The 132,415-nt window shown below is 49.7% G+C and overlaps 18 protein-coding genes across 18 annotated transcripts in view; 7 read left to right on the top strand and 11 right to left on the bottom strand.

Annotated features, from left to right (window-relative positions):
• LOC34619747 (proteasome subunit alpha type-5) overlaps positions 1–3,048 on the bottom strand; it is a 3,299-nt gene extending 251 nt beyond the window's left edge. The window contains exons 1-7 of the mRNA XM_026337734.1: positions 3,035–3,048; positions 2,406–2,460; positions 1,860–2,047; positions 1,562–1,677; positions 1,230–1,340; positions 687–785; positions 174–273 (exon numbers count right to left, since the gene is read on the bottom strand). Of these exons, the coding sequence (XP_026193519.1) occupies positions 174–273; positions 687–785; positions 1,230–1,340; positions 1,562–1,677; positions 1,860–2,047; positions 2,406–2,460; positions 3,035–3,048 (683 nt within the window). The remainder of the gene's footprint in view (positions 1–173; positions 274–686; positions 786–1,229; positions 1,341–1,561; positions 1,678–1,859; positions 2,048–2,405; positions 2,461–3,034) is intronic.
• Positions 3,049–8,271: 5,223 nt separating this feature from the next.
• On the bottom strand, positions 8,272–13,102 carry LOC113147369. The gene is made up of 6 exons (XM_026337677.1): positions 12,896–13,102; positions 11,797–12,611; positions 10,062–11,620; positions 9,604–9,768; positions 8,818–8,885; positions 8,272–8,430 (listed from the first exon to the last, which is right to left on the bottom strand). The coding sequence occupies exons 1-6, from the start codon at positions 13,100–13,102 to the stop codon at positions 8,272–8,274; spliced, it is 2,973 nt and encodes a 990-aa protein (XP_026193462.1).
• Positions 13,103–15,023: 1,921 nt separating this feature from the next.
• Positions 15,024–18,954, bottom strand: LOC34619748. The gene is made up of 7 exons (XM_026337676.1): positions 18,816–18,954; positions 17,878–18,386; positions 17,039–17,601; positions 16,558–16,830; positions 16,119–16,309; positions 15,526–15,587; positions 15,024–15,245 (listed from the first exon to the last, which is right to left on the bottom strand). The coding sequence occupies exons 1-7, from the start codon at positions 18,928–18,930 to the stop codon at positions 15,024–15,026; spliced, it is 1,935 nt and encodes a 644-aa protein (XP_026193461.1). The 5' UTR covers positions 18,931–18,954.
• Positions 18,955–26,941: 7,987 nt separating this feature from the next.
• On the bottom strand, positions 26,942–31,108 carry LOC34619749. Its single transcript, XM_026337675.1, has 8 exons — positions 30,887–31,108; positions 30,436–30,723; positions 30,172–30,292; positions 29,568–29,856; positions 29,287–29,345; positions 28,344–28,965; positions 27,760–28,048; positions 26,942–27,508 (listed from the first exon to the last, which is right to left on the bottom strand). Exons 1-8 carry the CDS (start codon positions 31,106–31,108, stop codon positions 26,942–26,944), a joined length of 2,457 nt encoding a protein of 818 aa, XP_026193460.1.
• A 1,144-nt stretch (positions 31,109–32,252) lies between these two features.
• LOC34619750 (40S ribosomal protein S9) lies at positions 32,253–33,384 on the bottom strand. The gene is made up of 3 exons (XM_022733028.1): positions 33,325–33,384; positions 32,725–32,878; positions 32,253–32,602 (listed from the first exon to the last, which is right to left on the bottom strand). The coding sequence occupies exons 1-3, from the start codon at positions 33,382–33,384 to the stop codon at positions 32,253–32,255; spliced, it is 564 nt and encodes a 187-aa protein (XP_022588666.1).
• Positions 33,385–39,995: 6,611 nt separating this feature from the next.
• Positions 39,996–44,733, top strand: LOC34619751 (prestalk protein). The gene is made up of 9 exons (XM_026337674.1): positions 39,996–40,202; positions 40,839–40,885; positions 40,938–41,092; positions 41,309–42,190; positions 42,358–42,929; positions 43,005–43,962; positions 44,139–44,200; positions 44,341–44,494; positions 44,693–44,733. Exons 1-9 carry the CDS (start codon positions 39,996–39,998, stop codon positions 44,731–44,733), a joined length of 3,078 nt encoding a protein of 1,025 aa, XP_026193459.1.
• A 1,358-nt stretch (positions 44,734–46,091) lies between these two features.
• On the bottom strand, positions 46,092–52,298 carry LOC34619752. Its single transcript, XM_026337673.1, has 15 exons — positions 52,166–52,298; positions 51,974–52,057; positions 51,766–51,840; positions 51,252–51,636; positions 51,000–51,058; positions 49,921–50,316; positions 49,711–49,805; positions 49,398–49,575; positions 49,026–49,271; positions 48,759–48,905; positions 48,413–48,624; positions 47,748–48,296; positions 46,885–47,201; positions 46,489–46,753; positions 46,092–46,340 (listed from the first exon to the last, which is right to left on the bottom strand). The coding sequence occupies exons 1-15, from the start codon at positions 52,296–52,298 to the stop codon at positions 46,092–46,094; spliced, it is 3,390 nt and encodes a 1,129-aa protein (XP_026193458.1).
• Positions 52,299–56,175: 3,877 nt separating this feature from the next.
• Positions 56,176–67,789, top strand: LOC34619754 (ankyrin repeat domain-containing protein 17). Its single transcript, XM_026337692.1, has 11 exons — positions 56,176–56,211; positions 62,455–64,083; positions 64,233–64,421; positions 64,711–64,908; positions 65,140–65,310; positions 65,606–65,693; positions 65,905–66,020; positions 66,182–66,359; positions 66,504–66,829; positions 66,970–67,109; positions 67,339–67,789. Exons 1-11 carry the CDS (start codon positions 56,176–56,178, stop codon positions 67,787–67,789), a joined length of 3,522 nt encoding a protein of 1,173 aa, XP_026193477.1.
• Positions 67,790–69,441: 1,652 nt separating this feature from the next.
• Positions 69,442–70,740, bottom strand: LOC34619755 (myosin regulatory light chain, smooth muscle). The gene is made up of 4 exons (XM_026337672.1): positions 70,678–70,740; positions 70,247–70,300; positions 69,908–70,000; positions 69,442–69,744 (listed from the first exon to the last, which is right to left on the bottom strand). Exons 1-4 carry the CDS (start codon positions 70,738–70,740, stop codon positions 69,442–69,444), a joined length of 513 nt encoding a protein of 170 aa, XP_026193457.1.
• Positions 70,741–81,454: 10,714 nt separating this feature from the next.
• Positions 81,455–86,818, top strand: LOC34619756. The gene is made up of 9 exons (XM_026337671.1): positions 81,455–81,540; positions 81,768–81,942; positions 82,669–82,830; positions 83,089–83,212; positions 83,553–83,776; positions 84,047–84,296; positions 84,416–84,665; positions 85,642–86,013; positions 86,527–86,818. Exons 1-9 carry the CDS (start codon positions 81,455–81,457, stop codon positions 86,816–86,818), a joined length of 1,935 nt encoding a protein of 644 aa, XP_026193456.1.
• A 1,895-nt stretch (positions 86,819–88,713) lies between these two features.
• Positions 88,714–94,703, top strand: LOC34619758. The gene is made up of 7 exons (XM_026337670.1): positions 88,714–88,734; positions 88,901–89,094; positions 89,508–90,195; positions 90,430–92,057; positions 92,187–92,637; positions 92,781–94,246; positions 94,511–94,703. The coding sequence occupies exons 1-7, from the start codon at positions 88,714–88,716 to the stop codon at positions 94,701–94,703; spliced, it is 4,641 nt and encodes a 1,546-aa protein (XP_026193455.1).
• Positions 94,704–95,791: 1,088 nt separating this feature from the next.
• LOC34619759 lies at positions 95,792–100,476 on the bottom strand. The gene is made up of 8 exons (XM_026337669.1): positions 100,256–100,476; positions 99,727–99,890; positions 98,856–99,293; positions 98,365–98,592; positions 97,580–97,993; positions 97,001–97,309; positions 96,339–96,722; positions 95,792–96,075 (listed from the first exon to the last, which is right to left on the bottom strand). The coding sequence occupies exons 1-8, from the start codon at positions 100,474–100,476 to the stop codon at positions 95,792–95,794; spliced, it is 2,442 nt and encodes an 813-aa protein (XP_026193454.1).
• Positions 100,477–105,794: 5,318 nt separating this feature from the next.
• Positions 105,795–106,743, top strand: LOC34619760. The gene is made up of 3 exons (XM_022733037.1): positions 105,795–105,931; positions 106,249–106,324; positions 106,447–106,743. Exons 1-3 carry the CDS (start codon positions 105,795–105,797, stop codon positions 106,741–106,743), a joined length of 510 nt encoding a protein of 169 aa, XP_022588675.1.
• A 1,974-nt stretch (positions 106,744–108,717) lies between these two features.
• Positions 108,718–110,370, top strand: LOC34619761 (rRNA-processing protein FCF1). The gene is made up of 6 exons (XM_026337668.1): positions 108,718–108,786; positions 108,879–108,946; positions 109,158–109,220; positions 109,412–109,560; positions 109,748–109,908; positions 110,203–110,370. Exons 1-6 carry the CDS (start codon positions 108,718–108,720, stop codon positions 110,368–110,370), a joined length of 678 nt encoding a protein of 225 aa, XP_026193453.1.
• Positions 110,371–111,324: 954 nt separating this feature from the next.
• LOC34619762 lies at positions 111,325–113,270 on the bottom strand. The gene is made up of 5 exons (XM_022733039.2): positions 112,886–113,270; positions 112,237–112,721; positions 112,181–112,183; positions 111,601–111,916; positions 111,325–111,368 (listed from the first exon to the last, which is right to left on the bottom strand). Exons 1-5 carry the CDS (start codon positions 113,217–113,219, stop codon positions 111,325–111,327), a joined length of 1,182 nt encoding a protein of 393 aa, XP_022588677.2. The 5' UTR covers positions 113,220–113,270.
• A 3,746-nt stretch (positions 113,271–117,016) lies between these two features.
• On the top strand, positions 117,017–118,270 carry LOC34619763 (thioredoxin domain-containing protein). The gene is made up of 4 exons (XM_022733040.1): positions 117,017–117,227; positions 117,511–117,698; positions 117,851–117,937; positions 118,046–118,270. Exons 1-4 carry the CDS (start codon positions 117,017–117,019, stop codon positions 118,268–118,270), a joined length of 711 nt encoding a protein of 236 aa, XP_022588678.1.
• A 2,720-nt stretch (positions 118,271–120,990) lies between these two features.
• Positions 120,991–126,408, bottom strand: LOC34619764 (COP1-interactive protein 1). Its single transcript, XM_026337667.1, has 12 exons — positions 126,204–126,408; positions 125,915–126,045; positions 125,322–125,384; positions 125,071–125,178; positions 124,786–124,920; positions 124,316–124,417; positions 123,576–123,680; positions 123,319–123,444; positions 122,882–122,977; positions 122,614–122,751; positions 121,467–121,948; positions 120,991–121,288 (listed from the first exon to the last, which is right to left on the bottom strand). The coding sequence occupies exons 1-12, from the start codon at positions 126,406–126,408 to the stop codon at positions 120,991–120,993; spliced, it is 1,989 nt and encodes a 662-aa protein (XP_026193452.1).
• A 976-nt stretch (positions 126,409–127,384) lies between these two features.
• On the bottom strand, positions 127,385–132,187 carry LOC34619765 (flocculation protein FLO11). The gene is made up of 8 exons (XM_026337666.1): positions 131,966–132,187; positions 131,696–131,840; positions 131,505–131,551; positions 131,337–131,393; positions 131,081–131,170; positions 130,890–130,948; positions 128,675–130,770; positions 127,385–127,530 (listed from the first exon to the last, which is right to left on the bottom strand). The coding sequence occupies exons 1-8, from the start codon at positions 132,185–132,187 to the stop codon at positions 127,385–127,387; spliced, it is 2,862 nt and encodes a 953-aa protein (XP_026193451.1).
• Between the last annotated feature and the right edge of the window lie 228 nt (positions 132,188–132,415).

Here is a 132,415-nt window from a genome sequence, read left to right as displayed (position 1 = left end):
GCACCAATATGCAGCGCCATTCGCCTCTGTCTCTGGCTGCGCATGAAGTGAGCGTCTCTTAAATCGGGCTACGGGGCATCATATGTGCGCTCGCGTCTACTGTGACGCGCGGCGTTTCATGGGCTCGAGTTCGGTTATCATCCATCGACGTGTCTCTTGGTGAATTTTCTTACTTGGCCTCCCCTACTCTCAGTGCGGCCATCTCAACGTTGTTGCAATTAAGCTTCTCTTCCATTACTTGGCGCAGCACTACCAAGGCCAAGTCCTCTGCAGCTGTAGCACAACGCAAGTGAGCCCGAAAAAATGACCAGTCATCAGGAGAAGGCTACTGCTGAATTTTCAGCCGAGAACAGATATGGCTTATGAAATGATCAGCAAGAGAGGGGGGAAAAGGAAGAAAAGGAAAAATTCATGTGAATTTATTGCATGTGTCAACGGAGGTGGGCTATCCATAGATCTGGGCCTATTTCTTTTGTGGAAATACGGGTGCGCGTACAAGCTAGACCTCACACACAGGCATGCTGGACATTCTATCCTACAGGACAGATAATAATCCAACTTGTTAATGGACCGTCTGTCGGTATAATTCCTCGGCTGTTCTGAGATTAGATGCACTGGGGTTCTATCGTATGTGTGTTGTTGCAGCTAGTGTTGTGGGAGATCAGCGTATTCTGCACACATCGTACCCTCAAGAGACATGGATTGATTGTACTGCTCCTGAAGCATCGATTCCGCGCCTTCTTGAGCTGAGCCCATGGCCACTGCCAGATACTTTGTGACGGTTCCTGCGTCAATGGCAGCCAACAACGGAAAGGGATATCAGGAAAAACGAAAGACTGCACAGCAGCAAAAACATTAATAGAAAGAGCAGTTGCAGAAGAGAAAAACATGCAAAGCAGGCTATCTGTAGGCGCAGCTGGGCAACGGTGCGCGACAAAATCAGCATAGGCTTTACAAATTTGTCCATAGGCAGAGGCACGACAAGCACATCGACAAGTGCGCATACATCGGCATCCATGCGCACGTAGAAACACTTGTGCGATGAAAGACCAGGGGCAGAGATATGGGGAAATCCACAGACATTTATACACGCATAGAGAGAGCAGTGCAGTATCTACCAACCCACAACGCGACTTTTCTCGGCGCTGCACATGCAATTTCCCCCATCCATGAATGCATCTATGACATTTTACTCGCGTAGACGCAGTCATGCGGCAACTTTGTGATACCTGATGGATCGGCGCAATACAGTGCCGGCCCGTCCTTGTCAACTCCGGCGACGAGCAGTGCCACGCCGAAAGGTCTGCTCATCGTCTTTTTTCGCCGTCCAGAGCCAACGTCTGCAGCAAAGGAAGCCCCGACTTTCTTGTGGTTTGCGGCGAAGGAACAGTCAAAAAGAGGGTAACTGAGAGGCTGGGTGGAAGTCAGAGCGATTGCTAAGTGTTCTGCATTGGGAATTCATGGAGATGGCGGCTACATAAGATAATCGAATCTTTTCAGTCTCTAGGACCGTAGATCATGAGGAGTTAGAACGCATGCAACAACAGACAGATGGTCTTACCGGAGAAATCGAGGGCGAGATCGGCCACCGCATCCACACAACTCCTGATGGACATTTTTTCATTATACGTAAAAAAGTGATTTGCGCATTCCACCCTGGCATGGTCTATCAGCGTCCTGAGATAGAGACAGACATGCACAAATTTGGAACCTTGTGCACACAAGCGCACATACAACATTAAGAAACCCATGAACAAGAGATCAAAGGAAGTAATTCGCATGTAAGATAAACCCTCACACATAAATGCGCACACACATGAAACTGCGCAAATGTGTGCAGGCAAACGGGAGATACATACCTTGCATCAGCAATGAGTCCACTCATTGCACATGCAATGTGCGAATCGACTTCAACGATTTTGTGGATTGACTGGGGCTCCAGGAGACAAGAAGTGATGCGCCGCTCCGACGCCAAGACAACACCATCCTTTGTCTGAATGCCAATAGCCGTGCTTCCTAGCTTTATGGCTCCCAATGCGTATTCAACCTGACGAGAGGAGATAAACGAAAATAGAAGAAGGCAGAATGTGAACACACATGGTGGGACAAGCGTGGAGCAATGCTTCCCCCACCCATGTTGGGAAGTGGACGAGTAAGAATGCAGAGGAGAACGGTTGCTCCTCACAAAAACGGAGGTACGCATTATTACGTGCAGATTTTCAGGTATAGAAGCAGACCGGTTTATGCATTCTAGGCCTAAAGAGCCAAGCTGGCACTCATGCATGTATGTCTGTTTAATCTAATACATATGTGCACGCATTCAAACATACATTTGTGTACTATTACAGGTGAATACATTAATGTATGGGCATGCAAAGCCCTGTTGGGCTATGCAGTCACTTTACCTGGAACAAACGGCCTTCAGGCGAAAACGTGTTGACGCCTCTGTCATACTCGCTCCTAAGGGCAAGCCAGAGACATAACACAGCGATCGAATCATGGAATGATAAGATCACCACTAGCTAGCCGAAATGGCCATTACTACACTTAATAGTTTTCGGACGCCTTCTGGGAATCAAAGCACTTCACGAACTAGCGAACAAACGACAGAAGGACACGAATACACACACGGCAGCAAAACAATTAATTATTCGGAAATGAAATACGTTTGTGTATTTCGTTTGAAAAGACAAACAGAAGCAGAGCACCGATGAGCACGTAAAACACAATAAAGTAGAAGGCGGGTGATCACAAATAGGGGCTCTTATTGGAGCTAGGCTCCAAAACTCCTATTATATCTCTTTTATTGCTCTGAGTTGTCAGGTTTCTGCTTTGTTTCACATGCAGGTGGTGAGGCATTCACGAGTCTGGTCAGACGGGCAGCATGCACAGATAAAGCCAAGAGTATAGAAAGCCTCTCAGCCAGTAATTCCGTCTATGAGCCAATAGTGGAATGACAGGAATGAATAATGCTTGCTCCCTGTCTAGTATAGTTTCCTGATTCGTGGGAGGGGGGAGGATGAAAATATCTTGCCTGGTTGTAAACATTGTGTTTATTGGCTCTGCTGAGCCGCTGTCTCCGCCGCACGCCGCAAACTAACAGAAAGAAGCAACAACATGAACATCAAAATAGCGAATAGATGAGAATATCTCATGTCTGGTTGCCACCACACAAAGCCACTGTTTCCCTTCTCCGCATTCGCTGCATGCAGCAGTCGGCTCTGACTGCAATCAAAGTACCCTAAAATAGAAGCATTTCTCTCCTATTATTCCTGATAAAGTACAAAAAGTATTTTGCAGATTTAATGCCTCTCTTCGTTTAATTTACGAGGAAAAACCAAATTTGTTCGTTTTAAAACCGGTTCCCGCGTGCGTGTTTCTGTTGTGGCAGAACGGCTCCCGTTTCCCCATTAGTCAAGCAGAATTCCTTTTGAGTAGATGTAATTTTTTTGTTCCTGTTTCTTTGTTTAGGAGGTGTTTAAGATAGTTGCGGCTTTGAGGCTTCAAACAAGGAGCTGTACTTGAGTTTAACCTGCACAACACGCGAGCCTGAAGGTTTGGCATGTAAAGGACGCAATGGGAGGAAAAAACTATGGGCTAGAAAAAGGAAATAATTTAAGATGCCAGCTGGGAAACAGTGAGCTCAAGACAAGCACTGGGATACCGCTGGCGGGGCTAGACCAGCGCCCTTGTGACACAGTGAATTATCGCTAGCACTGTATGTAGCGGGCTAAGCTACACTGAGGCACTTCTCACCATGTCGGGTGCATTTAAAAATGAATAGGTGAGCAGTGGTTTAGTGTTGACTGCTCGTGTAGGTTACTCTTTCTAGGATTGCCTTGGCAAGGTTCTCGATTATTGATAATATTGTAACGCTCCATCTGTAGTTGGCTAAGCCGCACCTTAACGCTTTCGACTACACCATGTATATTAAGCGAGAACTTTGGTAGTGCTTGGCGCATTGTTTTGTCTGTTCGCATGCTTTACTTTGTGCGGGGTGCTGGTAGGTCGATACAGCAAGACGCAGTGTGTGAAATATGCTATTTGCATCTAGATGTGAATATTTGGAGTGCTTAAAGCTACAGCTACACACAACCTGGCTGCCTCTCTCTCTTAGAGTCAGAAACTCTGGGGGGAGCATGCAGGGAAATTCGGGGATTGTGTTGAAAAAAAGCAGCTTATATTGTGTTTGGATTGACTGTAGCTAGCAGAAGCCTTAGATGCAGCTTTACATGATAGCAAAAGGCATGGTTCGACGAAACTGTGCCCCCTATATTCACTGGCTAAAATTGCATTGGGATGTCCATCTCCCCTACAACAGTTGTTTGCTTTTAATAACATCGAATGGTACTACAAACATCAAAATTTTTTGACGCCAGGCTACAGAAATTTTTCCCGGTGGTGGGACTAGACGGCGTCACACTGCTTGCTGGGGCAGCGGACGTAGTAGCTCCATAGCTGGTAAAAGGGGTGATTCCATAGCCGCTTAAACGATTGATTGCGTTAATGCGGCTACGCTGAGCAGAAAAGTATGACAGCCGTACGGATGTGCAGTTACTCGAGGCTTCATCACCCGGTTCGAGATGTAGCTCGCTTGTTTCCCCCAGAAAAGGAACGAGTGCTCCTTGTGGCAGGATAAGTAGAGGGAAGCAATCCAATAGTGGCGGTACTTATGCAGGGAATATCGGTAAGCTGCAGAAAGTGCAACAGTTCACGCCATTCTACAATCCCGGATTAACTGGATTATGCCAAGGCCAAATCCGCCGCAAAACTTTGAAATAATTGAGACTGCTGAAGTAAGAAAAACCAATTGAAGCTTGTTGTGGCTCAAACGATCAAAGTTTGGCTCGCAAAGCCTAAAACGTAGACAATCACCTGCTGCGTCAGTGATTGATCTTGATAAGTCCCCAAGTGTCATGTCGGATGGCCTCACCATGAGCAGCGACTCAGCACTTAAGCAGGCGTTTGATGCAGTCTCGAAAAAGATGGCTTTACTTGAAGTATTAGAAATTATAAGGGTAGAGCTCTTGTGTTTATGGATAGAAGACGGGAAACCATTGAGGATTTAAAACCTGTAGATATCGAAGTCATGGCAAGCGGCCCTGTCCTAGAGTTTGAAGCTACCCAGAAAAGAGAGCTCGAGGATTCCTGCTCTTAAGCAACCCAGTACAGCCCTTAACAATGCACCTACGTATATTGTGGGACACTGGGTAATCTAGTCCACGACGGCAAGTGCATACAAATCGCCAAACAATTTGAACACCAGGGCTGGGCTCAGCGAAAGCAGGCTGCTTAGAGAGAAAAACAATCCAAAGCAGAAGACCCCCAACGCGGGCTACGGTCAGTGAAGAAGGCTACAGAGGATAGAGCCGCAGCTGCGATTCACCACGAGTCAATTCTGCGCTGACTAAAGTTCTCATTGATGGCAGGGAATTGTTATCGTCACTTGACGCTTGATGTGAAGTGGATGTGATATTCGAGGAGACAACGCAGCAATGCAGGCAGTCATTTCACTAGTTTGAGCAGACCCCAAGGCTTGAATTTGCTAACGAGCCGCAGAACGGGTGGATTGGCAAGGTAGCTTCGATTAAGCGCTACTTAGAATTGGAACAGGGTCCAACTGCACGGTCTAGGACGACCGTGGACCCATTCACTATCTTGGAAACATCTGCCAGGGGTGGGCCTAGGAATGCCGTGAACGACTCATTAATAGGCGCCCATACGGCCATAATTGTACGCTCTGCAGGTGAGTAAGCGCCACAAAGCGCCAGAAAGATTCTGCTGGCTCCAGCAGAAATGCTTATGTAATCTGTGGTGAGAGTAGATCCGATGACTCAACAACGTTAGCCAGAGTCTCCGTGCAAGCAGCTGAGCAGTACAGAAAGAGAAGACCATTGTGAGCATGCAGGCCGTTTGAAAGCTGCATAACCGGTCTCTTACTAGAAAATTTCAGTAGAAGTTCGCCCAAAGACAGTAGGAATGAGGCAAACGCCAAGGTGTAGCTCACAGAAGGGTTAAGTAATTATGAGCTGCCAGCAGGCTGGACACCCGCTGGTCGTCTTGGTCACGATACTGAGCTGATTTTCGGATGTTTCAAGCTATACACCGCGAGATAGGAAGTTGACACAGAATGAAATGAGATTGAGCTACAGGAAAATTATTTTTTGGAAAAAGACAAAGCGCAGAAATTGAACAGCGCTTCGGGGCAAAACTTGGTGGTGGTTTTGCCTGAGGACGGAGGGCGGCACACTTGCGTTAGCTATCTGCCCCTGAACAACGCCACTGTAAGCAGAAAATTTCGGTGCCTTATATTGGTGAATCACTGAACAACATACACGGATCATGTGCTCGGCATTTGACTGAACAGACTGTTTCTCCAAATCCTTAGACTTGCATCTCATTACCCAATTCTCATCGCTGAATTTGCTCAAATCGCTCTCCCTTTCACTTATCTTATTCGAGACAAAGCAATCCGCGACCGTAAAATCGAAGGTAGATGCTACAGAATGGGCTGTAAAAGGCCGCCTTAGAACTCTTCCCGTACTCACGCTGCCACACTCTGAGCACCTACCTTTCTGAGAACTTTTACTAGTGACGCAGCGGTGGCTGTATTCTTTCCTAACAGGCTACGGTTCCTTCCAACACCAAACTTTTGCTTTTTATTTTCATCGCTTTCCCCAAAGAGAGCAGCGGGATCCATTGAGGGCATGAGAACTCTGTGCGATGTAGTGGGGCGTGAACAGAGCCACATTCTGTCTGTGGGCGTCAATGTACTGGCCACACTCACCATCAGTCTTAAAAGCATGAAACAAGACTTTTAAGCTTTAACGAGCCTAGCGTGGCTTGCTGGTTTGACATCCTTCTGCATTGCGACCTTGCGGTGAATTACATTGATGACATCACCGTGGTCGCCGAGGCGCCATCGTGACCATCCCCTAGCAATAATGTGCTGTGCACCGTCACCGTTTTGGCCTGTGATGACTCTTGGTTCATACCAACCTTCCACGAGTTTATGCTGCTGACGTGCATGCAGCCGTTATTGCCAAAGTCCAGAAAGGTAAAAGGGAGGAACAAAATCGCATTAAAAATGCTGGGGCTTGGACCAAAGCAAGAGCTTCGTTTTCTGTTGTTCCAGCTTCCCGTCGTGGTGTTGTTTTGCCCAAAGCGCATGATCATGCTTTTGGGCGCCCTGTAAGGCTCACATTACAGTTAAAAAGCCCTAGCAGCGCTTCTGGTGGCCTAGAATGCGTCCTGTGACAGGGGTGTATGCACTGTCATGCCCATCTTGGCAAAGGTAGAAACCATAAAATGCTCATTAAATTCCCCCTTTGCAGAGCCGCTTAGCTTAGACAATTGCGACTAATGTGAGTATGGACTTCATTGTTGGACCTACGGAAGTCAGGGTCACGACAGCATATACGTTGTGGACAGACTTTACAGATATGCCCATCTCACGCTCACGGCTCGCGAACTGGCCCAATAACTTTTATTAAATTTTGGAGAGCTTCATGATTTCCCCTAAAGGGCTATTACGGAGATAGTTCTGAGGGTTGTTATCGCTCTTGGTATGCCTTTATGATCCATCTACACGTCAAACATAGCATGACCATTGTGTACCACCGAGGCTAATACAGACCACGCACACCGCTGGCACTCTTCTGCTGTTTGTACGGCATTATGTGAACGGAGAGCCAATTGTTTTGTTAATCATCTTGCTTGTGCTGAGTGGATTTTATAATATAACAGTACACTCGTATACCTGCTGCTCTCCCGCATCCGCGGTGTATACAGAGGAGCCCTTCTATTTGGGCCTGAACCTGATGATGGGATAGCGACATATTTCTGACAGCAGAATGACTTAGAGCTCATTTAAATAGTGCATGCTGATGCACGCACAAAGCTCAAAAGACGCAAGCATGGCAATATGGCAAGCGGCGCTCGGCTGTGTTTTCAGAGCCTGGGAATTTGGTTTTGCTCGATCGGCGGGGTCTACGGGGTGCTTCAAAAGCTCATTAGACAAACATTCTGGCGGACAGGTGTCCACGACCATTTGCCATAGTCGCATAACTCAATTTTCATTCTTACTCGACCGATTGCACTAAAACTTGGTGGTGCCGCAAGGTTGTCAGTGCTGGCTCCCGAAGGAAGTTTCAGAACACGCGCCGCCCAGCCAACAAGCCTGTATGGATGCGGCGATCCGCAGGGTGTCGTAGAAGTGCTAGATTATAGGACTGCTGAGGGCCGAGAACACACTAGTGTGGGTGGGGGATGCTAAATCCAGTGGTTACCGCAGGAGCAGTTGCTCGTTCCGGGGCCTGCGGGAGAAAATGCGGCCTTCTTGGATGCGCAGTAATAGTTACCATGGACGCAAGTTTTTGCGCTCAATGGTAATTGTCTTTTTCCAGCACGTGCTGTGCCTAGTATAGCTATCTTGATCTATGGGTAGTATTTTGAAAATTTTCGGTCATTGTTGCCCAGGGGCCCTGAGAACTCGCGTTTTTTTGCAGGTACACCTGTATCCTCTTTCAGGCTTTAATATCGACAACTATTATATTCAAGTAGCAATTTGTGAAGAGTTGACATATTGATTTGTATGTTCGCACAACCATATTTATTGCAAAGTATGCTGAGCTCGAGACAGCGAGTTACAATGTTGTGTGCCTGTTTGCTGGATGCTTTGCGTAATTAGCTGTGAATGATTGGAGGGTTTGAAAGGGAAAGCTATGCGCACCTACGCTGTCCCTATTCTTTAGAATCGGGGACCCTAAGGGGTGCGGAGAGGAGAATCGAGCTTTTTTCGGAAAAACGCTCAATAACCTGATACGCTGCACCGAGTCCGCAGTTGTATCCCGGTGGACCATCTTTAAACTGGGTATCGCAGCGACCTCCGCATATTTCAGAACGCAGACGGCACAATTGTGATGCTAATGGGCTGATACTTTCAAGGGGTTTTCCTAACACCGGCTACAATAGCTTGCCCTTCTTCAATTCGCTATAAAAAAACCCTTGGACTTCGGCTCCACGTGACAGCCTGCACAGGCGCCTGGCTTGCTTGCACCTGCATCCGCAAAGTGTTCCTAAATGCTACTCTTGTAGCCTGTGGCCTGTGGTCTCCTACTGGAGAGACCTTCGGTCCTACTCAACCGCCTGCCTGTTACTTATCAAAAAGCAGGCCTTCAGATTCCAACATCAAGGATACATCATGAGCAATGGGGAACAATATTAGCTACAGTTTTTGGCTCCGCGTGCCGCAAATCAAGGAGACACAAAAGGAGCGAAATAAATAAGTGCATGTCAGAAGGCACTCCATGCCGTTACTCTCCAGATAACAAAAGAATGCACCTCGCTCGACTCTGACGGCATTCACTGAGGCCGGATAGCGTCTAAACGGGCAACTTACAACCCTCAGGGGATGAATGTTTCTAGTGTATCCCCCGCCTTTCTTTCATCTCCGTACAATTGCACCGATGAGGACCAGCAACTATGCGCATACGTATCGTGCGGGGTACAGCTGCCACAAAGTCGAGCCTTTTCTGCGAAACTCTAGAGGTCAGTGTGGCGGCCGGCCCCAGTGTATCTTTTTGTGACCCATTCGACCAGAACGGCTCCCTGGCTTATTTGCTGACTTCTTTTTCTTCTGGGAAGGGGGTGGCATGGTCCCCCGCCGACATTTTTTCCCCTTCTGCTGCAGGGCATCAAAGGCGGCACGCTGCTGCACAACGAAAGCTCCAGTGTCGCTGCCTGCTTGGGTTGAAATGACGGTTGCCGCTGCATCAAAACACACAGAGGGAAGGTCACGAACGTAATGGCGATGGAAGCACACCCAGTGAAAGGCGCTAGGGCAGATGAAAACAAGAGGCTCCGCAACAGAATTTTCCGGCGACGAACGTGAAAGTGGACTGCAGTTATCCATAGAGGATACACAAGCTAAATTAGAAAAAGGGCATGGCAGTGAGGCGCGGGGCAGAGCAAACGCAGCGACACGATATGTGGAATGCCGACAACGGTTACAAGCAAAGAGCTGGTCAAAGTGTGGAACACAGACAGTACGCTACGCTTACCGCCTACGATCTTGTTGCTAAGGGGATTCTTGACCTTCTTTGCACGGCCCAGATCGTACTCTCTGTCGTGTCTGCTACGCTTGCTCGGCAAAGGCTGCTGCAGCAGTTGTAGCTTCTCGAACAACTCTTGGTCACTCGGTGCTGCTACTTCGTCTGCACTACTTTGAAGTCTGTCCTCCTCCCAAGACCTCGCTGCGCTGCAGCCGAACTGCTGCTTTCGGCCTGCGGCGGCCTTCTTCCTCTCCAACATCATCTCCTCCGTCATCACGGATAATATCCTCGTTTGCTGCTGCTGTTTGTGCTGCCGCACAGGCGTTGGGGGTTCCAGTCTCAGGTGATGGTGGTCTTGAGTTGGATGCTGCCTCGCATGCCGCTGTTGTTGCCGCGCGGGAGTGCCCCTGCGGACCCTTTGAAGGCTCCTCAGCAGGGCGTGGCAGCGGATGGTTAGCAACAGCCTCCGCCTGCGGGAAAAGGTCAGCTCCTGTTTTCTCTGAACCCGTGTCAACTCGCGCAGAAAAGGGAGTGCCGCATCACAAGAGGAGGGCTCTGCTGAGCAGCTACTGCTGCAATCACTACTGCACCCATCGCTGTTGCTGCTCCAGTTGCTACTACAGTCGTCGCTCCATTCCTCTTCGCTAGTGATGAACTCGGCCTCATCCATACTGTCAAGGCCACTCTCGGATTCAAATTCTTCCAGCTCATCCGAGTGCGTTTCAGGTTGCATGGGCCGTTGTTGGTTCCTGAGCTGCTGCTTGTTGGACTGCTGCTTCTCCTGCAGCTTGATGCGCTGCATCAGCTCCTGCTGTTGAAACTCCCCCTTTGAGGGGATCTTCGAGTAGAAGAGAAGGTAGGCTTCCTGCTGCAGACGGCAGAGCACCGCCGCCTCGCTAACCACTGACACCAACTCGTCGTCTATGGCTAGCCAGCTAGCGGTGTCCCCTCCCCCGCCGTCCTGGCTATCTGTGCAGCTGGTTGCCTTTGGGGCCCTTACAAAGGCGCGGTAATGACCAGAAGACGGTGAGCTTCCGGAGTGAGACACAACAGCAAATAGACGGTACAAATAGGACGGAGCAGCCGACATTACGCCGGCCCTGTTGGCAGAAGTCAAATTGCTCTTTTGAGTGACGGCTGACTCCTTTGCGGCTGCTGCTGCGCCTGTTGCTTTTGGATCCACACAGACACCCAAGGAGGTAGGACAAGGGGAGTGTGGGGGAGAAGAGCTAGGGGAGGAGGCGGTCGTCGATGCGGCGGAGTTCGGCGACCTTTCTGACTCCGGAAGCAGTTTTGGACTCTGCTCCGGTTGTTGCTGTAGTTGCTCCCACTGCTGCTGGATCTGCTGTTGCAGCAGCTGCTGCTGTGCCTGAACCCCGTCTTGCGCAACGTAAGGAAGTAGGTTCAGCTTCGCAGGGAAGGCGATGGCTCTGTGGTTCTTCATTGGGAGGGCGCAGCCCTTGGCGAAGGCCACCGAGAATCTCTTGAGGGCAAAAACCAGCACGCGGGGAGTCGTGAACAGCTGCAGCTGCTTAGAAGCCGTGACCTTCTTGTTGCATTGGGAACACCTTCGGGCGCAACACAGCATCATCCAGAAGGTACCATAAAGTGCATTACCGGGTGCCTCCTACAAAGACCGACGCTTGGCAAGTCGAAGAGTAACGGCAAACCACCTTGCCTACTACGCGTTACTAGGGTAGGTTGCGCAGTATGGGTGTGAGCTTAAAATTTGGGGTATGCGCACATGTAGGCGTTACATCCACTGAGAGTTTCCTTCGCGATGAACCTGGATAGGGCCTTTTCAAGCGTGCATGGCTTGGGTGTGGCTCCCCAACGGGGGCCTCCAGGGCCACGATGGGCCCCTGGCAGGGGCCCCTGGCCCCCTCCTCCAATGTCTAAGGGAATGTCTATGGCGCTCTCGAACCGCACGGAAGCCCTCCCACAGTCGGAGCAGACGACCGAAGAGCGGAGCCAGCAGCCAAACAACCGTCCAAAGTAGCTGGTGAGAGCTACCTCAGGCTTCATTTCCTTTTTTCCGTGCTGCTGGTGCTGATGCTGCAGTTGCTGCAACGCTACAGCGGCTGGTGAAGTAGGAGCCTTCATCAAAGCGTCCAGCAAAAACCTGAAGAACTCGTGGGCATCCTCTTGGCGCCCAGGCCTGAAGGCTCGCCATATAAAAGGCCTGATATATGGCGCCAGTTGATTTGGAACCCAACCGCGGGGCCCCCTGCAAGGGCCGCCGTTAGGGGCCCCTTCCTCCTTCCGGTGTATCGCCAGCACCTGCTGTTCAAGTTTGCAAAAGGCGCAGAAGGAGCCGCAAGCATGCGTCTCCGCCTTTTTGTCGCTCGCGACCAGACCAGGGGCTGGCCCCTTGTGCGAGCCCTGGTGTACGGAGGTCCCCTTCGAGGTGACCCCTCTTAGCCTAGCAAAGCAAGAGCGCCGATGGATGCCCTCGATGCAGTCGTCTGCGAAGCCTGGGGTGTATGCGAGCGCTTGAAGAACCGCGTTGGCGAAGCAAAGGGCGTGGGGATTCGACAGGCCTACTCCGACCCCGCGGGCCTGAAGAAGCAGTGCGACCAGGATAAGACAAGGAAAAGATGAGGGCAGAGAAAGGAGAAATATTCAGACAAAATCAATCATACAGCTATAAAGGGTGATGTGCTTTTCCATAAGGAGTTAGAAGGCTTTCTTGGCCATCCCCCAAGGCAGAGGACCAGCAGCAACACAATTTTCATAACCTCTAGGTTTAAGAGAGAAGGCAGACAGTATCAGCACCCTGAGAAGTGGCCACTGCTAAGGCTGCCTAAATTGCTGTTGACGCTATTGTTGCTAATGCCGCTTACTGCCCGCCAGCAGGGAAGAGGAACATCTGCTGGGAAGCAGAGGGTCTGGGTTTCAGGTGCAGCAGGGGGCAGCTCCACCACGTGGGATGCGCTTAGCTCCAAGGAAGTCTTGCAACAAGCTTCCCGAACCTCTGTTTTTGTTGCAGCAACAAAGGAAATACTCCGGTCGCTCAGGGTCACACAGGGGCCACTTAAAAATGCGGCCATCTTCACTTTTCCTGCTGTCACAGCAGCTTGCGCAGTTGCTGCTGCAGGTCGGTAATCCAGCGGGTCCTGCGCTGCTGCTCTTGAACTGAAATGGCGACGGCTGCTGCTGAGGCAGCAGTACGGCTGCAGCCGTACTGCCGCTGCTACGGCCGGCTAGTGGGCTGGACGGGAGGTTTTACGGCCCTGAGACCTTTGGACTTGAGGCTTGTAGGCGACGCACGTGTAAGGCGGGGAGCCTTCGCTGAGTGGCTCGGATATGGGGGAGATGGGAAAGCAGCATGCCGGGGGTCCTGGATCCCTGCGAGGCCTAAGTGGCAGAAAGAGAGAGGAGGCTGTCACACTGGCAAGATGCAACGAAGAGCAGAAATACAGCCTGGACCCTAGCCCCTAAATTATCCACACAGAGAGTGCAGACCAGCACAGATTGAGGTGTTTTCCAATTAGGAACGCGGAAGGATACGGAGGGGCCCCTTTGCGATTGCTGCTTCAGTGGTAGCTGTTGCCGCAGCTGCTGGTCGGCCTTCGGACTGCAGCGTGCATAATATCCACGTCACCAACAAAACATCACAAATCCTACAGAAAGAGCGAGAACAGAGCGATGATTGCAGCGGGTGGTTCTTGCAGTGACATGGTCGGGGGTCCAGCTGAGCCTCACGGCAGCGGCCTGTGGGGCGACACTACGGGAACGGCAGTGTACCATTTGCCATGAATGCCATTGAGCCCCTAAGATAATGAAACACAAGGATATGCAACGACACAAATTTTGGGGTGATGGGCTTGAATGGCAGAGGCAAAGGTGACTAAACACGCATGCAGCGTAAATGATCGTTGCAAGCTTCCCAAGACAGCAAGAGGACCTAAAACGGACTTGATCTACACATGATTCAGGAGGACACAATCCCAAGCACGCATAAGCCTTATATTTTAGTGAGAATCGCTAATCCCAAAGGCCTTGAGGGCTCTGTAACATCCCCTAAGTATGTGTACAGTTACACACTGGATGAATGGTAGAGGCCGCCGGCACCTCAAATAACTAGTCAAAGCACAAAAACTTCAGAGTCATTATGTTTCCCTAATATGACTGTTTCTTCTGCTCTGCCTTAAAGCTACGTGGCTGTGGGGCAAGAGGGCAACAAGCCAGGTGATTTGACATGCCGCACCCTCAAAGCACTATGCTCCCATGCCCACATATAAATATATCATACGCGCTCTTGCTATCGCTGGTGTTGCTAATTCAGTGTGTCAACTAGTGAAAGACTAATTTAGGAGCCGCTCAACACTGCTTTTGGCCCTTACTCGCATGTACCATAGTCTGGTACCCTTGTGAGCAAGAACGAGGGAAAAAATGAGTCACGCCTTAGAAGCACAGCATAGCTTCTTTTTCTGTATATACCCAAGGACAGTAAGCGACAGCTCATCAGAGTGAACAGTGCCATCACAGTTGTCAAGAATTGGTTGCAAGCAGCTGAAGGAGATTCCTAACGAGTTTGAAACAGCAGCGCCAAAACTGGTGGAACCAGCTGCGATAGCAGTATTAAAGGCTGCGGGAGCATTTGGATAGGCTGCAGCAGCATGTGTAGTAGCTACAAAACACCTGGAAATATATATACTTATGTGGACACTTTGGTTTAAAAAGGGGAGCCGATATATGGTCAACGTGTCAGTGTTGTAGCTGTTACACCGGCAACAAGGCAGTAACATACCCTAACAACCCTGGAAACAGAGCCTGGGTGCAATGTTTGCGAGGGCCATAGAGAGCTGCAGGCCTACCTAGCCAGTGCACACTTTTCAAAAGCCTGAACGGATCAGTGCCTCCCACCCAAAGTATGAAACCTGCCTTCCCATTGCTGTGCCGGTTCGCTTGGGCGAAACTTCGCAGCTGCAGCCGCTAATCCTCCTTATGATGATGCACATATGCTTATTATGTTATTATGGGAAGGAATCCCTGTGCATTGTAAACCCTTCGGCCCGTGTCGGACAGGGGTGTAGCCCCGGGGGAAAGAATAACTGCATCAGGGCATATAACGAGCTCTCGTGACGACACCCGGGGCCTCGCTCCACCCCTTTGCTTCTCCATATGACGCGCGTAAACAGCCGTGATGGCGACGAAAAAAAGCCCGAAGGAAGACCATAAGAGCACCAGCTGCAGGAAAAGGGGAAGCAAGAGGAAAAGAAAATAAAAAAGTAACAATTTGCCTGCTGCAAACAAAATTCATGGCTACAAAAGCCTTTGAAAGCACTCCAAAATTATTCCAAGGGAGGACTAAGACATGGTTCGTCCAATCTACCTCACTGTTACACATCGATACACCAGCATTGGGCACTCGGACATGAATAAGAACATGCTACAGTTTAGGGTTTAGTACATCGGCGTCTTCCACCATTAGGTAATGGGCTTTGGTTCACACGGGTATAGAATTTACCCTAAGGCCGAGGATATCGCCCCCGTGGAAAAGATCTATAAAAACTCCGGGGAGAAAGGCGCCTGAATTGAGCACACGCATGCAGACGTAAACAGATAGAGGAGAATAGAATAAGTATAGTGAGGAGTTTAGGCGATTATAATGACGCCAGGAAATTGCGGGAAGTGAGTTGTTGAAGGAGACCATGGAGTTTGCCTAGCTGCATGTCCGCGAAGTTCACAACAAGCAAAAGGTACATCTACCCCTCAAATTTCCCCTCTGCCACGTGTGAGAACACATATATTCTACGACGAGATTCTACCAGATCCGCTGCCCTCTAGCGTGGGCTACTGCAAATGCATTGTCTACTTGAACACACAGCCTCCGCTGCTGGCCTTTGCACTACGGAGCTGCGAATCCCCATGTGCGTTCTTTCCTAGCTGCAATTCTCAGCCTCTTCTATCTCTAAGGTCTACCTCATCCTCCCTGCCGCTCATTTACAAATCATGACGCGCAGCTGTAAGATTTGCTTTATTCAACGACATTCGAATTTATTCTGGGGGAGAGCTAGGGGGGGACGTCCAGTTCAGGGACTGTCTGCCTGAGTGGCTTACCCAGGGCATAACCCAGGATATTATAGAAGAACATGGAGACACCGCTTGCAAGAGTGCGCAGCCGGGGGCTCACAGCATCGATCTGAATGCCAGTGAGCGGCGGCAACATCGCCGCTCCAAAGTAGAGCAGAAACCAGAGCGATCCGACGCACATATACGTGTTCGAGCTAAAGCTCCCTATTACAGCTGTGCTCACCCACACAAAACGACACAAACACCACGACTAAAGTAAACTCAGTGCAAGCAAAATACACGGTAACAGGGGCAAGAACGCGCACTTAACAAGGATGAAGGTACGACACACACCGCAGAACACCACACCCCAAACCAGAAATTCTAAATCTTCCATGCCCAACTTTCAAAAGAGAACAAAGCCAGAGCTTGTCATGGCCAGAAGTGGCAGAAAGAGTTCTCGCCCTTTTAGGTTTGCTTACCAAACATTACGGCCGCGGTAGCATAAGCCGTGCATGCGTAGAGGGTGCGTCGTCTGCCGCTGAGGGTCTTGTAGCCGCCTACTGCATCGACTGTAACTCCACCCATTACCACCCCGGCCACGGGGGAGGTGGCCGCAACAGCAGCAAATGTAAGCATCGCCACTGTAGGGCTAAGACCCAAAGAAGAAGTAAAAAAGATTGTGCCCCAAAACTGAACCCCAGTGACCACAAACAACAACGCACATAACGTCAGCATCGGCGTAACGTACATAGGCGTCCTGAGAAGCAAGAGACAGCGAAGAAGCAGCAAACTGCGTCAAAATCTGGAATCAGCACCAGCTGATGCTGTAACTTGATGTTCCGCGTGCAGTGCCTCCCAGAGCCCCAGCAGCACCGCGATAAGACGGATATCTCTAGCTGAATAGCTAATGAGTCAAAGGTCCCCCTCAATGTAACAGTGTCAGTTAGCCGAGATCAGACACGCACATGAGCAAGGTCAGTGTGGAGTGCTTGTGGGTGGAGTGGACACGTGGGGTAGCATTATATAAGGGCCCTCTTGCTGCCGCGCAGCCTGCAAGAGCATGTACTCTCCCATCCGTGGACCGCCTTCTGTGGGCTTCGCTGGCTCGAGCTGGGGTCAATGGCAACCCTGTTTCCACGCGTGTGTGCCTTTGCTGTTGCACTTCATATCCTTGCTGCTGGGAGGTTGGGAGGTCACTGCTTCGACAGTCAGCGCAACCGCTAGCCAACTCCACAACTGCCGAAGCTGGTAAAGGGTCCCCGTCGCCAGGATCCTCCTGCTGTCCCTCCGGTTCGTGCTGCCCCTCCCGTTGGGCCTCCTGCTCAAAAACGCCCGCCTCCTCTGAAGGGCTGAAGCAGGGTTCGTGATGATCTAGGCTCCTGGAGCTCCCCGGGGTGTCTATATATTCTTTAGGGAAGATGGAGACTATTGCAATGAGCAAGCACAGAAATACGATCTGCACGCCGATAGCTGCCCGCCAGTTAAAGTCCAAATAGACTGACAGGACGCCTGCGCTTAGATATCCCACCTGCACACCACAACAAACCCACCGACCGCCCGTAAGTGCAATAAGGGGGTTTGAAACTACGAAAAGAACCAGCTGCGCCCCTCGATAGCTCAGGTTCTAAAGGCAAGAAGGCGCTCCCTCAATTGCCGAAGCCGAAAGCGATGGGCAAGCTCAGAGCAGTGTGCACGAAAGTACAGCAGCTGCTTCCCCCATTTCCCCTAAAATTGATACACGCAAAGCAGTAGGAAGAGCAACACCAACAACAGCATGCAGTTCTACACAACAGTGTCTCCTTACGGTGACGCCGACGACTGCGGATCCTTGCATTATGCCCATCCATAGTGCTGCCTGCTTGCGGGGAGCGAATTCGTCTACCCAAACAGGGGCGTAAATAACGAATGGCGCCTGCGTGAGCCCTACTAGAAGCCTGCTGACTAGCAACATCACCGCGGAGGATGTCAACTCCACGAAAGAGAAATCTGGAAGGTGAAAGGAGGGCTCACGCATGTTGTCCTTCTTCGGCCCCGTTTGTGCAGAGAGTAGCGCCGGCGATGCCCCTGTTATATCCACTACCTCTAAGTGAGGTCCCTCATTGCCTCCAGTTCCAGCAGTGGTTGCAGCGAGCGTGCTAGTGGTAGAGGGCACATCACGTGGCAGACAGAGCGTCAGGACCATCATGAGAGTGGCAATTGCATTTAGAGTCATCGACACCACAAGGACTCGCTTCGCACGCCATTGTGCAAAGATGCGTCCGGCAAAGGGCGCGGTGACGGTGAGACCCACATATGGCAGAGCCCCCAGCATGCCTATAAAAGCCCGCAGATGCGCACGCGTTGAGGCACACACAGGAGTAGAGAGAGACATATGAAGAATGGGAGGGACAGATCGAGGCAGATCACGTTAAGGGGTTCGAAGAGGCATCAAGAGGAAAGGAGCCAGAAGCTACGGCAAAAGTAGAGTAATCTATAGCGCAACAAATTAGGACACCGAAAGAGGCATACGGAAGCTCCCTCTATGCACAGTTTCATGGAGTAGGCCTAGCTACGGATAGCATTTGGCGATACTGTCCCCTGAGGTGCACTCTTGGGATGCCCTGCTACACTTGCACTACTCCGCGTTCCAGAGGCATGTTCACGAGAACCCTCCGCCTCTCAAATTGAGTTTAGGCAGTAGGCATAAACCGCTGGCAACTGAGTAACGCTGACAGTGAGACCAGTGCCGCAACGTATACGCACCTTGCCAGGTCGGGGAGAGGCGGAATTCATCGGCCATGCGAGAGAGCGTACAGGGAATAGCCCCACAGTCAAAATTTACGAAGATCTCCAAAGAGAAAAACACAACCAAAGCCATGCACGTAAAACGTACGTCATCCCGCGGATGATCCACAGTCTGAAGACACAGGATCCACCGTTAAAGTTTTACAAAGCAAAGAATGCATGCCCAAGTTACTTCCGCACGAACATTGAAGGGTGCACAGCAGCAGTAGCTTCATCAGCAGTAGGTTCGCCCTCGCAATCGCCACATTCCCTCTTACCGACACTAACGGTGGACCGCCTTTACCCAGTTACAAGCATATAGGCTTCCTTTCTACATCTTCCCTATTTATAGCAGTTACACGCTCTAACAAAAGCTCAACTAATCACAGGTCAGCAGTGTCACAAGGTGAATGAGCCTACCAAAGAAGGCTCCAGGCCACACATTCGCCAAAAGCGATGAACCGGCTCTCCAGTCGGCGCCCCCTTCTCCACTTCCAGGGACCCCGCAGGCTGAGCCACAGGCTCCGACCCTTCCGTGTTTGCGAGGAAATGTCTCTCCTGCTGGCTATCTGCATTGTTGGTTCTGCCCCAGTTCTTCCAGTCCCTGGTTCCAGAACGCCCAGTGTTCCTGGGAATACCCTCAGACGGAATGTTGCATCGCCCTGCACTTTCCAAGTCCTCAGACTCTCGCGCAACCAGGGGATGGCATTCGTCTGTTGGGGCACTTCTGGCAGGTGGTGACATCTTCCCCAGAGAATCAAGGGCAGATTCGAGGGGAAGGGAGGAGGCAGGGCCCTTCGCCGTTGCTTCGGCCTCACTGGCAGAGTCCCCGCAGGTGACCGTGACGGCTGCCTGTTCACAGTTGTGCTGAGCGTTCTTCAGTTGAGGGCCGCAGGAGTTCATTTGCAGCAAATGAGTTCTATAAAGACTCCATGAACTTGCCCTTCAGAAGGCAGGGAAGGGGCAAGAGCGGAAAGACAATTGAGTTCAGTTCTGTACCTTAGAGGCACCTCCACGATTCACAGGCCCCCGGAAGGGCTAAGACAGACGGGTAAGCAAACAACCGCCAAAAAATATCACGCAATAGGAACCGTAGAATGCCCTAACAACAAAAGGTTCCTCTGCACCTCCTAGGGCCTCGAGTGATACAGCCTATGAGTGACGGGAGGAGGGGCCCCTTGAGCAGCCACATCCCTGTGAGAGGCAATTCAAATTCTTGATGTCCATAAATCTCTCAGAAGGGAGAATCAAGAGAGAAGCAACTACGGAAGACACTTCTCTGTCGCTCGAAAGCGATGCAGGCCCACCACTACGAAGACTAAGGTAGCGCAATCTGGGGACCCCTGGGCGCTCGAAGCTAATATTTGTCCCCCAGAAAAAAACAAAGATTAGCATTAATGCGATAAGTATAGAATAAGTAGCATATCACCTGGTACGCGGAGTCCGCAGCCCCAAGCATGGGAACCAAACGCCGGGTACCTCGAGCTTGGGGGAAATGGAGGGCTGCCTTTCCTGTTTAAGTTTTGAACCGTTAAATTCCATATTCTGTACACATTTATGCCATAATAATTGCCATGCGATTGCCTTTTTCTGGAACCTGCTAGCGAAGTCCTTGGACCCGATCACTCGCGAACTGGCGTACAGCATTGACGACACTAGAAGTGAAGGGTACACTAAGAAAAGCAAAAAAGCTGGCAGAGACTCCATATTTAGAGAGTCCTGGTATTTGGAATGTCCTAGGGCCATCCAGATGAGACAGTGAATATAGTTTAGTACACCAATGCACCAAAAGAAAAGCAAAGTACAACGACTGGAAATGTCTCATACGCAATCCAGGTATGATAATACATTATGTATTTAGTACATAAAGCATCCAATACACACCGGATCTCGGAAGAACCGTGTAGCGCCGGGTAATGTGGACATAGGGAGACAATAGACTCTACACTCAAGGAAAGCTTAATTTAGTACTATCGAGTGGCAATCTAAATGAGCTTGCTTCTTTCACTCCCCGTGCCATTCAGACTTCCGATGTATGGGGAAAGGGACAGCGAGGGTTCGCATTGCTGTGAGTGCTCAAAGTACTTCGAGCAATCCAAGCTAGTTGCACATGGCATGTGGCCCACCCGCATGCAGCATTGGGTCTTCCTTTGTCAAGCTGACAGTACTATCCAATATGTTAGATATACGAATAGACAACTCAGCAACTCAATTCTCTACCAAATCTCCTTGACTATATCTCGTGAAGTGGAAGGTGCTGGAGTGTAGCTTAGCCAGCTAGGACTCGCACTTCCCCTAAAATTTCACGAGTAAAATCCTTCGTGCTCCGTTCCTCTCCGTCAAGACCAGTTATGCGCAGGACAGCGGATATGTTCCCGCCCTATCGCCCCTCCCCTTTTAGGCAGACACGCATTAACCGTGCGAGTGAGAAAAGCAAAAAGTGCATGAGACTTGATGAAATATAAAAGCGAAGAAAGACACACAGTAGCCAATGGAAAACGAGGAACCAAATCAACATTACCGCGGCGACGCACTGGCTCACCTTTGCCGGAGCACTAAAATGTATGAACCTCTTGCAATGAGACGATTTATAGCAAGTAGACGTTCCTGCCTACCTTTTAGAATAATCTCTGCATCCGCATACAACTCATGCATGCAGCATATTCAAATTAATGCTCAGGTAGGGCATAGGAAAGAATAGAAGTACGACATACCAGACTGGTCTTGTGCAGAAATATGAGTGATAAGAACACCTTTGTAGTGATACTAGTGAACCTTTAAAGCAATGTCTGCATATCAAGATATTTATTGCAAGGGTATCATGCACTGAAAAAAGGCAAATATCACTGAACGCGAGGAGTAGCATCCATGTCGAGGCGTCTTGCTCTTCAAAAAAGCCTCAAATTGCCCCACATGCACAACGCACCTTGAGCTGCTCGTCCTTCAGGCATTGAATTTATCGGTCCCCACCTCATTTCACTAGAAGCTCGCTTTTACTGTGTAGACTCAAGAGCCTTACATTCTAGCACTTCTAAGGCACCCTCTAAATTCTCAGCCTCTATAGAGGGCACTTGTCTACGCAACAATGTCCGTGAAGAACTCTACGCGTTTAAAGCTTCATTAGGAAGTCAGTAAATCTATGGGATCCCCAACCACTACGGTAATCGGAGGAGTAATAAGCAACCATCAGTTCTCATGTGGCACCAAATTCTTCCTCTGATTAGCTTATGGAACCTCCTGAAGCTGCCAATGCAACAACTGAATCTCCAGGCTAGTATCCTAAAAGCCCAATGCCCCTATTAATTGCATGCTATTCTCTGTTAAGCTTTGCATATATATTTACACATTTAAGGAAATGGATTTTTAAGTTCCTCGGCTAAAAGGGGGCTGCTTTCCCCGGACCACCGGGTCGAGGCCCAAGTAGGGAAGGGATTTCTCAGTGTAGACCAGGCATGCGAGAGGGCACCGATAGAAAGAATGTACTGATGTATTATGCTCTCATTAAGCAAACCAAAGAATGTGAAGTCAAAAAATTGGATATTTCTGAGCAGACAGTGGCAACTATTGCAAAAAGTGCGGTTGGTGAGCTTGGTCCTTACTTGAACCTCAAGGTGACTTTCAGTCGCCACATTACAGCATATCTCGAAGCCAGTCAGAAAGGCATCGCAGAATGCATCAACACACTTTGGACCTTTCTTCAACACTATCCTTTTAAGGAATCCGCGAGGCTTCCGAACATGCGGTAAAAGCCAACGAGTGGCTTTCTGAGCCCTGTACGAGTAGGAGCAAAGGAAGAAAACAGAATATTTGCAGAGTCTGTCAACAACAGAGTAGATATGATTCTAGCCATGGCCTCTGACAGTCCACCAATGCAGTCCATTGTCAGATAAGTGAAGCTACTATCTGAAATTGGAAGCCTATGCAGAAGAGTGGTTTAAGGAGTATTTCGCGGCTTCGGTTGCTGACAATGTGGGCCAACATGGTCACCCCTCTGTAATACTGGATTTCTGGTTTGTCCGCACCCTTTTTTTAAATTGCAGAGTAGCCACAGCTTAATCCAGACGACGCACCGTTTATTGGGAGTGCGATATCTGCTATGTGCAATTAGCTGGAAGTGGTCGGAGTGCCTAGAGGATGCAGACCCGCGCACAATAGCTGTCGTCCCACCCGTATCAAGAACGTCGAAGGGCGCGGAGAGGAATTGGAGTGACTTTGTTTGAAACATCAATAACATGCTACTAGCATTGCATTGGTTGTGCAGTCAGTTGTCTCTCTACCCAGACTAGTGGAGCGGTATAGTTGTTAACACTGCACGGTTCGAGGCACCTGTTTCCCGCTCATCCTGTGGCTGTGGATGCAGTTGGCTATCAGGATACCATACAACAATTGTCTAGCTCTGATACATTTATTGGGTAATCCAATAATCTGGTTTCTCTGGAACCTGTTTTGGAAAAACACCCTGCAATGGGAGTAGACAGTGATACAACGACTTGTGGGGAGGCACAGCCCAGCCTGCAAGCTGATATGCGCGCAGTAGCTACACAGCTGGTAGATCGACATCACTTATCGTCCAATGATAAGTCTATGGATTCGTCAATGAGGTCACAACCCCTCGAGGAGCATGACGGCCGCCAGGATGGGAAAGTGCTCGAAGATAAAATGACCCTATTGCAAATGTAACACGGCGCGCATCCGTTTGAACATGAACGAGGCATTCTTGCAGCATGATTATCGGAAAGAGAATCAACTTAATCACGGCTTTATCTCTGGAGAGGAGGTCTTTTGTCTGCAGGGATAACCACGCTTCAAGCCCTTTTAAGGTCCCTGACTCATCGGTTATTGCCAAGAAAAGCTCACCACGAGACTTTGGGAGTGTTGAGTAAGCTGAAGCAGGGGAATCTCTCGATAGGTCAATATGTTCAGAAATGTGAAATTCTGGCCGCAAAAGCACAAATAGATGAACAGCTACTCTATTAGTGGCTTGCATCAGATCTCCTCGAGGTGTACGTTAGGTTGTTCCAGTGTGGGCAGCAATCCAACAATCCAGCCAATACACAGCCAGCCGATTCTCCTCAAAGGATGGATTACCTTAGTCGCTTTCCAAAAGCAAATAAAATCAAAATTTGCCTCGGCAAAACACAGAGACTTTTGGCAATTAATACAAAGGGGTATCGGGTGGTGTCAAGCGGCGCTAGCCTAGTACCTAGAGCAAACCTGAAAAGAAAGGCAAAAGGAATTCGCGCTTTTTGAGCAGCTCCACACATTTACCCAACATCGGACCTGCTTCTAGAGCGAGGAATGCCCTTGTATAATCCATAGCTGCAAGCCCATACAAAAAGAACCTAAAGAACAGAGTTGGGTCCAGGAGAAGCGGGCTACTTGGCGGGTAAAGAGGACACAATAGGCAAAAGGGGAAACCCCCACGCGGGCTGCAGTGCAGTACAGGGGTCTATAGAATACAGAGCCACACTTGAGGATCCATCAAGGTTCTATCGTCCGCTGAAGCAATTCACATTGTTGAACGATAATTGATGGCGTTACTTCCCACTGAATGTAAAGCGGATGCGCCATCCGAGGGGTATGCACAGGATTCAAAAACTTGCGGTAGCTCTAAGTCCCTGGACAACATCACTATGAAGCAAATCCTGAAGCCTTATATTCGCAAATTGTACTGGACACGCTACACGAATTAAAGGCGTGCTCGGCATTTGACTTCAGAGGCTCTCTTGAATATCCCTATTCACCCTCCGCACAGGCACAAACCGGCGCTCCACACTAACATTAGCAAGCTCGAGCGTACCTATATGTTATTTAGACTCCCTAATGCTCCAGCTTAACTGCAGTGGCAAGTTAGTGCAAATTTTCCTGAGTCTATCAAGCAGGGCTGGATGGCTCTCTGCATGGATGATGCCCTAGCTTCTAGTTGAAATGTTCAAGAGCACATACGGTTCCTCCGGCATGCTCTCCAGGTGTTGCGGGACAAGCAGGTGGAAACAAGCACGCTTTCGCATTTATTGAAACAAGAATGGTAGTGCTGCAGCAAGGACGTTAATCGCCCGCTAAACAACTCTTAGAACTCGTGCTGCCCGATAATGAGCTTCATTTCATCCTGATAACCAGTAATAGTGCGGCAGCGGTGGTTTAGAGTCCTCCTAACGGGCCTTTAATTTTAAAACCATCATCACAATAATGCTTGATATCTTCATGACTTCACCGAAACCGAGCAGCTGTATCTAGTGAGGGCAAAGGAACACTGTGCGGTGTTGTACGGTGAGTAAAACGCCGTCGCTAGGTGTATAAGCAGTATTGTACTGTCCAGACCGAACTCCATTCTTCAGTATACCTTAAGAAGACTTCCCAGAGCAGGGCAATGCAATTGCCTAAAGTTGCTCGGTAGCTTGGGCGCATCCTACCTACGACATATAGGGTGAAGTGTAATAAGAGCATGCCAACATGGTCGCCGACGCGCTGTCCCCATGCCTTAATTCACTACTGCGAAGCGCTACCGCTCTTGTCATAGATGATCCACATTGTTTTCGAGATTGAATGAGCCTTATGCCTCTGATACACATGCATCTCATAGCCTTGCCAAACCCAGAATGGCAAAGGGTGAAGCAATACCAAGTTGAGGGTTACATTCTGGGGTTCAAATACAAAGCGGGGACTCTGTCGCTTGTACATGCCACTTTCGACCCGAGCTTTCGTTTTGTGCAAAGCGCACGATTATGTTTTTCTGGGCATGATGGAGTTCACATGACAATGGAAAAGCCCCCACATTTCTTTTTTTTTGAGGTGGGATGCGTCCTGATGCTGAGTAGCCGGGTCGGCCCACATTGTCAGCAATCCACAGTGCTAAAAACTGGGGCTCTTGATCGTCAAGGACATACTAGAAGGAAGCTCCTAGTGGCTTACTGTGGGTAGCGGTATTTTCTACTGATTAATGGAGGAGCAGCTGAAGGCGTTGTGAATGCGGGACAATTTGCTGCCCGCTTTGAAAGGCAGCGTTTGATTAACAACGCTACCCTCCATGGATGCTACTCCTCCCGGTTCTAGGTTATTGTCCGTTCCTACTGCACGTGTTCTGCCTGAAATAGCTACCTTGATCTACGTGCATTGCTTCGAAAATTGCCGGATATGATTGTCAAGGCACTCGCTGCACTCCTGCTTACGCCCCTTTTGGACTTGAAGGCAAGCTATTATAAATACAATAAGCTCTAATTACAGGCGAACATTGCTTAATGGGGTTTGATTTTCTTTGCATGTTTTATTTGTTTTCCAGTCGTCTCGGAGCAGGGGGTTTATACATTTCAGTTCTCCGGCAACAGAGCCACTGCGTCTCCGCGGTCCCGTTGGTTTGGTCCCTCGTTTGTCACTGGCTCGTGTGTGTCTTTCTTTGGTTTCATATCTTGTTATGGCTGATACACACTTTGGGGAGAGAACACTTCCGCTGTCCTGTATGCAAGTGGTTTCGACGGAGAGGTACGGAACACGAAGGATGCGCATCGCGAAAGTTTGCTGGTATTGGAAGCCCTAGCTGGCTAACCTAAACTCCAGCGCCTTTCACTTTACAAAATAATTTTAAAAGTATAGCGTTGAATAGTTGAGTTGTCAGTTCGTACATCTTAGAAATTGCAGAGTACTGCCCGCTTGACAAAAGTTGACGCAACGCTGTATGCGTGTTGGCCACATGCTATGTGCAACCAGCGGTGAGTGCTCGAAGTACTTTGAGAATACAGCAATGCGCACCTTAGCCGTCCGCTTCCCTCATGCGGGGAGTGCCGAGGGGGTGAGGAGAAGGGCAGGAGGAAGATCTTGTGCAAATCGCCCCAGCTTTCCAGTAGGCTAACATCGACTCGGCAATTATAAAAATTATCTCAATAAGCAGACCTTCGATAAAACTTTACCCATAGCATTTGATCCCTGGTAAGTACCTTCCGTTATGATGAGCTAAACGGCACCCGATATGGCCTCTGCCAGATTCTAAAAAGTCAAAATCTGGCTGTGGGGGAGGTAGGCACATGCATACGGATAGGGCTACTACTTTGATGCGTTGAGTTGGTTCTGTATGCACTGCGCCATGCCTCCCTATCCATTGCTTAATCCCTCTATGCAGAATTCTGAGACACGGGTGCACTGTGTGGGTCACACGCGATGTCCTTTCCACTAACGGTGAGACCGCAGAGATCGCTTTCCACCCGCTGAACTGCCCGGCGGGTAGTGGGTGTACCTACATTACTAAATGCGCCTCCCTTTTGCTTTACGGGTGAAGATCTTGCAGCTGCATCTGCAGCAGCAAGGGCAGCCGATGCTACAATGGCTGAGCAGCGTCGCCGGGAAGACACCGGGGACATCGTCTGGCTGTTAGTCCTCCTCCTAGCTGCCTGCCGTACTGGAGATTGGCGTCGCTGCTTCAGCGATTGCTTCTGCGAAGGTGTATCACATGCCTTTAAAAATTCAGCGGATGGTGCCTGGCCCACAGGAGAAGGTTCTCTTGAAGCCGTAGGGGTGCACGACGCGCGGCTCAAAGGCCAGCGCATGGGAGATTGCTTCTCTTGCAATTCCTTGAGGCTGTGGCGGAAGCCGAGGCGGAGAGATGAACCATTAAGCAAAGACTCAGCATTATGTACACGGGCGCAAGGATTGCTATCAGGTGGTAGAAAGGTGAAGAGAGACTGGAAAAACAAGCAACAACCCACACGTGGCCAATACGGAGAACTGAACCTCTTAACCGCTGGCACTCCCGGCCCTCTGCACGCAACTGCATTTAACGACTGCGATAAGGCTTATCTATTTTACCACGACCACTGATAATGCTGGTTTCCCCTCTACCTCGTGAGGGTGGGTGGGTCGGAGGTGGGGGTGTTGCCTTGGGGTGGCATGTGCATGCTGGTTAACACGATATTGCAGATTATTGGTAGCATACCATATCCTCTGTGCGCTGTTTAGTAAGCCGCGTGATTATATCGCTTCTTAAAGCGTCTGCTTCTTCGGGTGCTGCTAGTGTTGCGAGTTGTTCTAGCCACTGATCTCTCAGCAGCTCCTCCTCTCTCTTCTGACCTTCGTCGTATCCCAGCAGCAGGAGCCGCTGTGCCCTAGTCAATACGCCGGAGGCAGACTGCAATAGCTGCTGCTGCAGCTGTAGCCACTGATTCTGGCCTTCAAATGGTAGTAAAGCCACCAGGAGTAAACTCTTCGCAGTTTGTGGCTGATGCCTGCAAAGACAAAGGTGCCGCAATCGAGAGAATCACAGAGCATGTCCCGATCGTGTACCAATCCAAGTATTCAACAGCTCAACATACCTAGATACATACTGTAGGCGCATCGCACTATACATGCTCCAAAGTTCGCAAAGCCACTAATACGCATGCATCTCATCACATGGGCGAGCCCTCGTCTCTCCATATCATTATCCGGCCTACCATGTAATTGCTACTAACCCGATGTGTAAGATGGAGCACGGCGAATTCGGAAAAATGACCCCATCTCCGACCTAGCCTGGCTCCTTACCACTTCGAAAGGCGCAGATGCGTGCTGCGGAAAGCCTGCAACTGCTCTAGTAGAGCTCTGTCGCTAGCCGCAACTGCCTCTCCCTGGTGTTGCTGCTGGAGGCCTTCCCAAATTGAGTGCTCGGAGTCGAACTCGTCGAGGACACGCAACTGCTGTCGTCTTGACGCCAGGTGGAACAACACCATATCCTGCTGCCTCTGCTGTAAGTTGTCCCCTGCTGTACTCTGACGTCTTCTGCTAGCACTGCGGGAGCGTGGCGTTCCCATGGGGGACATTGACTTACGTCTACTGCTTCTTGGCGTCCTCTGACTAGATTCTGTCGCAGCAGTATGAGCGAATTTGGCACAACTCGACGAAATCAGTTTCTCTTCCCGCTGTAGCTGATGTAGCACAAGCTGTTGCTGTAGGCGTACGTGTTGCAGCAGCTGCTGCTGCTTGGCCTGCTGCTGCAGTTGGGGGCCCAGGAGCCTCTCTCGCAGCCACCGTCGATGATGCTGCTGCCTCTCTTTCCAGTCTGTTTTGACGTAAATGTAGGCTGTTCGCCCCTCAAAGGAGACCCACATGTTGCTGCTGATCTGATGTTTTAGCTCCGCTCCTCTTAAATCAAAGCGAGAAATCAAATCTGCAAGCAGGAGAAAAGGCAGGCAGGTAGAGTTCTACTTTCAACTGCACGTGGTCCTTAAACCGGAGGGCCACGCATGTGCCTGAAATTAATATAAAGGTGGCCAGCCGTTAGATTACTATGTCACCATTCCTCGCTGCCCCGTTGCCATGCCTCTGGCTGTCTGTTCCTTGGTATACATCCCAGTCACGCAGCGATCTTGTGCAGCACTGGCATGCCTGTGCCTCGGCAGCTGCGGCAAAACATCCCTGGCTACGGTGTCTTGGGACGTGATAAGCAGGCAGAGCAACAAAAGCGGCGCCTCGTAATATGCAGGCCCACCGTTTCGGAAGGAGAGGTAAAACCACCACGTCTCCGTATTCATGAACATCTGAGTTATGCTGCACAGTAAGAAATTAGGAAGGCACTCAAAAGATACAAAATGTGTAGGCAAACGAATAGGCCATGAGGTCTTGCCGCTAGAAGAACAAAGAAGGTGGCAAACTGGAAGGATGTACCATTCAGTGTTGCTTAACCGCTTCACTCGTGCACACGTAGGGGCAGGGGATCAAGTGGGCTGGCTAACTGAAACCTGAACGGGGGACTGAGGGAAATGGCATTACTGGTTAATGAGAGGCCCCTCCATGGCCGCATCGAAGGAGTAGCCGTGTGTCACCCCCTCTAAGTCCACAAAAGCCGACAGGTCATCATGCGAGAAGGCCACTGCACGTTTCGGCCGCGCCTCAAACAGCTCCATTATATCGTCGTTGGAAATCCGCGTGGCCTCTTCTAAAGGATTACTGGAATCGATATGCGTTCCCCTAGACCGAAGCCGCTCGGAGGCCTCTCGCAGAAGAAGACGCCGCTGAGTTTCCAGGGATAGCCCAAAGGCTTGGGGGCACTTTTCAATCCCTGCAGACGATAGACGCGTTATAAATATCACACGACGCAGGTGCTCTCATAAGTGTGTCGCACACATGCACTCAGAGGGTGTTCGCGTGCATCTCCCGCCATCAAACGAAACAGAAGTTGCCCTTATGACCATATGTAAATTCTCATGCGTCCATGCAGCGTTATTTGCCGTCTCAAGTATCGCCAACTCTCGTAGAGAGCTAGGCAGGAACCATGCCGGTAATAGAAACTGTGCACTTGGTGGCCACATAGTGATGCAACTGCTTCCGCATATCCAAGAGAAGCCGAAGCACAGATACAGCAGAGTATGCTCACCAAGGCAGGCTAACCAGTCGTGCTCGTACGCCGCGATGGCGCTAGGTGCTCCCCGTCCACTGCCCAAGTCGCAGAAAACGCTAAACTCATCTGCTCCATACTGCTTCGCATATGCGACCACCTGAACAGTGAGAACAGACCGATTTTTGGCGAATAAAGACTATACAGTTTCTGTATGGAGTTTTTCTGGCTGGAATGGCTGCGAGTAAATGACATGTTTTGTGAATACATCTGCTCCCCCGCTGGTACTTTAGGAAAAGTCACCTGCTTGATAAAGCTCTCTATCATTTCGCCGTACATCCCTGCTGTGGATGTCGCGATCTGGGCCGTGTGCCCTTTATATAAGAAGGCTGTGGGTTTTGCTGCATAGGTGGGGTCAACTGCTTTCGCTTCAGCGGCAAAAAGAGATGCTGACGCTGTAGCGGCATCTGCGAGCTCCGTGACTGCTCTTTCTGCCTCCTCTGCTGTAGGGGCTTCCTCCTCGCAACTCGTATCCAGGCAGCATTCCAAAGGTAACACAGAAAGTGTAGGAGGCGCATGCTGTTGCCGCTTCTGAAACATAAACCGAATAATGCAATGCAGGAGCAAGACACAAAGCGCATTGAGAAACATAGAAAAGGCCTCTTGAAGCCTCGAAGTAAGCTCCTTTGAGCAGGGCGTATGGTGAGTGGCACAAGCTAAACAGTAGACGGAAGCAGAAATGGAGGTTACTTACCGCTGCATTCGCATTTGTACACTGAAGTCTATTAAACGCCTGTTGGTGGCCGTTCAAAGCGTACGGCGCAGTGCAGCATGCAGCAGACCGTCGTCTACGCTGGGCTGAGGTAGACGAATCCTGGTTTTGTCGCCGAGGAAGAGGGTCTGGTTGCGACAGAGGGAATGAAATGACCTCATCATCTGCATCCGGATTTGGGGAGTCGGTGGAGGGTTTTAACATTGCCTCAGACTATTCAGACAAGAGCGAGGAGATCATACCACGGACGAATCGTGCTCCTAACAGAAAGAGAGGACTCCTTTGCCCCTCAGGACTGTAAAAATGTGCTGAGCTTCACTGCACCTCTTTGAAGAGGCTTCGCAGTAGGAGACAGTCCGAAAAGCTGCACAAGCTATGCAGCATGGGCCATAAAGAAGACAAAAATGACCAAATATGTGGAAAAGGCCACAGATGCTTTGCGAGGTGAAAGGGGGTCGAACTGGACATTACTGCCGTGTCTTTGCATACTAGACATGGGGGGCCCCCCCAGACAGGGTGTTAGTGTTCTTCATGTTTGTCGTGGCAGTTGCTTCTGCCTGAAATCAATTATTGACTGAAAGTAGATATTAAAGTATGAATAACAACGGCACAAGGATTGAAAGGACTGCATGACCTTTGTCATTATGCTGTTCGGTGTCGCTGTTCAGAACGTGGCGAGCTGCCTTACTATTAAAGGACCGCAGGGAACATATTCTTGCTTAGTCAAATAAGAACCACTGTAATGAAGACAGACTATCCTAATAAAATGAATCCACGAAATGACGCCGCCTTTAGATATTCATTCTTTACCTGGGGCATGGAATGTACGCGGGCGTACAAGAACTGCCATCTGCCCTAAAAGACGGCTCCCAGGTACACGCAAATCGTGCCTTCGACGGGAAAAACTTTGAATGCGCTGCGGAAAGCCCGATATTTCCCGACGCCTTTATTGGCGCCACATCACCCGCCCAAATCAACAAGTCTAAGCCTCAATCAGGTCTTCACTGTGGTAGCATGGTGAACAGTTTTATTGCAATCTACCTAACGAAACTTAAATAATTGCTTTCCTCTGAAGAAACGCTTTGAGCGCTGAAAACGGCGAGCACACTAGAGGTGTACTAGCGCGAACTACCCTAGGTGAGCTTCACACTAGAAATGGCTACTGCCGGCAAGCCAACAACAGGACCTAGAATTTTTGGTCCGAGCGTGTTGAGCCACTTGCACCCAGTTTCGAAAATTCGAATTAATCGGTATGTTCCTCCTTAAGCTTCTCATGCCACAGCAAAGAGCAGGTAAACCGCCTACGCGGCCACCCGCATGAAGGCAGCGAGGACAGTTTTAAACACGTTTACTCTTCATCCCCCTCCTTGTCATCTCCACCCCTGAGAGACTTTCTCCTTACGCGACCAGGGCGGCCACCTCCGTAAGGTGAAGTGAACGCGAACTCGATGTGCTTCTCAGAGTCCACACGCACCATGAACGATGGGATATCTACGATTTGCTTGCCTACGCGGATATGGCGCTGTCTAATGAGACATCTGGCATGGTGAATTGACTTTGCGAGACCCAGCTTGAACACACGAGTCTGCAGACGCCGCTCCAAGAACTTCTGTACCGTCAGACCCAGCACATAGTCGAGCTTCTGCTCGCCTTCACTCAAAAGGCCCAAGCGAACCATGCGGCGGAGCAGCGCCGTCCCTGAAATATGCAAGCATGACACACTGTCCGACTTGATGCAATACGCTTTCAAAGATGCTCACTAACCAAGCCCCATGTACAAAGAACTGAAACGCGAGCTGCAGACCAGCAGGTGTACGTACCCTGGAAGATACGACGGGGATCCTTATCCTCCAAAGTAAGCAGCTCACGGGCCGCAGAACGGATCTTCGCAAGTGCATACTGCACCCTCCATACCTCCCGCTTGTTCTTCAGGCCATACTCGCCCAAGAGCCGCAGCTCCTGGTCCAAACGCTCCTGAGGCAAATCACGAGTCCAAGGCAGCAGAATATGTGTGCATGAAGCTCTTACCGCGCTCCCTGGTGTATAGTTTGCTACGGGGTAGCTTGAAAACAAACCAGCAATGCTGCAAATCCCCATTGGCTGCCGTGGGAACGGCAGCCAATGGGGCCTCCAGGCAAGGCACAAGCACCACTCTGCCGTTAAAATTTCCTATTTTGTACAAAAATGCTCTTTCAAACTCGTCTGGCTTGCAAAGTTTAAATGCACGAAATACACGACGAGCACTGCGCAGCCATTGTCACATCAGCTGAAAGAGTGAAGTAAGCAAGGAACGGCGTTTTTTCTCGAGTGCCAGTCAATTCGAGCCCCTGCAACCACTTATTAATCTGCTACTTCTGGATCCACCGTCAGGAACCCCACACGTGCGCCGATGCGGCCCTGGTGTTGTATGGGATGTGCACCTTCTCGAAGGGGCGTTTGGGGTTGCGGGCGGTCTTGCTGTGGTTGATATAACTCTTCATCTTCGCGAGAAGCTTACAGGGAAGGCCACAGGAACCTCTAAAAGAGTTGGCAAGAACCCCCTCAGTTGACGTGAAGCTGACTGGAATGCCCCCACGGCGGGTAACGCCAGTGCATGCGCTGACAGCCCCAGAGCGCCCCACGCATCCAGTGGTCGTCTGGCCAACTCATTGATCCTCTAGTTTTCCCCACAGCATAACGTTCTTAATGCTATAAACATTTCGCAATGAAAGGTCTGAATGAGTGCAGAGGATAATTAGTGATGAATGTTCCGTTTTGGGGGCGCATGTACGCAGGCGTGGCCGTCATGTGGCATTTCGTAGTACTTCTGGTGCAGCATCAGCTAGATACCTCTAGACAACGTAGAAGTAGATATATATCTATTCGGATACATTCGAGAACGCAGTGATGTGACCTTTTGCATCTTAGGGGCAACGTGTCGTTGCATGGATCAACGTGCAGTTCCAACGTTGTGTCAAAGTCTTCGTAAAGAGACATTACACTCCAGACTCCGTACCAGCTTTAATGCGAAATTGTTAAGCGTGTTTTTATAAAATCTATATCATTTACCTATTCTGTGCCTTCAGAGTTCCCTAGATGAGGAGATAGGGACAACTAGGTTGCTGTTTGCCGCATCCTCTATGCCTTTCGAATTTCCACAGCTAACTGCACATATCATAGTACTCACACACACACGACATTGCGTCTTCTTGTATCAAGCTGAAAGTACTCAGCAGTAAATAAGGTGTACGCGCATGTAAAGCAATTTATCCATTGCTCACTAATTCCTAGCTTCCTAGAAACAGTGTAGCTGCAAGTGCTGAAGTGCAGCTTAGCTTGCAGCACCTTCTTCCTATTATTTTTGCATTGAGTCTTGCTCCATACCTGCCCATCTAGACAAAAGGCGTGTAGCATAGTGGAAGAGTTCCCGCCTTATCACTGCCCCCAATGCTGGCAAAAGCTTTAAAACGGTGCTAATCAGAGAAGCGCGTGTGCTCAACAGCCCGTTTAAAAACATTAAATGGAAGAAAGGCGCACCCACCGGTCAACAATTTACGAGGGTTCAAGCCAACACAATCATGGTAACTCAATGATTGGCTTTTTCCGTAGCGCTGAAATGTGTTCAACACCTGCTACGACAGAAGGCAAGTAAAATGAGTAAAAAGAGTATCATAACACGCACTAATTCTGTACAGTGTCTTTATGCAAATGCAGCCATTGGTTGCAGCATAGTGTATTGTAAAACCCAAAAGGGGCATGAGCAGGAAGATGGAGCTGGCAGACTTAAGAGTAACTGCACATAAAAATGAGTGTGGAAAACTCCTTGGGAATAAAAAGAAAGGTTTTAAGGAATACTTATATACAAAAGTAGGTGAATCAGGCTAAGCATGCGCTAGGGAAGGCCAACTACCAAGAAACACGAAAAATACCATCAGTCTCACTGGCGTTATGCCTAAAGCATAGCCACAAATTTCCCGCGGGATTTGAAGTCCGCAGTCGGTCATCCACCACCCATTGAGGCTGCAAGTTTTCATCCCATTTTACTAGTACCTACCTTCTAGTGTGTCCTCGATGCTGAATAGTCTTAAAATGCATCGCTTTACGAACGTCTGTAGAGCATCCGGCCTCCACTCGAGTTGCTGGCTCGTGCAGCCGAGTCCGCGAATAACTCTACGGGTTTCAAAACAGCTTTAAGAATTCATTATTGATAGTTTGTGGCACTTTCCAGCTTTTGGGGCAATCGAGAGAGTAGAATGAAATATTGATTAGTGAGATGAGATTAAATAGGCCTTGCCACCTGGCCACAAAGTTCTTTGTTCAATGACCCTTTGATTCCACCTTCGTCAAAGCTGCCAATACCCCACGGCCTAATCTCCTAGCTCAAAACACAGCCAACAGGTGTTTATCCTCTCTCTTGTTACCTTTTGAACATGTACTCGTGCACACTAGTCAGCCATTTGCTGAATCCCTATATTACCAAAAGAGGGCTGCTCTTCCTCGACCACCAGGTGCAGGCCCAAGGAGGGGAGTGCTTTCTCAATACAGACCATGGATGCGGGAGAGCATCAGCTAGAATACTGTAGTGACATTTTATAGCCTGACTCAGTACGAAGAAGAAACTGAACTCAAAAAACTGGATATTTCTGAGCATACCATCATAATCACTGCAGAAAGTGCGATTCGTGTGCTTGGTCTTTTCAACAGCCTCCGAGTATCTTTCAGTGGTCACATTTTAGCATATTTTGTAAGCTAGTCAGTATGGTATCCCAGAATGCATCAACAAACTTTGGACCTTGCTTCGTAGTGATTATTTCGAGGAATCCGTAAAGCTTCCGAACACTAATTTAAAGCTAATGAACGACTTTCTGAGCCCTGACAGAGCTGGAGCAAGAGATGGTATTAGAATACTTGCTGAGTCTGTTGAAACGAAGTAGACACTATCACAATCCTGACCTTTGGCAGTCAGCTGAGCAATGCAGTCCAATTTCAAATAAGTAAAATGCTCTTCAGGAGCTGGAAGGCTGTGCGGAGGAGTGGGTCAAGGAGCATTTCGCGGCTTCGATTGTTGACAATCTGGGCATGACGAAACATATTCCCCAGTAGCGGGGCTCCTCCCAGGCCACGAAAAAATCTGAGTTTTTTCCCACTGCAGCGTGAGCTTCAAGATTGCCCGAATGAGCAGGAGTACCCGCTTTGCACAAAACGCCCGTGCGGGACGAGGTTGGAGTGTACAGGCGACAAGCCCCCAATATCTCTCGTTTCGCAGCAGTTCATCCTAAACCTAGTATCGCTTCATCTTCTAGCGTTTTGGATTTTGGCAAGACTAGCAGTTGCATGGGTGTCAAAGGCAAAAGACTCCATTCCGAGAAAGGCGTGGCTCCTTAACGACAAGGGTGGTGGCCCTTCGCACTAGTGAAATGGGTCACCGCGAGAATGCGCCGGCAACAATGTTTTAACTTCACTTAAAATTCGTATTGAAGAAGGCGCTCAAGCGGAGTGTCGTGAAGACTCTTCATAAGGTATGCTAAAGAGTGATGGCCGGACAGGACAGGACAATGGGGCCCATATTAATTATGCAGGCATTGCTTCGCCGCATCACCCAGCATGGAGCTCGTTTTACCTGCAATAGATACTGCTGCCGAGAGTAGCATGCAATAATTTGGTGGTGTGAAAAACTTTGGCCTGTTGGAAGAGGCTAGCACTTACCGCTTGGTCAGTAGCATTGGTCGGTAGGAGGAAATTACTACCATTATTGGGCAGGGAGAAGTATTGGAAGTGTTATTAGGCGGCCGACTAGCTTCCCTGCTGCAAGGCAGCAAGAGCCTTCACCCTGCACGTCAAAGGCAGCACTCCTTCAGGCAGAACAACTGAAGAGGCAGCTCTTTGAGCGCATATACGAAGTAAACTGAAATTTTACAGGAAGCAAGCCCATCGGCCTTCGCAATACCGTGCAGGTGCGTCAAGGAAATCCCATGCCTACAGTGCTTTAAGTTTTGCCATATCTAGCAGATTCTCGCAAGCCGAAAAACCGAATCGCAGAACCATACTTGTCAAAGAGGAAACGAAAGCCCCTCCATGCCTTCACAAACAACTACACGTCTCATAATGCTTGAAGCGCATGCTATAGCTGCCGTAGTGGCTCTTCGATGTTTCGACTAAAAGCTAAGGTGTCATCCATGCAGAAATCCATCAAACCCTCCTTCATTGACTCGTTATGGACATTAAGTTCGTTGCTGCACTTTAGCTGGTGCATTAGTAAATTCAAAAGGCATACAGGCATGCTCGAGCGTGTGAATGCAAGTGTGGAACGCTTTTTTGTGTCTAGCGGCAAAGTGAATGGGGATACGTGAAAAAGTCTCGCTGAAGTCAAAGGCCCACTACCTTGTTGGTCCGTGTAGTGCGTCTAGTAATTAGCCAACATAAGGCGTCGGAAACTTTTGCTGCAGTGGCCTTGTTCAATGGCGTCATGTTAACGCATATGTCGGCACCAACATCCAATTATGCCCAGACGCTGGTTGATTCCTGCACTTTACCCTTTCGAAAGCTCATCCACCAGCCGCTTGATATCACGTTCATGCTGCGAGGACTCCCGAATCCGCGGAATACAGCCTGAAGCTGAATCGGCGACTAGCTCACTGCCGTGACCTCGACAGTCAGCAGGTGGCCAGCCCACTGGCAGCTCGTCATCGTTTAGCGCGTCTGTGAGCTCCCCTTGACGCCGAAATTCTTTATCGGATATCCTGATAAAGATCCGACTTGCAGAGCTACCATGACGTGGCCCATACTCAAATTCGTCTTCTTTTTCTGTGCTGCTGGGCCGCCTGTAAAGACTCTGCCTCACTGTTCCTGGTACCGACTGTATCCCGCCCACTACAGGTGAAATGTCCGTTGATTAGGGCACCTAAGGATGCTTCTTCTCAGCACTTTCTTGCTGACAAACCCTTGCAGCTCGCAGCTGTGGCCGAATGTACTCCTTCAACAAGTCGCCTATGGCATATGTAAGCGTACGTTATGGTGTACAGCTCCAAGAAAGAAGTCTCGAGCCACGCTGATAAAGCCTAAATTCGATATAGAGCGACTTTTGATTGCAGCATCCTTGTTAGACCTTGTACTCTGCGAGTACTAAGCAAGCTTGAGTCTTAGGGCTTGGGCAAACGAGTACACTTGCAAACAACAGTTCTGTGCCATCTTCTTGGATTAAAGCTCTATGTCACATTGGTCATAGCCTGCGTAGCATTCCGTTCCCACGACACATCTCCTGCGCTCTAGAAGCAGCTCGCTTCCGCTGGGCCCAGCTCTTGTTCAAGTTTTTTTGGCCCTTTCATGCGCTTGCAGTTCCGAACTCTATGACGCAAATTTTTACAAAAAAGAGGTGCACTGAAGGGGAAGCGGCTGCGGGACAACATACAAGTGCGGGTTCCTTCTGGCTTTCTCTTTAGGTCAAACACGGACTCTTCGCTAGAGCCAGTTGGCACAACCCTGATTGTCCTAGGACCTGAATTCGGATTTGACTCTTTCTGTCCAGCCAAAGACGAAAAAGTTGAGCCAATGGACGGCTAGCGACTCGCTGAACAGCGGACCATCCTGTGACACCATGACACGACACTTCGAAAGGATGGGGGACGCAACGATAAACACATGCTCGTCTACGGTGTACTGTTTGCGAAGCAAAGTTTCACCTATTTCCCAACATGTTTATTTTGATGGGCTCATCTGCTTTCGCCTTCTTGTTTCTGCCAAAGATTGCGGTTGAGCTTATCTCAGTAACGCCAGATGTGCCATCAGGGCATGTAAAAGCTCATGAAGTTAGACAAAGATTCCCCAAAGCAGACGATATTCTCTAAGTGAAACGACCCACCATTGAAATACCTCTTTCCCAATGACCTTGCCACAAAAAGCTTGAGCTCTTTTCAACTTATGGATACGGAGCGAGGTTCATCTCCAACCAGCTGATTAAACCTTGGAGTACTCGCTCACTGTTACGGCCGTCATAGTTTTTTGGTTGGCAGAACCTAATCGACGCATTCATGAACATTTTACTGGCTGATAAAGATACTTCAGTTCAGTCTTAATACACATTAGTTAAAATTATTCTGGGATGTTTGTAACTACATCACTCCTTTCTGTTCTCTTGTTTGTCAGAGCTCCGTTATGAGGGATCAGGTACAGGCAGTGCGCGCTTTGCTGCATCCTTCAAGCGATCCCAGACTTCACAGCTAGTTGCACATGAAATCTGGCGCAGACTTATATAACGTCGCATCTTATAGGGTCAAGCTAGCACAAGCGTGCAATGAGGCATACGAACAGACGAACCAAGTTTTCAATTTTTTAATTGTGTGTGTCAAAGGTAATTCGTGCAATGGAAACTAATGAAGAGTAGCTTAGCTGGTTGCAATATTCGCTAGGGAAGATTTCAAACTCGTGCACTATTTGGCAAACGTTTTTGGCTTGCGTACTGTTGACTACGTGCAGCTGTGTTGGACCAAACGGACTTTACAAGGCACCCAAGCTGTCCATCTTCTATAGTACCCTAACCCAGTGAGATTGTGCCAGGGAGATAAAAGACTCCTTTTGAGTTACACCTGAGGTCTTGTAATTGATTTTTGTTTTAGCTGAGGGGTAATTTATCGCTCTCATGAGGCCCTAGATACAGTGCTACACGGCCATTTGAAAAGAGGAACACAGCGTCTAGTCCTCTGGTTTTAAACTAGCGAGCCAAAAAACAACGAACGCAAGTAATAAACCATTCTTTCAAGTTTAACTATGGCAAGCTCAGTAGAAAGTTGGTTGTGTGTAGGTCAGCCCATGACACCCATCAGGTTAGCGCACAAGGACCCATCGTTGATTGAAATAGTGAGGCACTGTCCCTCCCCTGCATCAAATAAATCATAAATCAGCATTCAAGCAATAGTAAAACAAGTATGAATTAAATCTGTCGACTACAGTAGACTCTTTGCAACAATTGCTTGGCACTTAACATGTGTGATGTTTATGCCTTTACCATGGAGTGAACCAGTACCTTTAATGATTCTGTCCATGGACTGTACAAACAGGACATAATACTTAACTATTAGCCTGGAGACTTTGTGGGCAGTCCTGATGAGGATTCCCAATGACTATAGTCAGTGCAGGGTGTCGATACGACACAGTTAGGCTAACGCTTGTCACGGCGTACTGTCGCAAGAATACTGGTGTAATGGTTCCTGGGCCAAATTTTGTAGGAAGATGCTCACATAGGTTAAAAAAGCCTCAGACTTTCGGAGTTAAGCTTACAGAATGCCATCAAGCCTCGAGTAGCTCCCGGCTAGCCAGTGACTCGGTTCTGGAAAGGAGTACCAGCCATGATCACTCCATTGCCGTCGCAACTCTCTTCTGGAAGTCTACAGTGGCATTTTACATGCAGTTTCTTGCACTTCTTTTCCGTAGCCATCTCATTCCGCCTGTGTTGCCTGTACGTGGCCTCGTCGAGTGGAAGCGTCGGTGTAGCAATTGACTGCGTTACACTTCAAATTACTTAGTCTCTATGCCTTGCCTTCTTCCTTAAGCCGAAATATATGATCGTATTTTATTGAAGTCTTCATCGAGAGCACCTTGGTTCCTGGTGGAACTGTGCCTCACTTTCCTTGACTTTAGAATAGCAGCGGGACAACGCATTTTGCGGACCACTCGCGGACCAGCCTTGCAGAAATATGCCTCACTAGCTTCGATTTTTTATTTCCATATTCAAGCAGCCAAAACCCCTTTTTTTTGGATGCGCTTCCATGGATAGAACATCCGTGCAACTCCCTGGTCGCCATTTAAGCTGGAGTGCACTCCAATTTTGATACATCTCCAGTTTTCCCGAGCACCGGAGTCTCAATACGTCAACAGTGTATCCATGAGCATCTAAATAGCAAGTGCGTTAACGTGCGCTAACATGAGAACTCTCCCCATTTACTTTGTCTCCCCTTGAAAGGAATTTCAAAGAGCTCTTCTGAACCGCGATGCGGCGCAGTACTGCGCGTTGTGCCTTTGTGGCACCTTTTATCGCTCTTTTTTTATTCGTGTCCATCAGCTCTTTTTGCTGGGCACTGCATGATGCGGCAGCGGTGAGCGATTACATGAAGCGCTTTGATGTGCCTGCAAACCACATCGTGCTGGAGTGGGCCAAATCTGGTTCTGGCGTAAAATCTACGCAGTACAAAGGGAAAACGTACAATTGGACTCCAAGTGAGGTCTAAAGGAACGCTTTTGCATTGCTATGGTGTTAGCAGGTGTAGCCACGTTTGAAAACGTAGACGCATCACGCATCAGTCGGTGCAGCTGATGGGGTGACTCTGAGGGGGGAAGGCTCGATCCATGAGGAAAACAGGGTAAGGGAGGTTGTGCTTACACGACTTTTCAATTTAGAAAGCCTGCATCGTGCTGTGATGTGATAATTGGCAGAAAGCCAAACTGCAGGCGTGAAGGCGGGATATGCGTCTATGTGGGATCGATCCAGCAAAGCGTACTGCACCAACTCTGCAGCAGTGATTGACACGCAGCTTTATCTTGGAACCCGTAGCATGGCTGTGGGTGCTTGCCCAAACTATGGAAAATACATTGCGTTTGTGGACAGATCGGGAAATCCTGTGGATGCCATGGACCGGTTTACGAATGAGATACATGGGCAAGTGATGCCGTTCAGTACAGACGGATGCAGCGTTTCTGCTCAAAGTGGGGCGGCCGAAGTGCCAATGGAAAATTCAGGGTGGGCCATGTATTCTGGATACTTGGCGCATTGCCCCTTCAACCGGGCAGTGTACGAGTCCGATATGTTAGCCGACACAGAATATGATCCCAATGTATGCGATTTCGTGACTCTTGATAACCCCTTGATTTTCCTGGACACATCACAAAGAGAGGGTTCGCTGGCTTATAAGCCGTATGCGTTTCACGGAAAGGGAGGCCATAAGGGATTTGACTTCATCGGTAGTGGGGTTGGATGTCCTCCATACTCTCCCCCGCTAACTACGCGTTCTTTAAAGACCCCTAGCATCGCCAATGATCCATTCCTTTGTTCACAGCTTTCACGTTGTACCAGCTTATGCTGGCCATTTAAGGCCCAAAATAAATGTTTCCGCAGTTTGCCCGTTAGCTATAACCACGAAACCTCTGAATGCCTTATCCTTGGGTACCATACCCAAACATATCTGAAGAGCGACTGCAGTGTGAAGAGCACCACAAGTGCCAGTGACCGCTATTGTGTCAAGTCTCACAAATCTGTGGAATCGTCAAAGTACACCTACCTTTCGGCTTTCACGCGGCCCGACTACGAAACAGCCTGCCGTAAGCTGCCGTTCTGAATCTCGTAATTGGCTGCATGATTTATAGTGGCGGTCGCGTATTGATAGTGTCAGCGGTCCGCAAAGAACTACTGCGCGGCGGTGTAAAAATTTCAATAGGAAAGCTTTATTTGGAAATTTTTGTGCTCCTTGTGTGTTGTGTCGTCTTAGCCCCGAGGGAACCTCTTAGCAATGCCATGTTCGGTACAATCTCAAATGGAGTATGCTACCCTCTCACGGCAGCGTCAAGCTCTACAGGGACCGCTGAAGAATGTGGTGTGGCCGTGTTCGAATCGAGCAGTGACGACACCCCTCAAAGCGTCGGGGGAAAGGGCAGTTCATCAATTTTTTGGTCGTCATGGGTTCCTCAGTCCTCCGGCAGCTCCAAGGGCACATGCAACCTCTATAAGACAGTACCAACTTGTCTTTTCACAGTAACCGGCGTGATTTCTTTCACCGCACTCAGCGTGGTCGATCCGAAGCTGGCGGTGGCACCTCCCTCAATTTCTATAAGCCCTGGTCCATGCTCTTCTACCCAATGCAAGAACGGAGGAACCTGCGAGCCTACGACTGGCAAATGCACGTGCGCAGCTTGTTTCTCTGGATCGAACTGCGAAGTCGCCACTGCCGGATGTTGCACATCGAACGCTGGCTGCAGCAACAACGGTACTTGCACCAATAATGAGTGCAAGTGCAATGCGGGCTACAGCGGCACAAACTGTGGAACGGGGGCCTGCGACGGCGTTGTTTGCCAGAACGGAGGAACTTGCCAGATGCCTGGAGGTACTTGCAAATGCCCGAGTGGGTATTCGGGAAAGAAATGCGAAACGGGGGCATGCGATAACGTATCGTGCAAGAACGGCGGCACTTGTGAAATGCCTAGTGGCACCTGCAAGTGCCCGGATGGCTATTCAGGTGCACGTTGCGAGATCTCTGCCTGTGACGGTGTTAGATGTGAAAACGGGGGCGAGTGTGTACTGCCTTCTGGTACGTGCAAGTGCCCAGACTGCTTTAGTGGCGATCGATGCCAGATCGAGAATCCTCGGTGCTGCCAAGCGAACGGTGATTGCCACGCACCGAATGGCACCTGCGTTAACTCCAGCTGTGAATGCGCTGCCTCCGTGACTGGTGACAAGTGCGACAACTTGGGGTGTGCTGGAGTGGCTTGCCTGAATGGCGGAACGTGTGAGGAGCCCAACGCCACATGCAAGTGTCCCAAATGCTACAGCGGCACAAACTGTGAGACTCATGAAAGCAACTGCTGCGAAAATGACAACGATTGCAATGCGCCAAATGGTGTTTGCTCCAGTGAAGGCCAGTGCCAGTGCACTGACGAATTCCCAGCACCTAATTGCAAGGATCTGTGCGTGGGTGTCACCTGTGAGAACGGTGGCAGCTGCGACTCCTCTACAGGAAAGTGCAAATGCCTACCTGGTTGGGAAGGAGACTGCACCATTCCAGGGCCGTGCGGCTCAGGTGGACCGATATGCTCGGGCAACTCCACCTGCGATTCGGACACGCTAGCCTGCGTTTGCAAGCCCGGTTACACGGGCGAGGACTGCACGGAAGTAGGAGCAGAGTGCAAAGACGTGTGCATGGTCGGGGGTGATGTTGTGAAGGAGGATCCAAGCCAATGCAACGTTGACTGCTTCTCAGCTTGCTGCAAAGTATTGGTGGAATCTTGCCAAGCCGATGAGAGGGAGGATCAAACTCAGTGCATCCGAGAACATCTAGAGGCAAATGAGGACGAATCGTGCTGTCTTGCACATGTTGAAGGTAAGTCAGACTTCGCTTCCACCGGATGGGGAGGCAGTGAGCCTACGCATAATGCCAAGTACGGGAACAAGCCACTGCATCAGTCAAATGTGGCCCAGCATGATTGGCATGTAGCCAGTCGTTTGATATCGGCTTGTGTGCTTCAGAGGGAAGTAATTCAGCTCTGTACGCGGCAGCGGGGGCGCTCGGCGTTCTGTTGCTGCTTGGAGCTGGTGGTGGAGTGTATTACAGACGGAAAATGGTGTAAGCAGTATAACAAATGTTCACAAGCCCCCTTTATTTTCGGATTGGTTGGAAGTGGTAAAATGAATCTACGATGGTCCCTTATTACATAATGTGAAGTATAAGGTGGTGTGCCTCTGATTTAATGCTTCCTACAGATCATCACCCCCCGCGCCTCCGCCAGCAGAGCCGCCGGAGGATGAACCTGTTGGAGGAAAACATCGGCCTACACGAAAAGAATCAGCTATATCTGTTAATTTCGAGGATTATGCAGACACCCCAGATGACGACACTGGCTTGCAGGCTGAAGGTAAAGACCACCGCGGGCTTGGGCAACCGCTAAACTGCCGTGCACTGACCTAAATATCAAGAATTTTAGCTCTTTGTATTCTCTATATTATGTTTTGGTACAAGAGTCACAACAGGAAACTCATTACGATAAGGCAGTGCTGCATTAGCTAGCTCTGCGCGCATTGGGCGTGCGCTATTGTGTTCTCTGTGGTTTCAGGGGAGACAGCTCAAGAGGCGGTATGGGATGGTAAGCAATGATGCCCACGTTTCCACTTGCCCTGTGTAAAACTGTCCTTTATGTGTGATGCAAAATTGCTTTTGCCTAGATTTCTTTGGGCATTATCATTACTGCTGGGGGGCTGGTAGTTTACGAAATAGGGCACTACCCAACTAGACGACCCTTTTAATTACTGTCAAACTGCCATACGCATGTCATTTGTGCTACAGAAGAATAAGTCGTACTTTTTAAATCCGGCGACTACTTCTTTTGAGGCAACCAAGGATGCAAAATTATCATTTGAAGGCGAGTCACCCGAATCGTTAAAGCGATCACTGCCAGTTATGCTCTGCATACAGCCGTTCAAGTCCCCGATGCGAGCGGAGTGTCAGTAATTGCAGGCGGCTGGCTGGAAAGCTTACGGAAAAGTGATATCATTTGAAAGTGTATGCATCTTTGCCGTTGAAAATCAACGACTTGTACGCCATATTGTAGTGGCAATAGACCCAGTACTTCAGATGTTCAAAATGGATATTATTATCAGTCGGCCGTATGCCACTGGCAGCAGCTCGATATTGCTGTAAGTATGCTGCTCAATGTGTAATTCCCAGGGAGTGTTGAGAGACCACAGCGAATACCCTTTGGTTCGCAGAATCGCCACTTATTCCCTCACTTGACACAGCAGTGATAGCGGGTAATGGACGATGGTTTGCTCTAAACACCGTTTTAGACCCTAACTGGTTTTCAAGCGGACATACCGTTGCAAAGTAGAAGCCGGGCTTGCAGGCCTAGTATTTTTGGCTTGACCTTTCACGTACCTCTTGTTAGTTGTGTACAACCAGGACTGCATTCAACTAGGATTGGGTCAGTGGAATGACAAGCGTGCAGCCGGAAGAGCAATTTTTGTAGCGTACTATCCCGTCGTTTGCTGCCTGTGAAGCTGCTGAGGTATTCACTTTAAGCAAAAGGCCTATCCTTACGGATTACCAATACCAATTCACAAGCATCTGGTAGCATACTTGCGAAGCGCAGCTTTCGCCCGGCACAACAGAAGTCGCTTACTTTTGCGGAGTGTTTGTGTACTGCGGGGCTATATTAAGTAGTACATTTACTTGCCGCCCCATCGGGTTGGCTATGGTGAGCATGTTTCCCTGTGTGGCGAAGCAGGGGTTCAATGCTCAGCATTGAGCAGAAGAAAATTGGAAGGCTATTCTGTACCTACACAAGCAAGATTGTGCCCAAACGTTGATGCTTAGGGAGCCCTGCGGGGCTCCCGCTGCTACTTAACGAGTCCAAATAGAACGGGATCAGAGACTGCACAACGTGGAGTGGTGGGCTTCGTCACGCCTATATCCAGAAGCAGTCATACTCTACGCAGAGGGACTTTATTGCGAAAAGATTAATGCCGCTTTGCAGCAGAACAAGTATGAGACTTCCATATTCCCCGGCACGTTGAAGTAGCGTGACCTTCAAAGAAAGCAGTGACCGACTGCTCGACGTTGTTACCAAGGCTTGAGCCTTCTGCAGCTTCTGCAATAGGCTTTGCTTTCCGAACCACTTCCTCTTTCTTGAATCGGCTCATAAATTGTTTAACGGTTTTCGACTGAGAAATTTTCTTTACAATCGTCTTGGTAAACTGTCCCAGGGCCTGATCCAACACCAAGATGGTAACACACACACACACACACACACACAAAGAACCTTCGCTTTCAGTGAGTATAGCCACCATGCATTTACATACAGTGATGCAGTACAAGACGAAGAAGCACAGCTCAATCATAATTAGTATGACTCACCATCTCAAGGCGGCTGAGGATCTGGAAATTGGACACTGCAATATTGTATACTGCCACTACCGGGGTGGCGAAGATTGAAATACTCGCCATAAGCCCTGTTTTCAATACTATATGAAGAGCATTTACTACAGGAGAGTCGATAGAATCGGCAACGAAGGCGTCCCCATTGCTATCAAGGCACACGCCCATGGGAGGACAGTGTGATACGTTGACACTTCCTGTTTGGTTTTGGAGACCCTGTGGAACACTAACTTCTTGTGCAACCCTGAAGTCCCAAACAATTCGTACGGCGCAGGCAGATTTGAAAAGTGGCGCCATGAGCCTGTCGTGTAGTTTGCTTGCTGGTGCAACAAGAAAGCTGTTTTTGTGTATCTGTGACGACGAGTGGAGTCTTACTGGATAAAGGACGAAGCAAAAAATGCCCCGAGAGTGAGCCAAGAAATAATTTCTCTCTTTCTATCCTGCTGGCGAGCTACGATCCATTTCCGAATCATTTCTCCAAAATAGGCGGCTTGCGCGTGTAGAAATATACCAAGGCCTGCGTGGCCACTAGCACTCAGAAGGCTCCCAGTCAACTGCATCTGGCTTGTGAATACGGTAGGCGAGCCGTATTTTGCCCTCTTGAGCATATCCTTTTGGCTTTTCGGTAACAGTTGACTGAAGAGCTTTATCCCGAAGTCGTCTCCACGAAGAATCATGGCAAAAGAATTTGCCTAAGGGCGGAAAGCAAGCATATGCACCCACTGAGCTGAATTGATCAATGGTTTACACGCAACATTGTCGTGCAGGGATGAAAACAGCTGGGCGACACACCAACAACAGCAGTGACCGCTCACCCTCGTAGGATCATTAATGGACCTCTGCCACGCATCTTGGGAAAAAAGCTTTTCAACGCTGTCTAGATGTGCGGCATTCAGAATGTTATTTGCCGACACAGAGAAGATCAGTATCCAAATATGGCGAAAGAATAGGCTCATTGTACTATCCTTGAGCTCTCTCAAGCGTGCGGCTTTGGGCAAATATGCATAGTGTGGATGCAAATGGGGTAAAAATGGGCTACCCGGGACCTGCATGACACCCAAAACGTTATCTGTTGTTTGCAATCAATTTGGATTCGGGCATCAATCGCATCAAGCCAAGTAAAAATATGATGGCATAGGTGGAGCACAGCTTTTTGATAGTACCACTTAAAGCGTACTGGTTATTCAACCGCCGTAGTTCTGATAGAGTTTCTTCGTAGAAATACACGCACTGCTTACCCCTAGAAGTCCTCTTGATGGCAACCTGCATTTTTGTTCGTAATGTGCAAACAGGTCGATCACGGCATGTATAAACACTTGCTCGTTTTGGAACACTCCTTTGTGCTGAAGGTAAACATCCAGGAGGATCCTTACTGCCTTTAAAGCGTCAGGAATCTTCACATTAACTGCAGTGAACAAGTGGTGCTGACTTTTGTAAGGAGGTAACCTGAGCACTTTAGCCAGAAGGTGTTTGAAAACATTCGGCTTTCCGATGGATGTGTCACTTGGATTTGGAACTTTTCCTGTCAGAGTTAGATTTTCAGATTCGGAGGTCTTCAGGAGCTCAAAGCTATCCCTCATCAGCGCGACAATGTTTGACTTCTTGCCGCCCGTGCATTCTCTGCGAATCTGTTCTTGGCTCTCTGGATACTCAATCCATTCAGCAATGCGGTCAAGCACCACCAACTTAAGCACTTCTTGCCAGGTGCCTGGATTAGGCGGGGTAATATGAACAGGGTTGTTCTCAGTAATGTCTACAGTGGTTGACGCCGATGGCTGGAGCCTTTCCTGAAACAAGAGCATAAGACACTTGTAAAAAAATTTGCTTTAAGCTGATGTAGCATGCCAGACATAAACTATTCGTAATATCCTCGTACTGATTTCAAGCAAGTATGAATGCGAACCTTTAGTGTCTGTGGAAGGCCTCCTTTAGCTGCCTGCCCAATTAGCTCATCAAGACGCTCTGATAGACCGCCAGAGTTATTTCTAGATCCCGAGAGTTCCGAGCGTGAAAAGCTGAGCTGGTTTAGGTGAAGGAACACCAATGGGTGTACAAGGAAATCGATACATTCTTGGAGTTTAATGTAAAAATTTTGAGGGAGTTTCGACGATAAGACTGAGCAAAGGGCAGAACACATAACGAGGATTTTGAAGTCCATTTGAATAAAGCAATCTGCTGTGAGCGCTACATATATGTAGGTGTAGGCCTGAGGTACTATGGCTCGATCGTGTGCACACACTGCAGCTTACATCGAAGATGCCTCTTCGAATATTTCCTGGCCATGAACTTCTTCGCGAGTGTTTCCACAGTGCGTGGCAGCCAGCGGGACAAAAGGACAGACGTCTTACGTGAGGGTATCAAACTTGCAACCCCGCTAAGCATGTTGTCAACGGCATCTGCGAGCAAATGGGTCAGTAACCAAACACTGGAGGAATAGTGCGTATAATTTAGCACCTTCTAGGATTAATACATTTAAAAATACTTTAGTTGTCCTGTTACTACTCATGGTGGCTCACCAACTCCCTCCACAATATCCTTAGCTTTCTTCCAATAATTGCCGCTAAGGAATATAAAAGCTCGCAGCAGGCTTTCTGCAAAGGGTCCGTGCATAGAGCTTAAGGACATTGAGTCCGAATGAGCCCCCAGATAAGCCAAAGGAGTCTGCTTTGCGACTTTTTTCTTGGAGCAGCTCTTGGTGTTGTCATCACACACTGCTTTCTTTGCGAGCGCACTCATAAAGGTTTTCACTGTGTCAGCCAGACCTGAGAGTCAGCGCATGCTTAAGCAAAAATATATAAGTGGCCACAATAATCAGAGCCCTTGCACGTAGAGGGGACGTCCACTTCAGGGCCAGTTGCTTTCCACATAATAGATACGGATGGACGTACCAGAATCAAAGAGGGCGTACAGGTTGGCCTCTGCTGCACACTGCATTAGTAGTGTTTTCGAGTCACACTTCAATTGTACCCGTGAAGCATCCTTCCACTTTGAGGAACACGACACACTGTCTTCGTACGCGGCATTAATCTCCCTAGTCGAAGCCTTTTTCAAAGCCTTGGCACACACCTTTGACCCTTAGAGAAACACGTGCAGAAACTGCAAGGAGGAATGCTGCACTCGCTTACTTCTTGGTACGTCTGCAACACCACTACTCCTTCATTGCTTGCCCTTGTGATTTGGGCTTGATATTTACTAACAAACATGCGGACGGAATTTCGAGCACTGCTTACCTGATAAGTATCCATCAGCAATTTGTTTTTCGGTCCTCGTGTCAACAAGATACATTAGATTCCACCCTGAGCAGGCCCAAGCAGTCAAAAAGAGTAGTAAAAGCTTTGGTTCATCTCTCGATGTACCGGTTCAAAAGGCAGCTTTTAGTCTACCTGGAACACTACATGAGGTGTTGCTTACACATTTCAGCATCAACAAGTAGCGATGCGGCAGCTTCAGTGCTTCCTGCTCGAAGAGCAATAAGCTTGAATGCTAACTGCGTATTTTTGTATGCCGGTAGTTGCTGAACAGCTTTTGAACCTGATGTTGCCCAAGCAGACTCAATCAAAGACACCTCAACTGGCTTTTCTGGTGTCCCTGTGGAGCGCTCCTCCAAATTAGCAAGAACTGTGTCTTCAAAACGACATGAGATGTTGGTAGTCCAAGTAGAATCACGGCTCTTTCTGAAACTCATGCAGAGCCTTTTGTGATTGGACGCTCCTCCAGCATGAAGCTCCAGAGGAATAGCAAACTCTAGCTGATCTGAAGAGAGCATATATTTGAGCTCGTTGAGGTACTCAACGGCATTGACTTCGGCTGATGGAAGCGCATACACAATATCGTGAAGTTTGTTTGGACAGTGCAAGGTCGTTCTATTATTTTAGACAGAAAATTGAAGGCTAAATATGCCCGTATCTATGGACTGCAGTGTGGAGGGATATATATTGTTTTTCGTACTCGTATGTGGAGCCCTTTCGCGTACCAAGATGTAGCGCGATAGAAGCTTCAGCCATTATGTCACAGGAAACGCGTGGGAGACCCACAAGATATGTTTCTCTATTGAAAAGCTCTCTAGGCACAAATAGATTCTTGGGTGGCAGCTTAGCATTTTTCCTTTGCTTAAATAAAACTACGCCGCACATCCTGGAGAGGCGCGTAAGCCTTTGTGTATTGCCTCCAACCAGCAGCTGCACTAGAGGAGCCAACGGTCTCCTCGGACCTTCTAGTTCGCCGAAAAACTCTTGAAAGCGAACAAATGCTTGATAAAACCAATTGATTACAAGCGATGCTTGAATGCACAGAGCAGACACCGCAATAACCCAACAGTACAAATGAGTCAGAGAAGTCTTTTTACGACTCCACAGTGAAAAGGTTGTGGATCTTCTCAGCAAATCGTAAACTTGAGCAGCGCTAAAATAGCTGTTAGTCGGATCAATTATACTAGCATAGGCAATAGCATGAGCTTTCCTGGCCTGACTTTCTAGGTCCCAATACCTTACCAAGGGGTCCGCTGGCTCCTGCCATCCATAGATATGACCCTGGGAAGGTCTGCATTGCCCTCACCAGAAAGCCTGACGCATTAATCGCTTTTTCGTTTGTGACCGTTGAGCTGGGGCTCGACTTTTTTCTCTTCAGCCGAATCCTACACAGCGCAAGTAAAGTAATACTTTGGGAAGAAGTCAGTCCCATGATGATTAATCTAAGAATCCATTTATACTACCCACCGTAGGGATCTTTCTGTCAATGCTTACAGCTCAATAAACTGCGTTTCTTGGTCTTGGCTGCTTCCACGGGGGTTGTCGGCATCCGTAGATTCACTGGATGACCCTCTATTGTCTGGTGGAGCCAGATTTAAAATAGAAAACACACTTTCTAATGCCGGAAGTGGGCCTGCTGCTTGGTTTGCTTGGAACTGTCTCAACGGAGTTGTTATCGCCGCCAAGTTCAAAAGGCTAAGTCCCTTTCGCAAGGCTTCGGAGCAGCCGGGGGAGCCTCCTGTTGCTGAATTAATCTGGTTGTCTGCATCAATCAGCTTGTTCAGCAATTCTGCTATGTCTAATTTATCACAACTAATCTCTTTTAAGTGCTCTTGACACGTGGTAGCTTGTAGTTCAGCACAAGTCTGCTGTTTTACTCCTGTGGACAACAAACAACATACAATGTAGGGGCTCGCCTTGATAAGCCCATATATAGGCACACGTAGCATCGAAAACTCAGAATGCCAGGCTTTCTGTGGTAGCGTATTGCTTGAAGTGAATGACTTACCCTGAATTGCAGCAAGCAGCTCCGTATCTCCCAAAACGTCGAGTAGCACACGCATGTTTGACTCCGCTGTGGCGGCTGGCAGCAAGACAGGCAAGTCATTATACCAACACATTTATCAACAGCTGAACAAGACCTTTCTCTACTGGCATATAAAGCCATTATTGGTCGCTGTTTACAGTTGAGTTCATTGCCGAATACTGGTGCTTACCTGATGAGGGTTCCATGAGGTCCCGCCCTTTAGGCGTCCGTAGGGCTGACCCAGGCAAGTACAACTTCAGCTCATCTTGGAAGCCTAGATAATACAACATATGATTTAGTGGAGGACAATGAAATGTGCAGATGGAACCATGAAGCTTGAAGTGTACGTCAAATCTAAGTGAAGGGGACGGGGGGGTTTAACGGCTTCTACCTTCTATGTTGGCGGCTGCAGAGCCATAATCTTCTTTCTGAGCAGACAATATATCTGATCCAGCAATAAACGAGAGAGAAGCCACTCCTGCAGTGAGTAAATAATTCATATCTGCGCGCTTCATTGCTCTTCAGGGATTGGGGCTTCGTGTCTTCGAGGTATACGATTACGTTGGAAGCCTCCTTGCCCCTACCAGGTAACAAAACAGAATAGAATGAAGTAATCTCGTTTGGGCTATATCCATCAATGTGGCGGGTCAATGCACAGGCCAGTAGGTAAGCTGCAGTTTCCCTGCAGCAATAAATAAGGTCGCCCTGCATAGGGCCCTACTTCAGGTTAGACACTGTAAAGTTGATCAGAAAAGAGACATTCTGAAGTGCGTCAAGCGGGCAGGGAGTCAAAGCTCTCTAATCTGAGGTCCTAGAAAAAACTACCGCATCACAGTGTTGGTCCGAGGCAGGGGGAATGCAAAAAAAGACGAAAGTTCATGTTAACACACAATGAATAAGATCTTAAATTAGGCGCATTTAGCCGTTTTAATAGTGCAGTCCCTGCGGTGATACACCGATTCACCCTCTTTGCTGGGTGTCTCGCTCGCAAAACTCCAATCTTGTGTAAGACAAGGTCTACGTTGGATGCTTTACCGCGTGGCATGATTTAGGCAACAGCGCCCCTCGAAACGGAAGGAAAACACTTTAAGTCCTATTATTTGTCTCGGCAAACTTTCCTATTGCTCTATCGCCTATGCAGGAAACCTCAAGTCCAGTCTCACAGCCGGTATGGGTCTCCTCCGAGTCACCAAAGTGTATCGTAGCCCCCTGGGATGGATGCTTCCATGTTTAATGCGCTATTCTGCTCTTAGGTCTTATGACTACAGCATATTTAATTTGAATAAGGAGATAATTCTACCAAGGAAAGAAAATGGGCCGCTCAGAAAAAGCCTCTGACTTTAGTGGACCAATGCACTGGCTAGATTAACGTACACCATCCACTGACCTGTGCATCTCAGCCCCTTTCCTTTGAGAAGTCGTCAAATTGCCTTTCTTGTGATCGGAATTATTTTTGCAGCATGTCTACCCCAAATTTCTGATAAATTATCCTAGTTGTCTGCTGTGTGGAACTTGGTCCTTTCCTACCCCTTGACAATCGGCCCGAAGCATGGACACCTCCAAGTGTCTGCAGAAGAATTACATTGGCTTGTGGGTTGACCGTCGGCAAAAAATTAATTAAGTGATTCGTGGATCTGCGGCGCAACGGGCAAACAAGGATTTGGGTGGTTCTGCGCAGCAAACTTTGGGGACGAGTGTGTCTGACCGTTGACGACCGAGACCAACGAGTGGGCCCTCATTAATAAATAGTGAAGACCCGGCAGCGCTATAGGGCGATGATCAATGCGGCCTTTAGTGGGCATTCGTAGCAGACTTTGCTCATTTTGCGCTATTTTCCATTTTGATTTTGCTGCACTGAGTATTGCCGCTAGCACTACTTGGATATGAAACGTGACTTCAAATATTTCAAGCTTCAATTACTCCAAATTTAAGGTATTAGGAGGTGCCTGATCTTTTACATGGCAAGGTGAAAGCTAAGTTCCTGTAGGAGCCCCAATAAACGAAAGCAATGCTTCCACTGGCTTTTGGAAGGGAGCCCACAAGCAACAGCTGAAGCAAACCGCCTTGGAAACGATTGCGGTGCAGGCGTAGCTGTAATGCTCCATCAAATATCTCCGTAGGAAGACACTGAACTTCACACTCAATACATGCTTACTAGCAAGGCACTGACTATATTCAAGAGAATTCGCGCCTTCCCATCAGAGCTACGACATTTGGAAAGAGGGGCAGCTAGCGTACGCGTTCCTGCACTCTCCTGACATTCAACTCGTTCACATCTACTTGCAAATAGCATCTACTACACTAACATAAAAGATTGCATTTTCTTGTATCAAGCCAAAAAACTTTGCACTGATTGGGATTGCCGAGCAGACAAAATAATTATCTCGCTAAAAATTACTAGCCAAATAAAATGAGGGTAATAAATTTTATTCAAGGGTAGCTTCACGCTGCTATTAAAAACCGGCTGGGAAAGCAAATACCTCATGTCGATGGAAGCTTACGGTGGCACAACGCCTGTTGGGGCGACAGAGGACGCTTGCAAGCTGAAGTGAATGAAGCAGCTCCACAGCTGGCAGGAAAGGGTGATTCTTCAGTCGGCAAAATGTTCATCGATGCGTCAATGCGGCTCTCCTGACCAGAAAAGCATAAGAGTCTTAGGGATGGGCAAATAATCGAAGATTTCATTAGCTGGCTTTTGATGTACCTCACATTGCTGTCCCCAGATTAGAAGAAACGAGTGCTCTACGCAGCAAGCTTAGTTAAGGAGAAAGCAATCCATTGGTGGATCTGTGCACTTGAAGGAAGTCGTCTGTCTACAGGGATCACCGTACTTAAAGCCTTTCTACAAATCCTGACCTGCCGGCTTGTCCCGAGGCACACAGAACAGCGAGCTATGAGAATAGCAAGAAAGCTGGAGCGGATGAGAATATTAATAGACTGATTTGTCGAAATATACGAGACTTTGGCTAGAAAAACACAAACTTAGAAGACCAACTGGTTTCTCAGTAATGTACCTTTGGTCTACCTACAGTGTCAAGCTTGGTTGTCGCCGAGTGGCCATGGACTCTGCAACGAAACAGCCAACCGATGGCGCTTTTACAAATTATAAACCGCTTGAGGTTTCAGGAGAAAATGAGTACAATTGCCGCTCTTTGGCTGAGACAGGAAAAATTGAAATTGGGATTTGAACCTTTGGATGTCAGATTTGTATCAACTAGCCTTGACCTAGAGCGTAAGGTGGGCGACAAAAGAAAACCAAAAGAAACCGGCTACTAAGCAACACCACACATCCGCCCAATAATGCACCTGCTTCTAATGGAGGAATTTGAGCCAACTGGTCCAGAGCTGCAGTCGCAAGAGACACGCCAAAGCAGATGCGCAAAGGAAGTGGTCCCTTTGGGAGCAAACTAATTGTCACGCGGTAAACACGCATCAGGGAAATGGAAAGCCACTTCCGACGCTGCGGCTCAGTGAATGGCCAACAGATGATAGGGCTGTAGCTGGAACCCCGTCACAGATTTATTATGGTCTGATGCAAGTTAATATTGATGGTCAAGAATGCCTCACTTTATTTGACACTGGATATAAGAGCGGGTCCATTTTCGAAGATATTGTGCAACAGTGTAATATGCCTGATTATTCTTGATGGCAAACCCTCAGATTTTCTTTAGCTGATTGGTGACAGAGCCAAAGGATCGGCAAGGCTACGACAGCTGAATATCGCGTTAACTAGGAATTAGGTTTTACCAGCATTTTCTCAGACCTCTGCACAACGACACAGGCCTGTGTGTGCACTACGTAGCCCGATTGGAGGTGCTTATGGGATCGCAGCTGCGTGCTGTAAAGCAGTGCCTGCTCGGAAAAAGCGCCCTCTGATCCCCTCAACAAAGATGGTTCATCTTTGGCAAGCGAAGTAGAGAGTCGTCTCAACGTGGTAACAAACAGTCGTTTGAGGGCTGCTCAGCATTGCAGTATAGTACAGTTTTGAGCATGTGGACCACCTTCTCAGCTCTGCAACTGGATTTTTACTGAGGATTTGAATTAAATGTTTAGCCAAGGAACAGAATATATGGGTGAATATTAAGTGGGAGCTCGCGGATGTGGTGAAAATGGCAAGTTGCCAGCAAGCTGGCCATCTGCTAGTTGTCCGCGTCACAGATTTGACTAACTCTCTCGGTCAGCTACCAGCTATCTTACATGATTTTAAAAGCTTCCAACGTATAATATGTAGGCTGAGAGGCAGGCGGACGACTATTTTTGGAAAGAGTAAAGTACAGATATTGTCAAGCGCCTTTGAGCACTCCCCAATATTGTGCCAACGAGGACGGAAGATGGCATACACTCCCTAAGTTTAAGGGCTTGAACAAGACTACAGTGAAGCAGATGTTCCCAATGTCTCATGTTAACGAATCGCATCACAAGCAAACTATAGGGATGAACAGTCTATCCAACTTTTGACTTCACAGACTTTCTCTAGAAAAACCGCAGTAACCCTGCGGAAAAGCACGAAGCGGCGTTCCACACTCGCATTCGCAACCTCGAGTGTACCTGCAAGTTACTTAAATTTTCAATGTATCACCCTTAATGCAACGGTTAGCTAATTTGGATTTAAATGATTCTATGAAAGATGACTGAATGGCTTTCTACATAGGTAATGTCTTATCTTTTGATCGAAATGGTCGAAAGCACCTAGAGAGCGTACGGAGCGCGCTTGAGGCGCTCTGGGGAAAACACTGGTATGCGGAGAAAAGCAACGTTTCGTTATTCCTAGAAGCAAGTATATTTCTGCGGTTCCGGTTTTCGGTTACGCTGCCACATGGCAAAACTTTGAACCCACGAACCATGACTTTACCTTTTTCCCACCCTCTAGGATTCTGCAAATTTCTTCGGCAATGCATCTGATCAAAATTCAATGTCAAATTCGCTTAGGTCGCTGGTTGCTGCTTCTTTGACTAATCTACTTTCCCAAGCTTAGTCTATCACCTGGCCACAGGAGTCCGATGCAGCTGCATCCGCGCTTAACAAACCCATACAACTGCTCAAGTACTTGCGCTGCCCGACTACAAGGGTTGTTCGTCTTATTAACGTGATAATGACGTAAAGGGGGATGCAATTTATTCCCGACAGGCTACGGGTTCCCCTTGAATCCAAGTTGATCTTTGTTCTTCTCATCGCTTCACCGAGCCGAGCAACTGTAATGATCTATGTAATGCGGTCGGGCGTGCAAAAATCGCATTATTCGTATGGGTGTCATTGTACTGCCCAGATTGACCATCATTCTTTAATATACACTACGATAAGCCTTCAGGGCTTCGATAACTCTAGAGTTGTTCACTGGCTTCGGCAGCTTCATCAGTACCACTTGGCTGTGAAGCCAAGTGGGGGCATCACGAGCGCAGTCGCCTGCAGGCTCTCGCAACGCCCCAGCACTTTACTATTGTGCAGCAAATCATTCTTGTCTTCGATAATCCACGTTTCTATCTAGATCGCGTGAGTCTAATGCATTTGACACCCATGCATCCGCTAGTCTTCCCATAATCCAGAATAGCAAAGGGAGAAGCACCACCAAGCCGAGGATAACCTTCTGTGATTCAAACCGAAATGGCGATTCCCTGGCTATACATTACGAAATTCGTTCCGCAGTGCCATTTGAACAAAGCGCATCATGTGTTCCTTTGGGCATGAAGGGGCTTATACTATGGTGGATAAGCTCTGATGGTCCTTTTGGTGACCGTAGAGGCGTCTTGCGCCAGTATAGTAGCCATATCATGCTCGGATTGTCAGCAGCTAAAGCCACGCATTTGCTACCTGGCCCACTTTTTGCAGTGCCTACTGGGTCTTCGAGGGGCTCTGCATGAGGTGGCACCGAAATTTTGCTGCTGGATTGCCGATGGAAGAATAACAGTACAAGAATAAAAGTATTATCCAAGTCGTTGTCGAACGACCAGCACATAGGTCTACTTCATCCTTTCTCAAAGTCTGTTGCGGCGTGTGAAGTAGTTCAATGATTTCAAACATGTCTAGAAGCTTCATGGATGTCAAGAGTAGTACGGCTAGGGAGCAGAAGTTTGCTAGCATTTTGGCATGCTCTTACGGTATGCCTATAAGTACACATTGACCAGTACATGACCACTGCAAGCCACCCTGGGAGAGACTTGCAAACAGGGAGCAGCAGTCTTACTCTTCTGCAGTACTTGCCTTTCTGAGCTCACCACAATCCGATTTTTCGGCTTGAGTTTCCTACTTATGCCGGGTGAGTCTATAATAAAGTTCTACACTCGTCTACCTGATACTGTCCGCATTCCCGGTCTACATTGAGGAGTCATTGGGCCTGGCCCCGGTGACTCGGGGTCAGCAGCCACCCCATGTAAGGGAGCACTTCAGAAAACAGCCGATTAGTATGCAGGAATATATATGCAAGCCTGAAGAGACAAAATTGAATCTCGATATGCGACGGTCAGCTGTGTGTTTCGAACATGGAGATTTGGCTTTGTCTTCTCGGCAAGCTCTACGAGGTGCACAAGAAGGTTACTGGATGAAGAAGCTTCTGGTCAAATGGCTAGAAGCATTTGCCGTTTCTGAAAGTTCGATGCTCTTTCTTATTCAATAGATTCGTGTACAAGCTGAAGAGGGCATGCAACTATCAATACTTACTTCCTAGAGAAGTTCCAGAGCTCCCCTAATTGTTCGCGCACATCGCCGCTCGGGCAAGTGCACATTGTGAAGGCGGAGGACTCCTAGGATCACGCATAAGTGCTGGAATCCATGCCTACTATGCGCCGAGGAAACATTGGAAAGGCAATATTAGCAAAAGGGGCCTGTGGCGCCAACCTGAGTGGTTGACGAAGGAGCATTTGAATGCTTGGTTACCTGCAGGTTGAGGCTGTGTTTGATTAGTTGCTCTAGTCGCGATGTACTCAATTCTTCTTTTTCCGCTGTGATTGGCCTTCTCTAGCGCATTCTCTGCCTGATTGAAAGCTGCCTTCATCCAGAAGCATTGTGCTCCCGGTTAGTACTGTTAAGGCTTTCTCTGTACTCAGATTTAAAGGGAGACATTCCTTGATATGTGCTTCTACGTTCTTTCCATACGGGCTTTGAAGTCGACTAGGCTGTCAGCACCTTCCGTGCTTGCATGCGGGCGTTGCTGTATAAGGCGCAGAGGCACTGATGGGCTAGTATGTAGTATGATTCTTTTAGCATAGTTTACTTGTCTTGTGTTTCCTCGTAGCAGGAGGCATCTACCCCACATTGCAGTATCCCGACGACAGCAAGCCATCACGCCGCCGCGGTTGAGTTGGTTGGGCCCTTCGGTCATTGCTAGCTAGTGTGTGTTCCTTTTGTCCCGTCCATGTCACTTTGTCGGGTGATCCCCGCTTTGTTCGTTTCACGTTCACGTACACTGATTTTCACGTTTCTTCCTGCCTGGGGAGTAGCGATAGTGCACGACACGTCTGCTGTCCTACACACAGTTGATATCTTCGTACACGCAAGGAAAACGGGGGGTCTTAGAATGAAATGGCGACGAGGGGAAAGCAAGGTGTAGCGTGTGAAGTTGCACTTAATCAAGTGTTTCAATACTAGAAATGCTCAACGAAGAAGTAGGCAGGAATTGACCGATTGGTTTGGCTGTTTGCCAATCTTATTTATGGCAGAGTAGTGTAAGCCTTACAGAAGAGGATGCAATGTTGTATGCCCGTACACCAGATGCTATATGAACCTGGCTGTTAATGCTTAGACTGCTCAGAGTGCAGCAGCGCACACCCTACCTATCCCTCTGTACAAATGGTAAGAAGCCTGAGGGGCACGGGCAGGGAACCGACAGTCATTTTGAAAGCACTCAATTATTTTCCAATAAGTTCTATTGAGTCTGGGGTCAAGGGCCTCTCTATGGAAAGCTTAAGTGGAGACATATTCACTCGCAGTTGCGGATTGCATCCTAGCACACGCAGCGTCATCTTGTACCAAGCTTACACTACTCTGCAGAAAACCTGATATATGAGCACACAAATCAATTAGTCAGTTCTTTATTAGTTCTCAACTGAACATAACTAGTATAGATGGCAGTGTCAAAGTGTATTCTAGCCCGTTATATGCTTGTTACGGGCGCATAGAACGCGTACAGCATTCATTCTCATGGTAAAAAAGCAAGCGTACTTTTAACACGTAGCATACAGCCGATCAAATCAGGCAGCTAGTAGCTCACTGGCCTTTATTCAAAGTACCCACTAATGGATTTCTCGCATAATGCCGCTCGGCCTACTGTGCTGGAGAACGCCATCCGTGAAAGAGTAATGCAGGCGAAGAAGGTAGGGAAGGAGCCGCTAGCTCAGATTCAGTGTGAATGGCTTGAATAGAGGACCTACTAGCATGGTTGTAGTACCAGCAGGGCCAGAAGCATCATTCATTACCCTCTGCAGAACTGACACAGCGTTGTGTAACTTGGTAGTGTGGCGAGCGGCAGAAGAACTATGAAAAAGACATGGCTGGTGCAAGTCTAGATGCATTTTAAAGTGCGTTGACAGCTGAAAGAACCGCTTGAATCTTTTCTTTGTTTCGACAGCAGCAGCAACTGCTGCTGTTGGCCGCCGCAGCTGCGGCGAGCGGTGCAGCAGCAACAGCAGCCTTGGCGTCTGATGTTTCAACGAGATTAGCAGAGTCTGGCATTCTGCGCCATTGGGTGAGAAAGTCGTTTGGCTCCTTCTGAAGCAAAGGAGGGCCTTCCTAGGGCTGCCTTCCCCGTCCTCTCTTCTAGCAGCGCCGCTGCTGCCGCTACTCCGTGGTCTGTTTTGCCCAGTTGGAGCCTCGGGGCTTCTGGGAGTTTACGACCTAAGATACGCATACATCAGATCCTATATCAAAAGCACCTAACTCCAGGCCACCCTTAAGACTCTTTGCGGAAGGAGCGCATTCCGTAAGAGCTGCTGCTCAGTCCGCTGGGCTGCCGCAGCCTGTGGACTGCGGTGTGGCCAAGATTTGCTGCGACAGCAGCTCCACAAGAAGCAGCAGCAGATTATTGGGCTTTTGGTTCTTAGCAGGAGGAAGAACAGCGAACCGTCAGGGCCCTTGCGGCCTCCCCGCACAGAGGGAGCACCGAGCGCGGCTGCAGCAAGTAAGGGGGGAGCAGCAACGGCAACGGCCAAACGAGCAGTCTCTGCAGATTCCAGCAGTGTATTTTCGACGTGCACCCCATACGCACTGGCTGGGACTGCCTTTGCATGTGGCAGCGCCGGAGCCCCCTCCAGGCGCCGCAGTGGAGGGAATTCTTCCTCTTAGCACCCTGTCCGCTGTTGTACCACTGTGTTTGCGGGGGTATTCACCTTGACTTCTGAACACCCAGCAGGAGAACGTGTGTGGCCGAGGCCCCTGCCGTTTTTGTCCTTGCCTTGCTTGAAGCCAACGGCTGCAGTCAAACGGCATCAAACGCTTCCCGAACCAGCCACACCCCCTCCCAGTTGCCTCTTCTTCCGTGTGCTCCCCCTCCCTGCCCAATCCGACTGAAGATGTGCATCGGCCTCAGCTCAGAGGCTCAAGCAGCACCCCGTGGTAGGCCCACTCTGTAGGCATTGCCTCGCGAAGCAGCAGCAGGAAACGGGGGCGCAAGGTGTTTACCACCACCACCACGCAACGCATTGCCGCGCTGCGTTCCAGCAGCACGGCAACAGAACTCGAAAGGGCCTTGAGCTGCTCTGCAAAAAATGATGGGCAAAACTGTGTAGCACCCAGTCCCGCGTGGAATTGGTTCAACCCAAGACCAATTTGAGGGACGTGTCTGGATATTCCCACGTAGGCCGAGACACCAGCAACCGCAGCATCAGCAGCAACAGAAGTACCACACATCACTTGTGATCTGCGTGCTGCCACCCCCTTTGGTCTGCATTCTGTTTGCCTGCTTGCTCAGCAGCTGCTGAATCGCCAGCCAGCGGTCTGCGCAGTTTGCAACAAGTGTTGTTCGTGCTCGGTGCGCTGCGGTGTTGGAGTTTTTGTTGACTGAGCAAAGGAGGCACGCTGCTCGCCCCGTTTTGCTCTGTTCAGTTCATTAAGGGATACAAACGCATCTATCAGAATACAGCCGAAGAGCGTAGTACAAACGGAATAAAATGGCGCAATAGGAACGGATTCCCCTTTCTTGTATGGACTGTTGTTCTCTCAATCAATCCGTGCCTGCCTTGCCTTTCGAAGAGCTGATCTCACTTCTTCTGCTGTATTTCGGGGCGCATTGCCCTTGAGCTCCTTTTTCCACGCAGCAAGCAGCACCCTCCAGGATATGTATACACGTGAATTTCTATACATCTCGCGCAAGTGTTGATCCTCTTGTTTTCGCTGTGTAGCCCAAACAGGACAGGCAAGCACGAGCGTCCTACAGCAGCTCGCGTGTGAAGGACGGCTTTCTTGTTTCCATACGACCAATCCGTCTCCCTAAATAGCGGAGCAGAGCTCTCTGTCCGAGCGGCAGGGCGGCCAGCCAGCTGTGTGTGCCGGTGTAGCGTGAACGAACAAGCGAGGCATTGGCGACAGAAGCGGTTTCTTACCGCAGAATAATCCTAGAGAGAGAGATATATATATATTTATATACACGCCATGATGGATCCGCACCAGCAAGAGCAGCAGCAGCAAGAGCAGCAGCAGCACCGGCAAGAGCAGCAGCAGCAGCAACAGCAGATGCTGCAACACCAGGATGTCTTGAGTTTGGGGGAAGGGCCGATAGAGGTCGATGTGGCACCGGTGGCTCAAATTCCGGGGCTTACCACAGATGGAGGTGCCCTCAGTGGCATTACTATTAATGAAGTAGATGAAGCAGAGATGGCACGGATTCAAGCGGCAGTGGGGCAGCCTGAGATTTTGGATGACTTAGTTCCCCCTGCCACGCTTGGCACCGTCACCGTGCAGCAGGTGCCTGCTGCCAGGGCTGCTGCTGCTGCTGCTGCTGCTGCGCAGCAAAAAGTGGCGCAGCTGCAGCAGCAGCAGCAACGGCAGCAACATTTACGAGAACAAAGACAGGCGGCAGCAGCGGCGGCGCAGCAGCAGCAGCACTGTGGGCCGACTGCTCATCAAGCTGCAGCAACAGCCCCCCGCACCGCGTCAACAGGTCAGAATGATCGTTGGCGCCTATACTTGCCTCACGTTGAGAAGTTGCTGGATGCAGAGGGGATTTTATTGTTGCGGCAAACGTGCCGCATGCTATATAAGCACAAGTACCGGCCCGCGGATGGAGTTCTATCGTTTGGGATGTTTAGGGGCGTAGATGCACGGCTTCTGATGGAACAAGTTGTACCTGTGGTGTGCAAGGCGGTTCATCCAGACGTAAGAGCCGCTGGTCTCTCGTTAGACTTCAGCGGGTGCTCGCTCCTCAAGGATGCATCCGTAGCTCGCTTGATGGACGTTGTGCATGGTCGAAAGGATGATAATATCATTGGGGGCGTTCTGAGGAGCCTTTGCCTGGACTTCTGCTATGAAGTGACGAATAAGGGTCTTGCCGCACTGCTGACAACCTATTTGCCGGCGCTGGAGAGGCTTTCTCTGCGTTGCGCCAGGAGCAACGAGCTCACTTTCTCGAACTTACCCACTGATTTCTCGGCGGAGAATTGGCCCAGTCTGCTGCACTTTGATGCATCCTTCACGAACATGCGGCTGGATGCTGCGACGGTCTTGGCAGATTGTCTGGTTGCCAACGCAACGACCGTCAACAAGAGGCATACCCGAGATTTCGAGCGGAAGTTGCAAGAAGAGAAGCAGTTGCGGCGACTGCTCCAGCAGCAAGAGAAGGAATACGTGCAGCACATCGAGCAAGCGAACCAGTTGAGGGAACAGCAGATGGCGGTAGCAGAGAGGCTGCAGGAGCAGCGGCAGCTCCTAGAGGAGAAAGAGCGGGCTTTGGAGCATCGCTTGCAGCTTGAACCGATCCAGGTTGATGGGGAGCCAGTCCAGGAGGAGGCAGAAGATCCGGAGAAGGCCGCAGTGCTGGCACAGCGAGAGCTCGTGCTGCGGCTGCAGCAGCAGCTAGATTCGCTAGCTGCTGCCGTCACCGCAGGAGAAGATGCGGCCGTCGCGTGCCGTACAGCGATTGAACACACGACAGCCGCTGCGGATGCTGCTGGCGTTGCAGCAGCAGAGAGCTTAGCGGCAGCGGCAGAAGAGGAGAAAGCGCCAGTGGTTCCCTCCTTAGAAATCGTGGGCTCTCTTGCGTCCAAGTGCCTTCTTTCGAAGCTCGGGATGGAAACACACTACCGTTCATTCTGCCACGCCGTCAAGCTGGGCCTTCACGATCAGATTTCCTCGCTTACCAAGGTGGTTCAGAAGGAGGTGCGTCATGAGAACACGCACATCAAGAACAGCCAGGAACCAGACAGTGGCACCGCTTGTGTATGCAAATTTTTCGCCATTTCGTTTTTCGTCCGTGCGCTGTAAAATTTCTTCGTTGTTGTCTTTCATGCCTCTGTCATGTGGTACAGTTTTCGGATCTCTGCGCATCTGCTCCCTACCGGGGCAGCTCTCTGCTCGCGTTACAGTCCAAACGGGGGAGTGAGTTGCTGGTGAATGCGCCATTCGTCGTTGACACCTCTGAGGATGGAGGCGTCAACGTGCTTACCCTTCCCGTCTCCATCGCCATTCAGACTCAGGACCAGGAAACGCTGAAAGTGGTACGCGGAGGAGGGGAGAGGGGGGCCGTGAGGCAGAGGGAAGTGGTGGTAGAAAGTAGACACGGGCTGCGAGAGGGACAGGGAGAACAGACAGTAACTGGAGGCAAGCAGCGATTCGGGAAGCGATTTTTAAGGCTTCCAGAGATACTGCAGCTCATGAACGCACATTCAGTATTCCCGAGCAGCAGCGCTGCTTCCTGTCCGGTCCGTCGTTGCCTCGTCGGTGGCCATGCAGTGTGTCTCTGCTCAGTCGTTTCAGCCTTGTTCGGATGTGTGTCTTGGAATGCAGCTGATAAAACGGGGTGCCCAAATCGACGTCTGCGACTATTTGGGCAAATCTCCTCTCCTTCGCGCCTGCGAGGCCTCCCGTCTGGACTTAGTGGAGGCGCTCCTCGATCTCGGAGTTTCTCCGAATCCGCATGACCTTCGCTGCGCTCATTTCCCCCTGCAAACTGCGATTCGACGCAAGGACGCGGGGATCGTGAAGGTAGGGTGATTTTTTAATGTTTCTCTATGTCCCTTGTACGCGCGTGTGTGGCTCCGTTTTATGGTCGCCTACCTTCGCGGCTCTCTCCCACTCACGCCCCCTCTAGGCTCTCGTGGAATATGTCTGTCTGTAGCGCTAAATTGCAGGGATGGCAGCGATGTTCATGCCTTCTTCTATGAGCGTTCATAAGAGGCTGGATTCATTACGTCTCTCTGTGCGCCTGTGCTGCAGAGCTTGCTGGCACGCGGCGCGGCAATGGACGTCAAATGCCCAGCGGTCCGCACATACAAAAGCGCCTTGTGCGTTGCTTGCGAAGTGAACTGGCCTGAGATTATCAGCCTCATCTTGAAGGCGGGGGGAGATCCCAACTCGCGAGGTCATAACTCGTATACTCCTACGCTTGTAAGATCTTCAGAATTACACACAGAGACACACTCATACACACACACACACACATGCACACACAGAGACACATACACACACATACACATACACACACACAATGGCACACACACAATGGCTACAGCTTTTTTCCGTCCCCTCTATAACGCGTTGTTGATTGGCAAGGCCGCTGGGCAACCAGAACAGGAAGAATCTTTGAAGTGCAAATGTGGAACGAAGAGCGGCCGGCTGCCTCTGCGGCGTGCTGCTGTCACTGGGTGTTTCGTGTGGGATCTTGTTGCGTTTTTATGTGCAGATGGCATATCAATTAAACCCGAAATGGCTGCCTCTTTTCCTGGAATCTGGCGCGGGTGCAGAGAAGGGGAAGCGATGGGTCTTGACAGGTACGCGGAAGAGCAACTCCCTCGCCGGTGCATGCAAGCGCCTAGCAACGTTGTTTAAGGACTGGCGTCATTGTTTATGTACGTGGTGGCTGCGGTGCATATCGTAACGCGGAGGCGTAACTGTGTTGCTCATCAGTGGGCTGCTGCAATGGCCGTAACAAACGTGACAAGGTGTTGAGGCCCTGTCTTTCTGTTTGTGTTGTTTTTTCAGACGTACTAAGTTGTGCAGTTGCAAAGAACGACATCGATAGCATCGGGTTACTAATCGACAAGTACCCCGACTTGATGAACAGAACGCACCCTCTTTGGTCCAAGCCGCTGCTGCAGGTCAGCATGACGGACTTCATGCGGTTCGCATGGGTGTCGTAGAAGGCTTACCACCTCTATGTGTCTGTGAGCATCTATAAGCACCATGTAGCCGTACGCCACTGCCACGCGACTTAACGGGGTCACGTGTATTTGCTTCGTGTCTCGCGGTTTGCTGCCAGGCTGCGAAGCAAGGGCGAGTGCATGTGCTTGAGATGTTGCTGGCTAATGGGTGCAACGTGGACGCGAAGGGGGAGGGGGGGCAGACAGCGCTGCTTGCCGCCACTGAGGAAGGATTGGGGAGCTGTGTTGAGAGATTGGTCGACCACGGAGCTGACGTCAATAAGGCAAACTTTGAAGGTGAGCAGAGAGGGTGGGCAGACGGAAGGGAAGGGAGTCAAGTTTTCTTCGCGGGCCAAGGTGGTGTGTGCACGCCGTGAGATGAATACGACAGCCATTTGGCTTGCAACGCGTTGGAAGTGAGTGTTCTATTGTGTGACGCAGGGATGACGCCCCTAATTGTAGCCTGCATGGAGAATCACGAAGACATGGTGAACTACTTCCTGGACCACACCCAAGAACCTTACCGGGTGCGCGTACACGTGAACACGCTGCAGCAGCAGCCGCAACTGCGAGTGGTAGAAAATGCTCAGGGAGAGCAGATATGCGAAGGGAAGTGGATTGTTGCCACGCAAACGCAAGTTTTGGACTGTAACAAAGCGGAAAAGACGGAAGGAGAGACGCCACTTCTCGTCTGCATCCGACTGAGGAACGATAAGATCGCCAAGACGATCCTGAAAAAAGCAAAGTCGATTGACCTCGAGGCCAAGGTCAGTCGTGCGCTGCTCTTGCTTGTTTTGGCTCACGGGATGAGCCTTGTTTTTTTGCACGCCTGTTTCAACTGCCTGTGTATATACAAAATGGCAAACACAGTCGGCCTGGACTCACCCGTTGCGGTTTCTTGTTGTAGGATTCCCAAGGCCGCACAGCTCTCCTCGCGGCTCTGTTTTTTGGTCAATACTCCGTGGCAGCAACTCTGATGGAAATGGGTGCGGACGTGATGACGCAAGACGACGCAGGCAACACAGCGCTGGCTATTGCCAACGAACGGTAAGGAAAGGCGTGAGACTGTCAAAGTTTGGCGTGTTTGCTGTGTCCGCTTGTATCTCATTTGGGTGCTTCTCGCATTGTATCTCAATTGGCCTTTCGTAGCCGCCACAGCAAACACGCGCGTGCGCAGTTTCCCAGGTGTTGTACGCACGTTTTTGCTCCAGATCTGCCTTATTATCTGCCCGCATCACATTTGCTCCTTTCGTCGGTCCTCCTGGCATGCATGCAGGTTGTTGACTCCCGGTAGCGATAAGCGGGTCTTGCGTCGGTTTTTACGTTTGTACCGGAGCCGCGATACCTCGCGGCGTCACACTTCTTCCAGTGGGATGTTACAGTCGATGCTGAGTGCCCTGCGCGATGAGGGGGGGAGCAGTTCCCACGTGGATTCTGACTCAGGTAGCGGCGGCGAGGGTGCAAGGTTCTTCAGGAAGAAAAGCGTCAGCCGCAGCAGCAGCCGAGGCAAGAACAGCGGCAGCAGCAATGGACTGGAAGGTGCAGTGGACACTAGACTCTCACGCAGCGACGGAGAGGCAGGCCCCAGCCCTTCAAGGGGCACAGCCTCTAGCCCGACAAGCAGCAGCAGGAAACGAACGGGGAAGAAGCTGAAAATTGAGCCAAAGACAGTTCTGCAAGTTGCGAAGCTGCCGATGTCCCTTTTCAGGGGGGCGAAGGCCAAGTGATGCGCCCCGTTCAAAATGGATGAACAGCTAGGCCCTGGTTGTTTATTTTTTCCTGTTGTTTCTTCTGTCTTTGTGTGGTCTGTGTCTGTGGATGGAGGATGCGTGTTGTTTGTCTTGTACGGGGACGGGCACGGGGCGAATAGCACCTCCCTCACCCCATTTGTATCCCCATAATGCGTAAATTTTGAATGGAACAGTCGCCTCGAGACCCCAGCGGGGGCTTTTTGGATTCGCGCATCTTCCGGACATGCGCTTTTGCCGCCAGTAGTACACGGCACCACCACTGGCCAAGGGGCCAGCCTGTGATGCAGTGGGGTCGGTTGAGGATGAAGTGGGGGTCAGGGTAGATAGGCGAAGGCTAGCAATGCACAACGCAAGCGCCATCCGTTTTGGTTAGACGACCGTGCTCTGCGGTGTTCTGTGTACTCTCTTCTAGTAAGTGTGTCCAAAGTTCTATTGGACCCAACGGTATATGAGGCCCGCAATTCCACAACGCTGCTCGGCTTGCACAGCACGACACGGCTCGAGTTCGTTGTAGTACAGAATACTTGCTGCACTGTGAATAATCTTGTAGGTGGTGGTCGGTTGAACGCTTGTTTATTGTCGTCCTGCCAGATACCCATGTGAGGAAGGGAGCAAGGGACGTAACAGGGGTGTACTTGAGCGTTTCCGTTGTCTGTTGATTTGAGTTATGTGTCTGTATAACCCACAAGGCACTCGTGTCAGTTTGCCTTTAACTCATCGTCAAGCTTCGCAGTCAACACTACTTTCGCCTGGGAGCAGACGCACAAACTTTACTGCTTCTGTGCTGCATCCAGTGCCTACAACCCTAGCGGCATATGCTGTATAAGCTCTCACTGCCAACGATCTTCGGTGTAGGATAGGGATGCAGTGCGAACGTAGGAGATACGTTTAGTTGCTCTTCTTCGTCATGAATGCTCTGCCTAGTCACTATAGCTTTGATCTTCGCCCCGCGTATGCCATGTGCCTCACGGGTTAGCTAGTCAACTGCTACTGCGTAGGCGGAGGGGGTGGTGGAAACAACTCATTGGGGAGAGCGGAGGGGAAAGGTGTAAGTGCGGCAATGAAGCAAACTAAATAGCATGCTGGCTGACCACCAGAAGAGCAATAAGAGGGTGACTATACTTGCTCTTGCTGCAATGTCACGTTTTAAAACCTAATATAGCTCGCCGGCACTTTGATCAAAGGTAATCGGACGCTTGTTTGTCATCCTTCAAAGTACAAGGGAGGTCGGTCATAAATGCGCTGCACCGACTCTACTTAGCACAGGGAGCAGACACTACTACGGAGATGTCGAGGCCTTCTTGGCTATCCACTGGTGTGTAAAGAAGGCAGATGGAGAGGTGCGCTAGGCTCAATTCAAAGCAGCATTGGCTACCGCGTCCAGCAATTGGAATGCTAGGCTTGACGCGATTTGCCGAAAATGTTGCTTATTTGACATTTGTCTCATAAAATGATGACTGCAAGGGAGGCGTTCTGAGTGACTGCCTGATTGAGCGTACATCAAAGCCCCCAAGGCGTTACAGTATGTCATTGCGTCTACTCCGTTGCAGGAACCACGAAAAGGTGGCCTAATCTTCTGTCAGCGATCCGAAATGAGCCTAAAAATAAAGATCAGAGCAACTATTCAGTCATCGCCTATGTAATTTACTAGTATCTGGCCAGTGCTGATTTCTGGGGTGAGCTACAGGAGCATCAACATGAAACACTATTGAGACCATGCCTGACTTTGCGCAGAAAGCTTTGTAGTCAATTTCATCGCCAGAAAACCCCAGATCTCCTAAAACGGCGTTCAGTTCGTCGCCAGAAAGCGTCTCCCCACAGTTCTGCAAAATGTTCTTTGCAATTCTCATTGACACCTTTCCTGAGCCACTAGGATCATAGCAGCCAAATAGCTCAGCTAGGAGCTCTGGGGTGTCATCGCGATGTGCCACCTACACGCATATCAACGATATACAGGATTAGCGCTGTCGACTCATGTTACGCGCACAGAATAAATTTTCTGTCAAACTGACAAACAGCAGGCATGAAAATATCAAAGCAAACTCTGTTGGATAGGATAGTCAGAGGCGGAGGCTAAATATCTGTGTTCTGTACTTCTTTGCAGAAGGTAGCGAACGTTGACATATCACAATACTGCCCAGCTACGACTTTCAGCTCCAGGCATTCCTTAAGCGACGGAGCAAAACCCTAAGGCACACGCACAGCAGAGTGCAAGCAAAAGGCACCATGAACCTGCCGACTTCATGTCGGCTACATCATCTTCCCTCTATTCATCTGTTTTCAGCCAATTTTTGCTGGACACCTGTCGCCTCTTTGGAAATCCTGCATTGTGGCTGTCTTCTTTTCCTAATATTATTAGTGCCAACAAGATAGGTGCATAGTAACTCATGTGCAGAAAGGCAAATGCTACAAAGTGCACTTCGCGTTGCGCACCAACCGTCTGGCTAAGTTGCCGGCCTCCTCCGTGAGAATCAAGCTACCCCCTCCCTAAGACACACACTGACACACTGTGATAAGCCTACAATAGAATACGCCTGCCCCAATAAACCCTCAAAACACATGCTTTTCCCTTCACCATATTCTGCGTGCATAAACTCATACTGCGCCTGGAATCATAGCGCCAGTATAGAGCAGCACCATGCTGTTCGCGGCATCGTAGTGTCAGTATATTGGGCCAAATATTCTCATGGTGTATAATGCGGCCTAGAAGGGACCCTATAGTTATCCATCATATCCGATCATGGCACACATGCTGCTTAAATGAAGATTATTGCGCTCTGCTATTCAATTCGTGGGTTTATTTAGATATGTTTTCACTGTAGCACATTTTCCGTTTGCTGCTAGTGCAACAGCTGATGCCTCACCGAAACATCTTTGAAAGCCGCGATAAGTTCTTTCGTGCTGATAGACTTGCCAGGTTCCTGCATCCAGCCCAACATAAGTAGGAAAATCACGGCTGCAAGCCCAGAATTACATAGTTAAAAACTTACAGCAGAAGGTTTTGGGTAAAAAGCCAAAAACGAAAATTCCTAAGAGTGTTTCTAGACTCACGGGGGCGTTTGGAACTGCGCCCAGTCTCCTTGGCAGGTTACTCGTCCCCAAGGGGCAGGCCATGTTTCCCCCTAGGAAACAGAAATGCCAATGAAATTTTTTCTGCCTATGAATGGGTGTGTGTTTGCCTTGTAAGCCCGCTCGTCGAATTGGCAAAACTTCCTGTCCGTCGCGCATAGCCCCATTCGCCTCAACAGCCACCTCAGTACATGCATTGCGCTGTTTCACCTGCGAAGCAAGAGCTTTAATAAGTATTGGAGATGTAGTGTATAGTATGTATTCTGTAATCATTGTGTATTATGCGTGAGGGGCACACAGGTACTGATATTTACAGTAGAAAGTCGCTGCAGCTAATTGCATTGTTTGAACATTGAACGACCACTTTTCGCTCGTGCGGGAAGGGAGACAGAGCCAGCAATATTTAACATACGAATTTACCCGCGTGTGCAAATTATGCGCTTTTACGCACATTTCGGATTTTTCTGAATATTCATAGGGGCAGTCTGTGCGCATGAAAAGGAGTTACAGCAGACTTTGCCTTGACGTAAAAATGCGTAGGACGATCTATTTTGCAATGGAAAGGTTAGTAGTATGCCAAATCATTCTTGCTGGGTAAGACTTTATCTTAAGACGTCGAAGAGCTGCGCTTCCTTTTGTGGCCTTAGTTAACAGGATCAAGGCCATACTTTTAGAGGCTTCAAACACTGAGCCCTAGCGTTGGCCTGAGAAGTAAATACACCTCAGTCACGAAGTATTCTTGCTGCTGTGGCTAGCCCTTGCTAATACATAAGATAATCCAGTATGGCGTGGAAGCCTGGGTTCCTATTCGTTGTACTTGTTTGACCGTCATACTTTACAGAGAACAGCTGCATCTCTCAGGCAGTTCTGTTGCATCCTGTATTCCAGTGCTTTTGCGTACACACACACTATTAGCCACTTATCGTGTTGCCTCGGCCGAGTTGCTTTGGTCCCTTGTTCATTGTTAGATAGTGTCTGTCTTTTCTCCCATCGATTTCACTCTAGCCGTTGATGTCCACTTTGTTTTGCTTGATTTTCAGTGCTTTCGTGTTTCTGCCTGCCTGATGGGGTAGCGATAGGCTGTGTTTTACGCAGCTGAAGCACACCTAAACAGAGCTGCGAAACGGAGGGACTGTTACCCTTCATTGGAAGTCTCCGTAGGGAGGCATTTGGCCCCAGACCCACTAAAAGAGGTGGAAAGAAGTCACTGAGTGTTCTCAAAAGGGCCCCCGCCTTCCCTGAAAGCGCTCTAGAGCTCCCGATATCAAGACAGAGGGACAGCTTGGGTGCGTGTTGCTGCACCATTAAGCACTCCTAGCACTCCCAGCTACCTGCGCAAAGAGTCTAACACCTATGCGAACAAGATGGAGTCTTCTAGCATGAAACTAACAGTACTCTGCAAGAATTAAGATATATGTATATGCATGAAGAGACAAACAAATTGGTTAATTTTGAAATAACTCAAAGTCAAATACACCTAGTGTAGTAAGTGGCAAAATAGAGCTCGGCCTGCTCCACCTTTCCCCCCGCATTTTAAAACGCAGCGAACAAGATGGAGTCTTCTAGCATGAAACTAACAGTACTCTGCAAGAATTAAGATATATGTATATGCATGAAGAGACAAACAAATTGGTCAATTTTGAAATAACTCAAAGTCAAATATACCTAGTGTAGTAAGTGGCAAAATAGAGCTCGGCCTGCTGCACCTTTCCCCCCGCATTTTAAAACGCACGTACTTGTGCTCCGTGTCTGTACGAAAAACTCAATTGCGGCACCAGCCAGATAGTCCCCGCACTACCGCTACTCCCCAGGCACGCAGGAACACAAAAGCATTGCCAGTGAGAAAAAACAAAATCGGCTTCAACCGTAACTAAATTTCACGGAGAAGGGGCACTGACACTATCCAACAACCAGCGAGGGACCAAGGCAACTGGACTAAGGCGGTGCAGTGACTGGCTGTTGTCGAAGCATTGCTTGGTGTATGCCCCCTAAAGGAGGAGGCAGAAGACAAGTGAAGTAGTTAAAGGGAAGCAACACTAGTGGATGGGTGCCTCCGCGTTTCATAGAGCATTGTCTGTATGCACATACAGCCATTGCACACAGCATTGTTGAGTTCAAAGGCCCAAAAGAGGCATAAGGAGGAATGTAGGGAAACAGATGTCTGAGAATAGCTAGGCACTACCCAGATTTGAAAAAAACCTTCACAATACTAATTGAAAACCTTTCAAGCAGTATCATTAGTGAAGGTAGCCTTTTAAAGCAGAGCACGAGCAAGGGAATCCCAATTACCAGGGAACGCAAGAAGTAGCATCCATGGCGACCAGCGTTTTTAATTCAACAGACCGTTGAATTCGGATGCAGACAACAACGTCTACAGCTGGTCTTCCATGAAGCAATGCGACTGAGTTTCCTATCTTAGTTCACCAGAAGCCATCTGCTAGTGCGTCCTCATCAATATGCTCAGATTCCAGCACTTCTACGGTACCTTGTGAATTCTCTGCCTCCACGCGATTCATTTGCCTGCTCAAATAAATCAATGAGCTCTGAAATTTTTGTAGGACGCCAATACTGAGAGTTTTAGCAGCTCCAACGTCTAAAAAATTCGATAGAATGGGAACGAGCATTAATCCGTCAGAGGATGGCGAAGGCTCCTTGTTACCTGCACGCAAGCTTCTTCGTCCGATCAAACTTTGTTGCATCCACTAGACCCTGCCTATCCACTAGCACCAAACCTTCATGCCTGAATCACACACCCGACCGCCACTTATCAGTATTCCGTGTCTGTGTCTCTTCAGCTTGTTGCGCATCTTCGTGCGCACTCGCCAACTGGTCTCTGAAGTGCTCCGCTGCAGAGGGGGCTGCTGACCCCGGACCACCACGTCCGGGCCGGCTTTGGAGAAGGGCTCCTCAGTGTAGACCAGATGTGCGTAAAGCATCGGGAAAACGAGCGTATGCTGTATTACAGACCCACTCGGCACAGATAGCAAGGTCAAGCCAAGCAATTGATTCTTTTTGAGCACAGAATGATAAACACTGCGGAAGAATGCATTTGGTGCACCCTGTCTGCACATCTGCCCCAGGGTGTTCGGCAGTGGCCAATTTAGTCAGTGTGTAGGCAATACAAAATTCACACCTAGAAGCGCCAATAGATTTTCCACTTCTTGTCCGGATAACTACTCTTCAAGAATTTGTCGAAATTCGTGATGGTTTCAGTCATAAGCTAAAGAATATTAAAGTAACTTCCTGAGCCGTGGAAGAACTGGAACAAGGGATGAAGTACTTATATTCGGTAATTAGTCGACTAAATGACATGCATGCTATCCTGGTGGTGACTTCTGGCAATCGCATTGTCAGATCAGTCCAAGTGCTTTCATCAGCCGTAAAATTTTGGGGAAGCGTGAGTTTAGTAACAATGCACGGCTTCAGCTGCTAGCAAACTCGGGTGGGCAGCGCATTCGCCCCTTCCAAGGGGCTCATCTTAGGCGACCAGAAGAACAGTGCGAGCTTTTCTTCTAGTTTGGACCCTTTCCATACACCAGAAGGATATGATCATGCGCTTTGGGCAAAATCAACAATGCATATCAAAGTCAGAGTGGAAAAGCGACGCAGTTCTACTAGGTGCCACATCATATAATCCTCAAACCGAGAAGGCTTCACCCTTTTGCTATTCTATATTTTGGCAATAGCTGATGCATGGGTGTCTAAAGCATAAAATATGCAATTTCAATCAAAAACGTTGAATGATCATAGGCAAGAGCGGTCTCAGTGCACAACAGTAATATACTGGGGTGTCACGAAAGCGTATTGGCGATCAATGTGGTGCCCTTCACATGCTTCACTACAAAGCCGTACTGCAGATTGAGCCTAAGCCAGCGAACAGCTCCAGAGTAATCCAAAATATGGAAACTCTTCGTAAGGTGCAATAAAGATTGATGGTCTATTCAGACAGTAAAACGATGCCCCAACGAATAGTGCCGACCTTCTTCCACTCCGTGCATACCCCATCGACTTCCTTTTTCGCAGCAGATACTCCTGGTAAGTTTCAGTTGAGCGCCAAGAATAAAGAGCAGAAATTTGGTCTTTTGGAGAGCCCGTGGCCTGCTGCGAGAGGATAGCACCCACCTCTAAGTAACAGCATACAGATGACACGATTGTAGCCGGGCAGCGCAAGTACCGAGCCGTAAAGGCACCCAATAAAGCGTCCTTGCTGTGGGGTCAGAGCTATGGGTCCATGTAACAGACTGATTTTTTGGAAGTAAGTCAGTCAAAGGATCATCAATAGAAGCGAGCCGGTGAAGCTAATAAGGCTTTGCAATGTCATTGACGGTCCATAAAGGCAAAGGCAACCCCTTGCTTGGTTCAAGTTTTGCCAAGTCTGGCACAATTCGTGCAACGGTTGCACAAAGTCCCCAAAATCACACCTTTGTAAGAAAGTATAAGCACTTGCTCTCCTTCATATACCACCGCCTTCCCCCCAACATCTACAGCGTATGCTGTGGGTACGGTTGGTGGTCTTAAACGTTTCGACCAAAACCTCAGGGGTTGTTCAATGAAAGCTGTCATCTACCCCTCTTTAAAATGCCCACAGAAATCCTGATTAGCATCTGTTTTAGCTCAGGTGGGGCTTCGAGGAGTAAAAGTGGCTCACAGGTGTACTCAAGCTTGCGAGTGCGAGTGTGGAAAGCCGTTTTGTGCTTATTAGCAGGGTGAATGGGGATTTGTAAGAAAGCGTCTGTGAGGCGAAATGTTCAGTATACTTTTACGCCGTGCAGCGTGTTGAGTAATTTACCGATATAAGCCATCGGAAACCTTTGTTCCAGAGTATTCCTATTCACGGGTTTAAAGTCCACACACCTGCCATGCTGCGTCCTTTTTTGGCACTAGCACCAAGCCATGCCCAAAGGCACTGAACGGATCCTGTATTTTGCCTCTTTTCAACAAATCAGCGGGTTTCCGCTTAATCTCCTCTTTCTGTTGGAACCTCCGGCACTGCGAAACATCGCTTGGGCTGACAGGGGAACTATTCAAAACTGTGCGGTGGACGATGGAGGGGTGGCTAGCCTGCCGGCAGCTCACCATCTTTCGGCACATCCGCGAACCATTCTCTATAGCTGCCCGTTTCTAGCATTCTTCGGACAAATGTTCAATAGGATTTCAATAAATACCCGTTGCAGATGACATACCTAAGATCTCGTCATGCACGTGTCCGACGTCGAAGTGACGGAGCACGCTGATAGAACTCATTTTAATATGCAGTGGTACTTCCTCGTTGTGGCCCAAGGTGCTAGGGACTGTGTAAACCAGTGAAAAAAGCAGGTTGCACTGTTGCGCCGTTGCCGTGGGTGGCAGTTTCGCTTCACATCCAATTTCACGTACTGACGAAAATTCTTGGCCATTAATAGGAAACTGCATCAGCGCAGTGAACAACCATTATAGGTCGTCAACCGTGATTGTAACCTTGGTAGCTCCTCTTCAGTGCGCTTTGGCCTGCGTGAAGGGCGCGCCCTTTTCCTGCAAAGCCTTATTTGCTCGCCAAGCAGGTTGCATTCACTGGAAATTTAGTATTTCTTCGAGACCTTGACCATTTCACTGCTTAGACAGTTTCGTATTATGTGACCTATCAACCTACACTGAAAGCAGGTCCGTTGGGAAGGCTCTGGGGGGCTGCTTCAAAACGCTGATTCTGTGTGGCTTTAATGTTCATCACAGGCTCTGGGATAGTGCCGGTTGGGACAGCCCGAATATGGGTACATTTTAGATTCCGAATTCGTTGTTCGTTTTAAGGCAGAGAAGAGACTGCACTAATTTCCCTCCGCAATGTTAAGTGGTCTGTCATTTGCGGAAGAGCCACCGGTTGACGGTTTGATTCGAGGCGCTGTTTACCCTGAGACCAGATCATTTTGTCGCAAACCAAAGCTGAATATTTTTTGGTACACTGCTCTGCTGATATAAACCCCAGCTTTAGTCTTTTCATTCCTCCCAAAGCTCGAGCTCATTCTGGCACAAGCCGATAGGTCAGGTATTGTGAAAAGGCTTCGAGTGCAGCAATTCCTGCAGGCATACGACTTCCGCAAAGTGAATCGAGCCCCAATCTATTTGAATTCCACTGTGTTTATTGGTGAGTTCATAGCAAGGTGCATTTCAAATAGGCTGAAGAAATCTTGGAGTACTTGACCATCCCCATGGCCGTCACATTTTTCTGGTTTGCACGCTCGCGTAGATGCATCAATAAGCACTTTATCGGCTGACAGATTATGCTTATCCACGCACAATAAAGCTTTTATACTTATACTAGCTTGCAGGCTGGTCTCTGCCGCCACAACAGGTGTTGTAGCACCGTCAAGCTGAATCACCAGATTTTCCCCATCCCACCTTGCCAACCTACTTATGAATCAAGGTTACGAAGTATCAAAAAGTTTGCTTGAAGCAGAGCAGCTGGTGTGGCAGCAGTCAAAGCTATGCTTTAACACTTTCTAGCACATTAGCAAAATATTTGCCAAGAATTACAAAGAACTGGCCAAGTGGTTTGTCTGTCCTTGCATCTTATGTAGTACAGAGTAGCATAGTACAATGCAACAATTGCAATATTGTTTGCGTGTACGCTAGTTGCTATGTGCAGGTACGTGTTAGTACCCAAATACTTACAGGGAGCATCAACTCGCACTGCAGCTGGGCTTCTCCGCTAGTGTTGGGAACCCGGAGTAGCGTAGACAGGAGGTGGCAGAATGTCCTTTAAAAACAAAAATTGTTTGTAAAGTCTTTCATCAAATCTTGCGTTAAGTGTCTGTTATATGGAGGCCTTTAACGGGGCCCTACACCAGTGCATTCATTGCCGGTGAAGGAGACGCGAGAAGCTCCGTATAACGACGTGGTGGTACCATCTGCAACGCCGTAGCAAAGCTCTCCTCGGGGAGAAGTTAGCTCAAGACTCAAACAAACTTGATAATAATTTATTGAGTATTTCCCAAAAGAGCTCCGCTGGTCTTTTAAAGGTACAGACAAGAGTACAGAAGGTCAGATAGGGAATCATGCCTGCACCTTCAGGCTCCGTGTACATTTGTTAATAGTTGTATATTGCATCTAGCACACAGGCATACAGCAGTGCGTCTTCTTTCATGTAGCTATACAGGATACACCAACGAGAAACTCAAATAGTTAGTTCTTTATCAATGCTTAAAATTTAACATATATGATGTAGCAAACGTGCTCCAACGTAGCTTTGCGGTCTACAGGCACAGCCCCTAGAGTCCTAAGTGAGTGTTAATACACTGGAAGAAGGCCAAGCTAACCTGTTTCTTGGATTTGAACTCGTTTAGGCCATTGATTACTTGGGTCTCTGGAGTGGCAGTACATCTGTATCTACATTGCGTAAATCTCCTCTTAACGAGGCTGAGAGGGGCTTTGTGTTTATGATGGTGATGCGCCACACACTAGCGACTCTCAAGTTGAAAATGTAATGTTTTGGGAGAATACTTTGCTTTAGTACTCGTCCTTTTACTGAGAACATATGAAGATGAGTAATCAATGATGTGCGTAAATGTATCGTGGCATGTGTGGGTAGATTAAGCAAGTAATCTTAAGGAAAGTATTAGCTGAGGATGCCCCCTTTCCTTCATTAAGACTACCAGTTGGAAGCCTCCAAACTTCATACATATATCTATGCCATCTTACCTTTAAAAATTCCAAATTCAAAGCTCAGGCAGTTGTTTTAGCTGGCTACGCTACAGCTCGGCACTTTGCTAGTTCTGGATTAATGTTGCTAGCACTGCAGAAAGAATTCACAAAACCCATGGCTTTTTTGCAGATCTTAATATTTTTGGCGTAGAATGAGTTCAATGCAATAAGACAACCTAAGTGGCCGTGCGCTAGATACCATGTGCAAATAGCTGTGAATGCCCCAGTACATAGAGGCTGCAGCTGCTAGCAACGTAGCTGTCCCTCTGCCCTCTGTTTCAAAGTCCCCAGAGATGAGGATACAGGAAGAAGCAAGCTCCTTAAAAGCAGTAAATAACTGTGTATGAAGTCTTTTATTGACTCCAGAGTGAAGTGGCTCTTTAAGAAGACCTCTTCGCCTGCATGTTATAGGTGCGCTGCCAGTGCATTCGGTCGCAGGCAAAGGTTGGGAGCACGTGAGAGGATTGAAGCGTACCATTTTCTGAAAGTTGCATACATCATAAACGAAGCAAATGCGTTTGCAAATTTAAGTATCCAAACTTTGACTACTTTAATGGGTAAGAACAGCGTGTCTCTTTTGCGTGCGTACGGCGTCTAGCACACAAGACAGTGGAGGGCGCCTATCAGGACGGTGCCTCCAGCGGTAAATCGTTGCGGTGCGCAATCATTTAGGTGAAGGGATCAGAAAAGGCGATCAAAGTGCTACTACAAAAAGGGCTTAACACATTGCAAACAAAGAGGAGACACAGTGAGAAGGGTGCACAAGGGCGAGAGGCGGCAGAGAGTGTGCCTGCGGTTGGGAGGACGTCCCCATCTCCTGAAACGATTCGGGGTGATTCTGGGCCACTTGGCAGCTCCAAATGACTGTTCTGCCTTCAAATCAAACGAATTCACGGATCCCACGGTTCAATAAACGCGGCAAGAGCCATTGTGCTTCACAATCAGCTGCGCTTGGGGTGATAGCAGGACTGGCGGAGGCAAGGCGCCCGAGACACCCAGCGGACTCAACAGCAACCCTTCGTCGTCCCTTCCATACATCGTAGTCCCGTCATTTCACGCAATAATAACTTCGCGTTTATTCTAATAGTGGCCGCCCCCCCCGCCAGCTCTCGCGTAAGCGCCGTAGCGACCGGCATGCACAGCAATCCACGACTCTTCGCTGTGGGGAGCGCCTCTCGCTCCCCGTGTCCCGCCGCCACTTTCTTTTGATATTTAAGGGTATTTTTAAAGGGTTTTCAGTGACTGCTCGGAGCCGCCATGGAGTGCGAGATCGCTCCTCCTTAGGTGTGGACCGGTGGCAGGCAGTTAGCACTTGCAAAGAGTGCCTACCGCTGAATTGTGGAGTATGGGCATTCAAATGGCAGTACATGTGCTCGTGTCAGTGATGATTGACGCCTCTATTTGATGCGTTGCTCGAATACCCCTCTCCATCATCCCCAGGCCGGCTCACCCGAAATCCCAATCCCCTGTGTGCAGTACATATATGGAATCTTTTGAGGCTCCCCTTGGCCCACCAAGCTGCTTCTCTGAGGCTCTGCAAAAGGAGTATGCATGCATTATCTAGGCTCAGAAATGTTTGTGTCTCCTTGCTTGTGCTCCTTTTCCCTGCAGTGCTTGCTGGCGGCCTTCGTTGGTCTTATTGCAACACCGTCATACCGCAGCTCCTTGCGGCCGGAACTGGTTGCCCGCTAGGGCTAGCCAGCTAGCCAGCCGTTGGTACTGTAAAGGCCTTTGAGGAAAATGTTGGAGATGCTGTGGCAGCAAATGCTGCCACTTTTTACGGAGGAATTTTGGGCCGAGCCGGCAAGAGCCCCAATGATAAGCCGGAGCTGCAGGCACCTCGTTTGGGGAGTTTGTTTGAGCTACATTCCACTCGTTATGTTCCTGCAAAGAATGCATGATCAGAAGCAGAAGGCGCTAAAGTCGGGATCACAGCAGAAATCCGTCACCAGGCCCCGAGTCGGCCCCGTGCTAAAGACAGTCACATGCCTGTGGAATGTCTTCTTATGTATCTATTGCTTCTCTGGATGTTGCGCGCTCGTACGAATGCACAGACCCCGTCCTTGGTTGTAGCAGAAGGCGACAGAGACCACAGAAAAGGGTTGGTGGGGGGGGGGGGAGACGTAGTTTACATGCATATGGACCAACTTTCCGTTCTTCGATCCTCTTTGGGGATCATTCTTCGAAGCCGTACTGCGTCTCTCTGTGTGTGCGTCTGTGATTCCTTGGTCTGTGCGCTTACAGATGTGGTCCTCCCCTCGTCTGTTCAGCAGCTTCGCATTTCCGTCGGCGAAATACCCCCCGCTGACACGTCTGGTAGTATGCGTCTTCTGCCTGGGCAAGGGGCTCGAGGTGTTTGATACGTTTCTCTTGTTTCTACGGGGGCGTAGGCCTTCATTCCTGCATTGCTATGCTCGCGTGGCAGTGGCTCTGTACTGCTGGCACGCACTCTACGTGGATGTGCCTTTTGCACACGGCTTTGTGGCTGCCAATCTCGCCGTCCAGGTCTTTGTGCATGCCTATTTCGCCGCTGCGGAGTTTGCTGTCACTAAGAGGTATGCGCGCAAGCTGAAAGGGCAGTGCCGGGGGTTGAAGTCTGCCTGTGGCGGAAGAGGGAGCCAAATCTGTTTGACTCGGGAGCTTTCGAAACGTTCAGCACTGGCCTCGGCGGTTACCCTGCATGCCTCTTATGATTCCTATAGGAATCACGTCTCTCGCTTGAGCAATGCCTTGCGCTGCTTAAAGGCCACTCTCATGACACTTCGTTTGTGGCTTTTTCTTGCGCTCTTGGCTGGTCGGTGTATCGTGTGCCGCTTGGTTTTTTGTGTTGCTGCACTATGCCTGCTCAGGCTATTCAACTTCCTGCGTTCCTACATCACGCTACTGCAGCTCTCCCAGATGGTCTTTGGCATGGCCATTAGCTCCCATGCGATTTACCACCCGGAGCTACAGAACAACCCCCTTGCAGTGCTAAACGCCAAGCTGTACGCACATATGCATGCAGCACACGCCTGTGTGTCTGTGCTTGGAGTGCAGGGGGTTCTGCAGCTCCCCTGCAGCCCCTCCCTTGCAGACAGACACGCGGGGGGAAACCTATGATTTAGCAAGAGTCGACTCTCGGGATTTGTACTTGGGGAATCACATTCGTGTCGTTTTCTGTGCGTATGAGTATGTGTGCGTGTGTGTCTGTGAGTGGGCGCAAACTCCTCAGGTGCCTGGCAATGTACGTATCCCATGCGTTCCTGTTTTCGAAGTTCTACCTCGAGGCTTTCTGCAAGGAATTTAGGAGCGGCGAGGCCACCTTTCTCATGTTTTTCCATGCATTTGCGGTGGCTGGGCTTGTGAAGCTCGTGTTGCATGATCGCTGTTGGCCCCTGTTTGCGGATGTGAGCGGAGTTTTACTAGCTGCAGCAGTCGGTGTCTGTTGCGGGGAAGGGCACTGTTGGGGAGCGCTGAAATTGAGTCCTCAGAACCAACCAAGCCTTTGCTTGGGATTTGTTTCGCGGGCATTTCGAACGGAGCAGTTGGTGTGCGTCGTTGTCGTGGGATGGACGGATGGGGCTTGTGCGTTTGCTCAAGCTTCTACTTTTGGACTGTTCGCATGCATTTGCGCATGGTACAGATGATGCTGCTCTACGTAGCGGGGGGACTTGGAATTACTTGCGGAGCGCACCGGTTGTGGGCTCATCGTTCCTACAAGGCAAACACCCCTATGCGCTGTGCGCTCATGCTGCTCACTTCTCTCGCGAATCAGGGGTCTGTCTTCCACTGGGTACGCATGCACGAAAAGGTGTTTGCACGTGCGGCTGTTTTTTCGCGTGGGCAAATTTGTTGTCAGTTGCCTCATCTTTGCTGCCTGCGAGGCGCAAAACTGAGCGCTAGGGGCCTCTCGACACAAAGAAACACCGCCTAGGGTGGGGGCTTCGCACCAATACCGATCGCTTGACTCCACCGTCTATGCGTCTTTCTCTGCATGCGTCTTTCCTGCTCCTCGGCCGCTAGCTATTGGCGCGTCCGTGTGGAGCTCCGCCTTCTTCTTAAGTTGCGTGCCGTTCCTTCTACCGTCTGCAATCAGCGATGCTTCGCGCTGGTGTGGGTGCCCGCCGCTGCAGTCTAGAGATCATCGCGTTCACCACAAGAACAGCGATAGAGAGGGGGATCCGTACAACGCGTCTCGGGGCTTTTTTTACTCCCACGTGGGGTGGCTCCTCCTCAAGAAGCCCCAGGCAGTAAAGGATGCCGGCAGACAGCTCAACTTCGACGACCTCCTGGCTGTAAGTCTGCCCCCTCTTCTTTTCTGTCGTTGGGCTGTGTGTGCGTGCCGGGGGTGTGTCTCGACATATAGCCGTCCAAGAAAGGCATGCCTGTGCATAAAACTGCTTCTGGCTTTTGGGGGCCGTGCGGTTCTTGTATCGTATGCCCTGTGTTTCTCCGCGTTCGCTAGCTGCTTCTCTTACGTTGCGGTTCGTAAAGCGCGTTGTCTACAACTTCGCACTGCTTCCTGTGTGTCTCGTGTGTGTTCCCCGCTGCAGGATCCATTTGTGCGTCTGCAACACAAGCTGGACCCCTGGTGGAATCAGTTTTGGTGCTTCCTGGCCCCGGCACTCTATGCATACTACCGATACAACGACTTCTGGAGCGGCTTCTTCATCTTGGGTAAAGCGTGCAGAAATACTGACTCCCGGGGATCGAAATACGCTAGAGTGTATACTGTATGGAGGTATTAATATGTGGGATCGCGTCCTGTGCGAGAAAAGTTTTCTGTCGTCAGCACCACCAACCAGAATACAGAAAAGTGCCATGATGCCCTCTCTGCGTTCGCCCCTTTTTTTCGGCGGGGACCGTTCTGTGTGGTAGTAAGTGTCTTGTGTACTGCTTCTCATGTTCCATCGTCTTTCGTAGAGTATGTGGAAAATACATCCTAGACAAATAGTTCTATATGTGTGCCGCGGTTCGTGTGCGGTATCCCTTTCTGTCTGTCTCTCTCTCGGCTCAGGCTGTCTCCGCTGGTGCATCTGCCTGCATGCAACATGGACGGTGAACAGTACGGCGCATCTTTGGGGGGATCGACGCTACAACGTGGAAGGAAATCCGTGCGAGAGTTGCTTCACCTCTCTTGTTGCCGTCGGTGAAGGCTGGCACGACTGGCACCACGCCTATCCATTTGACTATGCTGCCTCGGAGGGAGGTGTCTGGGATCAGTACAATCCAAGCAAGCTTGTACGCCACTTCGCAGGCGCTGCGTGGCACCCCGTTGTTGTTGCTGCGTCAGCCGAGCTGTACATACACCCGCGTCTGGGCACGGGGTCGTCTGGGCAGCAATGCGTAGTGGGGCTCCCATGTACGCGTTGGCATTCGCCTACTGGGGAATTGGTCTCGTAGGTGACAAACGTGCGCGATTGAGGGTCTCTCAGCTGCAATCTGCAAGATGCATGCGAAAAAATTACGTGTGTATGTGACAGCTGTGGTGTTTTTGCGCACATGCCGCAGCTCATTGATGTCTGCGCCTTCTTCGGGATGGCTTGGGATCGACGGCGCGCCACAGTCGCATGGAAAATGCTTCAATCGGAGAGGGAGCAGCATGCAGCGGGAAGAAGGCAGAGGGAAGCGGATGCTCGGAAAAACTGCGAAGCCCTTGCCGCCGTGCACAGCCTAAGGGAGGTCGTGAGGGTGAAGAGCGCGCATATCAGCACACTCCAATCCCTTGTGAGTGCATTATCCCGTTGCTTGAAGGTTTGGAGTTTGTTTCGTTTTTTGTACGTTGAGGGGCGTGCCGCCTCTTCTTCGTCGTGATCCTCCAGTGCCACCCACGTGGGATGCAGTGCCTTGACGTGTCTAAGGTGTATGTACACCCCGCAGGCTCGGGCCGCGACGGCGAAATTCACGAGTCCAATCATATTACACAAGCGTCACCTTTTGGCTCTTCTTGGTGCTGTCCTGTGTGTGCATCCGCAGTGGAGTTTGGCCTTGGACGTGACTTTACTAGTGGGCGCCTATACACTTACGTGGTGGTTCTACTCTGCATGCACCGCTCGGTTGGGCACCCCTCCGCAGGCCCTCATGGAGGCCTCGCCGTACGTGCTCCTCCCCCTACTGCTAATCGTGAGCAGCGCCGTTCTGGGAACCCTCCTTTTCTCGCTGCTCATGCACGCTTACGTGGCTGCCAACGGAACCTTCAGCAGCAGTCGGCTGCTCTCGGATATCGTCGGCAGCATCATCTGCGGACTCCTCCTGATCCCCTACCAAACGAAGCGCTTCAATGTCCTGGGTGAAACTCCTGCACTAAGGTGAGCACCGGCAGGCGCTGTATCTCGAATGCACCCCTCAGGGTAATGCATGCGTCGCACCGAACAGCGCACTATGAGGGGCAAGGTTTTCCGCTGCTGAGCACGACATTTATCCACTTTGGCTGAGAGGGGGGAGGGCTGAAAAGCTGCACTGCCCTCCATCTGAGGAATACACGTAGTACAGGAGGACTCCACGTGTGCATTGGTGCATTTTGCGTTCGTCCTTCCCACCGGTGTGGTTACATAAAGGCACTTGGCCAAAATGACAGAAGAAGATTCTAGAAGATGTCAAATTCATGAGTAGCGTGGGGCTGTGCGTGCGTTGGTACATACATTTACATGTGTATATATGCGTGCCGTCTTCAGACCCTTCCTATACACTTCTACGCTTGCGATTCTGCGCTTACCCGGTTGGTCTGCGCGCCTTGCACCCCTCTTTCTGACGCTGTTCACGGGCTCTTCAATTATTTATCTAATGTGGAGGGGAAACCTGCTGCTGGTCGCCACGTTTTACCTCCTCCCGCACCTCGTCTTGGACACGTGGACCGCCTATTACTTCCTTACCATGGCTCAAAAAGGACCCCGTAAGGCCAACTTCGGCAGCGTGCACGAAGGGGTTGCTTGTGTTGTTGCTGTCTCGGTGCGTGTTTGTGTTTGTGTTTGTGTGTGTGTGTGTGTGTGTGTGTGTGTGTGTGTGTGTGTGTGTGTGTGTGTGTGTTTGTGTTTGTGTTTGTGTTTGTGTTTGTGTGTTTGTGTTTGTGTGTGTTTGGCGTTTTAAATGCCTTGTTTTCGATCTAGATTTGGGTGGGGTTGGGGGTTGTTGCACGTCGGTTGGCCGTGTAGCTTGCTACAGGACAACCGTGCACTTCTCCGGGGTGCACAGCGTCTACGGCTGTGCGCATGCCAGCCTTCAGAAAAGAGGTGTGCTACCGAGTTTCATGAGGATCGCTTTGTTTTCTGTGTGCGTGTGGGGCGGGGTTGCTTTGCAGATGACGTAATGAACAACAACTGCCAATTCGATTTCCTGTGCGTGGCGCCCTCCGCGCTGCGCTGGGTGAAGGCTCGCCTGGAAAAGCGGCGAAGAGAAGGCATGCCGCAGCTCATGAAGGCAATTCACGTGCTGCATCACCGACCACTGGATCTTCACCTCCTTCAAGCAATTACTTTCGAGTGAGCGTGGTGACCCTGTTGCAACAGCCGGGAGGCTTCCGTGCCCAATTTCTGAGCCAAAAGCTGTTGAGTGATCGCCTGCCGTCTTGGGCTGGCGCTGTCGCATCTTTCTCTTGGCTGCTTCTTTGTGCTGGATCAGTGGAGGCCTATCTCGTTTCTCTTTTGCGGGAAGTTCCGATCTGCTGCAATATTTCTGCCGCACGCCAGCAAGCCGCGTGGGCATCTTGCTGCATTTTTTCAGCTGCATCCGTGGAGTCCTGAACTCTGGGATTAGCTCCGCGATATGTCTTCATAGCTAGCCCATGTTGGGTGATATATGGAAAAACATTAAAGATCTGCGTCTACGAGCACTGCGCTAGTGCCTTTAGCGTTGGAGAGGCGAGAAGCCTTATAGAAAGCGAATTGAATGCCTCCTGCTGGAAAATTCGAATGCCTAACGTATGACCTCTGCTAACCAGTCCTTCCACAATACCCTCAGTCCTGTGTTTTTTAAACTGATTTCTTTCTGTGCAGAGTGCCACTGCATCGGGTTCAAGAGGCGGTGTGCTTCCTTAAGGAGCGTGTGGAGTTAATGCCTGCGGAGGTCTTTAGCGCGTCTCTCTCGGATGGTTTCGCCAATATACACCCCGAAGCAAGACTGGAGTATTATAACACTGTGGAACACCCCGGACCTTCTCGTCGCCCAGAAGAGACTGCAGCGTCGGCGGGTGGAGATACAGAGAAGAAGACCAAGGGGGTGGATGAAACAGCATTTGCCTCTTCATCGTCTACTCTCACCAAGCGCACCAGAGCTGTAGGCTCTTAAGCCATTCTTAGAGTGTGATTCTTGTGCCTTTCTTAAAAGCAGCGCGTTCCTTCATCTCGCTGCTTGTGTTATATCGCGTCATCTTTTAGCTAATGGCTGCAGCTGGAAGGGACACGAGGCGGCATTGCCGATGGGGCTGCTCTGCGGAGCGCCCTTTGTAAGCCTCCGTGAGGAGACAGGCTGCGCAGAAAACGCCATATGAGCACGATTTTCTTATGCATGCGTCCATCGTTATGGGTGGTGTTGGCATTGGTGGGGTTGCTCTTCATGGTGAGGCTGGTGTTTGTGCTGCTCACTGGGCCCTTCATTATGTCCATGGTTTGTGCATTGTTCCTCTGCTAAAATTCAGCTCAGAGTTTCCATTCCTCTGGGCCTTTCTTGTTTGCATTGTAATGGTGCTTGGGACTCCTTCTACCCTGTACTTCATCGGCAGTACGTCTCTCAGGCCTTAGGTCTAAGGGCCATGGAGAGTCGTGAAGTAGCCATCAGACTATAGGTCTGCCTGTGGCTAATGGCATCCTGGCTGGTTTCTTTGCGGCTAGCTTCCAGGTGGCAACGGGAAGGATGGCTAGCTTGCCGATGTTCTTAGCAATCCAACTAGCTGATAATAACATTCCAGAATGGGGTTCGTTTCCTGTCCCCGATTTATCGTGTTTTGGGGCCTCTATGGGGTTAGGTGAAGGCAAAGATTTTCTGAATGTGTGGCTGTTGTTCGCCCTGACCTCAACCCAGTTGGCGAGCAGCTCACCGCTTAACTGCAGTGCGCATTGCGGATCTGTGAATGAAGGACGATGAGGGAGGGAAAAATCCATGCAGTGCTGGGTAGAGCAGCCGCGCGCAACCGGTGCCAACCGATGCCCTCTATCCAGTCTCCAACGACTGATGTGCTGTAGCGAGTTTGTGTTTAGTGAGTGTTTCGTTCTCCCTTCATGATGGGGTTGCAACTAGCATCTGATGCATGCTTTGAAAGACAGATGGACTTGTCGTTTAGCCGCCTTAATTCCTTCCCTAGCTACAGCTGTCGCGGAGATGTTGCCTCGTCTATTGCGTCAAAAGCTTAAACAAAAACACGAGCACAAATAGCGAAGAGAGTGCAGTAATGGAGGCATTCGTGTAGGTCTTGGTGGTGATCCACAGCTAGTCGTGCCATGGACAGCGCATTGATTACGCTGTTTGATTCTACTCTAAATTCTTATAGGTATAGTATAATGCGCATGCGGTAAATAAGCCAATTCATCAGTGGGGAGCTTTCCAAGTGCTAACCCCACTGTTGATGAAATCGGAGGCTACGTCTTTCGGCAGATTGCTGGAGGTTCGAATACCAACTCAGTGGGACTCCTTCACTGGTGTTCTTAGTGTGTTAAAGCGCAAGGAGATTCGCGCAGGCTCTGATTGATAGATGGATTTATCTATCTATATAGATATATGTATATTTTAGGATGAATGCCTGGGTTGGGCGCTGAGGTTGCTGCTGCATGTGTACAGCAGCCACAGCCTACGGTTTTTGTACTTCTGGGCCGAAGTCAAAAACAAAGCATCATTGATGAGTTAATTCAGCTGTCTTAGAAATTATTCAGAGAGTAATACTGGCAAAAAAACGAATGGCAACTCTGTATCCGACCCCGTGCAATGGAATTGGCTGCAGTTTCTTTTGCCGCGTTGTGGAGATGAGCTTCTCTTCTTGCCCTCGATATTTTGGGAGTACGATTCACTGCTAGTACAAAATACGAAGATAAACTAAGATTTCAATTGCTTTTTATGCTGGGAATTCCTGCTGTCTGTACCTCGGGCATGCTGCAGGCGGCTGCGCCTCCCAGCGTAGTCGTCGCTCATATTATCTGAGCGTATATCCACTTCTTCCTTTCCCTATTTGCCATTGGTCCATAAAATGAACAATGCAAGCATTATTTGAAATGGTAACAGCCTGATTTGTACGCCATATCTCCTATGCAGAGTCCCCTTTGCTGCGGTGTACCGGCACTCCAAGTCGCACTAGTAGTGCACCAGAGAGAAATGGCACTCTAGGCAACGGGCCAGTGCAGGCAAGGGGGCAATGAAGAGGAACTCAGGGAGCGGACTCAGGCAGGCAGGCTAGCAAGTGTTTATTCGTTGCCATCCACTGCTATTTACGCGGCCTCTTGGTGGACTTTGTTTACTGCATCAGGACTTGTGCTCTTGCAGCTAGCCTTAAGGCCTCCAAAGAGAGCTCACCGCTCTGGAGCCTTAGCGCACAGGAGGGAGGGCATAAAGAAACACAGAGGGAACACTAGACAGCGGTAGCAGCAGCAGCAGCAGCAGCAGCCGCGGCGTCACGTTTTTTCCGCCCATGCGCAGCTCCTTCCTCTCTCTACCTACCTAGCGTTTGCTGCTGCCATAACCGTAGTGCACATAGGGTTCCAACTACTCCATTCCACATAACCGGCTGCAAGGCCGTAGAAGCGTTCTTGTTCGGGGGGGATTGCAGGAAGGCAGCTGACGGTCCCCAAACAAGCGCCTCAAGAGGGGCTTTTTCCCAACAACAGCCGCTATGCCTCAGACTGTGTCACCGTGGATAGAGAAAGCGCAGCAGCAGCAGTGGCAGTATGGGTGATAGCAGCAGCGTCAGCAGCGACGGGAGCAGCACCAGCAGCAGGCTTTATCCCTCTGAGCATGGCCCATCAGAGTACAGGACCCCCCCAGTGCCTATCAGCCACGCCCTCAGCGGGTGCAGCAAAAGGGGCTGCGATGCATATGGCAACAGCAGCAGCAGCAGCAGCAGTGGCGGCAGAAGGCTCCGAGGTAGCTCCATAACAACCTTGCCCGACAGCCTGTTGGCCTTTACCCTCTGCCTGCTTCCCCTGGGCGAGCGGCTGAAGGTGTGCTCCCTAGTGTGCAGAAGATGGCTGGACCTGACAAGGAGCCGCCTCTGTCTGTGGGACAGCACTATTCGTGTATCCTCTGCTTCCTTTCGTCAGCTGTCTACACAGGCAGCACGCGCGGCAGTTCGAGGCTTGGCCGCATGCGGACGCCACGCAAAGTTGGTCCTCAAAGTGGGGGGCCCCCTTGGAGCTGTGGCTGGCGAGGTCGCCAAAGACTTGCACTTTCTGCGATCGCTCTTTGGGCACCTTCGTGGGGCTAGAGCTCTCAGTGTCTCTGTCGGGTGCCCCTACACGGCGAAGCGCCTAGGCCCTTCCTTCGCCGCGTTCGTGCAGCGCAACAAAAGCACACTAGAGTCTCTGGAGATCTGGGAGGCTGAGTTCGCAGAGGCCACACTTGCTGCACTTTACGACTCGGAGTGGCCTCCCAACGAGGATCACGCCGTGGGCATCAGGGAGGGACTAGGAGACAGTTTTCTGGCTGCAGCTGCTGCACTGGACGCGAGCGTGGGCCCTCCTGCAGTGTGGGGAACGGGCGGCTGCAACAGCGGCAGGCTAGCGGCTTCGATGCAGATGCTTCTTGCCACGGCACTGCTCCTCAGGCAACGCAGCATTTGCACGGCTCGGAGGGGCGCGTCCTCCGAAAGGGAGGGGCGGCGGCCAGAGGCGCTGCTCTGCTGCCGAGAGTCGCACTCGAGGGGCGATCTCCTCAGTCAATACCCTCGAAAGCGGCAGCCTATTGGGCCGTGTCGAAAGTCTCGTGGAAGCGGAGGGGGGGGCCTCTGCGGCTGCTCTCGAAAGCGCGCCCAGGTGAGCCGGGGGATGCTGCGACGCCGTTTAGAGGACATAAGGGGCTGCTGTTGCTGTTTGGCATCTGTAGAGGCAGCAATTCGCCTCTACAAGAACTTTAGCCAAGTTTGTGTGGTACTGCCACGCTTGCGGTGTCTAGCGGTGGGCAGCTGGCGGCTCTTACGGGCGCTGCACTGCCCCCGACTGGAGGAACTGCGGCTTGCAACGAACACAGCCGCAAGACATCAGAGCGCAGCGATCAGGCAGCAACAACGGCAGCAGCAGCAGCAAATGCAGCAGCAGCAAATGCAGCAGCAAGTGCACTTGCCACGGCAGCAAGAGCCACCGGACTATTGGCAGCTTACGCGAGCTCTCCGAGAGTGGGCTCATCGCGTGACAGGCAGCGGGCCCCCGCCTCCAGATTCCTCCGCTTCAGGATACTCCAAATCGGCAGTCCAAGACTTGCTGTCGTTCCTCTTGCGAAGTGGCAGCAATTTGGTGGAGCTGCAGACGTGCTACACGGTGGGGGCACTGAACGACGCCCTCCTGCAGGCTGTCATTTCGGCTGGTAACGCCCTTCGCGTTGAAAGCGACGCGGCGCAGGAGGCCCCCCGAATTCTCTCCAGAATCCTGGAGCTCGCTGTTACAAGTGCGTCTCCCTTGTCAACGAAGCAGCTCCGCAGCGGCTTTCTAGCTGCTGCTCTAGCTGCTGCTCATGCGGCGTTGGTGGACGCCCCAGGCTGGCCTTCTAGCCCATGCTTCTTGCATGCGGAGAATTTAGAGTCGACGAGTCTCAGCGCGCCGTCTGCAACTTTTCCCCGTATTTCTGCAGCAACAGACTTTGGCCCACCCCCCTGTGTCATGCAACCGGCCGCTCCTGGCGACCATCTCGTGCGAGCATCTGCTGCTGCCGCTGCAACGTCCATGCGGCCCTGTCTCTCAGGGGGGGATATATTTGCAGCCGCAGCGGGCCTGTGCGCTGCTCTGGGGGGGGGTTGTCGCCACAGGCGGCACGCCGCGGCTGCATGCGGCTGTGCAGTTCCCTGTGCGTTGGGGTCTGAGGGGCAGCTTCTCGTGGTGGCGCTGCCTCGCCTCCGAGTAGCCCGTACATCCGACTTCCTGCTTCTGAGCGTTCTGCTGCTGCCGCGACTGCAGGAGCTGCGGCTGCCTGAGACTTGGGGTTCCGTCGCGAATAAGCCGATCTCGGGATTCTCGCTTCTTTGGACGTATCTTTCGACGTATGGGGGAGGCCTCAAGGCTCTAGAAGTCAAGGGCACAGCGCCGCCCTTGGCCGCCTTTCTGGGGGCTGGTACCACAGCAGAGCCTCAACCGTTTCGCAGCGGCTGCCTCGAAGCGGAGGCCACGAAGGCGCTGCAGCGTCTGCTGTACGTCCACCGCACGCATCCCCTGATGGCTCCCTTGACGCCAGACACGGGGCGAAGGCCTGCAGCAGCTGCTGCTGCTGCTGCTTCGGCATTGCCCGCAGGAATGGCAGCGGGTCCAGGAGCTGCGTTTCGCATGAGCGAGAAGCTCTCTGAGCTCGCGGCAAAGACTGTGCAAAGCATCTGGCAACACCGTCTAGCTCTTCAGCAGAAGCAGAAGCAGCAGCAGCAGCAGCAGCAGCAGCAGAAGCAGCATCAAACGATGGGCTCTCAGTCGGGAAAGCGAAGGGCGTCGGAGCTGGAAATTTCGGATATCGATGTGTCGCTCAGTTTCTCCGCAAGCGGCGGATCCCTCCTGCAGTCTCACGACTCGACAGAGGGCTTAAGGCCCCTGTACGGCCTCAAGTTTGGACAGCTGCAGCACCTGCAATGCCACTCCAGCTTTCTGCCCTACCTGGTGGAGCCGTTGCCTCAATGCGGAAATTTGCGCGAGCTGCGGACTGAAGGAGAGTCCGATGGAGTTCTCTGGTTCGTCGCACTCCTCAAGGCGCTCGATAACCTGTTTGTCCGAGACCCTTGCCTGACTCTCCCGAGGAGGAGACTTGGGGGCCCCCAAGGAGGGCCCCTCGAGGCGGAGGACGAAGAAGCTCGCGGCAGCGGCAACAACAGCACCAACAGCACTGACAGCAACAGCAGTGGCCGGCAAAAAGTCACTTTGCTCATGAAACGGTACACGGGAACGGCCTTCTTCTTCACGCCGAATCTCACTTGCCCAAACCTCTGCCAACTTCAGGTGAGAGGGGCCAAGCCATGATCGGCAGTGTGCGTGGACGCAGGCATTTACCCCGCAGCGCTGCTTCCCTTGGGGCCCTTTCCATCTGCCCGGATGTCTCTACACGCGCCTCCCGCTTCTGTTTGCCTTTTGTGCACTTGCAGGTGCAGCGAGGAGATGACGATTTCGATACCTTCTTGGTGAATGGAGGGGCCCCCCAACTCCGAGTTTTGCGGTACCAGGGGCGTCTCTTTGGGGGCCCCGGGGCGGCGACGCCGCGCTCTCTGATGTCTCCATTCGAAGCGGAGACGCTTGAAGGAGGCAGCGCGTCCGCATGCAACCTTCAGCGCGGTCTGGCCATGAGGGGACTCTCCGTGAATGCCTGTCCTGTGGAAATGTCTCCCTTTGCAAGCCTCCGCGAACTTCACGTTTGGACGCTTGACGCAAAGGCCCTTATCCGACTCGCCCTAGCCGCCGCAGCCGCGTCGAAGCCTTCCCTCTCGCGCTCGTGGCAGCGGGCCTTAGAGAGGCGAAAAGAAGAACGGCAGGCGCAACTGCAAGCCAGAAGTCATCTGGCGCTGCAGCGAACGCAGTGCCAGCGAGACAAGGAAGGCAGCCGACTTCTGCTCAAGCAGAAGCGTCTCTACGAGGCGTATAGCACACGCAGAAGGCGCCTCAGGCGTCTCTCTGCCGTCACAGCTGCTCTCCGCGAGCGCAGGCAGAGGCCCAGCGAAGCGCTCCTTGAGGAACGGTCCTTGGGGGGGGCTAGCCTTCATGAGAGCCACAGTCGGCTGTCACGGGAGGTAAGCAGCATGCGGCAGCAGCTGCAACAGCTGCAGCGGCGTCTAGAGGCCCTTGCGACTGCCAACATGCGCAGCTGTGTATTTTCATCGTCCCCTTCCTCTTCCTCGGGAGTCAACGCCTCGAGGGAGACAACTGGGCAGGTACAGCGCTACCACCGCTTCAGAGAGGGGCTACACCGTCTCAGGCGCCTTCGAAGCCACCATCAGCGTCTCGTTGCTCTGCGGAGACTGCTGCAAATAAGCGTTGCAGACGCGCTTCCTCAGCCTTCAATAGGGCCCCTCTCTAGAACGAATGCAACGCAACGGGGAACTGAGGTCGAAACGCAGACGAGACGCAGGGACAGGGCCCAAAGAGGGCGTGCAGCAGACTTTCAGTGCAGCAGAAACTGCTGTCTTTGGGCTTGCCATCGAGCCGTGGCTGCCGTGTCGCAGCTCCTGCCACAATTACGCACATGCGTGGTGCAGCAGCTGAAGGGCAATGCGACCTCCCTCCGTCTCCTGCTGCGCGGGCTCCCCCGCCTCGAGGTTTTTGCCATTGAAGAAACTCCCAAAAGCAGGAGGAGGCAACGCCTGCTGCAACTGGCCAGCAACATTGGCTTCATTGTTCGAAGGGGGCCTCTCGTCATTCCTGCCCTCCGCAGCAACCTCCTCACGTGGGGCAGCGCAACGCTCTCCAGACAGTTCAGGATTTTACGCCGAAGCCCAGCAGGATGCAAGGCGGCCACTGCCGCTGTTACAGCTGCCGAGGCTGTCGTGAGGGAGCTTATGAGACGCGCAGGAAGAGAGGGCCCCATGCAGGAGACGCGGACTCTGAGAACTGCCTCCACGCCGAACCCGCCTCCAGGTGTCTGCTGTGCAGCACAGACACCTGGCGAGGCAGCAGCAGCAGCAGCAGCACCGCGCAGCACTTTCTCGCTCTCCAAAAGGGCTGCTCCGGCCCCGCTTACTGACCCAGCAGCAGCAGCAAGAGCAGCAAGAGCAGCACCACCACCAACAGCAAGAGCAGCAGCAGGAGTAATAGCAAGTGGGCGTCGCCGTCGTCCCTCCTCCAGCCCTTGCATGCCTCCAGTGCCCTGCTCCCTTTACAGCAGGAAACGCCAGAGAGAAACCAGGCACAAACGCAGAATAGATAGTGCTTTTTCTGCTATGGGTTCGGGTCTCCCTTGCAAACGGCGTAGGCGAACCCCTCGCGAGGCGAGAGCGGCTGCCGTTGAGCGCATGCGCCAGGACAGTCTGCTGGCAAGGGGCTTGGCAGAAGAGCTGGAGGTGCAGCTCACGAGTTGATTCGGCTGTGTGTACATTTGCGTCTACTAAGGGACGCACCCCTGTGAGGTGTTTCCCAATTTCAGCTGTATGTATACCCGATCCGCGCTCAGACATACTGCCGTGATAATATCTCGCCGGCACACTGTCCTTTTTTCTTTGGTCCCTTTGCATCATGGGTCTGTAGGTGTCAGTGCTCGAACCCGTCTTTAAGGACCCTTTGCCACCCCCGCAGCATATGGCTTTCAAAGGGGAGAAAACACTCGGCTCAGGGGCGTTCGGTTCTGCATGCATTATGGACTCTCCTACTTGTTTCCTTGCGTCCAACAAATATGCATATCTTTTTCGGTTTTGGAGCTCTTCATCTGATGCAGTGTAAACGCTTTGCGTGCCGCAGGAGCTTCCCTGCCAAAGTTACAGGACATCATATCTATGTATTTTGGGGCGGCAAAGCTGCATTACATTAAAAACGCCTCCACCACTTGCTAAGTTTCGCCAAGCAATACTTCCTCCCGTATTTAATACAGGAGAAGCCCTGTAGTAGTGTTTCGATCTGCTTAGCGCTTACTCCGCGCACGCCGCACGCGCCGTACACACACCAGACGGCCGGGGTGCTGCGCATTGAAGGGCGGCAGCAGTGAAGGCTGATGAATGCCCGTTAGGTGGCCCATCTTTGAGAGTAGCACATTTGCTACAGCTTGCAGTCGAAAGATGTAGGGACTTTCCACAAGGTTCAATTAGTAACGCCAACCATAAGATTTTCAATGGTCTAGAAAGGGGTGTATATTGGCGGGCCATAAGTCGCCAATGCAGGAACCCCAGTAATTCCACTGCACTGTCGTCACTAAAACGGTTTCCTTTATGCATAAACATGCACGAAGTAGCTCAAATGGAAAGCTTGGAAGAAGAACAAATAAGCTGCTCCTTTCCTTTCCACCCGCATGCTACTGCAGGTGGGCATATTTGTGGTCCCCTAAGGAGGTAAGAGGTGCCTCTGAAGAGGCCATGCATGAATAAGGCTTCCTGCTATGCGGATTTTAGAAAACCGCCGCACGTTCTTGCAAGACCCTTGGAAACCCCCTAGAGGATGCTGAAGACATTCTCCACGTCTATTTAAGATCACTGTTTCGATCTATAATTCTTCCGTCGCACTTTGGTGCTAAAACAACTCCGTATACGTCCTTTTTACATCCGAAAGTGGAGAGCATCTGGTCACTTTTTAGGTTTGTGAAGAAGGAGAGCTGCCGAGACACCGCACGGGAGTGCGGTTTCTTGAGGCCATTAGCCATTGCCGTGAGCGCCAATGCGTTCCGCACGAGTGTTGGCAGAGGCGGCAGGAGCTCCCCTTCCACAAGAATAGGGCAGCTTGGCATCATTGTGAATCCGTCACGGCCTGTCGCAGGTATGGCATCAATATCAACAGCAGATATAGACTCTGCACACACCGAGTGACTGGGCTGTACGCACTGCAGAATCTGGGGGAAATCCCTCAACAAAACGTATCGTAAGGAATGAAAAGTACATTACAACGCAATCTCCCTCTACGTCATATCCATCCCATACACGTGACGCATTTGGAATGCACGGATACGACCAAAACGTTTTTCCTGCAGATCATATGTGTGCTGTGATAATACAACTGAACAACACACTTACCCTGAAGGACGTAGGATTTGGTCACGACCGTATATCGAGCATTTTCTTGTAATGGCTCAAATTTTGTTGGACTGTCGTCATGCGCTGGGGTTGGACCCCCGTCATTTGCCTGAAGATTAATGCTCCTTGGTGCCACCTGTACGGTCTCCCTTATAATACGACTGCCAGGAGGTTTGCTGCTATCAAATTCAAAACGAAGCCCTGCGACTTGCAGGAAGCGACCCTCTGTTTTAGGCACCTGAGACACTGAATTTTCTAGGACAGCCAAAATGATAGCGCCTGTGCACTCAACTACCACTAATTCATCAGGCATTGGTAGCATCGCCGCGAGATCCCCGTAGCGGAAGTCCCCCTTCTTGAAGACACAATCAGAGCGAATCGTACCTACGCACGCAAAGCAAGTAAGCATGCATGCATACCCATACACAGCACATGGGTTGGATTAATGGCGCTTGCTACGCAGGCACTCATCTTGAATGCTTTTCTATGCTTTAGTAAGACAGTTCTAATCGTATGTTAGGCAGTAGGTGAATGAAAACCAAATCTCCCGTTCTCATGAAGTCATTCTTCAATACTCGATAGAAGAAAGGCAGCTCTTGCTTGTCGTAGGGATTTAGTGTACGCCCCACCCAAACTTTTCGCTCAGGGTTTAGAGAACTGACCCGAGTTAATGAACGCGATGTCACTTTTGCACTCTGTGCGCATCAGCTCGCACAGCCAATTCCCGCAATTGCTTTCTTGGGTTCTGATTATCCTAAACCTTGTCTCCAGATCAGCACCCAACGTGGCCAGTTTCCGTCTCATTTGCTGTTTTAGATGTCTTTCATATTTCTTCACAAGCAGCTCCACGTGTTTATTCTTTGCAAAGCTTGCAGCATTTACGCTTACGCGTTCCCACTGCACCAACGACTTTCCCAGCAGCTTAGGTATAACCACGCTGCCACCCCGACAGTCAGAGGGCCGCAATACGCCTGACCGCACACACGTAACCCGCAACAGCCCCGAATTAAGTTCATGTACCCCCGTACAGCAGGCAGGGTATGCACCAAACGAAGCATACACCAACCCCGGCCCCTTCTAACATGGGATACACACAAAAGTAGGGGGAGCACTGTGGCTGCACAAGAGCGTTTAATGAGCGCATCAGTCTCCCCGATGGGATGGATGGGAAAGAAGGCAGAAATGACAGCCTCTGAGAAGCTTGGCGCTCGTAGGTTTCTTGTGCGAAATGCGCAGCTGACTCTGTGACTGTGCAGGATATACGGGCTTGAGCAACAGTGGCCTGTCTTCCCGATTCCCCTGCCCCTGTCGAGTATCAGGAATAATTCTTCCTCGTGCATGCAGCAGTTGCGAAGCCAGCTCGCTAGGACTTAATTCTTCGTGCTGTGGCGCGTTCGCTGCTTGTTCTGCTACCGCCACTGCGGCAGCAATGGCTGAGGCTGTGGAGTTGGGAGACACGTCTGCTGGGGCGTCCAAGACTCTCGGGGCCGCAGCAATCGCAGCAGCAGCTATTGCTGCAGCACCAACGCGCTGGCCAGAGTCATCGATTAGTGCTGTTGCAAGGAGATTAGGCTGGGGTGAGGAGTCCCCTGGAAATATTGCAATAGCTGTGAAGTCGAAGAAATCGGTGCCACTCTTCACCACGGGCGTACCCCCTGAGCAGCAACACCTCCCAACACTGAGTGCAAGCAATCATGCGGGTTGAGAAAAATAGCACCTGCATCACTTGCATCGGCTGTATCAGCTTTTCTCATCGAAGCTTCGAAATCCGCCGAAGCAACTAGTTAAGTCCGGAATTGTAAATTTGTGCTGCCCTGTCGGTACACCTGGCATTCCACTGAGTGAGTGCCCTAGGCAGTCCACTGAGTGAGTGCCCTACAGGCGAATCCAAAGCTACCCAAAGCCTCTATTCTCATGTAAAGTCACTCCCACAAACATTACTAATGTGTCTTCCGGAGGATGGCCTGTAGCGTGCACGTCCGCCTATAGCGAAGTCTTGACATTGTGATGGAGGGCATGTACATACCGATGACTTGCAATCCGTAATAGTCATGATCGTGTCCTCCCAAGATGATATCAATGTCTGGTGCCATCTCAGCCAGCCGCTGATCATTAGGAGCCCTCATATGTGTCAATGCAATGATAAGCTCGCATTCTTTTGCCCGCAAGAAGCGGCACATTCTGTTGGCAGCCACAACGTAGTCCACGTACACCACGTCCTCCGCACTAATGCACGCCAGGGTATCCAGCCATTCTAACCAGAACACAGGTAGCACATAGCAGGCACAAAACTAAATTAGGCAAAAACCTTTGCTTTAAAGATTACAGCTCGGCAAAAAGGGCCAAAATAGAATGTGTGCCAAGCACCATTCCGCGTTTACAAATGTATCTCTATTTATATGGAGTACATAGCATCTATGCACGTTTTTAGTACAATAACTTCCAGCGTATTACATAAGCCGAGTGGATATAATAGAGCTACAGTGGCCATTGAGAGACGGCCGCTGCCTGTCTTACCCCGTTCCACGAGTCCGATTACCCCGATGCGGATGCCCTGCCACTCGAAGAGTCGGTACTTCCAGGCATTGGCAATGGGCTCTCCTGGCAACCCGAAATAGTCGTCGGAATAATCGCCTTCTTCTCCTTCTTGCTCCTCAGTCTGTCTCTTCTCATAAGGTGCCTGTATAGCTCCTGAGCCTAATTGTGTTGGTGACACTCGTTTACTCTGCATGTACTTGTCTAGCTTTTTCTGATCATCCGAGCTGGACCGCTCAAAAACATTTGTGAGCAGCCAGGGAAAGTTGCACGATCCAATAGTGTACTCTAATTCATCTATCCCGAAATCAAAATCATGATTTCCCAGACACGCGGTATGCACTTTTAGAAGGTTGAGGAACGGCACCATCTGCCGACCCTTCATGTAAGTGCTCATCAGAGAAGGATTGAAGGCATCTCCTAAGAGGCCAGAAACAAACAACCACAAACGAAACTCATGAATACGTTAGGTGCAACAGGCAAGCGGATGAACCTACATCCTTGTGATCAAGATGCAAAGACCTGTACAGGGAGAAAAGGTTTCTTTTTCCTCTTTCTCTCTAAATAGCCATTAAGATCCAGGTGGAAGCAGGTATAGCACGTGGCACAGCTACAGAAAATTTCACAGAGAGGCTTAACCGAGGCGAAGGCAGGTACGGCGTGACAAGGCCTTTGCACTTAATGTTCCTCTCCCATGTAGAAAAAGGCAGTGCCAGCGGCAGCCTCATGCCAGTTCGTAGTGCTGCAGATGTATTCATGACATTGATGAATTGAACTATGATGGGCGGGCATCAGCGATATGAACGCATCACCTGAAGATGGCGTACAAAAGGTATCGCGAATAAGCAGTTACCTGAGAAGAAGACCAATGGGTGCAGATGACTGAAACGCTGCATGGCGGTTACAAATCGCGCCACACCACCCGATCCGTCTTCCCGGCTATCGATGTTGTACACATCATTGAAGTGAAGAATCACCACGGGATCCGTCCTGTTCAGTGGTAAGTCAAAGTCGTACCTGTGCGTACACCCCAGAGCACCACAGGAAAGCGAGGAAACAGAGATATTGTCCAGCAAGGAGGCATTAGGCCATATCTACGTCTTCAACAAATGACAGAGGAATATATACCAGGGGCCCTTAAATTACAGCATGGTACGAGTAGTGGGCGCCTCGGTGTATGCATCGCAAGCAAGGAGACCCCCATACTAAGCAAAATGCCGTAGGCTTTGCCACTGCACAAACGAGCACTCTTGGAAACGCCTTTTTTTGTTCCTCATTAGTCCTCGCAGAGAAACTAAGGATCGGGCTGGTGTGCTTGATTTGAAGTGGGTTTTAATAGCAGTGGGGAGGTTTGAAATGTGCTGCGGTATGTGCTGCCTGACCAGGTCTCTCCTGTAAAGCCACGGGAGGCCTGTCTAGTGATCATGGATGCCAACCGACGGATTTCCTCATCGGGTTCAGGGGGTGTTTCATCGCCTCTGTTGCCAATGCGGCGTCCCTGAAGGGCCAGAACAGGAGGTTCTACCGTTGGCACCTCCAAGGCGGGCGTTAATGGAGTGTTAGAAGAATGGTGACCCCCCTCTTCCCCATGATCCTTCGTCATCTTCTTCCAGCTTTAAACAGAAGCGCAGTGGAAGGAAGAAGGGACTGGACTCGGCAGCTGCAACTGCAGTTAACGGCTTCCACTGTTGCAGCTAAGCAGCTGATATTCTTAGGGACCACCGCGTCAATTTGTTCTTTGGCGTACTCCCTCCCTGAACCCAGAGCAATTCGCCCCGAATCCGCTTCAATCCGGGCTAGGGAAGAGCTCTAGTATGCGCTTGCTGGCTAGACACGCTGAGATGAAAGGGTGGTGGGATCTCCGCAAGCTGTCAATTCACGCATGCTGCTGCTTGGTGCGAGTCCCCTGCTAAGCTCAATCTCTAGATCTGACCCCGGTTCCACCTTCTCAGTGGGCCAGTAAAAGAGTCACGGGGAAAGCAAAGTAAGTTCAAAGAAAGTCTTTCTAGCTAGCTGGCGTTGCATGCCATGGGTAAGGGATTGTGCCCCATGAGGATAGTGATGCTCCGACGGTGTATATTGGGCATTACATAGTAACCAAAGTCATTGTCAGAAATGACTGCACACAACGCAAATGCAGGTCCCACGACTTGGGGATTTAACCCAAAGGTAGCCATGAGCCGTTCGGGACCCTCCCACTGTTGTTCCGAAACATTAGAACCGGAATGAAAACCCGGAGAAAGCGAGCAGCTTTCGAAAATTTAAGTGGTATGTAAATATACTATCATTTTTTATAAAAGCTCAAACTTCACAAAGGTGTGCATCCTCACCGAGTGGCGATGGCTGGGTGCCTAAACGGCAGTGGGCACCATCAAAGAACCGATTTTGTCTATTTCAGCGATCGGAAACAGAATTGCATCAGGATTAATCAGAGGTGTGTTTCTTGATCTAACATAAAGGGCGTTTATGCGTACCAGCAATGCAAAAAATATCTAGGTGCGGCTGCCGGGACCTTCAACACCACAAACTCTACAACGCAAGCAAATACAATTCATTCTTTGAACAGCTGTGTGGTGCTGCTTGCAATGTGGCCGATCTGGTTCTTATATCAGGCTGCCAACTGCGGGGCAGTAGCAGAATACACTGAAGTAGCGCTTCAGAGCTTATTTGATTATCTGCAGCTGGTTACACACTTCCATTCTCTGAATACCAGGCAGCACATAGAACGTCGGCGACAGTAATAGCTGTTGTTTTGCTAGCAATATACATGATTATCAATGCAATACCAAACTATGTACGTGAGCATATAGGACAGTGTAGAGCATTCCTTATCGCCTCTCCCACAACATGAGTCACTAGCCACATCGATTAAAAGGACATCTCCTTTAGTTGTGAACCGAGTTAGTGCGCTACTTTTGTTCATGGCCGCATGGTTCTGTTTGTAGGACGAGGAGACCAGCCAGGTTTTTGCGAGGTTGTAACCGGCTCGCGATGGTACACTGTGGCACCTCCTATTAAGCTAGGTATTCTCGATCGGCAATTAGTAGCGAACTGGATAATGGGATTTTTTTTAGCTCGCTTTATATATTGTACGTAGGTTTCGTTCGATACAAGAAAATGTAATATTCTGTGCATGTTAGATGCTTTGCGCACCGAGCTGTAAACGCCTGGGGTGTAAAGGGCACCGCAACGCGCGGCTTGGCTGCCCCTCTCCCCTCAATACGAAAAATCTGAGGGTCGAGGGCAGAGAAAGAAGAAAACTGTGGGGAAAGATTCAACACCTTTTCCCATAGTCCGTACCGAGTTAAGCACTTCCAAATAAACTACTCAAATCTAGCAACAGGAAACCGGAAAATTGACTGACTGACTTGTCTGTTCGTATATTTTATTAGCTGCAGGGTTTTTTAACGCGCGACACAAGAAGACGTGGCGTTGCGTGCGTGTGGGCTAGATGCTATATGCACCAAGTTGTGAATGCTCGGAGGGCCTTGAAGGTGCAGCGAGGCGTTGCATAGCTGTCCGTTCCCCCCATGTTGGAGACATTGAGGGTAGCCGACACGAAAGGGCGGGAGCTCTCTTGGAAAACTCAGGAACTTTTATTTAGCTTGTATTGAGTATGGAATCGGTATTTCTCTACCGAAACCTTCGACAATATATATTTTTCGTATCACCGCATGCTGTGATGTAGTTTTCCCTCGCTTATCAGCTCGCTGTGCATGAAGCAAAATGATCAGTTTTTCGCACAGCAGTTTTCGTGCTTTGATCAAGCTAGTTGGTAGCTGGAGGTGTGAATAGCGATGAAAGCTTGCGGTGGCAATCGGGGCTGCGGAGGGCGCCGTGAAAGGGTATGTGAATGTAGTCACTCCACAACTGGTAAAGAGCCATGAGTTGTCTGTAGATAAAATGTTGATAGTTGCATCGCTGAGGTATTAGAAAGCCAGAAAATTATGACAGGCATAAGGATGGGCAAGTACTGTAAGGTTTAACCAGCGTGCATTGGTGCATTTCGCTGGGTACTCGCAACTGCGAGACGAGCTATTGCATCCTCCAGAATGTTCATCATTAGAAGGAGACGTACTTCAATGGCAGCTCTGTTCATGCAGACAGCGTCGCCTACCTGCAGAGATTGATAGATTCAAGCCTTAATACAATTCCTGACCAATCAGGTAAGGCCAAGAAAAGCTCAACAGCAAGCTTTGAGGAAAGAAAGCTGGAGCAAGTAAATCGTTCGATATTTCCGCATGTTGAGAAAATTTTGCAAAAGCCACAATGTAGCCAAATGGTAGCTTTGTGAGTACTATATCTCAGGCTTACCTAAAGTGTCATTTCAAGTGGTCGAAGGTGCGCAAAGACGAAGCAGCCAAACGCCCGACCAGAGCAGTTTTCACAAATGAACTACCTGATGTTTCAGGAACAAATAAACGCAGCGCTGCGTATTTGGCTGAAAAGGAAAAGCCAAAACAAACTCTAGGAACCATGGGTGTTGGGCCTGTGTCAACCTAGTTTTTTCCACAACGGCTGAAGCGCACCCCATCGGCGCTGTAGGTGCTTTTGAACGTTTCGCATTACGAAAGAAGGTGCTATCATATAGAGCACGCCCCCCTCCTTCTTGTAAAGTGCGCTAAGATCCAAATTAACCTGCCATTGCATTTCACCAGTTATCAACAACCCTAAATGGCAAGCAGGCTATCTTACACATGCGAGTGCGAGGTGATAGGTCGTTTTGCCTTTATCGTCTTGGATATTGGGGATTTGTAAGACGTCTGTGGGATTAAATGTGAAAAAGATCGTCGATTTTTGCAGCATATCGAGTCATTAATCAACAGGAGGCATCGGTATCTCCTTCTTCACAGAGGTCTTGCTTAGGGGCCTGGCAATATTCCTTCCCTTTTCAGCACTAACACCGGGTTATGCCAGAAGGCGGTTGCCAATTCTGCGCACTGGTATTTTTAGAAAATTACTCAGCTTAAGGCCTTATATACTTTTCTTGCAGTGGGGACTTTCGTTACCGCAAAACATGACGTGGGGCAAACCCCAGGGCTACCTCGATGCCATGACCTGGATGAGCAGGACATAGCCAGCGCGTTGGCAGCTCGTCACTATTCAGCACAACCCCAACATCTTCAATAAGATTTAAGTTTCTGCTTTTCGTCGGCTGAAAGCTCGATCGTTTCCTAAAAAAAGAATCAGTTGAAGAGCCACTAGGGTGATATGCGTGCTCAGAACTGTCTTCTCTCGCCGTGCTTCCTAGCCACCTGCATGAAGAGTCTATCTCGCTTTGCTGAGACATCCACTCTACCCCACGCACCACAAATGAATACAGCGTCGTGGTATAGGCCAGGAAGTGCTTCTTAGCGCTTTCCTGCATATCATGCAACGTGCAGCTATGGCCATATGTGTGCTTTCAACTAGGTCATCTCTTACATGCCTGGAGCTACGTCATGATGCACGGATCCACTAGAAGCGTGATGAACCTTGCTGATGGGGCCTAATTCTGAGCTGAATGGCCTTAAACTGCAGTTTTCCGTTTTGCCACCCGCTAGCGAGCCGAAGTCCTAGGGACTGCGCTAACGAGTGAATAAGCGGATTGAGCTTCTGATCTATCACCCAGGGTATAAAGGCTACCTCGGATTCAGTGTCAAGTATTGCTGTCGATGCTTGGCCATTAGTAAGACCGTGTTTCGACGCGGAATGGACGTGCTATTGGTCTTCAAACGCAGATCGAGGCCCGTCAAATTACTTGATATCTTGCTCAAAGCTAGGCAATTGTTGTAGAGAAACCTGATATCTTTGAGGATTCGCAGCCAGTGGTTGTGGGGGGAATCTTCATTGAACCTTGCGGTGCTGCCATGTGTTCCATATAGAGGACCGGTTGGAAGTCACCTAGATCCACGTTAGATACATACTAACTTAAACCTTATTGTGAGCTTCTGAGAACAGTTCCCCCTTTGACCTGCCCGCAGCCCTCAGAGCACCATACATGAGAGGAGAGGGGCAGGTAGGGTGCGCGTAGCTGCTCTCTGCAAGCACTCTTAGCATTCAGAGCTAGTTCTACAGAGCATCTAGCGGGCTCACGCACAACGCTGCACCTTCTGGCATTGAGTAAATAGCACTGCGAAAAATACGGTAGTCCGAATAGCCAAACTCGCTTGTCAAATTTCGTAAATTCCTCCTGATTATAGCTGTTGCTACTTGCACGCAAAAAACTCAAGCTCTGCTGTTCATTCCTCACTTAATTTACCAGAATGCTAGCCTTTTCTCTGAGAACGATCTTGGTTTCGTTTGGTTACTAGAATGCCTTCTGCGGCGCGTACCTAACGGAACATTACAAAGGAGCGTGATACTTTCCCTCCTCCCCTTTAATTGTTTGCATGCCTTGCCACAGTATCTTAGTGTCTAAAAGGGCCTATAATTGTAGTCGCTATACCATGATCATTTGCGGAGGGAAGAAGAGTAGTGTGCTCCATTGTTTCTATCTGGGCACTGGGACGGCAGCAATGAGAGTAAATGCACACCCTCTTCAGAATCAGGGGGCCGCCTCATTTAATATTCTTTAATAATATTAATGAGCAAGCGGTTCTCTTAAAAGTACGGGGGAGTCGTTTTAGTAAATGCGCACGAGTTCCTTTTCTTCCTGCTCTGCTGCGAAGCCAGCCCCAGAGAGGACCCCTTGTCTCTGTATCATTCTGCCCCCAAACCTCCGGGCAATATTCCTCATACATGGCCATAAAGGCACTAATATAAGGTCAAGAAGACCCACTGACTATTATCGGCCGCGTCATATGGAGGAGTTTCTGCCCACTGTGCGGTGATCGGGCTGCCTGTCCAGTTTTTCGGCCACGCTCATCCCGTGGATTGTCGAAGAGTGGAAGATCACTTGGTGGTTTTATTGCTACATTCTGTTTTATGGACTCTGCCGAAATGGAACAGGTTTCACAGAAAGGCATCCCTACAGAAAATGCTTTCAGGGGTCAAGTCCTCGCTGACCTCCTCGTTCATGGCGCCTTGCAGTTCAAAGAGGCCTTATTCAATGGAAATCCAATAGCCGTTGCCACCATGTAAGTGCCTATTAAAGTAATGGAATGCGGAATCCTCTTCCCCTTCGCCCCCGGTGTAGTCGCCACGACGCTTTCATACTTTCCTGACCCCCTGGCGCTTTGCATACAATGAGCGCTGCAAATTCTAGCATTTTTAGAATGGTTGAGCCTGAAGGGTTTAGGCAACGAGCTACGTCTCACCAAATGCCATGTTGCCTCGTACTGTGGTAGGCTGCGGCCTTCACGAGTAGCCACAAATGCACGCAATTAATCTCCAACACAGTATGGGGCAGTGCTCACTCATGACCCATACTCGCTGTGTGGTGTTTTTGCTTCAGAGGTGTTGTTTCATTTCTTGTCCTGGCGGTGGCGGCACGATGCACGTATTCTCTTCGGGCTCCTCTAGATCAAAAAGTCAGCACGAACTTCTAGACGGGCCTTTGAGTCCTTTGAAATCTGCAGTTGGTTCGGGCTGAGTGAAAACATTACGACTTGCTCGAAGAACTTTCGCCTTTGCGTCTGTGGTATTTTCTCAGAATGTCAACAACAAACGGCGACGCAAAGCTGCCTCCACCAACAACGGAAGCAGCAGCACGACGGACAGTAAGCCCAGAGCACACGAGGCAGGGGCGAGTCCGGTGAACCCAACAAAAAAGAACCAGAAGAAAAGAGGGGGATTCGAGACGCCGGCTCCTTCTAATGCGTCAGTCTTGAAAGGAGGGGACTCTCAGACGGAAGAGATGCGCGTGCACAACCAGGAGTCCACGGACGATGGGGGCGGGGAGTGGTTGGTGGTTGCCAGAAAGAAGAAACAAAAGCCCAAGAAGCCATAAACTACTTGTCTTCTTCTCACGACAGTTCCTTTTAGCCCATTCCTGCCTTTTAATTGCACGGCTTCCAATCTTTTTTTTCTGTTAACGAGTTCCGTGAAGTTTCTGCTTTTGCCAGTCTCATCACTACGACTCAGATTCTACGTAGAGTACGTATTTTCAGATTGAAAATGCCTTTTGAGCATTCTAGCGGCAGCTTCGGTGAGGCAAAGGCACGTCGTACACTGCGAATGGTGTGCAATGACTGCCGGAGTGTGCCAAGGCCAAATGCCCGAAGGTACCTTCTTCGGGCCATACTTCACTTTCGCTTCTGTGTACGGGCTACACTGCGCGTCAAACACAAAATCGACTGCGTAGTAATAGGCATAGAGAAAATGCTAAAGCTTTATCCAAAGGCCTGGTGCGTTTTCCTTGGGGCTTTTTAAAGTATGAAGCAGGCTTGTGCGAATTTCTCTTGTCCACAGAACTGTGGATATAAGAGAAAGCCAAATGCAGTGGGGGCGGCGCAGTAAAGACGGCTAAACGTAGCCTATATCACGATGACACGTGAATTCACTACGCTCATGGTTGCAAGAAGGAAAAAGGCCCACTAATCGTTGTAGTACCAAATGGGTCTGGAGTAGACTGGTATGCTGTAGGTGATGAAGGGGCGTTAAGGCAGGCGATAGAAGATGAGAACGGAAGAGAGTACCAAAAGTTTCTTGTTTTATGAACCAGCTGTTTTTCAGTTGCTCCGTGGCTTGTTGACCTGCGGCAAAGACCAGCTAGTAGGAAAGCAAAACAAGCACCACAGCAGCGATACAGTGATGGAGGCACAAAAAGCAAAGAGCGGGGGGCATGGGAAAGGGAAGATTGAGAATGCGACGTGAAGAGCGAGGCAAAGGCTTGAAGGCTTGTAGATTTGCGGCATGCAGTAAATGTATTGTACTGATCCGACGGATGAAGAAAGTTGCAATGAGCACCGCCGATAGTTTTCAACGGCGCTAAACAGGTGGAAACACAGAGATAAGGAAATCCTTGGACCAGAAAGTGCTGAAAGAAAATGCGCCGCCTGTTACTTGTGGCTGCTGCTGGTGTGGAATTGTTGGTTGCCCTGGTGCTGCTGCTGTTGCCGTCATGTTTGATGTAGCACCACTTGTCGTGTTATATGCATCACAATACCAAGGAGCAGAGCTGAGAAAGTGGTCCGCGCGAGATTGACGAAGATAGAGCTTTCTGTGGATCGTGTAGATTTTTATCAAACAGGCTTCCTTGCTGTGTCCATGTGCCAATTGTAGCTACACAAGATGTTGTTCACTATTTATTGGTCACTAACTCGAAAGCTGTATCAGCTATGCTCAAGGAATTGGAGCTGAAAACGTACAGGGGTTCTGGAGGCATGCAACCTGCGGTGCTTGTATACCTGAAAACAGCCTTCGGGCAGCCGGGAGGCCGGGGGTACGACCACTTCGCATTTAGCACTAGTGAATCAAGGCATGATACAACCAACGAAACATACAGTAGCAGCATAAATAGAGGCTACGGCGAGCATAACGGAAAATCTACCTGTTCATACAATATTTCGTCCAGTAGTCTGTGACGGCCCCGATGGGTCCTCGATTCTGGGTACCATTTGCATCTCTTGCAGAGAAAGCTTGTGACAGAAAGTGTGCCCAAAAGCACATAATCTTGAACGCTTTTCACCTTTATTACAAGCTAAACAAAGAACATATCACCTTCTTTGGCTGGTAGATCGTTCGTTGTTTCGACGCGTGGGGCCCCCTGCTCTGCACAGGGCAGCTTCTCTTCCTACTTGGGATGTAAAGGACCCCAAAGCTCTTCCTCTCTGTTCATTCCCAGCTTGAGCGGCAGCAGTAGCGGCGTTTGCGAGGAAACTGTCCCTGAAACGGACCCTGACCTCAGCTGCCCTACTCACTCGGTTTGTTTCCTTCCAGTTAACATTGGCAGCGTGTGCATGCCACATTCTCATTTGTCGCCATGGTAAGCAAAAGCCTTGCGGCTGACGCTGTATGGGCATTCGGAGATCTTAAGCGGAAAGGCGAAGCAGTAGGGAGAGATAGATCAGGTGGCCTGTTCTGTTTGCGCTTTCATGTACACGGAATAAGAGACTGAGTTCGTCGGTTGCGTTTAATGCTCAGGGAAAGGCAAAGAAGACCCGAAAGTTTGCCGCAGTAAAACGCACCATTAACCCGAAGGACCAACGACTGTGAGCAGGCACGGCAACAGCTGTTGACCCTCTACTGAATTGCCTTGCTACATACGCTGATGATACCCGTATGCGAACGTCCGTTTGCAACTATCAACGTGAATCTCAGCATGTACACGTTGTGGCAACATGAATGTACCCTCAGTGTTGATTGTTTGTTAGCCATAGCGCTATCCACCTTTGTGGCTAAACTGCATTTTCAATGCTTTAGGCAGAAGAAGGAAGAGAAGAAACAAAAAAAGCTAAAAGAGAGAGAGGCCATTCTGAAAGAACAGTGCGTCTTTATTGAAAGTTATGAATGCAGCTGATTCCACGCCTCTCGACTTCCCAAGATTTACTTCCAGTTGCTGTCGGCTGTCTACAAGGTTTGCGGCTTTCATACGACCGCCTTCCCATTCAGATAGAGGTATTTTAGAGGTTCGTTAAGGCCCAGATATTTGCTGTGCTGTTCTGCTTTGTTCGCAGCGTGCAGCACAACCCAGCACAGTTCTTTAGTTACAACACTAACCTAGTGCCACCCTATCAGGTGTTGGTTGACACTAACTTTATAAATGGAGCCATTCAAACGAAACAAGATGTTCTACAGGGCCTCATTACTTGTCTTGTGGCCAAATGTGAGAAAGAAGTAACAGTGTAATGTTTATCATTGGCAAAATTCACACAATTTAGAGCGATCCTCGGTGTCTGACAGCGATGAAATCCTTTGGTGGTCGCCGTCTGAGACTTAAGCGAGCTTGATTTCCGGGAATAGTCATAAAAGTCATTCTTTGGCATAGACAATGTGTTTTCTCTTTATCTCAGGTGATGTTTGCGTGACGGACTGCGTGATTGCTGAGCTAGAGAAATTGGGTCACCGATACCGTCTAGCGCTTCATTTGGCAAAGGACCCACGGATTAAACGCCTCAAGTGTCTCCACGCTGGCACATACGCTGATGACTGCATTGTGCAGCGAGTCACAGAAGTAAGCTACCGTATACATATTCTTCTTCTTTCTTGCTTTTCTTTTTTACGTCGAGCGACTAGCTACTGTCGGACAGTCAAAGGTGACGGTATTCAGAACTGCGCTGATTGGGGATGAGGCGTAGATTCGATTTGGCTCACTGTCAGCCATTTGATTGAAGAGGAGCTAACCTGACAAACCAACCCTCTACGATTATTCAAGCACAATGATCTATTTGTCTCATTTGCTGCTCGTAGTTATATATCAATGAAAACTAATGACTGCGGCAATTTTATCGCGACGGATTGCTTGCAGCACAAGTGTTACCTGGTGGCCACAAACGACAAAGACCTGAAGCGCCGCATCCGCAAAATTCCCGGAGTTCCGATTGTATATCTAAAGGGACGGACTTTCGCAGTTGAGAGACTTCCAGAAGCAATTACAGCTCTCCCTGCCGCGAAGTCGGCTATCCCGAAATTGTAAATCTCAGGTTGGCGTGGACGAGGGTCCACGCAAATTGACAACAAAGAGGTTGAATGACAACAGGTGCATGTGAGCACATGCCACGCTTCATCTGTTCCCGTAGGGCAACATTTTTAATCCAGACTCAATACACACGTAGTAGAAAGTTTCTGAGTGCTTTATGGAAAAGCTTCTTTCTTCTTCTGCCCGCGACCCTCGTAGTACCCGACACCAGCGCAAAGGGGCAGGTAGGGTGCTCGTAGTTGCCCACATTGTGGGCATTCCGAACATTTAGACCTAGTTGCACACAGCTTCGAGTGCAGAGGCACACGACATTGCGTAAAGTTGTATTGAGTCAACACGGCTATGCAGGAAATAAGATTTACGAAGAGGCAAGTCAATTACTCCATTCGTATGTCTTGCATTACTAGCGTAGAAGATGCGGGAGGGCATCTCAGCCCGCTAGACCAGAAGCCCGTGACCCAAAACAACGCTGAAGGCTCCAAATTCAACTTGAAATATTTTCCTGCTCAAATGAGTTTTCCAGTCAATCAGCCCCGCCTCGTAAGCCACATTGGGAAGGAGCGACTGTGGGACAAACATCTTGCAGGGTCTAGTGGAGTTTCAGTGGCCTGTGCGTTGTGCATGGAAGGACTAGGATCGGTACGTTATCTTGAGCGGATCCAACTTTACGCAGAACTGTTAGATGCAGGGGAAGCCACATTACTCAGGAGTAAACGTTTATTCATTGCCGTTTGACTGTGCTCTGCCGAAAACTGCAATTTCTACAGTTCGTGGCAGGAAGTTTCAGGGGAAACTAACGCCTGCATATACAACAGATTCCTTCTGATCCATGAGGATCATGCAGAGCAGCAATACCAACAGCCAGACCTGGCGACGACCAGTGCAAGGCACTCACGTGCCCCTTTTCACGTCCCGTAAGCACCACGCATGCGATTTTGCTGGAATAACGGATTACTCGTTTAAATCTACTTTACAAAAACAAGAAACTGCCTCTCCTGTCCCGTTGTTTGAAAATAAACTTTGTTCAAAATGCGTTGCCCCAGTCCCTTCTAAGAGGACCCGTCGGTAGGTGGGGACTGGGCCAGAAAGTGGGAGAGTACCAGACAGATTTGCTTCTGTAACTTTGCATGACAAACCCAGCGCATAGTACAAAAAGCGATACCAACAGGGTAAATGACGCAAGAACAACGTACCATTGCCACCTGTCTACCCCAGTTGCGCCTCTACCCATCTCTTGGGAGCCGTTTGATGTGCTAATGACGCTACATCCAGTTTCACCCTTATCAGTAGAGGGGCTGCATACGGCTGTTTTTGCTAGGTAAGGGGTTCTCAGGAGGCCCAGGGCAGCGAGGGACGCCAGCGTAGAGCAGGACGAAATCAGCAGGCCTTCTAAGAGGTACTGTGCCCTTGACGTTGGGGCCAGCAACACATACCGCATGCCTATCTCATCGTACCCCATAAAAGGCACCGAATGAATTATGCTAAAGACCATACCTCCGCTACACATGGTGTACGCCACAACTCCTCCAACAGGAATCAGCCACTTGTTCCGGCGAAGCAGTGACACCGCGCGACTCACAACCCACCACAGCAACACTAACACAGGAGGCACCAAAGGCAGAAGTACAATTCCCCAGTCTTGTTGGCCTTGTGGCTGCTCTGTGCCATTCACATAGGTTACGCGTCTGCAGGCACAGACAGCAACATGCGGAGCGGGTTCTTCAACAAAACTGATCCTCTCTGTGTAAGCCCCGAAGTGATTTTCTGGGCAGATACTTGATGAGTGCACTGATGGCCAGACTTGGACCTGCTAAAGAATGCGAATATCTTTCAGCGGGATATCGAGAATCAGAAAGTTGAAACATGCCTGCTTGTGTGGGCATTGACCCATTCCAGCAGTTTCTGTTCAGGAGATGCTTCATTTTTGCGGCGTTGGAGGAGCAAAAGGTGGTTTTGCGGGACGGAGAAGAAATGGACCTTCCCATGGATTCCCTGCTTTTGTTGTTGCAGCAAAAGGTCGCGTAGCACCGCGTCTTCTTCCCATTCCCCAAGAGTCTCAGTAAAAAACTCGGCAGAAGTTATTTTATGAAGTGCAACATGCAGACTGCCCCTGTCCACTTCTGCCTCGACCGCTTTATCTTCCGCCGCCACAGTTGTCGATACACCTGAGCTCGAAGAGCTCCTGTCTCTGCGGTTTTCAACGCTAGAAGAAAACGTTGGCGGCAAGTATAGAGCTACGGGAAGCTGCATTGCAGGATGAATAGCCGAAATTGCCGCACCATCCCGTGTGCCCACATTGACAACACCAAATATAACAGGGAAAAGGTCGTCGTTACCAGGCTCTGAATCTAAAAAAAGACCATATAAGCACACAAACGAAAAGATACTGAACAACAAAGGAACCACCCACTAATGACCTCTCGAACATGCAATAGGGGCCTGGGTGATTGGTGCTGCCGAAGGGCAGAAATACAAGAACGAAGAAAGATAGAACTAGGGATACCAAGCTTACCCGAAAGCTTGTAGGCTTTTGACACTTTGCGGAACGTCTTTATGGCCGCAGCGCAGTCTTTACACTGTTTGCTGAGCTGCTCTGCAACTCCCTCAGTGTGACCCTCAACAAAAGTGAAAAGCACAAACAGATGAAACGGGCGAAGGCCACCCACAGTGCTTAAAGGTACCTCAACCACCTGGTCCGGTGTTAAGGGTGCACCGAAACGGTGCAGCGGCATTCGCTTCAAGTCGTGAGCTGCCATTTCTGCGCTGGAGAGGATTAACGCATGGGTCAGGTACACGCTGTACTGCAGCGCCACCAAGCCGTCAACAGATGCCTGACGAGCATGCATAAAGTCCTGTAGAGCAATTGTTGAACTAAATCGCCCAAGAAAAGGCTTGTGTGCACTGCCTGCAGACACGAGTACTGGCTCATGTTCTTCGTTGTTCTCCAAGCCAGTCTTGGTCTGTGCTTTCTTTCCCGTTTGTGCTCCAGTGGGCTGGGGACTCGAATTATCTGGAGCAGTTGGGGCTCCTGGGCTCCTCTGTGTTGGTATAATGCCATCGGGTTCGCCTGCAGAAGCTGTTGATGATGCTCTTCCCCAGAAGAAGGTAAGGGAAAACAACACCAGAGGGAGTGCCTGCCGCATCATTGAAGGAGAAAAGAAATCAGCGCTCGCCCATGTCTCTGTCAGGATTGTGCATGGGTAAAGTATTCTTTTTTACTGGATTCGCTCGTCGAGCCCTGATGCAGGCAAACGAGGTATATGTGTATGTCAATATCCAACAGATGTACGGCTAGAATGCAACCCCTGTGCGCTTGCTATTGCTTTCACATGCATAAAAAGCCTGAAATTTGGACTGAAGTGGAAATTTGGGGGCAAGACAGTAATGTTGTTCAATTTATTTTCCCCCCAAAGTTTTGGGTTATCCTTAGAGGAACCACTTTTCGCCGCAGTCAACGAGGGCACTACTTCTATAACAAGCAGGACAAAACGGTATTAACTTTCGCGTTCTCTTGCACACGTGAAATTTCGGGGTTTATACTTTGCAGAACAACGATCAGGAAAACAGCAACGGGATGGGGCCCCTGGGGCCCCCTTGACGAACTCAGAACCCTGAATTTGCGGCGCCGTGCCATTCAGGTTAAAGCAACACTCTTTTGCATGTCTACTAAGTTTAACACTTTCTCCATATGTCGGGCGAAAGTGCGTGCAAATTCCCGGATTTATGTCATATTCCTTCGGAAACAGGCCCCTTCAAGAAGGGGCGTAATTCCCGCTGTAGTGTTTTTTCTTCAAAACCGGAGCTATTTTGCCCTAGATACAAAGCACGGACTGCATAACATGGTGCCAGTAGCCCTTCCCAGGTTTTTTCAGCCATTGATGCTTCTGAATCTACAAGACATGGCTTTTTGAATGCATGCTTGTGCCAGTAGAAGCCCGAATCGCTGCTAAGTTGCCATTGTGCTAGATTGTAAGGGTGAGCTTACATGCAACAAAACCCCTATTTATAACCTCCTTGGACTATCTCATGCGTGAGGCATGCCAATGTCCTCGCAATGGTGATATGCTATGTATGCCTATATGCTGAATAGCCATTGTATAACTTGTGAGTAGTCACAATAGGCCTCATTTTAGCCTTAAACTCTCCACCAAAAGCTTTCCCAGGGAGAGACGTGAATCCAAAGTCAGTAGAAACATAATCAAAAGCTTCGAGGCATCCCTCTAAAAGAGCTCTCCTTTTCCCTGCATTCACGCATGGGTGTCTGAGGCAAAAGTGAACACGGAGAGCAAAGGTGCGCTTTCTTGTACTTGTTCAGCAATTGGATTGTTCATACACAGCTTCACACTGCAACTAGCATACCATAATGTAAAGCAACTCCTTTGGTATTGCACAAATTACTCTGCATAGAATACCATGTACAAACGGCCGAACTACACAGTCGAACCTTAAATACGTTTTGATCAAAGGCTAATGTAGTAGGAAGTGCCCCGAACCAACTCAGACTGATACACATTCCCCCAACAGACCTCCAATACTGCAAAAAACAGATATTTGGAATCCTTAGCTATCCCGGGAGGCGTTGTACACGGACTGCAAAAGAGCTCCCACCCATTCGCCACTTCCAAGACTGCATCGCCATGACTAGGGTCTCTATAGGGGGCATGTAACCGCAGACTTATTGAATACTTGATAGAGGGATATCTAGTGTTTTCCAAAGGAGCTATATTCTCTTGTTTGCTACCATCAGAGACCCTGACAAGTTGAGAGGAAGGGCTAAGGTGTGACCTGTTGTTTCCTTTTCGCATTTTGAGCATTCATAACTCGCTGCACGTAGCATCCAGCGCACACATGGGTTCTTGTAGTGTTGAGCGAAGGTTACTCTAAAAAAAAGGATATAAACAGAAAAAACTATCATTTACTTATTTTCTACTTCCCAAGTACATGTAACCAGTGGGGGACAAAGTGCCAACTGCTAAACTGTGACGCCCCATTTCTAGAAACATACCCTGCCGTGGTGTGCCTGGGCTGAGGGAAGAACAGCTGCGGGCTTTTCTTAAGTGCGAGGTTTTGCAGCTATGTTTTTTTTCTAACAGCGCTAGCTACCATGGATGGTATTCCTCACGTTCGTTGGTGATTGTCGTTTCCTAGCGCATGTTCGGCCTCAAATACTTACCATGGTGAATGGGTTCTCCCTTTTAATTTACTGTTCATCCTCAAGGTGGTCTCTGCAGCCAGTATTGTGGGCAAGCGGTCTCAGGTATGGTGTCTCTACATTCTTCCTTTCGCTGCCTTTATGGCATAAAATTGACAGTGTTGTATGCATCGTCCGTATGTGCATGCAGACCTTCATTCCGAGTCTTCGAGACACTGCTGAACTAATGTGTACTTCAATTCGCTTTGCACAATTTACTGGTTTTGTGTTGTGTGGTAGCAGGAGGCGCACACATTTAGGCGTTCGACCCAAGATAGCCAGCCGCTGCGGTCGCTTTGGTTTGGTCACTCGTTCGTTATTGGTAAGTTCGTGCTCCGTTTTTCAGAGGTTTCACTTTAGTGGCTCATGCATACATTTGTTTTTTTCATCTATGCACTTTCCGCGTTTTTACGCGCCTGAAGAGTAGAGATAGGGCAGGAAGTCGTAGGCTGTCCTGCATGCAGTTAGCCTCGCAGGACATGTACAGAACATGAAGATGTGTGTTTTCCAGTGTGGGGAGAGTTGTGACGGGCTACAGTTGCAGAGCAACCTGATATCTTATTGCATTCACATCGAATGGATGAGCACAAAGCAGCTTCGCCGTATTGTGTGGTTCCACCAAGTGCTCGATCGTAGAGCCCCCTAGGAAGACCAAATCCAATACCTATGCAACATTTAAAAATCATTCATTGCTCCCCGGAAAAATTTATTTCCTCCCCTGCCTTCGGCCCTAACGAAATAAGAGGAAAGGGCACAGGTGCGATGCGGGTTGCTGCACCATGTAAGCACTCCAAACATTCGCGGCTTGTTGCAAATAGCATTTAGCACACATGTACGCAGCATCCCATATGTCTGTATCAAGATGACAGTAGTCTGCAATTAATTCGAAATAAGAGCAGACAAGCCAATTACCCACCATATACAGATGGTTTTTGATATAACTCGAGTAACAGAAGGTGTTAAAGTGTAACTAGCTCGTAACGGTCAGCAGCATGAGCTGCATTCCAGGAGCCCGCCTCGATACCTGCAGGATCCTGCTATTCATATCTCCTCACATGCAGCTCTGAATATCTGGATTGCAGAAAGGTTGTATTAGATCAATGTGAATGGAGGCTTTTGTTTTAGAGTCCAGTGACTAGAGGTGCACGGTGGGATGTAAGCTTGTTGCGGGGAAGCGTTCATAAAGTATTGTACACGGCTTGAAAGTATTTCTGTCTTGGTAATAAAACTCCTTATTTGAGCACAAACAGTACGATTTTCACATATATTGCATACAATCTAAACCGATTTGTCGTGCGGGTACAACGCATGTGGGACCGACGTCGCTGCTGTGTTGTTCTGGCACTCCCCTGTTCAAGCGGCCAACAGACATTTGCATTTTACCGTGTCTCTTCCCCGCACTACTCTGTCTTCTCCGATATACGTATGCAGTATTCTTTTAATTTGCTAAAAATGAACATTCTGACGCGTGTTGTGTGCTTGGTGACGGCTGTCACATTGTGGGAAGAGTACAGCAGGAACGCCATCCATCCGGCAGCTGCGTCGGCTCCTATACCTGCAGCGAAGTCTGGAAGCCCTGCTGCGCCCTCGAATAAAGACGTTCAGGTTCTTACGGATGCAAATTTTGAACGGGAGACTCAGGCAGTAACCGGCTCTACCTCAGGTGCGCGGCAGCAAAATACCCAGCCTGGTGCAGCTGTCTTGCTCATAATGGTCATTTTGGCTCCCCACAGTTCGTCTTTGGCTCCGAATCGCACCATTTTAGGGACTTTGGGCTTGCCCTTGAGTGCGAAGTGCTAGTGAATGGATATAATAGGGGCACTATGAACTATACACACTGAGCCAATCTGCATGTATCTATGCGTACGACACTGAATACAGTATGCTGAACACTCTAATCCACAGGAAAGCTTTCCATTGCTTTGTGGGCTTGGGTAATGCTGTAGGAGACTGGTTTGTGAAGTTCTACGCCCCGTGGTGCAGCCACTGCCGTAGCATGACCCCGGCATGGGAGGAATTGGCGTCAATGTTGAAAGGGCAAATCAATGTTGCAGATCTCGACGCCACGGCGAACGCACATACAGCCACACGCTTCGGTATAAAGGGCTTTCCTACTCTACTTTTTCTAAAAGACGTGAGGGGCAGAATTTGTTTATTTTCTCTGTTGAGTGCTGCATTGGGACGCAGTTAGTGAGTGGTGTGCATATCATCTTTCGCACTTTTTGATTTACTCATTCCAAGATATGTGCTCTCAGGTTCCGTATGTGCGTGCTTTGCTGTTCGTAGGGCCAAATGTACGAACACAAGGGCAAGCGCAGTGTTGATGCGCTCTACGCTTTTGCGACAGGTGGCTGGAGGGAAGCCACTCCCCAGGTTAGCTTGGAGCCCCTGCCCGGCCGAAAGAACCCGTGAAAAAGTTTATTTACTTTTATGCTAACCCCAGTGCATGATTCTGCAACCCATCTGTGGGTGCTTCTGCAGCCAATTCCACCAGTGATGTCATTCTTCGATACTATGAAAGGCGAAATCCTGTCGGCAGTTTATCAGCTACGTGATGTCTTCATTCAGTCTCCGATCCCCCTCTTTCTACTTTTCAGCTTCGGCTGCATTATGGGGTCCGTGTTGACCTGTCTATGCGTGGCCATGTGCGGAGGAACAAAAAGTCGGGAGAAAAAGCTTTCAAAATCTCTAAAAAAGAAAGATTAAGAAATTTACTGCAAAGCGCATCGAAGCGGTGTCGTTCAGTACCAGAGAACTAACACAAAGGCGATTGCTGGACCTATTTTACTCAATTCGGAATCGACGTGGATTCCATGCAAGCTATCCCTCGGCTTGTGCAGCTGTTCTCTGGAAGTTACACGGTCTCAGTGGAGTTTCCAAGCAGCTCCAATGTTCCCTTTCGATCGGAATTATATGGGATTGGCGCTTGCCGCACAAAAACACGAGCTGGATGCGACTACCGTTGTGGCGGCATGCGCACCAGTTATTTGTCCCAGCTGCCCCTTTATAGGAGATGCAACATAGTTTCGGCCACTGCATCCGAGAGTTTTAGAGTAAGCAATGCCTCACCTGAGGGTCTCTGGTGTGGAAATTGCCTTTAATGGGGCAGCTTTTGTGGCGATGGAGTCCAACATCACGTGGCCCTTCGTCCGGAACTGCTTTTTAATAGTTAATGGTATGGCACAGCACGTGAACAACGCCTACGTGCGGCTTGTGGCATTAGATATGGACCACACTTAGATGCTGTTTAGTACCCATAGACCGACAACTTTCGATTATTCTGCCGAATATGCCAAAGCAGATGAGAGCAGCATCATGGAAAGCTATTGCCAGTGCAGTGTTTTCGAGCTACCAAAGGATACTATTACACTAACACGGCATGCTCTGGGGACTCTGGTAGTATGCTTGTGGCTTGTGGCGTGAGATGTGGATTGACAACCTAGAACCTGCATTCGGACAACGAGGGCCAGATGGCACGTGAAACGCGAGGAACTGGAGTTGCAAATAAAATTAACCCAGTCCCTCGGTTCTGCGCTAGCGAGCCCAAGCGTAGTTCAACTACAAATAATATACAACGCACGTGTGGCTACGTGCATGGGTTGATGCGCCTCGCTATCTCGAAGCTTGTTGCGTGTACCTGCGTTTCTCACACCTACCGCTATAAGCTAGGTTTTTGACTTCCTCTTTAAGATAGTGATGGAATCTAGACTTAATCATTAGCTCCTCTACTATACTGCAACTATTAGCAATAAGCTTGCCCAGTAGTGCGGGTGAAAAAGGCGCCCTGGTGCGCGCGAACAGTTAGTCCACACATTTTGAGGCCTCGTTTAGTTTTTTGTGCGATTTCTACTTCCATGAGTCAGAGCCGTCTTTCTAAATACAGTATGTTTATTGTCTTTCGCCATAGTATGCTGGTTATGGTAATGGCTAAAAATTTCTGTCGCCTGTTGCCTCCGGGTCAGATCTTCCTCTTTGCGAATTTTTCTCATGGAAAATTCACAGGTAGTGATCCAGCACTACCAGTGGTTGAAAGGTACAAATTATTTGTTGTCCTGGTGCAGCAAAAAGAAAAGCTACTTTTCTTTTTGAAGGTACGACGGTGAGAATGCTCCCTACCAGGCTTGCGGGCGCAACCTGCCGCTGCCGCTAAGATTGCGGTTCCTACCTATTAAGTTACCAACATATTTCCAAGGATTGTGCAGTTTAACCTTATTTCATGCATAAGTTCCTCCAAACTACTTGGAATATTACATCATTCTTTGATTTTCGAATTTACGCAGTAAGAGCTTGATCAATCAATGTTCTTGTTGCTTTTGCACAGTTAATTGCCCCACGGTTCTTAACTTCACCACCGTGCAATCAAAAGCCCACTCCCATTCCGAAAAGCCGGATCCACAGAAGCTGCTTCACAAACATCGCCAACAACCAAGGTTTCGTATATGACTCGCAGCTGGTGGGTTCTAGCCCGCGGCACGCACACGCTCGGATGCTGCAACGAAAAGTGGATAACCTGCCCCTCTGCAATAGTGGATTCCATGATATGTGCATTAGCCGATGGCCTTCGGCACAACACTACGACGATTTGCACGGGATACTTCATGGGGCACTCCAATACAGCTGTGGCGATCTAAAGCTGGCGAATGCCGATTTGTCCAGTGGTGCACAATATCTATGCAATGTGCATATATTATATTTGCATGCAGCACATTCTCACTGAAAGAGACATTACACGAGGCCTTAGAAACGATGAATGGCGGAATGAAATAGTGTTGAGCCACCCGTAGCATCGCGTGACGTCGTGAATGGAGCAAGCAGAACTCACTTCCTAGCACAGCCCCTGACCTCACATGCCCTGGCTGAGCGTATTTTGAACACGCCTGAAAATCCCAAGATTCGTGTCAACAGTTATTGAGAAGGCATTACACTTAGCCAAGAAGAGTTGCGTATCATTATCACTAGTTATTTCAATACTCCCCAATTGTATTCTGTTGCTCCGTATGCTGCATTGCACGAACTTGCTTAATTATAGCTACAGACAAATAATTTCAGTCCTAAATATTGTCTCGCTTAGCTTACGCGCAGGTGCGCTTATGGTTAGGGATTCGGTACACATCATAACGCCGTAACCTACGGTAGCAGGCCTTTGAGATGATTAACTGCTAGAAGTGACAAAGTGGCTGTTGCCAGCAATTAATTGGGAACGCCACAATAGCACCAAAACTTATCGCAGTAGGGCCTTTATCGCCAGCGGAATGCTTGAATGCCATGGAAACAGATTGTAGAGTTGTATGTCAGTGAGTTAGAGCAGACTAATAGACTGTACCTATAATAGGTGGAGTCGCACCACCGTGTACCTGTACATATCCCATGGCCACGACAGATCCTCATATACACCAGCATTTGGCTAGCAGTGCGATCAAGTGGGGCTATGTTCTGGGTGCCCGTGGCATAACGATCTTGAGAACAGAATCACATTGCGGCTCTAGTAAAATGTTACGGAACATTTGGGTGTCGCCCATGCGCACTAGCTGGGATATATCGCCTTTTGAGCGCTGACCCAAGCCTGACTTCCCGGAATCTATATGAGTATGCGAAGCAAGCACTTTAATTGAACTTGCTTCAAATTGCGGTTTTGATGCACTATGCACAGATATAAGAGGCTCGGTAGGATGAAACTGGCCTCGGTGTTGCTGGAGATCTCCAATAGGTTTTACGGACTCTTTCCTGCGCAATAAGCGAAAAATTACGCTTGACTGAGACAAGAGAAGATGGCTTTTTGATGTTCGTATTCCGACTACATTAGCCTCCGAGTTACTACTACGGGGTTTTTAGTGAAAAGGCTACACTATGAACACAACACTGAAGCAAGGGATACCTAAGCTAGAGCATATTACGACCATACTTTTGCATATTTGAAAGGACTTGTTGCTGCTGTATCTGCCTTTCGGACTCAGCCAGCCTGCATCTGAGATGAGTCACTTGGGCGATGCGCCTTTCCTTCTCCATCTGTGCAAGATACTTGCAGCCTTCGGCGTTATGGGCTGCGGCTTTTAATTTCCCTCTAAGAGCTTCGAATTCCTTTTCCTTGAGCTGGATTTCGTTCTCTTTATCAACAGTCTTTTGGGCGACGTTCATGAGCGTTTGCTTTAGCTTATTGTTCTCTTTCTTCAGCTTTTCGTGCTCGCATTTTATGCTTTGTAGCTGTTGTTGCAAGCGTCTCTCGACCTCTTGAGCCACACTGTTAAGCATGGAACTATGTTGTGCGTCCTCCGCAGCTGCCTGCTCAGTCGGGTTGATACGCTTCTGTGCAAAAGAGTACTCTTGCGAAAGCCTCTCCTCCATACTGCCTGGAAATCGTGCGCCGTCGGATTCGGGTTCCCCCACCTAATGCGCATCCAGAGCACAAATTCAGTGGAATTTCGTAATTGCCAAGTAAGAACAGGCAAACAGATGGAGAGTTTTTTTACATTATTGAATTCGAGAGCACACTGAAGGTGCAACAACGAGATGCGCATATTTGAATGGACGAGGTTTTAAGGGATGCAGCCGCTACACAACACCACGCTTCTTTTGGAGGTCTTCCTGAAGCTTTATGCCTTCACCAGCTTCTCTTTGAACAAGCTTATAATACCTTATTTGCAATGAATTCACTGACTGGGTCTAACTACACGCATCAAATATGTTGCAACCCACGCGCACACACTCAAAGACTGCCTGGAGAACCGACCCCAGACCCACTCGCACCCATAAAAGTGCCATCCACATGCTTAACATCACTAACAGGCGACAGAACGTGCATGAACACATAAGACAACAAACATCAGGCCTCACTCTATACACCCAGCCTCATAAAACGCTCTTCTGCGCCTGCATATTTACATCCTGTCGCTTCTCACATGCTCTCTACGCGTGAGCATACGAGCGCAGATGAAAAACAAGTGCCGCCTGAAGCACAAACCACTCTACCCTCACTACCACAGCCAACAGCCAGACAACACTATAAGCAAATACAGCTAACCGAACCATGCATTCGTTCTCAACACACTCACGTTCCGGGTTGCCAAGGACTCCAGCTTGTCAGTCGAACCCAGCCGCAACACTGATTCAGCCTTCTCCGCCTTCTCTTGAAGCTTCACTAAAGACTTCCGCAGGCTTTCCAGCTCGACATCTTTCTCCTTCATCAATGCCTACGCATCCAACGCACTATATCGTATGACAGATGCATTGATACCCACCCACGTTCCAAGTGTACTCCAGCAGAAAGAGAGCTCTCCCGTCCCACGCAACCTCCACAGTCAAATGGATGAAGCAATGCACCTCTGCCTCCTGTGCTTGCCCCTGCGTCTCGGTCAGCTGGCGCCTTAAGCTCACTACACTCTCCTCTCTCTCGGCCAGCTCGGCGACTAGCTCTGACTGCAGAACAGCAGCAGGAACCAAAATGCATGCATGCATGTACACAAGCAATGGCGTCGCGCGCAGTCATCTTTCCACCAATCTACACACAAGCATTGCAACAGTCATCGACAAGGACTCAGCGAGCACCTAGCTTAATCTTTGACGCTCGTGCTTTCACATTAGTTCAGGCTATGAGGCTCTCCAGATTGGCAAAAATCTTCCACACATATAAGGTACAACGCAAATTCAACAGTCGCTTAAACACAAGCGACCAAACCATATCATCACAACCAACAACCAGACAACACTATAAGCAAATACAGCTAACCGAACCATGCATTCGTTCTCAACAAACTCACGTTCCGGGTTGCCAAGGACTCCAGCTTGTCAGTCGAACCCAGCCGCAACACTGATTCAGCCTTCTCCGCCTTTTCTTGAAGCTTCACTAAAGACTTCCGCAGGCTTTCCAGCTCGACATCTTTCTCCTTCACCACCGGAGTGTTGACAAACCCACGGTATCGGAGGCGGTAAGGGAAAAGAAGAAGGTTCTATGTTTAGTGTAAAATCCCATGAAAAGCGCAGCCTATTTGTGTGGACATAAAAACTCCGGGAATGCCCGACTGCTCCAGCCCACCTGTGCCTTCTCTTGAGTCTGTGTCAGCTGACGTTTCAGGCTGGCCGCATTCGCGCGCGCCTCATGTATCTCTTCTACTAGCGTAGCCTGCGGGCAGCAATAAGGTCTGCAAGTATTAACCTTCTAGCAAGCAAACTGGCAAAACAACATAGCGATGCATACACGCTTGCCTTCCCTACGCCTTACACAGTTAGCACTTCAGCACTATCCGTGATACATAAAAGGTGATCCCCAAGAGTCACAACCGCTAGTGCTCCCAGCAACGCCGGATGAAACCGGCTTGCCGTGGTGCCTCAAAGCTCACTCTTCAATTACGCAATCCTTTCCCAAAACACCAAAATGGAGCTGTTACAGAGAGGACACTCGAACATTCAAGCGTGAACAGCATCTCCAGCGAATTCTACGTAAGTTATGCTCATTTAGCCAAAACTGCCGGAAGGCGCATGAGTCAAGCTAAAAATCTAAACACACTTGGCATGGGTTGCTCACTATTCGGGTAACCAATGCCTCTAGCTTATTGGGGGCACCAAAATGCAACAACGGTTCAGCTTTCTCCTGAAGATCCCCTGATGACTCTTTACAGATCTTCAGTGGAATATCTTTCTTCACTGAGTCCTGCACACCCAACACAATGCATGATGCAGTGCAGATGTGACTGTTAGTTCTTCCCCCTGTGTAGCTCGGCACTTGAACAGAAGACGCGCAAGACCACAGAAACCCACCACAGCAGCAGGCAGCAATGCACTTTCGCCGCTGATTTGTTCTGCAGTTCTGTCAGCTGATGTGTTGGGCTCATTACGCCCTCCTGAACCCCGGCCAGCGCGCTAGCAAAATGCTTATATGCGTACTCCTAAAGGCGTGAAACCGTAGTATCTGTAGATCTGGGGTCGCAACCTCTCGTGAACAAGCTAAAAAGCAGTGAATCAATGCCTTTCCAGGTGTCCACATAACAACTCCCACCACTAAACGACAAGCAACCCGGCAGCCTCACCACTGATGTGCTTAAAGCTAGTACTGAGCAATCCTTTGTCAAAGTTCCCCAAACTTTTCACCAAACTTTACAGACGCATTCTGGTGTCTTCAGGAGGCCCTTACATACTCAACCGCAATTACGACCAAAGCTATAAAGCATCCTGGCGAAGCACAAAAGCTACTTGCCTTCTGGTTTGATAGAACGCACGTTTCTCCTTACCGATGACTTCTCCGTTTTAGGAGAATCCGGGTGCAACAGCACTTCCACGGCCCCCAGCTTTTGCTCAAGCAGCTTCAAGTGGTTGGTATGTTCGTTAAGATCAGCGTATGCCTTCGCAAATTTTGCTGTTTCCTCCTGTGGCAGCATGAGCATCATGCACTTAGACACACGGTCCCCTGAAGTTAGGCACAGTATGTAGTACACAGTATATGAATTGTCCTTAAAAGAACGGCCAAAAGATATTGAATAGGGTTTGGCGCCATTGGAAGGGTCGGCCATACTTACCGCTGCCAGTTTCTTGGCCTGCCTTTCCGCCTCGTGTACTTCGGCCAATTCAGTCCGCAGCTTTTCTGCCTCTTCGTCCTTGGCTTCTAGAAGCTTTCGTAGGTCTATCTGCATGATTCATGCAATCGACGGAAAGGAACTCAATTGAAAACAAGCGAAGTTGATGAAAAATACAGCATTCGTAGACAGTGCAACGATTCTTCGCTGTGTGTCCCGTTTAAATCAAGACCCCAGTAAATGTGACTGCTTACAATATGCTCATTAAGACTTTGGATGGCATCGCTGGAGCTCGTAAGCTTCTCCTCGATGGATACCTGGTTTTCACGCCAGTCAAACAGTTGCAACCTCCTCAATTCCAGCAATAGTCCACCCCTCAGTTTCATATTTGAAGCTATAATATTCGAGCAACCTTGTCTGTGCTGGTATGAGGGGGCAGTGCATGAAAGAGGCGAAAGGAAGGGTATGCCTGTTACCTTGCGAAATCGGTCCGATCGGATCACCTAAGTACTGGCAATCATCGGTTACCATATAACACAGCCTGCTTGACCAGATGCTCGTGCCAGCTGTTTGAATTGCATCCTAAAAGCGTGAGAGCGAGTAGCAACGGTCTAATCAGTGAAGCACCCAAACACTATTCGCATTAGCTGAATGTGCACTTGCCTTTTCATCTTTCAGTACCAATGCAAGCCTTTGCTGAACCTCAATCTGGCGCCTCGCGACCTCCTCTGAAGTGCGTCCGTCCTGTGGGTCCACATATCCCTACACATTCAGATGTGACATCTAGTTTGTACGATTCTTAATGAATAATAAAACACATAACTTCGGAGCGTACATAAAATCTCACCCGATCAATTTGGTGCAGGGTCTGCCGCTGCATGGATATCAATGATTCCAGTTGGGATTTCTCTTCTTTTAGGTTTTGTAGCTGGTGTTGGAGCCGAGCCACTACGGCCTGGCAGTGCTCACTACTGCAGGCTGCGAATTCAAGAAGTACGAGCTTTGGTTTCATTAGTTAGAAAACATGGACACAATCCTGATACTATGGAGCAAAGCTCAGATTACAGTCTATATCGAAAAAGCATGTATCAAGAAGGTTGAATGCACTATAAAGGGGCTACTTCTGAGGGTCTTACGGCCGACGGGATCCCTGTGAGTGCTTGGGGGGGAGCAAAGGGAATCTTCAGCCTTCCTACAAGTGGCTTCGCTGGTGAACGAGTTATGACGAGATTGCAGCCAGCGGTGCACTGGGAGGGACTCAGCTCTGGCAGGGCTCCTCTCGCCTGTGTCGTTCTTCGTTTCTGTTGGTTTGCTGTTTGCCCTAGTCCAAAGCCTCTTCATCTTCCGTATCGATTGAATCTGACTCCATGCATTCAAGACTCGTGACCAGGTCTCAAGATAAGACCACTGCTGGTGGGCTCGTAGGATGAGATGACGGCTGTCACTGAAAATGCCAAGCCTCTCCCTGTTGCACAGTGGGTTCGACGCAACTGAAATATAAAAAGGTTGCGCAGGTGCCGTGGTGCAAATTATATTCAGGAGAAGTATTGGTCTTTTTTGATGCCCTCAGCTTGATCTCTTGTGGTCAGACCGGGCATAGGAACAGTGCATCTTCGCCCTTTCAGTGCATTGCCCCATCGAGTCAGAGTTCGCGAGACGCATCATACACTTTCCAAAAGGCTCACACATCCATGCTTAGTATTTGACAATTCAAAGCCTGATTGTGGTTCTGCCGGGTAATGCATGTCTTCTGAGCAATTTCATGCGCGAAATACGTTCATTTGCCGTAAGCTCCGAGTATTCTTCTGGTCTGCCGGCGGAGGGCCCTTGAGACTGCGGTCACTTAGTACAGAGTCAAACTTGGGGGATGAAAAACAAATATATAGACGTGTATCGCAGCTTTGGAATTGTATTGACTCAATGTACTGCTGCAGCGATACTTGTTAGCCAGCTCACTGTCGCGTTTCTACCTACACCTCTTCGTACGGGACGCTGAATGCACATCGCCGCTAAACATATTGCCGTGTGGAAAAGCTTACCAAAAAATAAACTGAGCTTGTTCTAACTGAATTGCTCCATGCATTGAAAGGAAAAGGATAGATAAAACGAGCGACTACTAGGACTCCCGATCCACGCTTGTCATGCAACATCGACTGGTTCAGCAGCATTCATATAATGGCTCACAAGATCTTGAGAGCATTATCCAACTCATCGAGATGCTATTATGTCTTCTTGGGTGAAAATGAAATCCATTGTTGCCTTCAAATGCCTACACTGAGATAATGGGACTGTATAATATCTGCGCCCACCGCCCTGTTCAAGGATTCACCAAGCTCTTGAGAATACCTGAAGCGGCTGCTCTGGTTAGGTTTTGGGAATAATTATGCCTCTTGATTTTGCTGCCTATTGGCTTCCAGTTGTCGCCCACTTGTGATTTCGCTGAGACTGTAAATTCTTCTTGCACTCCTTTGTTCAGGGATTCACAAAATTTAAAAGAATACGTAAACCAGATACACTAAGAGGGTCTTCGAGCAGCTATGCATTTTGGAATTCGCTGTCTTTCGGTCTTCATTTCTGTTCCAAGCGAAACAAATGAATAGGGGCCAAAGTATACCACTTATTCCACCGTCCTTTGAGGCAAAGCCGTGATATAAAAAAGGCAGCTCTTTTTCCCACTTACCCAGGCGTTTGGTTTCTAAAGAGTACTTATCCCACCGGGAATGCGAAATTGCAACAAAATCAACTGTATATGCAGAGATACATCAATTTCATCTGAGTGCCCTCACACTTGCAAACCCTGCACCAGAAAACAATACATGATGTCCGACGACCCACAGGTAGTGCAAGCAGGCCACAGCGGGATTGTATCCAGGGCCCCCCTCTACTTTGTTACATTGTGCAGTCACGAAGAAACAGCGGTTCTGGCATCTCATCTAAACCAGATGCCTCCTTCTGCAACGATGTGTTCGCGCCACAATAATGCATTTGGCGACAAGGTTTCTGCTAAGTCATTGATATGACAAAGCTACTAATTAAAGCCTGACCTGAACTGCAGGACGTCAGAAAGCAAGACTATATGTGAGAATATCACTACAAGCATCGCGTTTCATTGCATTTGATACAATTTAGGATACAAGCAAAGCTGCAAGCATTTCCATGGGGAAACCGGAACAACCCGTACAGTCTGTATAGGAAACTCATTGAATTCTGCGTGGTCATCATCTTCTGAACACTGCACTCAACACTGAGTGACATGCGGGCTGCCTCTGTCTCGCAGCAAACGTTTGACCAGTAGATCCGATGAAGAACTGCAATTCTGGTGAATCTTTTTGCTGTTGACCGGGGAAAATTTGCTGAAGATGCTGTGCTTGTTGTGCCTGATACATCATTTGCTGGTGACGCACGTGCTGCTGCAAAAAGTACTGCTGCTGGGCATTGTAGCTGCAGGGATTATTGAAAACGAATGTCTGCCTCTGTGGAGCTGTGCTGGCAAGCCACGGCATAGCCCCCGAACTGCCATGCGTTATGCATGTTTGTTTGTGATGTGCCAAGTTCTCGCTACCCTGAGGCGGCGAAAATCTGGAGTAATCAGCCGGCAGCGATGAGCGTCCAGGGACGGAACAGAAAACGTTGTTATTCCATTTGCTGGAGGTCATAGCTTGCCCAGCTGGCAGCCGGTGCTGGTCCACTGCGCCAGAATTTTGGCCCGCAGGAGCCACAAGGCGCACTGCCGTGCGTAGAGTTCCACTGCAACCTGTTGTAGGCAGTTGGGTTTGCCGTAACTGAGCTCTTTGGACTTCTGGTGCTATTGAGGTGGGTAGCGGTGGTGGGGACGGTTGCGCCGTACTCACGTGGTTAGCCTGTATGAGAGATCCAGGCTTTGCGGTTGGGACTCCAGCGATATTGCCCTCCAAAGCAGAAGCACTCTCTTTTGAATACTTATGCTCCGATAGGTTGGTGCCAATCCCAGTGCACTGGGTCCCTTTCACGCTGACAACTGAGGGTCGTATGACTGCTGCCGGCTTGTGAGCAAGTACAGTCTGACCGTGCCTTCCACCGACTACACCCTTAACCAAGTCTGTTGTACCACTCCGAATGGGTTCTGATTGTTCTGCTGCAAGATCTTCACATTGCACGCTACTTGTGCTTGCAGCATGGGAGACTGGAGGAGGCGCGTTTACTGGTGCCTTCGAAGCCTTTAATCCCATAGGGCTGTTCGTGATGCGTTTCGCTTCAAGGGGTTTTGTCATCGGGGTAAAACTTGGCGCGCTGTCGGCATTGTGACCAGCATCGTTCACAGAAGCGTTTGCAAGCGGTTTGATGGAGGGGGGTAGAGGGGGAAGCTTCTTTTTCTGACTGTGGGCAACATTTGTATCGCTAACAGCTGCTTGGCCGATACCTGGATCCACGTCATCGGTGTCTATGGCCACCAGCTGACTTAGATCCTCAAAGAGTCTTCTCGCAAATTGCTCCTCTTCTGGGTCCTTGAGAAACTCCACCAGTGACTCCCTTCTGCGCATTTGTTCCCTACCGCTGGAGAAAACAGGTCCACAACTCCTTCGGCAAGGCATACTCCCGATTTGAAGAGCAGCAGGAAGAGGCTGTGGTTGTGTAGCCCGCAGGCCCCACCCTACGCTCACAGATTGTGAGGCAGAAGGGTGGGCTACGGCAACATTGGTTGGCTTCGTGCTAGCCCTCGAAGCTGAACGAACAGATGCCGGCCTAGCGCTGTGCCCGTGCGTCTCGCGCTGCTGGAGGCTGTGCTCTTTCGGTAGCCTTGCCTTTCGGACACTGGCTTTCCTCTGGGCTGTCAAGGTCGTGACTGCTGAACTGTCTTTTTTGAACGAGGAAACCTCACTTTGTGCATCTTTTCGGGATGTTGTAACATGTGACCTGCTTGATTGAGAAGCGTCGCGGGCTGACGGTGCAGCTGGGCCGTGTGAGACTCCTTTCGCAACTGTAAGAGTCACGGTTGGAATTCGTGCGTGACTGGGTGTCAAGTAGATGTTTGAATCCAGCGTCTTTGTCTTGCGTGGGGTAGTGGCTTGCAGTAATCGAGGGCGTGCAACAGAAGGAGGCCGCGATGGAACAAGCTTGGTGCCATTTTTGTGACCGCTCAGACCGAGGAAAGGAGCTCTGCTGTCCATCTGCTTTTCAATTGAAACACTGCCTGGAAGAGTTGTTTTGGAAGCAAGAGCTTCTGTATGCTGGGGAAGCGTTCCTTGTCGAGACAAAAGCTGAGGTGGCTGGAGTGGGCGGGTGGCGGCAGACCGGCAAGAAGTGGTGTCATTCGCACTTAACAACCTTCCTTGTGCTGGATTTGTTCTTGGATTATGCTCTAGATTGTGGCGTTCCTTAGCAGCATTGGCTGTTTTGGTTTGCTGTCCTGTACCAGCTATCTCCTTAGGCTGCAGAACTGCAAGCAGTCCTTCATTGCGCCTTGCTTCAGCTCTAATGGCAGTGTGACGAGCACCTGTGCTGTTTAAAGATGCTTTACGTGTAGGAGAATTGGAGTGCAAAGTTGCTGTGACTGGCTGGGGCGGTGGAGTTGTCGGGTGTCCTGTGCCCACAGAAAATCGAAGAGCTCTTTGCGCCAGGGGCTGGTCGGATAAGGCAAGTTCATCGATGTGTTGTCTGAGTCTCGCTTCTGGCCAAATGCTCGCCAGCAATGCAACCATTGTATTGCCTTGCTCAACAAGGGTACTGAAAGACATACACCAGGCACAACACACGCACACACACAATAACGGAAAAGAACTTGAGGTCTCGTGCGCGTGCCAACGCAAAGGCTGAGTGCTGCCACGCGATCCAGCGCTTCTCACCATATTTTCCGGCTGAATTTCGGTATGACGTCCTCGACGAACTTTGTTATGCTATAAAGCTGCAGTGAACAGGGTGCACACGTAAAGCTTCGAAATTTCAGTGCTAACGGCAGCAATGAGGTTGCCAAGGAGGGATGGAGGGCCTCGTTGAAACTCGAAGAATGTACGCACATTTTACTTGCCCTACTGACCTCTGCTTGGGTTCGCTGAAGCAATCTGGCTAAATATTCCTTTTCTTCAATTGCAGTAGCTGCCAGTGAGCGTGACGTTTTTGCGGAAGCCTGAGGCGCAGCCTCTTTCACGACGCTTAAAGTTGTTTGTACAAGTGCCTCTCGCAAAGAAAACGAATAAAGCCGAATGGGCAGACCAGTAAGGGTCTAATAGTATCAGGTGCTTGAGCTGATGCGTATGGGATAAGCTTTGATGATTTATAAAAAGGCAGCTGACCTCAGCAACGGTATAACGCCTGCTATTACTGGCGCTTTCTTCTTGAAGGCGAAGGTACTGAGCCGCACACACAACACTACAGATCTATCCTTTTACACGGTGGTCTTAAAGCTCGATTTACTACTCAAATCTTGTCTGCAGCAGACAACAATGCATCCCATGACTCACTTCATCCTGGAAAACCTCGTACTGCCGCCGCTCTGTCGCCCGTTGTCCTGAAATGCCAATCAACCGCAAGTTCAATACCTTGCAAAATACGGCATACTCCGTTCCACAGCCAGGAGAGCACTGAATTTGGCAAATTTACGTCCGCCTTATATATGCGAAAGAACTGAGGCTGCCTGATTTAAAGGTCGTACTTTGCTCTGCGGCTAGCTGGTCCTGAGCCAGCCACAAGGCCTCTTGTAGCTCTGCCACTATTGCGATGTCACAGCGCCCGTCCAGCTGATCGTCAAGAGCGCGCGTGTCCAGATCTCCCTTAGAAACATTCGCAGCAAATTCCGGCTTGCTAAGTGCTCAAGCAAAATCGGCAGCTGAGCAATACCAGGCAGTGCTACTAATGCACACCGCATCAGTTTTCATCTAATCTGCATCGACTTGTGCCTATGTGCAGTAAGCACTGGACGCACTATCAGAGACTTTCCAGGGGAAGGGGACTCAAGCCGGGTTCTTTCAATGGGTAGGTCCGCGGGGGTCTCCTTTCCATCCACAGTAGTGCCACCAGGGGCCAGGCTCTTCCGTTGAGGTTCCTCGGTAACGAGCCGGAGGGACCCAGTGGGGCCGCCCATGGCGTGCGTCTCAGCACAGCCAGCTATAGAAGTCACTGGTGGCTCTTCAGTGTAATATTTCATCGGCTATGGAAGATGCTGGAGCTGCACTGACGACAGCTTGCCACTTCCGGGTTCACTTTAAGGCATTAACGGCGTTCCCTAGGGGGGTTTTGCAATTGCATTGGTCACTCCAGCCACTTTGTCTTGCCAGAAGAACAAAGAATTCTGGTGGAGTCCGCGGCGAAGGCCAGTGTACGCTCATACTACAGGGCCAGCTACGTCGGCAGAGCAGCGAGGTCTCCGATTAAG

Source organism: Cyclospora cayetanensis, unplaced genomic scaffold (assembly GCF_002999335.1).
Source record: "Cyclospora cayetanensis isolate NF1_C8 unplaced genomic scaffold, CcayRef3 CcayRef3_contig_2, whole genome shotgun sequence".
Lineage (NCBI taxonomy): Eukaryota > Apicomplexa > Conoidasida > Eucoccidiorida > Eimeriidae > Cyclospora > Cyclospora cayetanensis.
This window is presented reverse-complemented; position numbering and strand designations above follow the sequence as displayed.

What these genes read in the sequence shown, in the direction of transcription:
- LOC34619749 (XM_026337675.1), bottom strand. Translation starts at nt 31,108, where the DNA reads ATGTTAAAACCCTCCACCGACTCCCCAAATCCGGATGCAGATGATGAG. An exon ending in TAGAGAGCTTTATCAAGCAG is followed by an intron (nt 30,293 to 30,435) that starts GTGACTTTTCCT and finishes CTCACTGTTCAG; the next exon opens with GTGGTCGCATATGCGAAGCA. An exon ending in TTACCTCTCCTTCCGAAACG is followed by an intron (nt 28,966 to 29,286) that starts GTGGGCCTGCAT and finishes TCCTGCTTGCAG; the next exon opens with ATTTGATTTCTCGCTTTGAT.
- LOC34619764 (XM_026337667.1), bottom strand. Translation starts at nt 126,408, where the DNA reads ATGAAGAGGCTTTGGACTAGGGCAAACAGCAAACCAACAGAAACGAAG. An exon ending in AGGCCAAGAAACTGGCAGCG is followed by an intron (nt 124,921 to 125,070) that starts GTAAGTATGGCC and finishes ATGCTGCCACAG; the next exon opens with GAGGAAACAGCAAAATTTGC. An exon ending in GTCCTTTCAAATATGCAAAA is followed by an intron (nt 121,289 to 121,466) that starts GTATGGTCGTAA and finishes CTTATTGCGCAG; the next exon opens with GAAAGAGTCCGTAAAACCTA.
- LOC34619760 (XM_022733037.1), top strand. Translation starts at nt 105,795, where the DNA reads ATGGAACAGGTTTCACAGAAAGGCATCCCTACAGAAAATGCTTTCAGG. An exon ending in CCAATAGCCGTTGCCACCAT is followed by an intron (nt 105,932 to 106,248) that starts GTAAGTGCCTAT and finishes TTTTTGCTTCAG; the next exon opens with AGGTGTTGTTTCATTTCTTG. An exon ending in GGGCTCCTCTAGATCAAAAA is followed by an intron (nt 106,325 to 106,446) that starts GTCAGCACGAAC and finishes GTATTTTCTCAG; the next exon opens with AATGTCAACAACAAACGGCG.
- LOC34619761 (XM_026337668.1), top strand. Translation starts at nt 108,718, where the DNA reads ATGGTAAGCAAAAGCCTTGCGGCTGACGCTGTATGGGCATTCGGAGAT. An exon ending in TACTTGTCTTGTGGCCAAAT is followed by an intron (nt 109,561 to 109,747) that starts GTGAGAAAGAAG and finishes TCTTTATCTCAG; the next exon opens with GTGATGTTTGCGTGACGGAC. An exon ending in TTGTGCAGCGAGTCACAGAA is followed by an intron (nt 109,909 to 110,202) that starts GTAAGCTACCGT and finishes GATTGCTTGCAG; the next exon opens with CACAAGTGTTACCTGGTGGC.
- LOC34619765 (XM_026337666.1), bottom strand. Translation starts at nt 132,187, where the DNA reads ATGAAATATTACACTGAAGAGCCACCAGTGACTTCTATAGCTGGCTGT. An exon ending in CCAGCTAGCCGCAGAGCAAA is followed by an intron (nt 131,552 to 131,695) that starts GTACGACCTTTA and finishes TTGGCATTTCAG; the next exon opens with GACAACGGGCGACAGAGCGG. An exon ending in GGCGTTATACCGTTGCTGAG is followed by an intron (nt 131,171 to 131,336) that starts GTCAGCTGCCTT and finishes GCTGCGCCTCAG; the next exon opens with GCTTCCGCAAAAACGTCACG.
- LOC34619750 (XM_022733028.1), bottom strand. Translation starts at nt 33,384, where the DNA reads ATGAAGAGTTATATCAACCACAGCAAGACCGCCCGCAACCCCAAACGC. An exon ending in CCAAACGCCCCTTCGAGAAG is followed by an intron (nt 32,879 to 33,324) that starts GTGCACATCCCA and finishes GATTTGCCTCAG; the next exon opens with GAGCGTTTGGACCAGGAGCT. An exon ending in TCCCCGTCGTATCTTCCAGG is followed by an intron (nt 32,603 to 32,724) that starts GTACGTACACCT and finishes TGCATATTTCAG; the next exon opens with GGACGGCGCTGCTCCGCCGC.
- LOC34619748 (XM_026337676.1), bottom strand. Translation starts at nt 18,930, where the DNA reads ATGGCTTTGGTTGTGTTTTTCTCTTTGGAGATCTTCGTAAATTTTGAC. An exon ending in TCCACACTGACCTTGCTCAT is followed by an intron (nt 16,831 to 17,038) that starts GTGCGTGTCTGA and finishes CTTGCTTCTCAG; the next exon opens with GACGCCTATGTACGTTACGC. An exon ending in TATCCTGGGTTATGCCCTGG is followed by an intron (nt 15,588 to 16,118) that starts GTAAGCCACTCA and finishes TGCTCAATTCAG; the next exon opens with GCGCCTTTCTCCCCGGAGTT.
- LOC34619762 (XM_022733039.2), bottom strand. Translation starts at nt 113,219, where the DNA reads ATGCATGCTCGTCAGGCATCTGTTGACGGCTTGGTGGCGCTGCAGTAC. An exon ending in AAAAGCCTACAAGCTTTCGG is followed by an intron (nt 112,722 to 112,885) that starts GTAAGCTTGGTA and finishes GTCTTTTTTTAG; the next exon opens with ATTCAGAGCCTGGTAACGAC. An exon ending in AAACGGCTCCCAAGAGATGG is followed by an intron (nt 111,369 to 111,600) that starts GTAGAGGCGCAA and finishes ACAACGGGACAG; the next exon opens with GAGAGGCAGTTTCTTGTTTT.
- LOC34619758 (XM_026337670.1), top strand. Translation starts at nt 88,714, where the DNA reads ATGCAAGCATTATTTGAAATG. An exon ending in CGTCTAGCTCTTCAGCAGAA is followed by an intron (nt 92,058 to 92,186) that starts GCAGAAGCAGCA and finishes TTTCTCCGCAAG; the next exon opens with CGGCGGATCCCTCCTGCAGT. An exon ending in CAAACCTCTGCCAACTTCAG is followed by an intron (nt 92,638 to 92,780) that starts GTGAGAGGGGCC and finishes GTGCACTTGCAG; the next exon opens with GTGCAGCGAGGAGATGACGA.
- LOC34619755 (XM_026337672.1), bottom strand. Translation starts at nt 70,740, where the DNA reads ATGCAGGAACCTGGCAAGTCTATCAGCACGAAAGAACTTATCGCGGCT. An exon ending in CGGCTTTCAAAGATGTTTCG is followed by an intron (nt 70,301 to 70,677) that starts GTGAGGCATCAG and finishes TGTGTGTCTTAG; the next exon opens with GGAGGGGGTAGCTTGATTCT. An exon ending in TCGCTACCTTCTGCAAAGAA is followed by an intron (nt 69,745 to 69,907) that starts GTACAGAACACA and finishes ATATGCGTGTAG; the next exon opens with GTGGCACATCGCGATGACAC.
- LOC34619759 (XM_026337669.1), bottom strand. Translation starts at nt 100,476, where the DNA reads ATGACGAAGGATCATGGGGAAGAGGGGGGTCACCATTCTTCTAACACT. An exon ending in TTACGGATTGCAAGTCATCG is followed by an intron (nt 97,994 to 98,364) that starts GTATGTACATGC and finishes GTTGCTGCTCAG; the next exon opens with GGGGTACGCCCGTGGTGAAG. An exon ending in ATATCCTGCACAGTCACAGA is followed by an intron (nt 97,310 to 97,579) that starts GTCAGCTGCGCA and finishes GTGTGCGGTCAG; the next exon opens with GCGTATTGCGGCCCTCTGAC.
- LOC34619756 (XM_026337671.1), top strand. Translation starts at nt 81,455, where the DNA reads ATGGTCTTTGGCATGGCCATTAGCTCCCATGCGATTTACCACCCGGAG. An exon ending in GCAGTGCTAAACGCCAAGCT is followed by an intron (nt 81,541 to 81,767) that starts GTACGCACATAT and finishes CAAACTCCTCAG; the next exon opens with GTGCCTGGCAATGTACGTAT. An exon ending in ACTTCGACGACCTCCTGGCT is followed by an intron (nt 82,831 to 83,088) that starts GTAAGTCTGCCC and finishes TCCCCGCTGCAG; the next exon opens with GATCCATTTGTGCGTCTGCA.
- LOC34619751 (XM_026337674.1), top strand. Translation starts at nt 39,996, where the DNA reads ATGACTATAGTCAGTGCAGGGTGTCGATACGACACAGTTAGGCTAACG. An exon ending in CCCGGCTAGCCAGTGACTCG is followed by an intron (nt 40,203 to 40,838) that starts GTTCTGGAAAGG and finishes TCCCCTTGAAAG; the next exon opens with GAATTTCAAAGAGCTCTTCT. An exon ending in GAACGGGGGCCTGCGACGGC is followed by an intron (nt 42,930 to 43,004) that starts GTTGTTTGCCAG and finishes TATTCGGGAAAG; the next exon opens with AAATGCGAAACGGGGGCATG.
- LOC34619763 (XM_022733040.1), top strand. Translation starts at nt 117,017, where the DNA reads ATGAACATTCTGACGCGTGTTGTGTGCTTGGTGACGGCTGTCACATTG. An exon ending in AGTAACCGGCTCTACCTCAG is followed by an intron (nt 117,228 to 117,510) that starts GTGCGCGGCAGC and finishes GTAATGCTGTAG; the next exon opens with GAGACTGGTTTGTGAAGTTC. An exon ending in CTCTACTTTTTCTAAAAGAC is followed by an intron (nt 117,699 to 117,850) that starts GTGAGGGGCAGA and finishes TGCTGTTCGTAG; the next exon opens with GGCCAAATGTACGAACACAA.
- LOC34619752 (XM_026337673.1), bottom strand. Translation starts at nt 52,298, where the DNA reads ATGAAGCGCGCAGATATGAATTATTTACTCACTGCAGGAGTGGCTTCT. An exon ending in GAAACGCAGTTTATTGAGCT is followed by an intron (nt 51,059 to 51,251) that starts GTAAGCATTGAC and finishes CTTTCTGGTGAG; the next exon opens with GGCAATGCAGACCTTCCCAG. An exon ending in ACTTGTTGATGCTGAAATGT is followed by an intron (nt 49,806 to 49,920) that starts GTAAGCAACACC and finishes GGGCCTGCTCAG; the next exon opens with GGTGGAATCTAATGTATCTT.
- LOC34619754 (XM_026337692.1), top strand. Translation starts at nt 56,176, where the DNA reads ATGTCTCATGTTAACGAATCGCATCACAAGCAAACT. An exon ending in GAAGCGATGGGTCTTGACAG is followed by an intron (nt 65,694 to 65,904) that starts GTACGCGGAAGA and finishes TTGTTTTTTCAG; the next exon opens with ACGTACTAAGTTGTGCAGTT. An exon ending in CGATTGACCTCGAGGCCAAG is followed by an intron (nt 66,830 to 66,969) that starts GTCAGTCGTGCG and finishes TTCTTGTTGTAG; the next exon opens with GATTCCCAAGGCCGCACAGC.
- LOC113147369 (XM_026337677.1), bottom strand. Translation starts at nt 13,102, where the DNA reads ATGGCCGCATTTTTAAGTGGCCCCTGTGTGACCCTGAGCGACCGGAGT. An exon ending in CTCTTCCCTGCTGGCGGGCA is followed by an intron (nt 12,612 to 12,895) that starts GTAAGCGGCATT and finishes CTGCTTCTTCAG; the next exon opens with GCCCGCGGGGTCGGAGTAGG. An exon ending in AGTGGATGTAACGCCTACAT is followed by an intron (nt 11,621 to 11,796) that starts GTGCGCATACCC and finishes TTGCGCCCGAAG; the next exon opens with GTGTTCCCAATGCAACAAGA.